The 144,179-nt window shown below is 35.7% G+C and overlaps 1 pseudogene; it reads left to right on the top strand.

Moving 5' to 3' along the window:
- The first annotated feature begins 25,648 nt into the window (after nucleotides 1-25,648).
- On the top strand, nucleotides 25,649-141,082 carry LOC109044957 (annotated as a pseudogene).
- Nucleotides 141,083-144,179: the final 3,097 nt, after the last annotated feature.

Genomic DNA, 144,179 nt, shown 5'->3' with positions numbered 1-144,179 from the left:
CAGCACATTTTATGGAGGACTGTTTCCTGATCCTGGGGGTGTAACCTAAAATGCCGGCTGTTCTGACTCACAGTCTGTAAGTACGTTTACGTATGTAAAGAATTTACCACTGATGATTCAAACGCAAGTTTTAAGCAGTGTAGAGTAGTGCTTGTTGTTTGTCTTTTCTCTGATCACAAATGCAGACATGGTTTTATGTTTATGCGGCGAGATGCAACGCAATGCGTAAAAAGACAGTATAAGTCATTATAATCCGTATTTATGTACCCACCATATGCAACAAATGGCTTGTTTGTAATGGGTTTTATTGTTTTTGTCTTGTCACGCTAGTGTTCTGACCGGGACACGCATCACAGTATGACAAGGGCTTAACATTTCTGTCACACACTTGAGGCATTCGGCCAATCACAACACATTGTTTGGTTGGTGGACAATTAGAGCACACCTCGTTTTTAAGATTGTTGTTTTTTGTAAAAAGATGTGTTTTTGAAAGATGGGGCATAGAGGAGAAACAATAATGTACAGTATGTGGAAAGTAATGTGTTTTTTTAACCTTAAACCGCATAAACATTTCATTACACCAAATACACAAAATAATGTTATTTTTAGCAACATCATATGACCCCTTTAAACAGAAGATGAGGGAGAGGTTTAAAGTAATAGTTAATGCAAAAATGAAAATTAGCTAAAAATGTAATCACCCTTAGGCCATCCAAGATGTAGATGAGTTTGTTTCTTCATCAGATTTGGAGAAATGTAGCATTACATCACTTGCTCACCAATGGATCCTCTGCAGTGAATGGGTGCCGTCAGAAAGAGAGTCCAAACAGCTGATAATTACATCACAATAATCAACAAGTAATCTACACAACTACTGTGAGCTGAAAATATGTGTGCTTGTAATAAATCCATCAAGATGTTTTTTAACTTTTTTTTTTAACATTGCTTCCAGCTAAAAAATGAGTCCTCTATCCATAATATTTCTTTCTCCAGTGTTAAAGTATACACAGATCAAGCACCGTTTACAAGCGAATACAGTCCAAAACAGTTCTAAACAAATATGTATGTGGATTTTGATATAAGAGGACAACAAAGGAAGGACCTTTTCACTGGAGGAAGCAACATTATTGATTATGGACTTATACTTTGGCCAGAAGCAATGGTTTGATTTTAAAAATGTCTTGATGGACGTTTTTGATTCAAACACACAGGTTTTTGCTTCACTAGATGTTAATTGATGGACTGGAGTCATGTGGATTACTTGTGGATTATTATGATGTTTACATCAGCTGTTTGGGCTCTCATTCTGACGGCACCCATTCACTACAGAGGATCCATTGATGAGCTAGTGATGTAATGCTAAATTTCTTCAAATTTGTTCCCATGAAGAAACAAACTCAGCTACATTCTGGAGGGTGAGTACATTTTCAGCAAATTTTCATTTTTGGCCGAACTATATTTCGGAAATTCTGAAAAAAAAGAAAGAAATTTCTGTCATTATTTATTCATGGTCATGATGTTTCAAAACTGTTTGCTGTTATTTTTGTACTGTGAAATTGTAAATTGTTATTCGGAATGACATAAGTGCGAGTAAATAATTACATTAGTTTTTTTAGACAAACTGTTGATTTAAGGCAGGAGGAAGCAAAGCATTTTATTTTACCTTTACTGGGAGGTTTCAGTAACGTCTTCTCAGTGTTTGGTGTCTATGACAGGTGATTCACTGGAAAGGAGGCCTGTCGGCGATCAGTTAGCTATCATGTGATCATCATTCGGGTGGCTTCTGAAAGCATGCTGGGTGAATGAGTGGCTTGTCAGTGAAGTTTAGTCATTTTAAATTATTTAGAAACGCAAAACAGTGTCCTAGTATGACATAGCATCAAAGTGTCTTTGATGAGGGGTTTAGCTTGACAGAACATTTTATGAATAAAAGACTGTCGGGCATTGACTGTAATAGGTTTTAGCGCAAGATATCAGAATTTTCATTGATTTCTTATTTGCCTGTGACAGTGGAAAAAGCAGGGTGTTATAAGGCAGGTGTGCTTTGCTGATATTATAGTCCACAGTAACGGCAATGGCCTTCTTACCCCTGATTGCTTTGCTGAAACATTATGATGCCAATCACTTTGATCCATTACCCTTCACCACACGCAAAAAGGTGAGTCTTTACCATTGAGTAAAGAAAGAAATGCTCTCATAGTTCAAACACAATTCATTAGAATTGCCAGCATTGAAAAATAATAAAAAAAACACAACAAAACGCTGAATTCCTGAACATTACATCCCATAGGAAAGAAAAATCGCAAATAAGATCTTTTTGACATCGCAGTTGTTATTCCCAATAGCAGTGAGATTATTTGGAGAGCAAATTGAGTCTCCTGCTTTTCAGATTGTATTTGTGAAACAATAACCCAGTCTCCTCAGTTTAAAAACAGATCTCAAAAAATATCTCAAATTGTCCTTTGTTATGCCAAGATAGCAATCAAAAGTCATGAGATCTCAATATGACCTCAAACATTTCCACATTTATTTTATAGCTTTTTATTCTTATTGTATATCACAGCTGTCCAATTATATTATATTGTATTTTCTTTTATTTTATTTCATTAAAGGGTTGTGGGGATGCTGGATCCTGTCCCATTGTATCAGGCTGTTGGGTGTTTTGTATTCTTACTGTGTGTGAGTAGTTGTCCAATAATTTTTTATTTTAATTTATTTTACTATCAGGGAGATAGAGAGAACTTTACTGAGCATGAGCAAGTGTCATCACTCTAGCTTATTTGTAATTGAAGAAATGTTTCTGCCCTCATCTGCCCTACTGATAATTTTACAGACATAACTCATGAGTATAAGCAAAATGTTTAAATTATGCAAATGCTTTAAATCCCAGTATAAAAATTGCTCTTTCTGTTCAGGGTCAACAAATGCTAATTAAATCACCACGTTGTCATTCTGACATCAGTAGTGTGTTTTTTGATAGCTAGACAGATCAGAGGAAATCCAGATCTACGAGATCGGGGGTTTGAGGGATAACACTGTGGATGTAAAACGCTTGCTGTCGGGTTGGTATTTAGGAACTTCATGTCTGCTGGGTAATTTTGACAGCAGGACTTTGGATCTTTCCGGAAATCCAGCAGCTTTGTACTTTGATATCAAATGTTACTGTGAAAGATGCATAGACCCTTGATAATAAAACCCTGCCCAGCCATCTGTGCTCTTCTTAAGAAACACAGGCTGAGAATTTGAAGAGTGTTGTTGGAATAATAGAACATTACAGACAGCACAATAATGATGCATTTAAGGGCTGATCAAACTTGCACCGCTCACTGTTACTCCAGCAGCAGGACGGGCTGCAGGTTTCAATCTGCTCTCAAGATGACAGAAGATTATTCAGTCCCTGTATTGTTTTAAATATGTAGCTAAACAGAGTGAATGCAGTCATGAGAGCTAAATGTAGTGTAGACCAGCTGGTTAATAGAAAACACACCCACTTCATGAATGAAATGTGAATGATCCATGTCTGCTAAAGAGTGCTTCACTGGCTTTGTTCGGAATGGAATACTAGAGAACTGCTTACAGCATACTTCACTCTATACACTGAATTTGAACTACTACTGACTATTCTTTCAAATAGTATGTGAATCATTTCATACTGCTTATGAATTTATACACAATGTTTCAGACAGTAGTTTCCTACATTGTTGTTAAATGTCCTCTCTACGATTCATGCATATCTGACAGAAACAGGATATTCAGCAAGAAAATATAGATTCTTTGCATATAATGTGTCATTTTCTTTTCTTTTTTTCTGTTCTTTTTTTTTTGTTTGCCAGTCTGAGCGAGTCATGATTTTTGGTTCATTTATTTGATTAGTGAATAAACCAGAAGTTATATATATATAGAGAGAGTGAACAGCATCTTCACTTATAATAGCTATAATTGCTTTTTGATTTATTGAGCACCTTCAGCCTTGAAAACTGAAATGTTGTCAATCTAAGGCAGCATTTATTCTGTCAACCACTTTGTATTTATTTATTTTTTCCCACAGATATCTGGCACATATTGGTTGATTTTGGCATTCAAGTAAGCATAAACACTTATCAAATCCAATTTTATCTTTGGCATTCAATTTGGATTACTTTCAAATGTGGCTCTAAATCTGATATGCATTTCATATCTGGTCATCTGATGTTCATTTAAACAGTCATCCGTCTGTCCTCTTAATTTGGGATTTCTGGCATCAAGTGATTAATATTAAATTTATTTATTTAGTTGAAATTTTCACACAGAAATTGCTAGTAATTTTACAAAGAAATAACAATTAACACATTGAATTATACCTAAAATTTTGAAGTACAAAAAATTAAAATATATTATTTCAATATACAATAACATATAAAAAAGAACTTTGTTTTTTATAACATTGAAAAATTACATATTTTGTTACATATTTTATCAGTTTGTGCATTCCCTAAATGCAGCCTAAATCATTTTAATCATTGTTTTTTATTTATTTATTGTTTTAGTGAATTATTTCTCTACTATCTCCACTACAGCGTGTCTGTTTCTCGATTGGTTTCTGTGGGTTGTAATGTGTTTCTTTCCATAATAATTCCATAATGAAACAGGCACCACAGTCGTTTCACACTGCAGCTGTCTCTCCTTTTCACAGATACACGTGCAAGGCGTTGAAAAGTGAAGGGAATAAATATAGAGGAAAGTTTGTGATATATAGACAGATTCCAGCATGTCTTAAGGGTCCTGATAGCAGCCGGGGAAAGTGGTGTCTGTTGCCATGACTGTTAATGAGGCTTAAAAAGGACTCTGAGCTTGAGACTGTGTGTATTATACTTTGATTAAAGGATAGAGATAGGGAAGGAAAAATGCATGTTGAGAGCAAATGATGAATCATTTCTCATAGAGAAGAAAGGCAGAGAGATATCCTCCATGTCTGAACTACCTGCTTCTGAGAGTGTGCTTTCACATATGCAAAAGCTGTTTGAGATGTGTGATTGTGTGTCTAGGTAGCTGTCTAGAGTTTATTCTTAAAATCTTCTATTTCATCTTGTATCTGCAACATGTGAAGACATGCATATTCATTTTGGAAGCAGCAAAGCACTGTTTAGCAGGATCATTGCAGAAGCAACAGTGCAAGTTGGGTTTTGGTGGTGAGTCTGTTTTTCTTGCTTGATCCCAAATATTCAGAAATGCACTAAGACCTATTTGACAACACAAACTTTTGCAATATAGGCTTTTGTAAACAAAATAAAATAATATGACCTACTCATCCATTCTTTTATGCTGGACTTGATATACGTTTCACTCTCAGTTGCAGGCAAACAAACATGTTTGATTCAGTAATTTTGACTGATATAAATCTCTTAGCTACATTTTGGGGTGTCTACAGTGTGTGTGTGTGTGTGTGTGTGTGTGTGTGTGTGTATATATATATATATATATATATATATATATATATATATAATCTAAAAAGTACATATGCATTTTTCTGTGTATCATATTTGCTACATCAGGCTTTTATGTATGATACAGTGAGAATATGAAGGTCATGCACAAGTAGGAGAAAAAGCAACTCAATTTTATCCAGCGGCCCAAACTGAGCAAAAATATGCAATTACATTTATTCATTTAGCAAACACTTTTATGCATATCAAAATATGCATATCAAATAGGTTTTATATGGTTAATTATGATTCAGTGTCAATGTAGTGTAAGTTAGACTTCATGAGCATGAGGTTACGTTAAATATTCTCTTATTTGAAAGTATTAACAGAAAATTCCAAATGCTTTCATTTTATCAGATCCCATAAACTTTGATTGAGATTGATTGTTTAGACTGCCTTGCAGCCAACCAGGATGCCCTTGCAACCACATACAGTACATAACCATACATCTTATGTTGATCCCATGTGAGGACCCTTGAGGATGCAGCTGTCACTGGCACTGGCACCACTTATTTTTTGTTCAGAAAATGCACTGACATATCTAGTTATTTTTGGTATTGCAATGAAAATCTAAAGTTTCATGGTCAGTACGAAATATTTACAAATATTTAAAATTCTCTCAGTTCACCCGTCATTGACAGAAAGTTAATTTTGGACCTTGCTTACGATCCTCAAACCTCCACATAAAAGCGAAGAACAGGAAAGACAGTATTAGCAAGTTCTTTAGCCCTTCTTGTTGTGTATTGTCACAGTTGTTGAGCACTCTGTGGAAATGTTAAAGTGGGAACTATAATTTTCACCCATCAGGCTCCAGAGACCTGCTTGTGTTCTTTTGGGAATAGAGAATCTGACAGTGGTGTCGACGTGGTCTGATGTTGTATTTAGATGACTGTGTTGATGCACATCACCATATGGTTTAAAGCCATTTCAGTGGCTTACATATACGGCTGCCGCAGGCACATCATAGAGATTGTGAATATGAAAACAGGTGACAGATCAAATGGAGACACTTGTTTTTTAAGTTTATCTCTACATCAACCTCTGCTTGTAGGCAGCAACCATTGAGACAGCCAGCCTCATGACGGGACACACACACACACACGCACAAATGAATGCTGTAATCCCATGTGTATATTTGTACAAAGTTAAGTAATATCTGTCCTTGCGCATCAAACCCTTACAAAGCAAAGTCGATTAAATCTGTATTTCTGAGAATGGCATTATAATGAGATTGTTGTCCAGTACTCAGACCCAGGGTCCAAATGGTCACAGCTAGATAGTTTTTATTAAAATGATATTTTATTTATTTTTCATATACATTTTTATGCAAAAACAAATGAAGGCAAAAAAGTTAAACTTTGCCTTAATCATTTATTTAAGCTGCTTTTGAGATGCCTTTATATCTATTTTATTGTTTTACCCTTGACTCAGACTTCAGTGTTAAAATATTACACTATTTTTGTTTATGACATTTCATTTACGAGCTTTTATTTATGACATTTTATCTCTTTTTTTATTTTTAAATTTATGATTTTTTTTCTTTAACTATGATTATGTAAACAATGGTAAAATAATCATAAACCATGTCAATATTTTATCTGTAAAAATGATTTTTCACAGGTTTTGATGGTCCCTCAATTCTGATATCATTTCCACTACAACCAATAATTTTGCTCCCATAATTTTTCTCTTAAAGTCTGTGTACTTTGAGACAACAGTCATTTGAAGAGCATGTTAAAATTAAGCAAAATGTTTTTTTTTTGTTTGTTTGTTTTTGTTTGTTTTTTCTTCTTAGAACTCATAAAATGCTAGTTATGAAACTAGCCTGTTCAAGACAGGAAAAAAAATAAAAATTAAAAATTAAATAAAATAAATAAAAAAAAACACTAAAATTAAATTAAAATGTATTAATTAATTAAAATGTATTAATAAATTAAAATTTAAATACAAATTTTATTTTTAGTTATTATTATTATTATTATTATTATTATTATTATTATTATAATTTGTATTTTTTTTTATATAAATCCACAGGTCCAAAACTGACCATAGTTCTTACTGTATTTTGTGCTTTTTATCTTTTCTACCTTTTTTGTTGCTATATAACTTTTGGATTAGCAGTTGTTTCACTCATCGTTACTGTGTCTGAAACTTTGTCCCAATATCCACATGCCAGCTTAACTGACAGACTTGTCTGATTTTGACTGAATCTGTAGCTGAAGTTTATTGTTTTAGAAATTTATTGACTTCTGCAGAAGAATGTGTGTGTGTGTTGCGCATCGAGCATCCACTGGTGTCAAGGATAAAGTCTTAGATGAAGTGTTTGACAAATATGCCTGATCTTGATACCTAGAAATCATTAGTATGGATGCAGCATTACACCAAATTTTTCTGTTGTTTTTAAACTGAGTATTTTATGTATTTTGTAATACTTCTGTTAGGTTGTCAAGTGCTACACAGTTAACAGTGATGTATCAGTGTTTTGGACTTTAAAATAAAACCATCTCTCTGTTTTTCTGCAGGTGGGTTGGCAGTAGGCAGTAACTGAAGATGAGGAGGCGCTGGTGGCGATCGGACAGTCTGAGGTTGGCGATTGGCTTGCTTGTTATCATCACCCAAATCTCTGCTCAAAACACAGAGGGTGAGACTCAAAGTTCTGTCCATCATTCATTCCCTGTCACTAACATGAGAGATTTTATTTACCAATTTTGCTAAATAAACCTTGCACCTTTTCTCTAGAACCATAACTTTCGATTTCATTACTCCTGGAGTTGGTGAAATGGGATGTTACAGCCAAGCTTTTATGCTCTGAGTGAAGTCAGAGAGATAATTGTATCTCTATCTCTGTGTGGCAGAGTCCCGCAAATCGGTCTCTGCGTCTTCTCTGCACACCTTCATTACCGAAGCAGCCAGATACAGCTCTCCAAACTGAGCATCTGATGATGTATGAATAGTACCGTCACATCAGCCAAAGACAAACTGACAACCGTAATAAAAATCTCAAAACGTTGCTGGAAATGCCGCAAGGCTGAGTGGAAGTAGAGGCAAATAAATTGTGGCTGTTTTCAGACTGCTCAGATTAGTGGTTGAGGATAAAAGATTGGTGGGTGTCTATAGTTGACATTTTCAGATATCCTTGTCTGTTCAAGCAGCGTTTATTGTTATGGATTTTTGTATGATTTGAAGAGCGCAGTGAGGATGTTATGTGCAGGACTGTGTGGTAAAAATGAGTATAATGTGTGGCGGTCGAAATTCTGCCATACTCTTTGTGCCACAGAATATCCATGATGCAATTTCTTAAAACAGTCTGAAAATCGCAGACGGGGTTTCCAGTGTAGACAGCTTCATAAATTATAATGGGAGCTGTTTAGATTTGGTGTGTTGTTTTGTGTGTCTGGTATAGACATAGTAGAACTGAATGTTGTTTGTGGTTGTCAAGCAATGTCGCCTCTTGTCTCATTAATATACAGGTGTGCAACTGTGCATAAATTGGCTATTTATTGACAAAAGAATATTTGTGATTTATCGTATTCAAAAATTCAAACTTGATCCAAAACCTGACAATCCTAGATGAACTTGAATGAAAAATCTAATTCAAGATGGCAAAATGGAACAAAAAGACATTCAATCTGTTGAAAAATCTAAAAACTGTTTTACTCTGTTCATGTTAGCTATGTATTTGTGTTTCTCAATGAAATAGTTCACCCAAAAATTGTACATTTGCTGAAAATTTACTCACCCTCAGCCCATCTAATATTTAGATGAGTTTGTTTCTTTGTTAGAACAGATTTGGAGAAATGTAGCATTATATCACTTGCTCACAAATGGATTCTCTGCAGTGAATGGGTGCCGTCAGAATGAGAGTCCAAACAGCTGATGAAATGATTGAAAAGAAATTGATTCCACCAAATCAGCTTATCTTTGTAAAATGGCACAACTTCTTAAATCATAGCTTCTTAATCAGTCAGTCAATCATCATATTATGATATTATGTTAAAGGGGCCATATGATGCGATATCAAGTTTTCTACTTGGCTGAATGTCACGTAAGCTCTTGGTGCATAAAGAAGATCTGTAAAGTTGCAAAGACTAAAATCTCAAATCCAAAGAGATATTCTTTATAAAATGTAAGAGTCAACCACGCCTACCTAAAATGGCTCGTTCTAACACGCCCCCACGTGTCTACATCACAATGTGTGAAGATTTTCATAATGCCACCCAAATTTTCACGCAAAGAAAGTAGGTGTTACTTTTATTCTAACTCTTGCTGCCAGCGCCATGTTGTGAAGACGCTGTGTTTCGTTGTGAAAGCGAAGCTACTTTTGTTTGGCCTTCCAAAAGAGGACACAACTAGAAATCAGTGGTTAAGTTGTATGTACAACACTGTTCCTGAACAGTTCAACCCAAATATTCAGATATATGCATTGCATTTTGCGGAGGACAAGGACTGTTTCCTGTGAGAGTAGACTACAATGCTGGTGTCTGTTTCTATAAAGTGGGGCAGTTCCAACTTTGCAAGAACAGTCTGGTGCTTCTGACTCACAGTCTGTAGTACATTTTTATATGTACAGGATTTGCCAATGATGATTCAAATGCGAGTTTTGAGCAGTGTAGAGTAACATTAGAGCTTGTTGTTTGTTGTTTCTATGATCACAAATGCAGACATGGTTTTATGTTTGCGTGGCGCGATACGCAGCGCAATGCGTTTAAAGACAGTATAAGTCATAATAATCAGTAATTATGTCCCCACTGGATGCAACAAATGGCTTTATTGGTTTTGTCTCCTCGAGCCGGGACACACGGCATGACAGTATGGTAAGGGGCGTAACATTTCAGTCACATGCTTGAAGCATTCGGTCAATCACAACCCACTGAAAAGCTGGCCAATCAGCGTACACCTTGCTTTTCATAACGATGAGCTTTGTAAAAATCAATGCGTTTCAGAAAAGTGGGGCATAGAGGAGAAACAATAATGTACAGTATGTGGAAAATAATGTTTTTTTTTTTTACCTTAAACCACATAAACACATTTCATTACACCAAATACACAAAATAATGTTCTTTTTTAGCACTGTCATATGACCCCTTTAATGAAACGCTATTTAATGATAGAACTATAGTAATTAGAACTACAACTTGGTAACCATTTATGAATGCATATTTGTTATTTTAACTGAACTTAGCCCTGGTGGTGATGCTTAAGATATTGTTGGTTATTCAAGGTATCTGTAAAAAGAAATAGATAATAGTAATAGATAATAGAAATTATTATTAAAAGATATTGCTACTACTAATTCTACTACTATTCTAGTAGTATTCTAACATATACAACTCACTAAGGATTGATGAGCTGCCGGGTTTAATGAATATTAATCACGTTGTCTGCGTTCGCACAGACTGATTTACTGAAATCAAAACATGGATGGTAATAGATGAGCGCCAACCAGTGAGATTGCCGTTTGCTCATTAGTTCCGCCCATCTTCTGCTTGTTCTTAAAAGCTGAATAATTCTAAATGAGATTTGTTATTTTGACAGGAAAATACAACAAAGAATATTGTTTATGTAGCGCGTCGATTCAGCGTGGAATGTAAGTCTCTCGCTCTCTCTCTTTGCATGTATGAGAAACACAGTGCCATCAGCAAAGCGAGTTGTGCGCCTTCACACTAGAGTGTACGGTGTCAAATACAAGTGCGCTGCATATCTATTGAGCTGAACTGCAAAAGTACAGATCGCTAGATGAAGAGCGAAACTCTGAAATGCTCAGTCAGAGTGTTCAGCGAGTGAAAATAATCTATGCTCTAATACACTGGTGAGTAAAATCTAATATTTTATTAGCCAATGGCTAATGATAGACATTATTTACTCTCCCAGAGTAAGAATTAGTCGCATGTGCAAGTGATTTACTCGTAATGTAGAGGGTTGCATTAGTATTTTTAACTTTTAATCACTGCTCCTGGCTAAAATATAAATCCTCTATTCATCATGTCGCTTTCTCTAGCGAAAAAGTTATCTCGTCTGAATCAGGAGAGAAATGTGCACAGATCAAGCACCATTTACAAGCAAAATCAGTTCTAAACAAATATGGACGTGGATTTTGATGTGAGAGGACAACAGGGAGGAAGCATTACTATGGATTAACGACTCATATTTTGACCTGAAGAGATGGTTTAAAGTTGGTCTCCTGAAGAGATAGTTTAAAGGTACAATAAGTGATTTCTGAGAAACACTGTTAAAAATTTAAGTCAATACCCAAACAAACGATTGCTTACTACACCTTTAATGATGGATTTGTTTCTTACAAACCCATAGCTTTTCAATTCATAGGACATTAATTGATGGACTGAAGTCTTGTTGATTACATTTGGATGGGTACATTTTCAGCGTTTGTTCTTTTTTTTGGGTGAGCTATTCCTTTAATACCCTTGCACGTGATATGTAAATGGATTTCACCACAAACGTCATGCACCATTTTCACCTCCTTCAAAAATGCTGGAGTTCCACGAAAGGGCAGTTTTCTGGGAAGTAACAATGTGGGACGTGTGCGCAAAAATTCCTGCCAATGGCTTTGATGCATCAAAGAAAGCAAAAAGGATCTGTCATCTTCTTCTTATTTTTTTTACAAGCTGTGCAACATACTAATGTTGGCAATTACATGTTGCAGACAAGATGAGCCTAACAAAGGTCAGATGACAGCAAACAAAGGATGTGGAAGCATTAAAAAGTAAAAACAAATAAGGTAAATATAGATGAATAAAAGGAAACCATGAGGCATTCAAGATTTCCTTATAAGTCTGACAGTTTTTAAACTTTTTTTCTTGCTGCTTTGTGCTCTAAAACATAGCATTAGTGTGGCAAAATTATGTTACAGCCACATTCACCTTCATTAATTCAATCATTTATTTAATTTTGACAGTTGTTTTTTGTTTGTAGTTTATAATGTACAGTAACTAGATAATTTTTCAAAAGGGAACTTTGATAGTTGAACTACTTGATATAATGAGTAGCTTTTATTTTTTCAAGCTACGGCTTCAAAGTAGAAACCTCTTAGAAGGTAGGTGACTTCATAGAGATTGATAGTGCACTAAAGATTAGAACGGATCCACTTTCTTTGGCTCCTGTCCATGTCAGCTGTCTTTCAGCTGTTGTGAGCCTATATTTCTTTCTTTCTTTCTGTTTGTTTGTACTTTGAACTTGTCTTAGAGTATGTATGTGACATTTAAAAGTAGATAGAGAAATCTGGATCTCCATCTCAAAAGACGAGCTGGATATCAACTCCACCTATTTCATCCTGTCACTGTAATTAAACTCCGCTGGATATCTGCTGCTAGGTGAGACATTAAAGTCAGCCTGCAGGTGCACATTGAGAGTAGAGTCAGTCTTCTCTGTCTAATTGAGAGGTAGGATGAAACGATTCTCAAGTCTCATGCCATCAGAATAAAACGGCGGGCTGTTATTTTAAAAAATACAGGCAATGTAATTACACGGAGCTGCTCCTGGAAAGGATCTATTCAATGCAGCGAGCTTCCCTCTGTATATGGCCTACTAACACTGTATCTACACCTGATGTGTAAGGTAGACAGTATTAAGTGTAACTACACTATAACTACTGTAACTACAACTTAAACTGTATTTAGTGTAACAGTATTTATTTGAGATAATATATACACACACACACACACACACACACACACACACACACACACACACACACACACACAGTATGTATGCATAATTTAATGCATCCAAGAGGACTATAAATAAAGTAAAAAAAAAAAAAAAAAACTTGCACCTTTAAAAAACAAACAAACAAAAAAAAAAAACAAGCATGATGGAGGCAGACAGAACGGTTTTGAAATTTTGAGTTTATTTGGCAGATTTTGCTATTCATTCAAGCTCAACAGAAAGAAATTCATGGTTTCTTAGTCTGTTTGATATCTTCAGTAGCTATAGCTTTCTAATGTTGTGTGCCACTACAAAACAATTGCCAATTGAATTCAGGCAAGTCAGTTCTTTGCTCTGCCAAATACCCTAAATTCTTTCTACAGTCCTCAAATACACATAATAACTCAACAGAAACATACAAGTCATACATATGTGTCATAGAAAAATGGGGGACAATCCTAATTATGGTGTGGTTGTGCTGTAAAATAAGCAGAGTAATGGTTTTCTCATGGTGTTGGAGGTGAAATTAGTTTGGTCACATTCAGTCGCTCACTAACAAAACCCTGCATGTCCTCTTATCACCACGGTGACCAGAGAGCGCTTTTCGAGGTCCAATCACCCATCATCTGTGCAGAGAGTGTATCAAATCAGTTTTTCTCTCCTTCTCTGTATCTTGTTGTGCCCATCTCCTCTTCTCTTTTATACTTGGTGTTATATTGGTGTGGTTTTATTATTATAGTCGCTCTTATCTGTTTATCACCTACGTCTCCACTTTTGTCATTCTGCTGTACCTGTCTGTCTTTGATGCTGTGTCTCAATGCACGCTGGGAGCTAGTGTGGCATCATGCTTTGTGATCTCTGGCTCTTTTCATTTTTACTTTGTCTGTTGATCTATTTATTTTTATTTCTCAGTAACATCCTCTCTCTCCCTTCAGAAATGTTGTCTGTGTTTGATTTTGTCTCCTAGCTGGAGAGTATGGTGTTATGGCAAAAAATCTTATTTCACGGTACAGTGTGAGTAATTTTATATCACAAATATGGCTATTTTTAGTGGAAATTCAACAAACCAGTTTTATTTTATGATATATGATATTTTATGAAGTATTATCATTAAGATATACTCTTTTAAGTATCATTAAGATACTCTTATAGTTTTAATATTTTATATACATCTTTATTTTTATATATATATATTTTTTTTAAACTTAAAATTTTAGTAATTTTCTTTTGCGTTTTTGTCATAATGTCTGTATGGCTCTTATTCATTTTTATTTCAGTTTTAGTGATTTTAGAACTTTAATATAAACTAGTTGAACTTATGACACCATGTCTAGCTAAATAATAGCTAAATTAATATACATTTAAGATTTTTAATTTTTTTAATTTTTAATTTTAGTTTAGTTTTAGCTTTAGTTAACAATAATAACCCTGTAACAAAGGTTAATATATTAAATAACCATAAAGTAATGCCTATTTTTGGATTTTCCTGTGAATTAAATAATTTGCTAATTAAAAAATACTTCAAAACCAACATCTGATTTTTTTTTTTTTTTCAGAATTGAAGGATGCAACAAAATATAATGTTATTCATAGCAAATAACATCAGTTGAATTGTATAGGGTTAGTTTGCCCAAAAATTAAAATTATGTCATAATTTACTTACCCTCAAGATCTTCCAGACCTGTAGGAGTTTCTATCTTATGTTGAGTGCAAAAGATTTTTTTTGAAAAATGTTTGTAACCAAAGAATTGACAGTAGCCACTGACTTCCACAATATGCAACAAAAATGCTATGAAAGTCAGTGGCTCCCAGCAACTGTTTGCTTACCAACATTCTTCAGAATATCGTCTTTTGTGTTCGGCAGAAGAAAAAAAATCATACAGGGTTGGAACATCTTGAGGGTGAGTTAAATTTTGTGAGGTGCTAACACTATTCAAGTTATAGTTATCTATTGACTCATTTGTTTTTACTTTTATTTCTCAGGGTCTAGAAAGATTTCCTTAAAGTCACTTAAAGGAATAGTTTTGGGAAGGAAGCATGACATTGCATGACATTTTTTTCCCTACGTTTTTGAGTAGCAATCTGTTAGATGTAAACTGATAATGGCAGGGATATCCTCTTGATCTGATTAAGGGAAGTGTTGACTGACTGTAGGAGAGTTTGCAGTCCTTGCACATCTTGGGTGATGTTTTGCTCAACTGGTGTTAGAGGAGCTGCAGGTTGTGTTGCCTTTTATGCCAATGGATGTTGTGAAAGCAAAAGCACTTGATAACTGTTTCAGTGAAATGTTTCCTGAGTCGGTGATAAAAGGCTTCAGCTATAAAGATTTCAGAGATGGGCTCTCAGCAAATTATGTAGAAAGGTGTATTAGAGGACACTGGGATTCCCTGGAAAAATGACCCAAGGGAAAGGAAGTTGGACACTTTCCATGGGATATACTGTATGTGTTGTAACTATTGTACTATGGGTGCTTTTGGCCATGTAAGAAAACAAACTTAAAATAAACTAAAGAGGAGTGATACAAATGGCTCTGTTATTTCACACTCCTCTCAGCCAATCAGATTTGAGGAAAAGAAAGCAACGTTATATGGTATTATAAAAAGTTTCCAAGAAAGTTTTAATCTGACAATGCAAGAAAAAGAGAAAAGGCAGAAATCGTGTCATTAAAATCAATAGCGGAGACATAAAACTGCTTTAGAAATGTCAATGTTTGCTACAGACAGGGACAAGCTTCTTTAGTTTCACTGTTATTTTGTTTGAGAGAAAAGTGCTCTGTTGCTCTTACTTGAACATATGTTTGTCTCGGTTTTCTATACATTTCTTCTGTAGCGCAGCCAAATTGGATATTTAGTGCACAAGAAAAAAAAAAGAAAAAAAAAAATACAGAGTGGAGAGGAAAGAGGCTTTTATGATTCAATAGGGCTCACTTTATCATTTGCTCTTTCTCTCTGTGCTGTCGTCTCCCTCTCTCCTACTCGATGGTTTGTCTTTGTGGATTGACATTTTAGAGCATATTCTCCAGTATGTGGTTGTCAGTCTGCTGTGTGTGTGTGTGTGTGTGTGTGTGTGTGTGTGTGTGTGTGTGTGTGTGTGTGTTTGTCTGCAGAATGTCCCCGAAGTGTCACAAATTTATAATGAGCATGAGGTCATCACTCGTCATGATGGCTCATCCTGAAATCTGATCTAGGTGTTGTTTGTTTATCAAGTCATTGTGTTGGAAACATGTTGATCCTTTTTCTGTGTGGTGTGCCTTTAACCTCACAATTACAAGCCATGTGAATTTGAATACATTTTTGCACGAAAGAGCTTCTTTATAAGTACTTTTAAAATAAAGGTAATGCCTCAATTTTCTTTGCTTTAGTTTGATTTGTTTTGCTTTGTTTTGTTTTGTTTTTTTGTTTATTGGAGCAAGGCTGAACAATTGGAGATGGCTGGTGTTTTAATACGGACTGAAAGTCCTTTTTAGTGATTACTATTAAAATAAATGTAATACCAGAAGGTAACACTTTTGTTTTGTTTTGTAACCGTGGCACGAGTTTGAAGTGAGGCTGTGCGGCTGAACAGTTGAAGAAGGAAGTTTCAAAATTTTATTTATAATTTATGTAGTTGAGTGTGGTGCTCCCAGTGGCAAGTTTCACCTGTACTCTATAAAACAAAAGAAGTATAAATACAATGAAAGGCATTTGAAATGCAAGGCTAGGCATCAGGCAATCAGTGGCAGCAAAAATAATTAATTTTTTTACTCTTTGTTTACATTTGTAATAAAATGATTAACCGTCTGTGATTTTGAAAGAGTCTAATCAAGACTTCACGTCGTCCTTATAAACTGTTTGTTCTCTGAGTTCAAAAGCACAGTTAATTAGTTAGTCTTTGTGAAAAGTGCAGACAGATACAGAAAATTCTGTTCCTCCTTCTGCAGTGGATGCTTATGTCTGTGTGTTGACGTTTGTGATTTTGATAGTTTAATGAACATTAGGTTGCTTCAGGACAGACATGCTTTGATTAGAGTGCTGGATTTTCTGCTCAAAGGATGCTCCCAGAAATATTCAAATCAGCCTTTGAATGAAACTTTTATTAGAGTTCACCTTTAAATAATTTCTGAGCCTCAATCAACCTTTAAATTCCACATGACTTTGACAGATTTTGTGACTTATTTTTTATTTAAGGTGAACTATTCCTTTAAAAGAGAAGTTCACCTAAAAATAAAAATTCTGTCATAATTTACTCCCCCTCGTGTTGTTCCAAACCTGTATGACTTACTTGCCTCTGTTGAACACAAAAGAAGATACTTTGAGGAATGTTTATATATAGGTATATTTATATATATATTTTTTCATACTGTTGAAGTCAGTGGATACTGTTTGTTTACCAACATATCTTCAAAATATCTTCCTTTGTGCTCAGCAGCTGAAAGAAATTCATACAGGTTTGGAACAACTTGAAGGTGAGTAAATGATGACAGAATTTTAAATTTTGGGTGAACTATCATTTTGGTGATTTGGTGGTGACATTTTATATTTTTGGTTTAGTATTAATTATACTGTGTAAGTTGTTTTATAGTATTCTAAGGCCAACTGCCATAAGTACAGTACTACCTTAATTCTCAGACATGCTTGTGGTCTTCTCCAAACATAAAGTGAACTCTTCATATTTTTTGTGAGCTTCTCTGATAGCACTATAGATGTTGCTCAGACTCTGCTCTGGGTTGGTCATGTCCAAAAGTCTCCTTCATCTAGCAGAAGAGCTGTTGGCTTAGTATTTAATCACCACATGAGAGCTCTAGATATTGACACAGAGCATCAGAAAGATGCCACAGATGACCGAACCAGATGGAGATGTTTTCTGAGACAACAGCGGAGGAGAAACTCAGCCACCAAACAACAACAACACGCTGACAGAAATCATAGCTTCTGGACAGTATAGGAATTTGTTTGATTGGCTGTGGACAAAATTACGTTCTATTTAAGTATCAACATAAATATATATAGGAGGTTAAGTATAATTTGGACATCTAGTTCTTGACATTTTTTGAGATTTACTCTATATATTTAACCTACAAAAATATAAAATGCTGATTAAAGAACCCTCTGAGTCTGTAGTTTAATGAATCTGATATTAACCCTCTGGAGTCGATTAACGCGTATACGCGTTTTGGGGTATTTTCTCCTGATTTCTCCGTGTGAACTGGAAGTTGCTGCCAACTTTATTTCAGTGTAGTGACGTATTTCCAGCTGAAATGGAAAAATTAACTGAAGGCATGGTTTTATTTTTGCGCTCCTCTTCTCTGTCTCTCACTCATAGCAACCTAATGGTTGGAGGGGCGTGTTTAAGGATATTCTGCCCAAGCGGTCTGTCACGAAATAGAACACAAGATCCAATTGCGAGTGAAAGTAGGATTTATTAGACAACTCCAACTAACAACAAGTAGAGGTGCAGGTAACCCAGCAGTGCAGAGTCTCAGCTCAGGCAGAGAATAAATTCAAGCAGTCCAACTCTCCAGGGAAACAGAGAACAGCAACCAGGCAGGAATCAAACTCGGGAACTAGAATTTCTGACAGAGAACCAGACAGGACATGAGCAACAACGATCTGACAACACTCAACAGAAACGCCAGCCAGATATAATCAGTGCAGACGGTGCATTTTAAGGCAGACCGCCACTGGACTAATAATCTTGATGACAGTAAACGGGCCAATGAATTTAGGAGCAAGTTTCTTACAAACGGTACAGAGAGGAGTGGCGTTACCCCTTGTGAGGCCGTGCGGACCTTCGATTCGATCTCCCATGTGACTACAGAAACAAAAATCTTCTGTGGCACAATGGGCTCGAGAGAAGACGGGCGCTCCGAATGGTCAAAAATATGGGATAACGGTTAAATGCAGAGCACAAATTCTGAGTATGGGTCACCATACTTGGCTGTATGTCACGTCACTTTCACTTTTTTAAGTATTACAGTTGTTTTAAAGCTAAAAGGTTAAACTATTCTATGTTTGACTCAAATTGAAAGAATAAAGAGTTTAATTTCTATTAAGGTTTAAAGGGATTTTTAAATGTAGCCTAATTAGCGATTTGAATAATTAAGTTACTTATTGAGTAACTAAGTTACTTTTCAGATATTGATGATGTAATTAGTAATAGTAATTAATTACTTTTTGAAAGTAACTTACCCAACACTGCTTATCATACACTATAAATATGACACAAAAACTCATGCAGGGGCATTTTTTGTATCATCAATTTTAAGGGCATATAATTGCATTTTATAGGCTACATCACATAGTGAGTTATCGCATCATGTTTGTCAACAGTCAACTGTATGAAATATAAAATGACGTAAAGGTCTGGGACGGGATGGGGCGGGGCAGTGCAGTGAGTTAACTGTGTTGATATTTTAATCTTATTTTTCCTAACTAATTAATTAAATTAACGCGCTAAAATGACAGCCATATTTTAATACAACTATAATATATTTCTAATTTCATTATAATACATTAGAATTTGAAATATATTTAAAATGAAAATAGTTTTCTATTTAATGTTCGTTTGCATTAGACACTAATCAGAGCTGTTAAAGCTGTGAAATCATGTGACTTAGTCCCTGTTGTTAAGTAGTAAGTCATGGGGACACAAATGACTCCATTCATAACACTGTCATGCCTTTTAATAGACTTTTCACTTTGCAGCGGATTGCCGTAAACGAGTTTGAATTATCTGACTGTGATCCAGAGCAGTGAGAGTGTGTTCTGATGTTTCTGGCTTCATGATTGATCATGATCTTTCTAGCTATGTTAACTCCAGACCTCAACCTATAGCTTTAGCTTTTAGCTTTTCAGGATTTGCTCTGGCCTCTCAGATAAGTGGATCAAGCCCTAAGCTGCTTTGCTGTGTGTGTGTGTGTGTGTGTGTGTGTGTGTGTGTGTGTGTGTGTGTGCGATGTACAAACTCAGCAGTTTGTCCAAATTCTGCAACCAGAATCATGAAATCGGTTAATAGAATGAAATGCGCACAAAGTGGGAATTGAATGCTGCAAGGTTGTCTTTGTGTGTACAGTATGTAGAGGTAAAGTGTTCTGTGAGTTTCATCGTCTAGGACAGGGGCCGGCAACCTTTTCGGCATGACGTGCCATTTTTAATTTTTCTGGTTGTTCCACACCCCCACCACCCCCCCTTTAATGCATTCTGTACGTACACATTTTTAAATGATAGGATAAAAAACAATATGCCTATTTGATTTCCATACAAATAGATTCTGAGGATTTTTTCATAAATTGATTTTTAAACTTTTCAAAAGTTTCTTGAATAACAGATATACACTGTGACCATTCTGAACGCCACTGTATGTGTGTGTGTGACAAGGCCAATGTGTTAAAACATTTGTTAGTTATTAGTTTTGATTTAGTTCTGTTTAATCAACGTTCTATATTAATGCACTGCTTTAATTGACACACACTTCTCGCACAGAGATCTGAGATCACCTTACATACACTACCAGTCAAAAGTTTTTGAACAGTAAGATTTTTAATGTTTTTAATTCTTTTCTGCTCACCAAGCCTGCATTTATTTGATCCAAAATACAGCAAAAACAGTAACATTTTGAAATATTTTTACTATATAAAATAACTGTTTTCTATTTGAAAATATTTTAAAATGGAATTTATTCCTGTGATTTCAAAGCTATATTTTTAGCATCATTACTCCAGTCAAAATACAGCAAAATCTAATATTCTGTTTTGCTGCTCAAAAATTATTTATTAATATGTTGAAAAACAGCCGAGCAAATTTTTTTTTTTTTTCAGGTTTCTTTGATGAATAGAGAGTCCAGAAAAAAGTATTTGTCTGAAATAGAAATCTTTTTGTAACATTCTAAATGACGTAATCCATCACTTTTGATCAATTTAAAGCATCCTTGCTAAATAAAATACATTTTAATTTCTATAATTTCTTTAAAAAAATAAATAAAAATAAATAAATAAATAAATAAATAAATAAAAGAAAGAAAGAAATCATGACACCAAGCTTTTGAATGTTATAGTTTTTTTTGTTCCAAAAGCTTTTTATTTCAGATAAATGCTGATCTTTCGATCTTTCTATTCATCAAAGAATCCTGTTTTAAATATTGATAATCAGCAAATTGCCATATTAGAATGATTTCTGAAGATCATGCGACACTGAAGACTGGAGTAATGTGATGCTGAAAATTCTGCTTGTTTTTTTGTTCACAGGAATAATTACATTTTTAAAATATATTTAAAATAGAAAGCAGTTATTTTAAATAGTAAAAAATTTCAGAATGTTACTGTTTTTGCTGTACTTTGGATCAAATAAATGCAGGCTTGGTGAGCAGAAGAGAATTCTTTAAAAATAATAAAATAAATAATAACATTAAAAGTCTTACTGTTCAAAAACTTTTAACTCGTAGTGTAGGCTGATTATTCTTATAGACTGAAACAAATGTGCTTTAGCCAGTATAAAGAGTAGTAAAAGCGCTCTGAGTTGCTGCAGGAAAAAAAAAAGAAGCAACAACAAAAGCATAGTTGCTGGAGACAGGCTTTTTATTGAAAATGCAAACTGTGCACTGTTGAGGGCGTAGAACCATAGCCTGTATAAAAACAGGAAGAACCAGCGATTTCTCCAGTAAAACAGCTGTAATCAAATCAGCTCCGCTCATGAACGCAATGAAGTCAAACGTCAAAATAAATCAATGTATGGGAAAAACACCTGTAATGTATTGAAATTCAGGACGTGTTTAAAAAATCATATCTCCGTTATTGGAAAAAAAATATATTGCGATACATATTGATATTGAATTATTGTAGATATTGAATATTATTATTAAATATTACACAGTAGGATTTATTTGGTTAAAAAGTTATGGTATAAACAACTGGGTGTTCATACAGATTTCCCAATTTGATTAAAATCTGATTAAATTCAATAAAATGAAAACAGTCACAGAGTTAAATATCCGTCGGATTTTAGGAATTAAGAATCAAAATTGGTTTCCAAATGCTGCTTGATTTCTTTTTTTTTCTTTTCTTTTTTTCATGGTCTTGGTAGCCATTAATTCATAAACCATGTTTCTTTTTATTGCGAGTGACCTTTATTTAATCTAATCTTGGTCATATTTACTTTTACCTTGCATAGTTTTGGTCATGGTCATACAACTAGTCCATGCAGCCGTCTGCCAAATTTGGTTAAGTTGCATTTTATTATTTGCATTTGACATTGTTTTTTTTTTTTATTGGTTTTGTTTTCCTGATCCTGTTAGGACAGACCCCTTTTTCTTTTGGTCATGACAGACACATTGAATCCCTCAGTCTAAGCTGTCATCATTGCTGTTTGTGTATGTAAAAGTAAGACCGATCAAGTCTTGCTCGTTTTTTTTTTTTGTGTTGTCTTCTCTCCTTTAATTAAAAGTCTCTCCTGGCTTTGGACATCACAAAAGTCATCTTTAATGAAACCTTTTCTTTGTCCTGAGACTCGAAAAGGGCAGGGCAGCAGAGAATATTCTTCTTTTAGAGGGTAACTAAAAGCATTGGGATGTAGAAAGCTACTAGAGTAAAAAGAGCTCACAGAAGATTAGCTGCTGTTTGATGCTGGGTGGAAATGTGTCTGTGCCCTAGTTGCTCTGTTGAGTTTGTGTCTATCAAAGGAGCCACAGAGCCTTTTTTCACCTCAGCAGATGGAGACACGTGTTCTAATTGCAGCAGAAGTGTGGCTAGATCTTTCAGAGTGAACTCTGTAAGGAAAGGGAGTGAATAGGTCCTGCATGCAGCATTGTATGCGATGAGGTCACATTAAAGTGATCTGATGTGATTTAGAGTTATTTAGAGTTATTTATTTAAAGTTAATTCTGTAACCCACAGACATTACAGTAAAAATAAAGGTTCTTGATTGGCATCTGGTTCTGTGACAAACCTTCACATCCATGCACACTTCCATTGCACAAAAGGTTCTTTATAGTATAAAAAGCTTTTTTTAGCGATTTTAAAATGTTCTTCGCACTAAGAAAAAATTGCTCTTTTTAAGAGCTGTTCATTAAAAGGTACTTCAAGGAACCAAAAATGGTTCTTCTATAGCATCACTGTGAAAACGCCCCTTTGGAAACTATTTTTAAGTTTACATGGCAACCTGATGACAATCTTTTTTTTTTTTTTTAGATTCCTATAAGGGTTTTATATTAACAAGGTTATATTTATTATTACATGTATTTTATGTGTTTAATTGTTATGTTTATGATTTTTTTGAATCGTTTAATGAACTAGATTAATTGTTTTTTTTTTTTTATGACCATTTTTTCTGTGACCTTTGGAATTGAACAGACCATTGTTTTCTGCTGTGCCTTTAAGACTTGTGTGTAAATTGCCTAGTTGCATGTGAAATGATTAACAGAGCTTACAGACTTTTCTCAGCTGTTCTGAGGTATTTATTTATTTATTGAAATACTTAGTTTTTTCCCTTTTAATGTTAATGTTCAAAAGAACAAGGGAAATTTGTCTATGCATGATTACTTAAATGTTGTGTGCACTGCTGTAACAAATCCTATAGCTCCATATGAATGTATATATTTGCATGTATTTATAGAAGCTATTTTACAAAGCAACTTACAGTGCATTCAAGGTATATATTTTGTCAGTATGTGTGTTTCCCCTGAGCAGGCAGTGCAGTGAAGCCTCGTGAACCATGTGGTTTACTGAAATAGACAAACATGGTACAGAATTTCACTGTCTGCCCAAATGGCTGTAATGGATTCTGCATCTGCAAACTTCTCTGCTTTTCCATTAATCTTTACAACATTTACCATTATTTGGGTAATAGGTAGGAAGCTTGTAACCTGTTAGGTTTTATCATGATAGATTACCATATGCAGTTTCATTCAGAACTCAAATATTTTTACTTGAAACCTTACTATAAGTTTAGGTCAGTGTATGGAATCGCTATTCTGAGTTGAAATCAAAGTCATTCTGACTGACTTTACAAAAATTGCTTTTGTATTGAATTGAAAGCCAGTGAATTGAATCGATTCGCTGTTGACTCAAATATTCACACCCCTAGTTGATCAGGATAAAAGCCTGAGGTGATCAATAATTAATGGGAAGAAAATCTTCTGCTTCTCACCTGCCAGCTGGTGCTAGTTTCGTAAGAAGAGTTAGGCAGCATACGGTAAAGGGGGAACCTTATCTGCTGTGTGTGTGTATATCCTCTGGCATCTCTTGCCCTCATGACTCAGTGTGTAAGGTGATTCTCTTCAGACACTTGCAGCTAATTGATGTGTGTGGTGACATCTCTGGTGTGTGTGTGCGTGTGTGTGAGTGAGGCTGCTGGTCATGGTCTGTCAGTGAAAAATGACTGCTACTGTACCAAGGTTGGTAACATTCAGAATTGCTCTCTTTCAGTTCCTGAGGATGCTGAACCGAAATGACAGGAAGAGGAATTTACTGAATTGCAATTCAAAGAAACTTAATGTAGTCACAGAGACCAGAGATTTTACTAGTTTAAATTTTTTTTTGACAAAGTTATTTATCCATATTTGCAAATATTTGAATATATATCAGCATTGTTTAATATATTTTTATTTAAATCATTTAATATTAATTAGATATATCATGCTAAAAAATGACACACATTCGAATATCGCCTTTCATGCAGTGTGTAGTATAGCTGTATTTGAATGTAAACAATCTGCAAAGTGTAAAGATGAAAGTGCTCGATAAATAAGTCTCCCAAAAGAAAGAATCGAGTCTGAACAGCCCTAAACGGGTCATCAGTCATTTAAATCACACTTCTGTTACGGCTACACATCACAAGTTAACACATTTGCATAATGCTCGTCTATGTTCTAAGTTGGCTGGTCGCGAACAGATTGACCCCGCCCTCAAACACTGTAGCTTGTTCATGTCAAGAAGATGCTGTGTCCTACACTAATAGATGTGTATATTTATTATCAAGGCGCTCAAAATTACGGAACTATGGCAATGGGTGTATCGTTTCCCACAAATGCGCTATACGTGGTGACCAATCACTACAGACTGAGCCATCTGACCAATCAGAGCAGGAGTAGGCTCACGGAAAGAAGGGGTTTAGAAAGACTGAATCTTAGACCGCTGCTTTGCACTAAATGTTTGCGATTTGTTGGAAAATGAAGGTGATAATAAATGCATATTTTGAGGGCGAGAAAACGAGTGGTTTTTTGACCTTGCAATGCATGTAAACCTCTTGTAGGCGACTTTCAAAACAATATTAGGAAACTTAGAAATGGCAATAATAGGGCACTTTAAAAATGTGGAAATGCATAATTTGATTTCATTTTAATTCTGCTTCCTTATTTCTGCATTGATGTTTGCTCAAATTCAAGTATTGGACTTGGAATTTGATAAAGGCATTCTCAGTTTAATTTCTGAATGGCGCACAGCCATGTACTGTTCCTCTCTCTGGCTGTCTTTTCTTCTCATATGTATCTTTCCTTCTTTCTCTTCTTTTCTCTTCTCACTGCTGCTGACACTAAACGTCCCTCAGACTGGCACTATGAGGGTCAGAATGCTTCGGTCCTCTACCACATCATGAGTTGCTTCTCACTTCTCTTTCTGTGACTCCACTTATTAACCCAGTACAAATCATTTAACACTCCTGTATTCATTAAGTAGATGTAATCTCCGTGAGTCAGATACTGTATGAGTGATGTGTGGTGATAAAGGTGGTGGCAGTAATTTGAGTATGACTGTATTTTCTCTCTTTATGTTTCTGACACAGTAGTGTAAGTTGTCACGGATGGGTCCACCTGCCACTATCGTCACCATTGATGAGAAAGTCTAAATGGTAAGTATCTTCTGGCCTCCTCTCCTCATGAAGAATCATGAAAGCATTCTGCTTCCTGTGAGCAGTCTAGTCTGCTATTGATCGAACTTTGGCAGGTGGCTTATTATAACTTCATATTTAATTTTCCATGCGTGTAATTCAGGGATTTCCCAGCTGGGGTTCACAAAGCTGGTTGGGGTTCATAGATACTGAGATAGAAAATGAGTCAAATGTCGAGATCAAAATAAATGAAAAATTGGGGGTACACTACGTTCCTAATTTTGGGGTTGGTAAGATTTTTTAAATGATTCTCTTTTTTTTTTGACAAAAGTCTCTTAATGCTCACATATGCCTGCATTTGTGTTTTACCAAAAGTAACAAGAAAACAGTAATATTGTAAATATAACAATTATGATCATTTTAAAACAAACTGTTTTCTATTTGAATATATTTTAAAATGTAGTTTAGTCCTTTGATGCAAGAGAATTTTCCGAAACATTAATCCATTCTTCAGGGTTAAAAACAAAACATCAGAAATCATTCTAACATGCTGATTTGCTACTTAAGAAACGATTTTCTTTCTTATTATCAGATTGCTCAGGTTGGAAAAAGTTGTGCTCTTTATATGTTTTCGTCGGAACCATGATACAATTTTCGATTTTTTATTTTTTTGTTTTTTTCCATTGGACAAACTTTAGGCGTAATGGGTCCTTTGCTATCATTCCAGATATAAATGATACCCAACAGCCTTCAAAATATAGAAGGAGAAATTGCTCTTACTTTTCTAATAGGGAATGTTTTTCATCAGAACTCATAAATCGGAAGAAACACAGAATGTCCTACACTACCAAACCCTGCACCACTAGTGAGCTTTTATCCGGAGCTTGTGACGTCATAATGTAGCAAGACAGGTAACATTATAAGTTCATTTCCACAATGTAAAAGAGCTTCCAAAAAGGAAAATGGGTAAACGCACATTACCATGAATTAGTTTGCAATTTAAATGTTGCAAAAGACTGTATTTTGTCAAGAAATACAAAACCTATTAAAATGACCTCAATAGGGAACAGATACATGGTGTTATTAAAACAGTCTACAGCAGGGCTATATGCGACTGCGCAGTTGATAAAAAGGTGGTAAATTGACCGAATGTGAGTAAAAGTGAATTTCCAGATGTTCATCAGTGTCAAACACCCTAACATCATGCGCGAAAAGCTCGATAGACAGTTACCTGTTGCTTTCTTGACTGAAAATGTGAGTGTGTGTGTTTGTGTGTGGGTGTGTGGAGCCACAGATGGTGTTTTTGTGTTGGAGGCACGCTGGGGCCGTTTATCACATACAGTATCTGCGTGCAGGCGATGCTACACCACGTTATGTGTTTCTAAAGGAGCCACTCGCCGCTGTAGTGCTCAACCGAGCGTTTGACAAACACTGTCTGTTTGTTGATGTGACAGGGTGTTGGCTGTTACTCCGTGCAAGTTACTGTCTGTTTTCCTCCTTTCATCCTGTTTTCTATTCATTTACCTTTTCTTTCTCCCCCTCCCTTAACCTCTGCCCATTCCGTGGGTCAAAGTGCTTGTTCAGCAGCCTCGGTGTGTTGACTCAGGAAAGTGCAATTGAGGCAGAGGGCCTGCTGGGAAATGTAGTTGCCGTAACATGGAGCAGTTAAATGATATTTTGTTCTGTCGTTTGTTGGTATTTAAATAATTAGTTCTGTATTAGTTTCGCGCTCTAGCAGACTGTGATGAAGCAAAACAGCCAAAGGGGCCCTCTGGGCACACTTACTAGGAGAAAACAGGAACAAGTGTATCTGTTGAGGCAGTGATACACAAAGTAAAAGAGACAGACCACATTTACCTGCATGTTATTCAGGTGATGGTAATTCTGTTTCAGTGAATATTTTATTGCAGGCCTCCTCCAGTTTGACTAAAAAAAGAGGTGTTGCATCAGCTCTGATGTCGTGGCAGTATTTCATTATGCACAAAATCAACATTGCCCTGCCAATGGTTTCACTGATTCCATTTTTTTTTTTTTAATGAATTAAAGGTTTGTAATTTTTTGTTATATTGTTTGTTTTATTTTAATTAATCCACACATTAATTTAGCATAAACGTTATGCTTATTATTGAATATCTTAATATTTAGCATTTAAAAAATATGTATATATTATATATATATATATATATATATATATATATATAATATATATATATATATATATGTTTATTAGTATACTTTTCACAGTATACACTATGTTCAAAAAGTTTGGAGGGTCAAGTAACATTTTTAAATGCAATAAACATTTATTTAGCAACGACACATTTAACTGATCAAACTTGACAGTAAGACTTTAGATTGTTACAAAATATATACATATTATATATATATATATATATTATATATATTTATATGATAAGATATATATATATATATATCTATAAATATATTTCCTATAACTGCTGTTCTCTTGAAAGTTAGATTCCTCAAAAAAAATCTGAAAAAAAAGGTAATCACAGATAAAAAATAATAAAAAAATAAAAATTGAAATAATAATAATAATAATAATAAGTATAAAAAAAAGCTGTTTTCAGAATAATAAGAAACTGTTCATGAGCACCAAAATTAACATACCGATCACAGGAACTAAAGTACATTTTTAGAAATATCTTAATAATAGATAAACTATTTTTTTTTTTGGTAATAATATGTCACACTATTACAAGGTTACTGTATTTTTTTTTAATCAATATAATTGCAGCCTTTGTGGAGGCAATAAATCTTTACCACCCTAAATTTTTGAGCAATACTGTTCATGTAAACCATAGTTGACGTGGACATTGTGCATTTTTATGATGGTCAGAAGCAACAGTGGTAGGCATTTTAACGATTGTAGGCCCCAGGTACCTCTAGAGTCAAAATTTTATAAAGCAGAGGTACATAAACAAGACAAACAAAGAGGCGATTGCATTTGATATTAACCATTTTTGTGTTGTGGTTGTGAGCGCATGAAGAGCCAAATAGATGTCTGTTTGGCAAAAAAAGACTGCCAGTTTTGTGATTCCTTGAAATATGTCTTAGAAGACAAAAACCATGGCCAAAACTGTGCCGTGTGTCGCTGAGCAATAATAGAATAGAAGAAAACACAAACTGCAGTTGTTTTGGTCCAGCTGGTCGCTTATTTTGGACAGGAACATGGAGATAACTAGGAAAGGACTGACTATATATGGGTGAGGGGGGCGAAATTGCTTCACTCTGTGGGATAGTAAAAGGAGGATAGAGTCCGTATATGAGATATTTACCCACTTGACATTTTGGATCAATTGTCAAATGCACTAACATCTCCAAAAAGTCTGCTTTCTTTTTGTATCTGAGAGAGAAATTAAAAAGAGTCCCTGTATAAGAGGACGATCATCTTCATTAACAGCATCCGTTTGTTTGGACTGATATCAGAGCACAATTTCTCGGTGGGAATACATTTGGCCTGAGATTCTGGGTGTACTTTGAGCCCAGCCATCATAGACGTTTTATTAATCTGGTCATCAAAAGTCGAACCTATTGTAAATATATGTCAAGGCATCTGAAAAGATTAAGAAGCCAATCTGAACCCAGGGCTTCCTTTCAGAGCTCTGTTGTGGCAAGAATTTCTGTTCCGGGATCAGCTCCTTGACAAATGTATCAGCATGTGTGTATTACTGGGCAATTTAAGTTTCAGATTCAGGGGTCTTGGACTGATAATCCGTGCAAAAGCACACACATAAGTGCCCTTCTGCCTGGGGAAAACACTTTGGGACACCATAAAGCCTACATGATAAACTACAGTAAGTTAAAAATGAAAATGACATTAGATAGTTTTCACAATTTAGATTAACAATTTTAAAAGGGAATTTTAAATTATTTTAATATTTGGTTGGAGTTACTTTTGTGATATCCTCCTTGGATGCTTTTTTCTTTGTTTCTTCTCTAGTTAAATGTTTTTTTTTCTATATTTTTCTTTTTCTATGTTTTTTCTTTTTTTCATATTTTCTTTTGCATATCTGTTTGAATTGATAGAGATATTTTTAGGTTGTCACATGTCATTGAATATCCCTTTCCATCCATATCTATTGCCTTTAAAACAACGGAAAAAAAGGCAGTTTCAGTTTGACTTTCATTCAAAAGGAAGTGACAATAATTTTGGAGGGAAATCCGCAGGCCAAAACAACTAGTGGGGTATTAGCACTGGATTGTGATAAAATGATCGAATGTTTTGTGGCTATTAGTAGGTTGTCCGAGTCTAAAATATTTTATTCTGTTTCCACAAACCCGCTCGAAATCCGTTGATTAATATCAAAAATAATAAAATGAGTGGAGTGTAATTAAAGGGCACCTGTTATGCCCCATTTTTACAAGATCTAATATTAATCTAATGGCTCGCCGGAATGGGCCTTGTGGAAGTTTCAGCTTCAAAATACCATTCCCCAGATAATTTCTTATAGCTTGTTAATAAAAAGGTCCCTTTTTGGGGTGGGTTCTAAAAAGGGCTGTTTAGGGGGTGTGGTCCTTACCATGCAAAGTAGCTGCAACTCCCCGCCGGGACATCATATTGAAGACATACCAAACCACTCATTTGCTGACCTGGTTTGGTTTTATGAAGATTAAAAAATTAAAAATAAAAATCCATAGTGGATTTTTATACAATTCCAAACACCTTTTGTCCAAACCACCTTGTAAAAGTGCAAAAATTTGATAATAGGTGCTCTTTGAAGAGCGAATTTTCAGGTTGTGTTTGATCTGTTTTCCCAGATCTCCTAAAGTAGTCCACGTTGCCTGTAATGTAGAGCTGGATACAGGAAGGGAAATATATATATATATATATATATATATATATATATCTAGATATATATATATATATATATATATATATATATATAATATAATATAATATTATACATATATAATATATATAATTATTATTTATTTTTATTATTATTCATTTTTTTTTTTTTTACTGGACTTGAAGGAAATGGGTGATGTTGAGCTTTTTGAGTTGTCAACAAGAACATTTTCTGTTAGATTTTTTAAGAGTGCTTTGATTTTATCAGTTCATGTTAGTTGGATGTCTCTAGGAACTTGTCTATGCTGTTAATTACCACCAGGAACCACTTTCTAATGTTGTATCCATACTTATATGTGCATATGTATATATGAGTAGTTGAATTATTTATTTTTAATATATTTAAATAAATAATCATAATAATTACATGCAATGTAAATTTGTATTTTAAATTTTAAACACTTTTTGGTTTCGTCCCATGAATGAGTGGTCCATAAATAGAAGCCTCTTTACCAGTGGTGGAGGTAACTAATTACAACTACTCACGTTACTGTAATTAAGTAGTTTTTTCGGGTACTTGCACTTTTTTGAGTATACTTTTAAAGATGTACAAACCCGATTCCAAAAAAGTTGGGACACTGTATAAATTGTGAATAAAACAGAATGCAATGATGTGGGAGTTTCATTTTTTTATGTATACAACATAGATGACATATCAGATGTTCAGACTGAGAAAATTTATCATTTTAAGGGAAAACTAAGCTGATTTTAAATTTCATGGCATCAACACATCACAAAAAAGTTGGGATAAGGCCATGTTTACCACTGTGTGACATCCCTCCTCTTCTTTTTATAACAGTCTGCAAACATCTGGGGACTGAGGAGACAAGTTGCTCAAGTTTAGGAATAGGAATGTTGTCCCATTCTTGTCTAATACAGGCTTCTAGTTGCTCAACTGTCTTAGGTCTTCTTTGTCACATCTTCCTCTTTATGATGGGTTTAAACTTTGTCAAAAAGTTTATCAACCATTCAGAATAGATCCATACCTGACCGATCGAAATCTTACTGAAATGTTATTGTCTGTAAGTGAACTGCACCAGAAAGTCTTTCATCAATCAACGATGGAACTTTAATTTCTTTACATTGTAAGTTTATGCTAGAAATGTTTTGGGACGGGATATTTGTATGATTTATACAGATAAATATCCTAGTCTGTCTAACGGCATCAATACAACAGATGACCCCAGACATTACATGTCAAAGGCATCTGATGTTCTATTTTATCTAAACAAACAGCATATATGGCTCTTTAAAAACACTGCCTATGAAATTCTTGTATTGTCATATTTAGAGTATCTCAACTGAATTGTGGGTCATTTGTTTTATAATTGTTATTACTGACTGTGTACTTGTCTGTCCATTTTGTAAATTCAGAATTTTCAGTTTTAAATCATGCTTTTTTTTGCTGTCAGGCTTTTGCACAACAATTTTACTCTCATTTTAAAGACCAAATACACAGAATGAGCAAAATGTTTAAGCTTGCTATTTTTGTAATAGTAATTGATCCATATTTAAACGTATGTACGTAAAAAGCCTACATTAAAATCTGTTCATCATACAGAGCGAAGGCGTCTTTTCAGAAGACTTGGATTAAACCACTTAAAGTTTGAAATAATGATTGCCTTGAAAAAAAATGGATGAAAAAAAAATTGAGATATTAAAAATATCTATATGGCCGTATACAGCTAGGTGGTACAGCGTTTGTCAATGTTATTAAAAATGAGTCGTTCAATCGGTCATGATATCAAAAAATGACCCTACTTACTTTTTTAGTGCACATTACGAGTCTTGTGTTGGTGAACACATTAAACCATGGAAGTCAATAAACCGAAAAAAAATAAAATAAAAATAAATAAATAAAAATTGGCTGACGTCGTAATCTTTAATCCAAATCACCTACAGCACCATAAAGCCCAAAAATATCTACAATTGGACAACTGTTCTGTTTATACCATTACTTTCAATGTGAAGAACCCAAAAAAAAAGAAGCACTGTTAAATATACACCAGAAAGGCCGAACCTTAAACATCTACGTGAACTCCACTAGGATGGATTTACTTTCAATATGTGGGGAGTGGGATTTAGGTTAGCAGGGTCAGTGTGTTTAAGCTTAGTATCTTAAAAACATGGGGGCACTCCATTTGATGAATATGTTTGTTCTGGAGCTCAGCATAAGCTCTGTCTATATATAGTGGTGAGCTGATACACTTAGTAAGTCTTGCTCATCTGCATTATCTGTTTGCATTGCATCAGCAGTGTTTTTGTAGTCCATATTTTCGTGTGTATGTCATCATCAATATTTATGAAAAGGCATGTGGACGAGAAAAGTTTAGACCTTTAAAATCTAACATAGTGCTGGAGAGTAAATGTTTTATGGTGCTTAAAGTGTGTGTGTTTATTTTGATTCATTTGAAATCCAGCATCAGTCTAGATCTATTTTTTGCTGTGGTGCTCCTTCAGGCTGTTGTTTTTATTATATATTAAGCCCACTATTCCTTTATACAGCTATAGTGTTTGATCCCTATCATGAACACTCACACCTAACTGCATGCATGAAGAGTCTGTGGCTAATTGCATTTTGTCGTAATTTTGGGCTGGACTGCAATGTCTGGTTGCACCCCTCCCCTAGCAACTAGCAGTTAATTTTAGCAATTTTGAAAACATCAGCCACCTTACCACATTTGAGCTGAAAATTTCACATGAGAGTTCCTTTCCTCACAGTGAAGGAATTTACCAGGCCCAGATGCTGGTTAAGTTCTATATCATTTTTGAAGGGAAATCTAATAGAGCTATATCTTAATGAAGAATCTGGACAGAAACGTTCATAACAATTTTTTTATTTCATCAGTTTCGAGTGTAGCTTCGAGTTTATAGAATAAATAAGTAAATATAAAAAAAATTGGGGCGAACTGTTTATTAATTTTTGCATTTTAGGACATAAAATGTGATGAGGCCATGTGTCAACCATGTATTTTACTCTTTGATACATTGCACAATATCTTTTTTTGCATGCTATTCTTTTTTTCAGTGGAATATGCTTATATTCCATTCCAAACACAGCCTGAATCTGTTTCTGGCTTTATGTCTGTCTCTCTCTCAGCACTGCTAATGGGAGTTGATGGTGAATATTCGTTCAGCTTCATTTCTGTAAACTGCAGACCTGCATAAGTATCCAAAAGCTGTTTCTGGTCATGGGGACGATGTGTGTGTCAGATGACTATTCACTGTTGTTCACTGCTTCCTACACACTCAATGGGGAGATATGTCATTAATTTCACTTGGCAAAATTTGTTTCTAGAATCAGTACCGGAAACTCTTAAAATTAATTATAAAGATAGTAATGTTTAATATGATTTTTGGTTGAAAGTTTTGAGGGGGTGTACTGAGCAGGTATTGTACTGTAAATGTACAGTGGATATCATGTTTTATTTAGGAATGTTACATTGGAGAATTAATTCAAAAGGGTTTAAAAAAGGCCATTCATTTGACTTGCTGTGACTTGATTTGAACACAAATTAGTTGAAAATTTTACATTTACATGCTTTTAGTGACTTACAGTACATTGCATTCAAGGTGATGCACATTTACAATTTTATCAGTTGTTGTTGTTGCCTGGAATTCAAACCCATGGCCTTCGGTGCTGCTAGTGCCATGCTGTACTGTTTGAGGGAAGCTAGCGAATTACTTTAACCATGATTGACTCTTATGGTCTGTTTTGTGTGCCATTTAGTTATTAATGCTAAAGTTCTCTCATTTACTTGATAAACATCCTGTGTATGTGTGCTTTTATAGTTGTCTTGTGCATTCGAGTTGGATTTTAAAGCTCAAAGTGAAGTTTTAAAGCACAATACTTTTGCCAGAACCTTTTTTAAAGAGACAGTCTGAACCTCTCCTGTTTCTGTAACTGTGTGTGTGTTTGTGTGTCTTCTGCGGCCCCTGGCAGGTCCTGGATGAAGGCCTGATTGATATCTCTCTGCTGGCAGGACAAAACATCTCTCTCCTCTTGCTCTGATGTTATTTCCGTTCCTCTTTATTCTCTAGAGTTTATTTCAGGAGTTCTGGACTCTAGAATCTCCTCTTTATGTTACAAAGGAAAACCAATCTCACTTTAAACAAATCACATCTAAATATATAAGCGACACTGTATTTACATCTATCTGTGCAGTTTTTATTTAGAAATTCCAATCTCACTTTATGCAGGTGTTATGAATAACTATTTGTTTGCTGTTGTTTTTAGTTAACACTAAATGTCCAATATAGAATGCAGTGCAGTACAGTTTTAACTAAAAACAGGCATTAGGTGTTAGTATAATGTAATATAAAATTAGAATATATACAGTTGGTGTGCAAAAAATATATCTTTTTTTTTTTTGCATGTTGTATACTTTATGAGAGAATCATCAAACAAATTTTAAATATTAGTCAATGATAACACAAGTAAACACAACATGCAGTTGTTAAATGAAGGTTTTTATTATTAAGGGAAACCAGTATCCAAAAACTAACATGGCCCCTGTGTGTAAGTGTTTGTCCCCCCTGTTAAAAACTGTGTGGTATCACACCTGAGTTTTTTTCCCCCAGGCCTAACCACGCCACTGATACCCCAAGCCTATTTCCATGGAGGCTTTTAATCAAGAAACATAAATAGGATCTGCCTGACAAAGTGAATTTATGATAATATCCTCTGTAATAGGTAGACACCATGAAATATCCAAAGAATTATCAGAAACAAATGCACATATGATAATTTAAGTCATTCTAATACTGGCTGATAAACAATTTAGTCATTGATATGTAATGCATTCCTCGTTGTTGAAGACAGCAGTTGTTTTTTCCAGGTGTCCTCCTCAGTGAGCAGTAGATATATCTTTACCTTCATTAAAGTGTCTCAGGTCTAACTGATTCGTCCTGTCCTCTCTAATCATCCTCGTATTAGACCTGCACAACCTCCCAAAATTAAAAGCGTCTCCCGAAAACAAATGAAAAAACAAGCTCCACTCACTCACACTGAGATAACTCCATCCATCTGCTGATTGAGTAGCTACTTATTGGGATTGTAAAAAATCTTTCATGTTTATGGCTGTGTTCCAGAATCTAGTGAGCCACCTATGTAGGCATGGTGGCTTCCTCAACACAAATGCTGTTGCTAAAGGTGGGCAGCATAATTATGATGACTTATAGAATACCCTAAGAAGGCAGCATTACATGTGTCCTTCATTGAGAAAGGCAATCCCATAAGAGATTAAAAAATAATAATAATAAATTAATATAATTAATTAAATATGCATTCTTTTTTTATCATATTGTCTGTGCTTTGTTTTTTAAACACTACTGGTCAAAAGTTTTTAATAATTACAATTTTTTAAAATTGTTTTTGAACAGTGTTGTTTGCTCACAAATACTGGGTTTATTTGATACAGTAAAAACAATAATATTGTGAAATATTACAATCTAATAAGTTTTCTTGTTGAATATGTTTTAAAATGTAATTTATTCCTGTGATTCAAAGCTGAATTTTCAGCATCATTACTCCAATGTTCAGTGTCACATGATCCTTCAGAAGTCTTTCTAATATGCTGATGCTCTAATAAGTTGCTCAGTTATTATTGATGCTAAATTATTAATAATAGTTCTAGTTATTATTAATGTTGGAAACAAATGGCCTGAGGGAGGTTCTCTAAAACATCCATCCCAAGATTCCCATCCGAGATGAATCCCACAGGGGCTAGATGGAGGTGGAGGCGGGATGCCTTGCCACAACTTCAGTTCAAACAGCCAACTCAGCCCAATCAACAGACTCAACTTAAGAAATTCAATAGGTTATGAAAACTCATGTCAATGGTAACTCAAAAAAAATTGAGTACTATGTAAAAATTGTTAATTTTTATGTTTAGTGTACTCACTTTGGGTTTAAAACAGTTTCAGGGATAACAGTGTATGTAGGCATTAGACAGCAAGGCAGCTCTCTAGGTTTTGGAGCAGAGCCATTGTTAACTTAATATTTCTAGGCAAACTACAATACATCGATCTGTCTGGGCTTCAGAAGGCATTGCGTTTCGCTGCTTTTGCTTGCACTTGTTGACCGTGGCTTTTCCTCACAGATGCTCAACTAAATCCATCACACCCAGTCTGTTCTGCTTTTGTGATTTTTGTCTTCACTGTGGATGGATGGTGTGATTCTGACATTTAGCTGATAATTGGAAGCAGGATGACTCTAACCAAATCATGATGTGAAAGCCACACGGAGGCTGGCACATGAGTCCACACAGCTGTTCACAACAGCTTGGCAGCGTTTTTACACTCATAAAAACAGCCATTAACATCTTATCCACAAATTGCTCTTTTTTGTGTGATTCCGAAGGTGAAATCTCATCATGTTGAGTTCAAGATGTTGATGGTTGCAGTTCTGAGGAGGAAACTCTTCCAGGAGCTTCAAGGCAAAGGTCTGTTCCTGGGGTCTAATTATTCATACACACACTGTGTTATGGTAATGACAGTAATCAGTCTCTCTTATTAATAGGTCAGTGTGACAGCGGGGGTCAGGGTTTCTAATGTCACATGACAGAGGATGCACAACAAAGCGCCAAGATTATTAAAGTTGTTCTTTTATGTGGGTGCTTTCCCTTTGACCACTTTTTTGTGGTTCATTTTTCTGCGGTTTATTAGTTTTATGTAATGTTGAATCTGTGGTACAGAACTTCAGTAATTATTTTGAACTTTCTCTAGCCTCCTGCACACAGGCGGTAAGGAACCATCACTCTTGAATGAGCCCCAGGTCCTCTAGGGGTCTGAGGGGAAGCCACCATACAACTCCCAAAAGAGCTTTACACTTCAAAATAAGATTACCCTCTCCTGATGTATTTTAACTCTGGGACTTTACAGAGGAAGTCACACATCATTGTGTGTGTAAGAGAGAGGAGGAGAAGCCTTAGAGCCCAAAGTCTGCAGCTGTGTAATGACTTGCAGAAGATCTCAGAGGTCTTATGGAAGGATGGAATTACAGGATACAGGTCAGACTGCCTACTGCACACTGTGTGTGAGCTTGGATAGAAAGGCCATCTGACCACTCGTCATGACACAAAGCAACAGTTTATTGCCCATAAGTTTGCTTTTTTTTGAGCTCGGGGAGACTTAATAAGGCTCTCTATTATGTTTGTATTAGAAGTAGCAATGTCTCAGATGTTATTTCTAAAATTCCTTATTCTAAGATTCCCTGACAAATTGATTTGTTCCTCTTTTGTAAGTCACTTTGGATAAAAACAAATTGGATAAAAAAAATCTGCTAAATAATAAATGTAAATGAGAAATGAAAATATATACCAATGTACTAAATGAGAGCTGTAAAATTGATGTGAATAGATTAGCACAGATAATTAGCTTTGTAAGAATGTTATGATAAATATTTAAGTTACATTGAGATGTCTGACTTTTCAATGCTGACTTTGGTATCTTATTTAATTTAATATTATAGATAGATAGATAGATAGATAGATAGATAGATAGATAGATAGATAGATAGATAGCTTAATTTTAGACCTCTTTTCTAGTTCAGTAGTCCTATTTTTTTTTTTTTTTTTTTTAATTGAAGTATTAAATGAAAATAGTAATATTCAATATATAGATATTGAGTTCTGGCCAGTTTGATCTGACAAACTTTGTGTCTTCTGTGATATTTTTTGTTGCAGCTTAACAGTGTAATCTTCTACTTAATTCTTTCTAACGTCTGGTTTTTATGTTTGTCAGAAAAAAAGAAAGTGATTTGGATTTCTAACGACAAGAGGGTGAATAAATGAGGACACATTTTGAGAATGAGGAACTGTGTGAAAGTCTCTATGAGGTCTCCCATTTAATCTCATTGCTGTCTTTTGATCTTCTTTTTCTTTTCTCCGAGGAGTCTTCCAGTGTCACTTGAACATAATCAAATTTTTGTGTTTTATGATGGAGAGGTATCTGATTGTTTGCAGTTGTCCTAAATAATTGAAAGCTAAAGCCAGTTTACACAACTCCGTGCTGTAATGATTTTGTGACAGTAGGACTCTTCTGAATGCGAACAATGATTTACATCAATAGGGTGTATCGTGATGTTCTAGGATTTTCACATCAAATTCGATTTCTCTCCCAATCGATTCTGCTGGATTTCATATCCTTTCTGCAGTTCACAAACACAGGCTTCAGGTCTCCTTTAATGGAGCTCAGCCTCATATGGCGTCTGAACATAATACTCACACACACACACACACACACACACACACACACACACACACACACACAACATGAGGAATGACAGCTCATTTCTGCGTTCAAATAAGCATCCACTTCCTTCAGTTTAAATTGGACCTGCTGGCTTTCCCTGTCAAACAACAACTGTGTCCCGTCACGCATTTTTCCGCTTTAAAACTGATTGGCACAAACTTCTTTGGCTGGCTGGTGGAAGGCACATCAAATGAGCTGGCAGAGAATAATCATTTCTGAAATAAGTGCGAGTGGTTCTTGCCCCTTCAAACCTTTTGCTGGGTTTGATTGGGTCTCAGTCACGTTTAAACCAGCCTAAGCTAGTTCTGAGTCTTAACAAGTAACAAGTGTTGGCCATTTAATCAAAATAAAACCAATATGGATAATGTGAATTATCAAATCGCAAAGGCTGTGATTTAATTAAATAAGAACATGTGTTATATGTTTTAGAATGAATTGCTGCATTGTGTTCTTTAAAATGCTAACAGCTTGTGGTTCAGTGTTAGAGTTGCTTGGTTTTTGAGGTAATGCTGCTCTACACAAACTCTTCTCTGTATTTGCTCTGAGTTTGGGTTGATTGTAACATGCATTTGTGAATGCAACATATGCCAACCTTCTTCCTATACTTGTAATGAGAAGTGGTTTTAAACCAATCTCTGAATATTGCTTGAGTCTCTCTCTCTCTTTCAATTTACTGTACAGTATACATATTTTTTTTTTTTTCACCTGTTCTATTATGCACCACCAAAAAATCTAAGTCCAGTCACTTATGTAATAGCACATCTCTCCTCAGCAGGCCACAGGATTTAAGGTATCATTCACTTCTGTAGCATAAATGGTTATGCGCTAAAGTTTGAATAATAGTAATTTTGCCTTAGTAAACACCACTAATGATGCCGTTCACCAGGTTGTTAAGGAATAGGTGTGGAAAATCTGCACATGTGCGACGGAGCACAAGCTCACACCTGGTTATGGGAGTGAAAAGGAGAAGCTTTCTGAGAAGCTGTGTTGGATTTGATGTGTGGTGTATGTGTGCGCGTATGCCATTCCCTCGAGTCTCCGTCGTGCCTGGCGTGAGATCCCTCTTAATAGCATTTGATTTTCTCCAGTGTGCAGACATAAATCAAAGGAGCCATTTTCCTCGCAATTTTCTTGATGTTTCATCTGTGTGTTTTTTTTCATGACAAATCCAACAGAATTAAAAATAATCCAACAGGAGCCAAATGTTACCGCCATTCTATATTCCTAACCACTTTAACAGCTGATATTAGCTGGTGTGGGATGGGTTTGCTGTGACAGCAGGCATGTTGTGACCACTCACTCGAGGTACTGAGATGCTGTTTACACAGAGGTTCTCGCATCTGCCCTCACTCGTGGCTGATGTGTTTTTGCTCAGCTCACATGCTAAGGGGTGGTTTCACTCGGGTCATGGATTTTCTTTCAGGTAATACTGGAGTCATACATCAGGGCCTCTGAGTCTGTCTATGTCTGACGGCGTCGGATGTCTGTTATGGCTGAGTTTCTCAGGGATCTGGGCTGTTGGCTAACTCACTTAAAGCTGAAGTGTATACTTTCTGCTCCACTAGCATCACCAAATGTAACTGCAACAAGAAAGATTGTTTCCCAAAGTGAAATTTCACTGGTGTTGGAATTGACTGCTAAAATGTTGTTATCGTGACTATTCAAGTACACTATTTTGCTTCTGATAATATCAATATATTATTAATATTATGGGCAGGTACAATTTGTTTCATGTAATTTGAAATATTAAATTTTAAGTTATTATAGGAATAGTTCACCCAAAAAATGAAAACTGGTTGGAAATTGCCTCGCCCTCAGGCCATCCAAGATGTGGATGTTTCTTACCTAATCAGAACAGATTTGGAGAGAAATTGGGTGCCGTCAGAATGACAGTCCAAACAGCTGATATGTGGATTACTTGCATATTATTGTGATGTTTTTATCAGCTGTTTGGACTCTCATTCTGACGGCACCCATTCACTGCAGAGGATCCATTGGTGAACAAGTGATGTAATGCTAATTTTCTCCAAATCTTTTGTGATGAAGAAACATCATTTAAAATATCTGTTTTAATGCTTTCATATTAGCAAATTGCAAGAGAATGAAGGATCATGAAATTAGTCTACTGTTATTCTCTTTAGGAAACTTAATGGCCAAAAAAGCACATTATATTTATAATGTTGCATAACTGTGTTAAGAATCGCATGTTTCTTGAATGTACTGTATCATTCAGCACTAATAGGATAAATTCTAGGGTTCTAGATATTCCCGGGAACCAATGTTCTGTATGTGTTTCATTGCCTTATTCAAGTGATTTAACATTTTTAGTTTTTCACTAACCACGATAACATTTTTTTTCTCAAAAAACACAATCATGTGTACATACATGCTGCTCACATATTATTATAGCCCAGTTTGTGCTGATTACAGTGAGATTAGACTTTAGCCATTTAGATATTTATAAGAAACTGAAAAAAAGCACAAATGTCAGGGCATGACAAAACTTCTCCAGGCCCCAAAAATACCCTTAGACTCCAGAGGGTTAATACACTTAAAAAACAAACAAACAAACAAATGCTTGCTCCAATTAGGGCAAAATCTATACATGCTGGCACTTTAAGTGGAAGTGGACAAGAACATCAAGAGTTTAATGGGATGTGAAAAGTGCTCCTTGTTGAATGCACACAGGAGCGTCGAGAAAAGAATCTGACCAGCTTTCTGAATTCTAGTTCTGGGTGAATTGTTTGTGCCACGGGCGATTCTTGGATCTCAGTCTTAAATGGACTCATCCCCCTATGTGAATGTGAGATTTTGGAGAGTCTTCTGTTCAGAATGAGAGGTCACAAGGTTAAATCTTGCTTGATGGAAAATTGTTTTAATAAACTGATATAACTGACATGACGATGGCAAAGTTTCATGTTTGATTCAGCATTTCATTTGCATTTTTTGCAGGATTTGTTTTACAGAAGAAGTCAGTTCATTATTTTTATGCTGTACAGGTTATGTGCTTGGAGAGACTAGTTCAACAGCTTTCAGGATTTCTTATTTCTTTCTTTTTGCAAGGTGCAGCTGCCAGCCTAAACATTTATAATGAATCATACTTGATTCCAGGCTTTATTTAATGGTGCTTTAGCCCTGTCTTTCCTATAAATTCCCTTAGAAATCTTAGATTAAGCTGGCTCTCAGGTGAATGTTTTCTACGATAATGGCTCTTAAATCTTATCCAGATTTATGGCTCTTATCCATTCCAGTGTAAAGTATATTTTAGGAATATACATTTTATTTAAAAACATGGTTGTTATTGTCCGGACCTTTGTCTGGGAGGGAAATGTAGAGCCTGGACCTCATGGAACGTTAATTGAATACCGCTGGATGGTGGTTCATGCTCTGTTAGGACTTATTATTTTGTGTTTTTCTGCAGGGATTCACAAAAGGATTTGAAACAATTTGTAACACAGTGAAGCATAAAATGAAGTGTAATTATCTTGGAGGAGAGGCGAGAACTCAGCCAACCATACATTAACACATGCTGAAATTATGACCTTCACATTCTTACATAATCAGCTTCTCATACACATATATTTATGAGCCAAGAGAGTAAGCTAATAAATCTGTACAGAATAAGGATTCACAACTATTATTTATTCATGGGGAATTCATCATTATTATTATGTATATTTATTACTTGAAATTTTATATTACATGAAGTGGTCAATCTCCTATCATGCACCTTGAAACATAAGCTTTTCTTGCCAATCTCTTTCTGTCAGGTACCGTTCTTGTGGAAAACATGCAGATCAATGGTCGCGCTCAGGATCCAGATAGAACCATCTCCTTGACGCTGCTGGACAACTATGATTACTGGGTTATCCTTGACCCTGCGCTGCAGAGACTGTATCTCAACAGCACTGGGACGGAGTGCTGGACCCGAGACGTGAGTAAACAAACACACACAATATGTCAAAATAACATATTGCTGCTGTTGTCCTTTGGCTAGCACAAATGGATATATATATTTATATGGCAGTCTGCCTGAAGCCCTCTCAAAGACAAACAAAAGCTCTACAATAAATTCTGTCCCGACTGGAGGCAAACCAACACGTGTCCACGGTAACCGAGATCATAGCAGCCACACAGAACTGCAACATTTTCCTAATCAGTATTTACTCTTTCCAGTAAAATATTTTAACATCCTTGATTCAAGATAAATAGACTTATGCGAAATTGCATGAGATATTAAAGGGAACACCGGATTCCCATTTTCCACAATTTGTTATGATTGTTTGGGGTCTTCGTGAAATGTCTGTAACATCCTTTTACCTTGTCAAAAACAGCTCTGTTCACAGCGACCCATTTCAGTTTTTGTTTTTTTTGATTGTATTTGTATATGCTGATGTTGTCTGTTTATTCTGTGGAAGAGGAAAGGCGATTTGCAAATAATCATAAAAAATATAAAGTGTTGTGATTATTTCTTCTTGATTGAGGAATGAATGAATGGTTTTTTTTTTTTTTTTAGCGAAATGTATGTAGTGGTTTTTTTATCCGATGTATACCCTTTAAAGTCACCATGAAATCAAAATGGACAGTTCTTAATGGAATATTGCAGTGTTTATTATAAATGATTTATCCGTGCACATCACTATTTTTTTTTTATTTCATGCGCCCTCATAATCTTTAATCAAAGAATGGCTTGCAACGACAAGTTTACCGCCGCTAAGAGAATATATCTTAAAAATAATTTTTTTGTGTGTTTGTTTGTTTTAGTATAAATAATTATAACAAAATTATAATGTGGTTTATGACTGAAAATTATTTGCCACTTGTGTAAAAATGTGTGCTTCTCAATTAAATGTATTGTATTTAACAGATATGAGGCATACTGTTGATTATAATTATTAATTAATCAGTCAGACAGTAATTATCCTTCTATTATTATTGTTGTTGTTTGTTATTATTAATTTTGTCATTGTTGGTATTGTTTTTACCAGAAAACAAGACCATATCATTTTATATAAAGTGTTTACAGGCATTTCAGATTCATATAATGTAAGTAAATAAGATTGTCTTTGACTTTATCTTTATTAAGATATATTTTTATATTTTATATTTACTGTGCTCTCAAAGTGCAATGTACTGTTGTACAGTACAAGAACAGCCAAGCCTTCCATCAAAAGGCAGGAGATTTTACTCCCACAGCCGCAATATGAGCATAGCGTTTTCTACAATTCCTTTTTTCACAAGTGCTTCATCTCCTCCCTCTTATACTGTCTGTCTGTACATTACACCAATCTTCTAAAAAGAGGCTTGCTAACCCCACACATGTGTCTGTGTGCTTGTCTGAGATGCATTGTGTTAGTGACAGGCCTTTTATGACACTATTGGATAGTGATTAGAGGCATATACCTCCTCCTCCTCCTGCCTCAGCTCTCTTTACCCGTCTTTGTGGGATTCACCACTTCACTCACAGCGCTACGTTTGTTTTATTCAGAGTACTTGCTGCCCACACAACTTATTTCTAAAAGAGTATGCAAAGTGACATAATATCCCTTTTTAATTGTTTTGCATTGTTACACAATTATTAATCTTGTGCATTTCCAGCATAACCAGCCTGATTGGCTGGATGTTAATACCACTTTACTACCTTCAATTGGTTAACTGGTAAGCTATAGCTGTTGTGTGAAAATATCGCAAATTGGGTATTATTACCATATAATTGATATATTACCTTGATGTTATGGTTTTCTTTATGGTCTATAAACCACTGTAATATTTCGTTCTCTTCTTCCAGCCAGCCCCTGTTCCTGCCAAAATATTCATCACCACCAGTCCGTGGTTCAGATTCCAGTGCACCAATGAGCTGGTCGAGGGAACAATTGCTTCTCGCATGAAGTACGTATAGTGGGTGGAGCGGACAGAAATGACAACACACCACTCGTTATCCAGCAACCTCGTTACTATGTAAATCAGTTAATGGAGGTGAGGCCCTGATCAACTTATGCACTGCCCACAGTCATTTTGCTATTCTCTTGTTTCTCTGTCTCTGTGTCAGTTCAAGTATTCATTTGAATGTGGCTAAATTGTTTCCCCTATATATCATATCTGACAAAATGTGCGTACACAACGAGATTCCTCATTCGATGGTGGGCAAGCATCCTATTCGTATCCAGACATGCTGCCACATCAGAAGACTGAAAGTACTTGACCCGTAATTTAGTACAACAAACACATCTGTGTGGAAAGTTTCAAAACATTTGTTGGGTCAGACCTGGATTTTTTTCCTAGTAGCTAGTATGGTAGTTTTATTTATCTGATTATATTAATACTATTAGTTTTTAAAAAAATACATGATTTTATTCATTGACAGCAGTGAATGCAGTTATTTATGTTTAATTATGTTTGAATGTTTCATATTAGTGAGTGATAGTTTTATCACAAAACAAATCACAAAAAACAAACTAACAAACAAAGCAAACTAACAAAAACTACCAATCACAAAGGTTTGGGGTCAGTAGTTTTTTTTTTTTTTTTTATAATTTAAAATAATAAAAATTAATACTTGTATTTAACAAGGACAAATTAAACTGATATAAAGTGACAGTAAAGACATTTATAACATTACCCCCCCGAGATTTATTTTTTCAAATACTATGCTGTTCTTGTTGTCTTACTTTCTATACTCAATCAAAGGAATCCTGGAAGTGTCCACAACTGTTTTAACAATTGATGAAAAAAAAAAAAAAAAGAATAATAAAACTAATAATACTAATCAATACATCTATACCTGTACCAACTTCAAATGTAAAATATTAAACATGAAATCACGAATATTAGTTTATACATTCTACATAGCGCACTGATATAAGCATATCAATGTAGCGAATCAAGGTCTGTGCTCATTGCTGTGGCAAACTACTGTAATTCATACTATTATTGAAAAAAAATGCATGAGCTTTTGAATGTTTTCCCAACACAACTTCCTTTTTTCAACAGAAATCCACATCAACACAGGGAATAAAACTGCACATCATGAATGAAAAGAGAGTAAGAGTGAAGTTGACTTGAACATATGAATTCATTACTAAAATAAGTCTCTGTTTGGCGTGCTCCAATCAGTTTATTCAGATCTAAAAACCCTCCATTTTTTTTGTCGTTGGCCCCCTCAAAATTATACTTAAAATTTATGCAGGCACACCCATCCTTGGACCCTTCTCTCCACAAGTTCAGATATGAGGACCATTTTTTTAAACGTAATTGCTTTTCATTTATTTGGAATATGTTTGAATATTTTCTGAGAGTGTGTACAGTGTTGGGTGTGTTTTAAAGCTGGCTTCTTTTATGCTTGATCAATTCGTCATCTCTCTCCTCTCCTTTAAAGTCAAAATATGCTGTTATCCTTTTCACCCTTTCTTCTGCCTTCCTCCTCATGTACATGCAAAAAAGAGAAAGTGAGGGAGAGAAATACAGTGAATTGATTAAGTCTAGGAGGGTGTGGGGCTGGAAGTGAAAAGTATCATGTGTTATTTGCAATTTGGGGGTGAATGCGATCATGGTGAGTTGCTTGTTTGATTTGGCCGTGGGCTTGGTTCACTGAGTTTTCCCCTTTCCCCTCCTGGGTGATTTGCAGTCCCAGAGGCAGACTGATACTGTATGTGTGGGAGAGAGAGGTTTCACGTGTGAAATTTTAGCCCTCGAGATACTGACATTCACCTCAGAATTCCAAGCCAGTTAGATACGTTAATTGTCATGTTGTTTTCCAAAATTATTTTGGCCTTATGCCCACCTGTGGGAAAGAGTCCCCCTGAAACTAGTGTCTTCAGCAGAGTTGGGTATAACGCGTATTGGTCACAGAAACGTGTTTACTGTAATCTATTTACTTTTTCCTGGTAATGCAATAAAGTATGATGCGTTACTTTTAAATTTATTTGTTATTTGATTACAGTTACCTTATTGTCAATAAAATGACGTTACTTACGTTATAAATGCTGTGTTAAAAAATCATGTTTTTTTCGGGTCAGTATGGCCCTTTAATAAAATCACCAACAATGTGAGCTAAAATGCAGAAGTAGGTCCTACACATTTAGATGCACAAAGTAAAGGTTCGTATGAATCACATTTCAAAATGTTGTCACTCAACATATTTTTAGTCTGGCATCTATAGTTTGGGAAAAGTTCAACAAGTGATTTGTGTCCCAGTTTGTTCACAGTAACAACTAATAAGTAAAAAATAAATGACTTATCAGAATGAGATCATCCGCTGCATGAAAGCCGTCGTCGGCATCACAGTTGCTTATTCCTTAAGAAGCGAGTCTTTCTTTCAAAAATGTAAAGTAGCCGAGATGAACTTGAATCTTTCTTTGTATATGGAGGTGATGTGGATATGTTTACATGTTCGCCCGTCTCAAGCCTGTTTTTCGCGTGGATGATGATCTTTATAAGCGCACGAGGTGTGCATGGTGTGATATAGGTGGATCCCTCAGACATGAAATACTGTACCAGTGTTCGCGTCGGTTTTTCATACAGGATTATTTTATCAGAGAATATTTGTTTTTCAAACACGACTTACCTTCATTTGAATAATAGACATTTCAAGCTTTTTCTTTAGATATAGTTCGACTGTATTTCTTATGTCATTTTCCTTCGTTTAAGTGACTGGTATCAGAAATATTCACAGAGACTAAGAATGCAGCGAAAGCGCACCGGGCCAATTTGTTTTCTTTATTTATTAAAAAAAAAAAAAAAAAAGTTGATATCGGGAGTGTAGGCTATAAAAAAATACTTTATGTATTTTTCTTCTGTCAATATTAAATTAACGAAAGAACTATGAGTTATCTTTGTTATTGCCATTTTTTTTAAATTTTGATAACTTGAAAAGTTAAGTAAACTTGAAAGTAACTTGAAAGTAATTTAATTAGTAATCTCTGATTACTTTTTAAATGCAGTAATCAGTAATGTAAAGAAATTACATTTTAAGGAAGTAATTATTAAGTTTGTAGTATATATTACTACTTTTAAAGTAACTTACCCAACACGTGGTCCTTCAGTGATTCCGTGACTTTAACATTGGCTCCGCAGTGTGTTTTTTGATGTTTCTCCAGCAGAGAGCAAATTGCAAGGTGGATTTTACAATTGTGGTCACAACAGAAGACTTTCAAATGGCTAGAGTATGGCTTTTTATAGAACAAACTAATTATGTTTAAATCTGTTTTAGTAATGAAATATCCTATCAGTTATTTTTCACTTATAATTTTGAAAGTCTGAAAATATACTTTAAATTGGCCTACATTAATTAAACTACATTAATTGGCTAAAATATAATATCCTACAATTGTGTAATTAATGAGACCTTCTATGAAAATAAGAACGGGAAATTCACTAATATAGCACAGTAGGTTTAATATATTATTAATCAACTTTGCTTCCAGAAACAATAGCAGATGGAAATGCCCACCCAGCAGCTGTGGAATGACCCTAACCTGTTTATTTTAATATCAGTCATGTGTATTTGTTGTGTGCAGGCATATTTGCAGGTTTTGCTCTCGACTCCTTCCATTTTGATTTTAAGTTTTTGTTGTCTTCTCTTTATTTTTATTTTTATTTTTTTCCTTGTCTTTTTCTTTGTATTTTCTTTCTTCCTCTTCTGTCCCTGTCTAGTATGTCTTTCCAGAAGGAACACACACACACACACACACACACACACACACACATACACATTATCTGGGTCAGACGGGTCACATCTGAGGCCTGTCAGAGTTGCTGTGTTGTTACACAAACGCATATAGCCAGTGTCTGGATGTTTGTTTGTCATGTGTTTTTTTAATGATATCACTCATCCAGCTCACATCCTGTCCATGTACCAAATGACCATCTTCACCCGGCTTCTCTTCGAAACAACGGAGCCACTCGGACATCGATGACGGACCCATGGACAGATCGACATATGCCATTCAGTACACAAACCCAAATGACCCGTACTAACCTCTTCATCCCGATCAAACAGACCCTTCTGCAGTCTACACTCAAGTTTTTCATTGTAATTAATGATTAATTTAAAGCAGTGACGTTATATGGGTGAACTTTCAAAACTGCAATGTTTTATTTAAAATTGCTCTGTTTCCTCTGTCTTCAGAATGTCCAAATCAGGACTGTGCGTGTTGCTGGGACCTCTGTCTGGTAAACATTTGTTTTTGGACAGAGAGGCTGAACTATGAGGAGAGGAAACTCGGCTATCTAATTATAGTCCCAGGTCCAATGTTAAGATATCCTTTCACTATCATAACTATGGTTGTTTCCGGTTACCTCTTTAATACATTTAAGAGGAGTGTTTCAGGGTACCCTTAACACTTAAGGCTATAGTGGCATGTTGTTGATTACTACAAATAACCTTGAAATTGTTGTTTGCATCATAATGCACTTTACAGTACACAAGAATTGTTGGATGTTGTTTGTTGGGCAAGGCCCAATGCTGAGGGTAAATGTTAAATCCCAAGGTTTTGAAAAATACAGCCACAAAGCTTAAACATTATAAGTATTGTTCATCATGAGAACTAGTGTGGAAAAAAAAATCACTTAACTAACCATGTAACCCAGTTAATGTTGTAGGTAAAAATGTGCTTAGTTATTTATTTGTTGTTTAGTGTTGTTTTTATTTATTTATTTATTTGCATTTTTTTGTGTTATTTATATTTGTTTAGCTATAAAGAAAAACTGTTTTTTTTTTTTTTTTTTTTTATTCCCATCTAGTTTTTTTAGCATAGTTGTCTTTTGTTTAGAGCAACTGGTGACGTTTAATTGCATTTTGTGAGTACCTTGACATTTTAAGAAAGTTTAGGTTTGTTTGTGATTTTTGCATTTGAGAGTATTTGAACTTGCATTGGAGTGTTTTTGAGTTCCGACAATTTTGTGAGTGTTTTCGAGTTTGAATTTGATAACCTCTGCGAGTTTTTACTCTTGAGGAGTTTGCTGAGGTCACGATGTTTGAGTTTGGAATTTAAGAGTTTTTTGAGTTTTGGATCGTTTGAAATTTCCACATCAGTTATTGAATTTTGTGCTTTGCGTGTTTACGTTTTGAGAGGCTTTAAGTTTGTTGAGTTTATAAGTTTTGAATTTGTTCTTTGGTGTAATGTGCAGTTAATTGGTCTTGAATAGTTGTGCAGTTCAAGTTTATGGGTTTGAATTTTTTATTTTAGAGTATAACATTTACGTTTTTGTGTTTGTGCGACATTTAAAATTTTGAATTTATGTTAAGACTTGCGAGTTGACATTTTAAACATTTTTTGAAATGTATGTTGTGTTGATTTTTGTTTGTGTGTTTGTCTTTGAGAGTTTACTGTATGAAGTTTAAAATTGTTTCCAAGTTTTTTTATTGTATGAGTTTATAAGTTTTGAGTTTTGATTTCACTAGCACAAGTTTACTTTTGGGAGTTTTCGTAGGTTGCATTTGTGGGTTATATTGTTTTGAATTGTGATATATGTGGGTTTTTTGGAATTTAAATTTGTACCTTGCAAGATTACGTTTTGCAAGTTTTTTGCATTTATGAGTGGCATTTGAGAATATTTGAGGCTTGCTTTTTGATGGTGTATTGATTTGTGCCTGAATACAAAGATCACCTACCACAGAAGTGACACCCCTAGAAACACTTGCTATAAAGTAAGCTTTCCTGTGTTACTAGCTACACAGCTTTTGATGTTTTTTAGTAGGTTGTTTTATAGACCTTAACTTGTTTATCAACCCACAGCATTGCCTTTATCTTTCAGACCCAAAACGGCCTAAAAACTTGGTCATACCACTCTTGTGGTAGTAATTAAAGGGTTCGCTGATCTGAATTCCCTGGAAGAGAGTGAGCCATGAGCTATGAGTCACTTTGGATCAAAGATGTCCTGCTACATGACACTGCTTTTACTCTGTAACTCCTTTAACTGTTGATAGATTACAAAAAAAATAACCTTGACCTTTTTGGTCAAACGGCTCTGGGCCTGTTAGGTTTGCCCATTTTTGCACAATGCACTTTTTAAAATTCCAAGCACCTTCCCTATAATCTTTTCACTGAATAACGGCAATCCTGTATTCACCTTTCCCAATGCAATCCCTCCACCCTCACATGGGAGCTTGCCATACCCACAACCTAGCTTCCAAACACCGTTCTAGAACAGCATCCCTGTAGAGGGTGTCCCTAGACCCCATAGGCCGTGAGGCAATGTCTAAAATTCATAGAGCCAAATGGGCTCAAATAAATGCTCCTACATCAAAGGCTGCAACAGGGCCCCCCCCCCCCCTTTTTCTCCTTGAAGAAATGTGGAATAATTTTTCCAGGATGTGGGAAAATTCGAGATGGATGGATGTTTGTTACTGTTTTTCTCTTTCTCTGATGAACTTTATTTAAGGAAAAATACAGTAACAGCAGTTGGGTGTTTGAAATCGGTTAAGTTTAATAATTAAAGTTTTGGAGAATTTACATGCCATTCACATTTTACTGATTCCTAGTACCTTGTTTTGTGTCTGGATTTAGTGCCATTAAATTTCATCTGTGTACACGCTGACTCTATATTTTAGCGATCAAGTCTTTATACAAAGATCTGATGTTTCCGCGTATGAATATGACACATCATGTATTTTGTGCATGTTTATTTAAGCGTTTTGTTTTTAAATGTATCAACTAAATAAAAAATAAAACAAAACCATACCTTTGCTTGTTAGGGACGAAGCGCAAAATGTAATAAATAATAATAAAAAACAGACTACACAAGACAAGTTGATTTATTTTTTAAAACATATTTTTAAAATATTTAAGGTCCTTGGATTCTCATGGCCCAACATGCCATGGCATGTTTTTTGTTTTTTTTTTTTTTTCTCAGGACCAGGGCTTCCGTATCCGGGAACTCGACGTACGGCACAACCACGACCTCTAACTCTGGACTGTTTCGGATGGAGATGAATCTGGGTCCGATGTTTCTCTCTCCCATGTGTTTGTCTAGGTCAACACACACACCAGGACTGTACACCCTATCACATCAACCGCCCCTGTCCCATTCCCTGGAGCTCACTGACACCGTAAGAACTTGCAGAGAAACTCTCAGATGTTCTTTAAATGCGGAATATTCACTTGAGTACATGGTCTTTTGCACACGCACTGGGAGTCTCCTGCTGGGGAAGAAAAAAAAACAAACCAGGAGGTCCACAACAGGGTACTTTTTTTTTGTTTTTTATTTTTCATCTACCAGTGTTTACGGAAGAACTTGACCAGGGTTTGAATCTTAACTAAGGTTGGATCTAGGCCCATATACATGATCATGGTTTCTAGCTCTGCTGTTCACAGTTTGGATATTTCGGAAACTAGAAACCATTCGTAACAAACCAGCTGCGCACCTTAACGTTTTACCTGATTTTCTGTAGTAAAGGAATGTTGTCCAGACGCCTGTTAATGTTTTCAACAGAACAGCGTCGACGCATGCGTCCCTACCTCACCATGATGTGGGATGCAGAGCAGGGCTTGCGCATAAGCTAGGTAATAAAGATCGAGCGGACCATGGGGATGTGCGTGAAACGACGGCCGCAAGCCCAACGAGACCACAGGGTGTGGGTGGTCCCTGACTGCCACCCACTCGTGCTGTGTGTTGATCACTTGGAATGAGCCTATCGGAACCCGGTGACCTAGCTATGCAGTGGATAGCCCCTGGATAGATTCACTCTCTTAGAAAAAGACAGGATGTTTGAGAACAGGATTATAGTGCCAGCAGAGAGTTGTGCCCTTGCAACATTTATATATAAAAAAAAAAAAAAAAACACTAGCACTGTATGTGTATTAATAATTCAGCCATACAGGCAAGCCTATGGACCACTCATTGATTTTTGCTATCGTTGCAAAGTTTGGGGTCAAGTAAGATTTTTAATGTTTTTTTTAAACTAGCGAGGTACAAATATGGGTAACCACAAAGTTTTTTTCATCTGATTTAAAAAAAACACAGCGTAAAAACAGATATATTCAACAAAGTAGTGTAAATTTTAAAAATGACTTTTTCTCTTCCGGATTTTTAAAAATAATATATTTTTAAGATGCTCGTATGTGATTGGTCGCAAAGCAAAAAGCGGAATTTTTCAGTTGTCACATGATCCTTCCAGAAAATCATTTCATACACATTGCTGAATTTGGGGTGCAACTCAGAACACCATTAAATATTTTTTGGTGCGCAAACTGTAGGCATTTCATTTTTGTACTTTTAAAAGGACAAGCATTTAATTAAAAAATATCCCACTTAACCAACGCTTTTTTGTTAGCAACTATTAGATGTTTTTTAACTGTCACTATTGATCAATTTAAATATAACCTTGTTTAGAAAAAATGCTTACCCTTAAAGGGGTCATATGGACGGTTGGCCCCCCCTAAAAAAAAAGACCATTATTGTGTTTGTAATTGGATGGTACATGAAATTTTGTTTATTTGGCAGTTTAAAAGGGTTTAAAAAAACACTATACTGGTACCCACTTACTACCTGATGCTCCTTTATTCTCCGGCTTTATGCCCCCAACCACCTTTCTTTCCTTTACACTTTCTGAAACGCGCGTCGATTTTTTACAAAGCATCATTGTTCCTGACAAAAGCGAGAGTAATGCTCTGATTGCCCAGCTATCCAGTTCATTGTGATTGGGCTGAATTACCTCAAAGCGGTGATGATGGACACCTCTAACTTTACACCTGCTTGTTACCAAAAATTGATCTAGTGATCTCCGTGTCCCTGGTGCTTATGAACAAATAAACCAAGAAAAACCTCCACCATTAACTCTGTCACACCACACCAAACGAAGTTTAACTCTAAAGAGCACCAAAAGGTAACCAAGTGCATTAGTATGTTTATCATGGGGCCACACATCAAAAATCCAAAAGCAAAGAACATAAACTTAGCCCCAGGCAATCGGGATCAGACTTCCTGTAATCAGTGCCAAACACAAGAAACCACGACAAGCAGGAACCCCGAACCAGGGTGACCATTCAACATCCAAAACACTAAACACGAACATCCGCTGGGACCAGAAAAAAGCAGGTTACATGCAACAAGTACTCCCGTACAAACAATTGCAGAAACAACCAGGGTATTTAAAGAACGTGCAAACAAGGTAATTGGGTGACAGCTGCAACACAATGAACAGTGATGCGACAGTATTTTAAGTTCTAGTGTGGGAAATGTAAGTTCCCCTGAAGGAGGTGACACCCAGGGTAAAAAGTGAGACCTTCTAGTGGCCACACCAGAGAGACACAGAACAGACCCCCGTGACAATTACAAACTAGGCCATGACTTGTTTTGCATCCATGGTGACATAATTACATGCCTCACATATAATGACTTAACTGTAGGTGAGGTGTATGCATTAGGGTGGTGTGCCAACGTCGACACCGCGATAATTAAAAAAACCAGAAAGCCCCAATTTGGGAATTGGCAGAAATTACAAAGCAACCGAAGTGGCTGACTCATACACTGGCCCACAACTCGCAGCTTTGAAATCATCGATTTGGAAATTCTTAATAAATAGAAATGGTCAGCGTACAGGCTGTGAGAGTCAGAGCAGCTGTGATTTGTAGTCGCTTTCTCTCCCAGGATCAAGTAAACAGTCCCCCCTCGTTAAAATGTGTTTGCAACACACACCAATATTTGCCGTTGAAACTGTTTTGTCTGGGCACAGTGTATTTTGTAAACACATGTAATTACTGATTTCCTAGGTGTGTCCTCCTTTTGGAAGAAATAAACAAAGTAGTGGTGTCGCTTTCATAACGAAACCACACAGCATCCTCCACAAAATGGTGGCGGCGCCAGCACCAATACTAACAGCGAAAAATCAAAGTTAAGCCTGTGTTTGTACTTTTCCACAGCCGTGAGTACGCTAGTGGTCCCCCGCTTATGAATAGGCATAACGTTAAAATTCGTCATCGGAGAGAGTGTGCATGGAGGTTCTGAGCAGATCGTGCTGCGTCCCAATTTTTGCTGACCCGTAGCCGTTCTTGTCAGGTAGGCTCCAAAAAAGCACCAATTGCACATGCACCGCTGTAGGTGTGAGCCATGTAGCCCTACTCGAACACCTTCACACATCACGTTGAATAAAACTCCCGCCATAAAGGACAGCGCAGATGCGGTGCAAATAATTCTCTGGGCAAATTTGTCTGCTATCCACCCCAATGTATCTCATTCCTGTTGCGGAGTGGACCCCATCAGGCGAACGTTCCTATTCGTATAGAATACCCATGGGTAGTTCCCCTGCCGTCCGTGTCCTGTCCGTGTACAACAGTCCAGATTTGCTCCATGCGGTAAGTATAACACAGGACCTTTTGCAACTTTTTAGAGATGTCTTTATCTATGTCATGAAACAAGCTTGTAACAACACTCCAAAGAGAAAAGTAAAAACTTGACATCATGTTCCATATGACCCTTTTAAAAATGCTTATTGGTATAAAACAAAAATTATACACTTGGTGAATAGTATAAAAAAATTTATAAGCATATATAAGCCATGTTTGACTGCCGCATTCAGTCATTTGAGAGTTTTTTAGAGACTCTAGTAATGTTTAAATGTAAATGTTTGTTATCTTTGTAATATTCATGTCTTGTTTGTGGACACTTGAAGGACATTTTGATGTCTTCCACTGATGTTGTATGAACCAGCCTCAAGGTGTAAAGCTCAGTAATTGTGTCCTTGTGTTGTTGGTGTTTTGTTGACCCTAACCCGGTTTAAATGGTGCAGTCCTTTTCATATTTCCCATCACAATCGTGTGCTCTACGACATGGTCAGCTTGGCAAAATATGGAGATCAGACCAGGAAGGGGCAGGACGGGTGGAGAAACGAGGGATTTAGATGAGAAAAAAAAGATTGCTGGCTGAGTCAAAATTAGCTGTGGCTCAGATGAAATGAGGATTCAGGGACAGGGAGTAAATAGAGACAAAACAGTGAGAATGAGGTCCCTCAATAACCCACAGGTTGCACCACCCATCAAGCCACAAGATGTGAAGCTTTGCTGAAGATTCAGACCCCAGGTGAGTTGTTGTGGTTTGGGAGGGCGACTTTCAGGCGATGGTCCTTATGAACAAAAAAACACATTGAGGAAACAAAAAGATGAGGAGTCCATGCAAATACAACACCCCCCCCCAGGCCATGGGCTGATCTTTGATCAGGGGGGACTGCCGTAATTTATGCTATAAAGGTTTTCCACTGAACACGCGACTTGCGACTCCACTATAACGGCTGCCAATTTCTGCACTGAATAAATGTGCTGCAGATTTGCTTCATTTCGGGCTGTTTCACTTTCTGTTTTTGCATTCTGCCTGCTGCAATTCATTTTCACAGAAACGAATCTCTTTTTTGCATTTCCTGTTGTTCTCTGATTATCTTGAAAATTATGTAAAGGATATAGTGTCTGTAAGGAAATCCATTTTACATTCATTCTGTTGATCTACAGTACTCTAACAGAACAGTGGCTGTGTTTGGAGTAGCACACTACTATTTCTGCAGTAGGCCTGTATAGTATGAATAATGCATATCCACATTTTCTGTGCAAACATAAAATACTATGAAAAAATATGAAAACAAAACTTTTATTATTATTATTATTTTTATTATTATTATTAGAATTGTATTTAATCCGTCTAAGTTAAACTGGATTTTAAGGATTTCAAATTATCATCAAGCTGCATTTATTTGATCAAAAAATAAAAACAAAAAAGTATTTTTATTAGTATTGTGTTATATTTGTAAAGTTTGAATTTATTTTTCTGTATTTTAATATATATTAAAATGTACTTTATTCCTGTGATGCAAAGCTGAATTTTCAACATCATTACTCCAGTCTTCAGTGTCACATGATCCTTCAGAAATCATTCTAATATGCTGATTGGCTGATTAAGAAACATTTCTTATTATTATCAATGTTGACAACAGTTGTGCTGCTTAATATTTATGTGGAAGCTGTGAGACCTTTTTTCAGGATTATTTGATGTTCTAAAGAACTGAACAGTATTTATATAAATAATAGAATGAAATAAATAAATAGAAATGTTAACTAATAATAATTTCTTAAGTTCTTAAAAATAAAAATAATAAAATTAATAATAATCTTACTGACCACAAACTTTAATTGTAGTGTATATTTATTAATTTTTTTGTTTTTTTTTTTTTTTTTTTTTTTTTTTTTTTGTATAAATAACTCATCTCATAACTAAACATGATAATGGGGTCATGCGACAGCAATGAAATAACTGTATTGTTCTGAGTGGGTGCATTATGAAACTATTTTAAAAGTGTTTATGCTACATATTGTCACAAAACTCATACCTTGCATGTTTAATTCAACTGTGGCGTTCATCTATCTTCTTATACAGTACAAACTTAAAGTTCACATGCTACACATGGTACTGCAGGAATTTCAAGAGTAATATTTTAATATAAGAAATGTAAACGCACACTGTATAAATGATAATGCGTTCTTTCTCAGATACTATTTTTAAAACCAATACTGGCCAGTAGTCAGTGTGTGCTTTGCAGTTTGCATTAAGCAGTTATGCTACAGTTCCATTCCCAACATAGATTCTCTCTCTCATTTCCTTTGGCAGGAATAGTATTTTAATTAATGAGGTCACATATTTCACAATTAGAGCTGGGATATGGTTTGAGAGTCTTTTCCTGTCTCTAGGCACAGATTAATCGGCCTAATGCCTGCTGCTGGGGGTGGGGGTAGAGTGGGGAGGATTATGGGTAGTTTTAAATGTCTCAGGTGGGCAAGAATTCTGATTTACTGTGCTTACATATTTAACTGTTGAGCTTCTTGTATTTACACTGTCCATTTTAATGAAGACCAACTCCCAAAGGAGAGTCTTCTTATTATCATATTTGTTAGAGGCCGTATTTGTCGGGTACAAAATGCACACTCATCTGTAGAGCACAGATTAATAAAATCAAGTGTCCCAAGAGCTTTGCTTTTAGCCCAGAGGAACATGTTGTTCCTCAGTGGATGCTGTTTCATAGCTTGAGACTTAATGGAGATCTCAAAATGTTTTATTTACATATCAGCTTTATCCAAACCAGCTGATAAAAACATCACAACAATCCCACAAGCAATCCACACGACTCCAGTGATGGCCTGAGGGAGAATACTTTTTCAGCAAATTTTCATTTTGGGTTAATTAGGGCCCGAAAGCACCGATGGTGCGAGGACCCTCTTGGAATTGCTCCGTTTATTATTATTTTTATTGTTTTTTAATATGAACTAAAATGAACTAATTTGACCTTTATTGTGAAGTGTTACAGAGATATAAAATGATAGCATAATTGAGAATTATTTTGGTCTTGAATTTGATGAGAAATGTTTGAGTCCGGACTTGGGTGAAACCCTTGATATAAAAAGATTACTGAAATTACACATTAAAATCATTTAGCCAACTTTGATCTCTTTTTTGCCCCCATAATCATTTATTCCTGTCCCTTTTTTTCAGAGTAAACTGAACCCTCTGAATGTGGGACTCCTCCCATTCGAGCCATCGACCAGGACAGAAACATCCAGCCTCCCTCAGACAGACCCGGAATCCTGTACTTCCTACTGGTTGGTAGGTATTTCAAGTACTGTACTGTTAACTAATGTTTCCATACATTTAAAAGAGAGACTCTTTATTATTTCTCATTATTTCTTTAATAAATGTGTTATTAGGTTTAAAAGGATGTGATGTTTTGTCTTTAAAACAGCAGACTGTATAAGTTCAGATAGGAAATTCCGTTTTATGTATTCTATAGCTTAGTATAAATAATGGCATGAATGAAGATGGCATGAATCCGTTTTGTGTCTCTCTCTGTACTGTACTTCAGGTCAACCTGCTACATACCCAGAATTCTTCTCACTCAACAGAAGCACGGCTGAGCTGCGGCTGCTAAAGCCTGTGGACAGAGAGCTGTATCAGCGCTTCAATCTTGTCATTAAGGTCATTATATCATCATCAGGTTGTCTTTTACGGAGCAGCTGTGAAGATAGGAGGGGTTCATCTAACGCCCTGCTCGCCACCTCCAGAGGCGTTTATATTTAAGCATCAATAAGAGTATCATCATTTTTACAGAATTGCTGGTTGAATGTTTTATGACCAGACAAACACCTGCCAGTATTAAACTGCAGTATATTTCTGGGAAATATTCTCTGTCATATTGTAGCAATAGTATCAGCAATTGAAACACACTGTCCTGTATGTAAACACGCTATCACTATGGTTCTGTTTAAAAACCTAGTGAGCTTCTATACATAGTATAATTATTAAAAAAAAAAAATTATTACCGCAAGGCAACAGTGCATATATACTTTTGTGAAAAATGTACGGTTTCCACAGTGCATTGTGATAAACTTACAAGAGAAAGGAAATTATTTGTGACAAACTTACAAAGTGCTCTATCATTACAGTTCATTCAGTACTGAAAAATATTAAAAAGTTATTTTTTTTTTTTTTTTGGTTAATTTTTTTTTGATGAATTGAGCAAGAATAATGTTTATGTATTTATAATGTTTCAAAAAGATTTATATTTTAGGCATTTATAATGCTGTTTTTTTTTTAAAAATGCTATATAATGGTTTTCACACAAAAACTATTAAGCAACAGCAATTCTTTTTCAGCATTTCAGAAAGATCATGGTGACACTCATGATGATCATGTGAAGAATCAGCCAGTTTTCCATCACTGTAATACATTACATTTGTAAAAAAAATTCAAATTTAGAAAACAGTGTTTTTTGTAATTGTATTTTTATAATACAGTAGTTCACAATTTTACTGTATTTTTTGATAAATAAATGCAGCACTGCTAAGCATGAGACTTCTTTTGGAAATCATATTTCCAAGCCCCAAAATTTGGAACAGTAGTGTAGTTCTGTCTAAATTAAAAAAAAATATACTTATTTACCCAGTTTTGTGCTATATATTTTTTATCATTTTTTCTTTTATCACAATCATTAGTTTAGCACTAAAAAAAAATCAATCAATCATTCCGGATCCCCATGAGCTTTGTGCAAAAAAAGCGCTATTTGTATACCTCACAGTTTCTGCCTATAAAGAAGCGTTCCAGTTTTACACAGTTAGGATGCTGCTTTCTTTAGTAGGGTGGTAGACAGCGAGGCAGCGGATTTGGTATATTAATTTACATTAAACAACCATGCTGTATCTTTTAATTGAACTGGAGCTGGAAGAGAGGAAAGCAGAGGGAGAAATTGAAAAAAAGGAAGCAGACGCAGCTGGTGTCGTGTTGAAATGTATTCTGCTCTGTCATAGATTTGCGGTAGCAGGGTTTAACCAGCAGGGGTAATTTAAATGTTTCCCCCTCTGGTGAAACGATGCATGATTTGTGTTGTGTGTTGCTGTTGAAATGGATTTCGTCGTTTTCATAATAAGAAAAAGAACGATATGCTATTCTCAGGTTCGCTTCGAGGCTTGCTGAAATTCGCACAACCAAAAGCATAACAACAAAAAACATTGCTGCTGTCAACAAATTGACAGAAGTCTGTATGTGTGCATTTCAAATGTGTGTGAAGTGGGCTATTTGAGTTACTGAGCTGCAGTCTTTCATGGATTCATTAATGAAATCAGTGATAGACAGGGCCATCATAACTGAAAATGAAAATGGATTCAAGGAGATGCTATCCAATCTTCTTCCATAGTACAAAAGACCAATTTTGAGCCATTTTAGGTCCATGAAATTTTGGATAGTATTTTACACTTCTGCTGGAGCTTGACTGAAAATGACTGACAAATGAATTAAAATCCTTTGATAACAATGGAGAAGAGAAAAAAAAACATTTTTATGAATTAATAAAAAAAAACCTTTTTACATTCATTAATAAAAGTTTCTTACACTAAATCCTAGCACACTGAAAAATGGATTTATAGAATATAGAAAAAAGAAGTGTAGTATATGTTAATTATATCTATTATATATATATATATATATATATATCATATCATATATATATATATATATATATATGTATATATATGATAATCATTCCCATTACGCTACTATACTTTTCATCATTGTAGTGTATGTGCGCAAACCAGCAGATTTTTTTTTGTTCAAATTGAAATTGTCCTAGGCACTGTACCTTCAATTATTGCCACAGTTAAGTTTATTGTAGAGAAAATTTGAGAGTTTATATTGTTTAGTTTGGGAAAGGAAGAACAACTAACGAGCAGGGATGGAGAAACTGTCACCCTCTTCATGCATACAGCTATACTGCAGATTGAAATTCGGATGAGAACAATCAGGGCGCCATATTTCTCAGCGGCCTAAGATACCAGGGCTTCCATCGGAGTCTGCTCGGTTGCAACACAAGAATCTCAGGGAGAGCAACTCCCGGCCCCACTGGGCATAATCGCACGGATAATGAACATAGAGCCGAGGTGAGATGTTTCTCATGAACAGTGGGCCTGGACTATTTAGCATAATGTTGCTTCACAGTCTTGTCGTTGGAAATGGCAAAGATTACAAAAATCACAGATGGGTTTCAGTCTCTTCGCATATCAATTTATCTTTGTAGGCTGCCCTCAACTGGTGCAGGGCCACAGCCAGTAAGGTACCTGAGTGATGTGATGATGTGTGCCCTTTTCTTTTCTTTTCTTTTGCTTTTCTTTTCTTTTCCATTTTTTCTTTCTTTGGCTTTTCTTATTATAGTATTATGATAGTATATTATATTCATAATATAATGGTTGACAAATGCAGTTTTCTTTCCTTGATGCTGTGTTTCGCTATTAATACAGGACGTTGGGAGCATGATCATACTGAATAGATTGTCTCTGTGTATCCAATAGGCTTTAATTTGTCACAGCTGTAAGTTCATATGTTTGTTACAGCTTATATTTTGCTCCGTTGAAATAGGTGGTAATTGAGGAGACCAGATCCGCTTCTAGAATAGTATTTGACTGCCACAAAACAATTGCAATAGCAAAAATAAGTTAAGCATTATGTCCTTTTTTTGACATATGAGTTAAAAGTATATTTATAGATTTCCTTAAAAAGAGTTATTGTAAAATGTATATACAAATGTTACCCAGTGTGTATGCGCTGGGTTATACATAGTGGTAAATAAATGGAGAGAGGGAGAAATCACATTATTTTTATTATCTGATAGGAAGCTTGAGAATCAGGAAAAATCATAGCTACTTTGCAAAAATTATTTGTATGAATAAAGAAAGATACCAGATTTAGCATAAGGTGGGGGTGATTATTTAGAAATGTATTTTATAGTCAAAATAAATAAATAAATTAGAATGTATATGAATATTTTTTTTTTATTTTATATACATATAGCAATATTTTATAATAACAAATCTCTTTCTGTCTATAACTGAAAATTAAAACAGTAGATGAGTATAAATTCCATTAGAAACACTACGAGTGCACGTTGTATTGGCTAGTACAAACAGGCTTGTACGGTATTTTGTATGATCATTTTTAAAGTCGCATGGCGCATTTCTGTTCGGAGTATTAAAATATGCCTGTACTTCATTTTCCTTCTGCTAGATTTATACATAAAGATTTTCCAACAAGGCAGGTAAAACTGTTGGTAATTTGCTGGGGAGGGAGCTTGGCATGCTGCAGACTAACATGGGGTGGTCGAGTGACATCTCTGGAGTGTGTACTGCAACCTGAGGATTGCGTGACCGGCATGGACCGGTTTGGTATAATGTGGATTGGTGATGTTCATTGCGCTCTAGAATGAGTAGTGATAGTAATTCTGGCAGTTTGAGACGTTCTCATCATTGTTTGTTTTGTGAATGAAGACAAAAGATCCTAATGTCTGGAAGATGCACTCTTGAATGACTATCACCCTCGCATCTTCTCGCGTCAGGCATCTACTGGCTTATCACACGTACCTACTCTTCTGAAACCAGTTGACCGAGAGATACAACTACTAGCACCTTAACGTAGCGCTGGCTATCAATCACAACCTACTGTACACATACTTTAGCCTGTTATGAAACGCTCCTGTGTGGAGGCCGTGTCCTCGTATGAGCGCCTTGACACCACTAAAATATTGCATTTTCATCTATCTCCTAAAATCACAAGAACAAGCATTTGTTTATTTTGTATATATAAGAAAATTAAAGGCCTTTTTAGGAGCTCAATTAAATTATTTTGCATTGTTAACGTTATTTTCATGCCATTATTTAAGGACTTTTTATGTATTGAAATATCCTATATTATTATAATTGGTAGTGATTCTCGTTCTGTAGTTTTTCCAATGTCATTTGTAATGATATATTAGAGTGATAAAAGGTTAGTAATAATATTAAAGTAATAAAAAAAAGAAAAAAAAAAGAAAAAAAAAAAACCTAATTGAAATATATTTAGGCTATGTTTAATTATATAATAAATGAAAACTGTGATTTTAAAGTATAGACATGTTTTTAAATTAGGGATCTGCTGTATTGACGGCGGTTTAACGGTGCCAGTGATCCTCAAAATCTGGCTCTCGGAGATGGGTCCACTTTCCTGGCGAGTTTAGCTCTAACTGCCTTAATAAAAAACACACGGAGTTTGGGCTAATGCAATGTATTCAGATCATTAGTAAATCACAGGTAGAGTTGTTTTGATAACATGTTTAAATAAACACTGATTAACCTGATCTGATTGGCCATTGAGTTTGTGAATAGCAACAGATATGTATGTGGATATGGCTTACAGTGGATCTAACTACTCGGACGAGAAACTTGTTGGTTTTCCGAGCCCGCGTCAAAATGTTAATTTTTTAAAATAACAAGCTAGCCTAGCAGTTTTGCACTGAGGTAGGCCTGCTATTTATATTGCTAATAGAGTCTTCAAAGGGCGCCTAGGAGGACTTCTATTGTGAGTTTTCGTTTTTGTCATGCTAATTTGTTAATTAATTGAAAAATATTGTAGTAGTATGGCTGCCATTCATTTTTATTCTTTTTATGTATATTTATTTTATTATGTTGTTTCTTTTTCTCGAGGTGCATGATAATTCGACGATCTGTTAATTCAGGGTTCTGTTGGTGGCGGCTGTGGTTCTGTAATCCAAGTAGGCTGGTTTGCAGACTGTTAAAATAAACCCATGTAAAAATACACTATTTTGGTATGGACTATTTGTAATTGGGTTCATAGACACTCAGTTATATTGTGGCTAATGTTTTTTGTTACGTGTCCTGTGTCGTTTTTTTATTTGGTATTAGTTTATTATGCTTTTTTTTCTTGCTCTAATTTTTTTTTCCAGTCTATTATTTATTTAATACTAATTTAATGTCTATATCGTTATCAGTTACTTGGTTAATGTTGCAGATAATGAGCTGTTGTCGGTCGGTGAAATGAACAAAAATGAGCAGATCCATAGTTTGAAAATGCATTTTTAATATAGGCATAAGGATAAAAAAAATATGTATTCTAATAGAGAGAGAGAAGGACAGTTAGAGAGATTTTAAGTTGATATATCAGGCAAAGAAGTTTATTACTTTACCCTGATTTTCAGACTATTATATGTCTAACAAAATACAGTTCAGGGCGTGCTCTGTAATAATTCATTGCACATGATTATAAGCGTGTATACCTATGATAAACAACATAGATTTTTGAAAATTGGGAAATTTTATTAATTTAAAGAAATACTACTTATGTTAGTGAATTTTATTTACCGGAAAATTCAGCTTGATACAACTATTTAAATTAAGAGCAATATGTCTTAACTATATAGTGATATTTGTACTGGCAGAGGAGGCACACCTGTGATCTTTATGCCTACAAGTTCCTGTTCAGCTCATGTCTCTTCTCTCATTGAAAAATGAAAGACTTATGGTCAGCTTTAGTTCAGTCTCTTGCAGTGCTTCTGTCCTCTTTAGAGCTTAATTATCTGCTCTTCTAAACAGCCTGGTTCGAGGTAAGGCGATCTGTCCTAGCATCTTTTTTGGGACATCCTTCTGCGCATGAGGCCAAAACAACCCCCACCATCCCCCCACCCGTCTCTAGCTTTATTAACAACAAGGCAATGTTCTTACTCTTAAGATTAATATTTCTGTATTGAACAGCAAGTCTCATGCATGACAACTATTTGCTCTGAAGTAGACAAAAGCAAAAGCGATCGAAACAATGCGTTGTGTTCAGTATGTGATAGTGTCTCTTCAGGGACTCTGTCCATTGATTGGTTCTATTGATCTGAGATTTGGGCTCAAGTGTCTCTGATCTTTCAGTTCCAGAATCCCTCATCTCCAAGGAGAAGTATTAAAAAGACAGCTGGATCACAGAAGGAACATTTGAGTTGCAGTGTTTGATCATTGTTTAATATGAGATGGTGTAGGTGTTCATCTTTGACCGGTTCAGTTGGGGGTGTCCCCGTTTGGGGATGATGTGCATCAGGGCACACGAATGAACCCAGAAGTAGGCCCGAGATGAAGTCCTTCTGTATTAATAAGTTAATTATGTTTAATTAAGGAATTTATGTCAGCCCTCAGTAATGGAGTTATGAGTGATGAGAATAATGACATATATGGTTTATCTTTGATCATGGCCAAGGACTATGCACGCTTTTTCTCCTTCAACCACTGTTTGCAGCCCGTTTTGCATGTGTGTTCTTGGATCATTGTCACGGTTGGGAAGGTAAAACTTCTTCCCATTGACAACTTTCTGGCAGAGGGGGCAGCAGATTTTTCCTCAAGAATTTGATGGGATTTTTGCCCCTTGACCATTTTCCTTCTATCCTGACAAAGTGTCCCAGTCCCTGCTGCAGAGAAAACACCCCCATAACGATGATATATCACCACGCTCCATGGCTTTAGGCTGGGAATGGTGCTATTTGGATAGTGAGCTGAATTGGATTTCGGCCCCAGAACAGATCGTTTGGTGTTGAGGCCAAATAATTAAATTCAAGTCTCATCTGCCGATTAGAATCTATCAAGTTGCATTTGGCAAAACTCGCGTTGTGACTGCATGGTTCAAAGCAACACAATGTGATTATTTTAAAGGGGGGGTGAAACTTTTATATACCCGTCAGATATACACATAGGATTAAAAGTGGATCGTTATGAAAAATATGATGATTTAAAATGCATTTACAAGGACAGGAAAAAAAAAAACACTTCTGGGCTGCCAGTAACAACAAAGTTTAAGAAGCAGAAAAAAACCATCGGATAAATTAAGGCAAGCGCGAATGAACTGAATTGATTTAGTAATTTAGTTCAAAAGGAGGGAAAGAGGATAGAAATTTTAAAATGCATTAAGTTTTCTAAAAGCTTTTGTGTGTGTGTGTGTGTAAATGCAATTAGTTTGTTTTTAATAAATGTCATGTTGACCTTAATTTGGATTAAGGAGAATGCGAGGAATGGCTTTATAGCATTTACATATGTCACATTATGACATAGACCACTGGCTTTGGCGGCACTCATAGTTTAAAATTTTTGGAATGGCCCAATCAACTCGTACTCGCGACTGGACAGCCGCCCCTGGGCTCACGGTGAGATGTGGTGCTAATTAATAGTTCTGATAATAAGTGTTAATCGCATTTGAACGGTCCCTAACAATAGTCTTGGCTTTACTTATCAGCACACGAAAAAAGTAGGACTCCCAATGCCAATTTAATATAGTTATTTCTTTATAAAGAAGCAAACAGGCTGAAACAAAATCAGGAAAGGAAATGCATGGGCTAGTGATTTATATAGACCTGAAGAGAGACACAAACACAATCCACAACTCGCACTGTTCCCTGGGCAGTGTGTTTTTAATGGGGCTAAGTTTCATCGTCCTATTGTGAAAAAACGCGGTCCATCTATCACCTGCACTGGCTCAGATTGTACAACAAACGCTGTATGACTTTATTCATGTGCAATGCGTAAAAAAGTTGAGTATGATTGCGGCATGATGTCAGAGAAGAACGGCATTTTTCATTCGCCAAAGCAACCTTTCAGTTAAGCAGTTCTTAAAAGAAACCATTTTTTCCTTAGATTGGAAGACATTTTATGATCAGCACAGATCGAAACCTTTTTGCTCTTTGTAAAGGAACGTTTTGTAGTGCAATGAAAAACACTGTATGGATGTTAAATAGTCCTGCAGCGGAATAGGAGCAAAATGAAAGAAGCGTGTGGAATGCAAAAAGAGATGTTTAGCTCAAAGTTTGAGCTGACTGCAACGTCTTCATAAACGTATAGAGAATGGTGACCGACGTTTTCCATAAATCTGGCCAAAAAGTAAAGTAAAGGTTGACACAAAATGTGAGTTTGGTTCTATAGACTATTACGCTTTTAAAAAGTCTATTTTTTGGAGTGAGGATGAAAGCTGTTAATGCAGTGTGGCTTTGGCACCCCCCTCCCTCCCTTGGGCTTGTGAGGGGCACGGGTACCATCACAGAGCGATCATTCCGCGCAACTGGCTCGGACTGTCGTCTCAGGTTTCGCTTGGCAAATCACGTTGATCCCTCTAGACAGGCCAACAGGTTTGAATTCGCCATCTAGGGCGATTTCTGTTGACTCTGACCGCCCTAACTGACAATTCACCTTTTCCCCTTTCCCTCATCCTCAGGGGGGAATGTATCCTCCCTATTTCATTGCAGCAAACAACGGCTGAAAAGAAAAATCGAAACTTAAAATAATCTTTTTAATTTGCTAGCATTAAACAATGGGACAACTGCTGCTTAAGTCTCCTGCTTATGTCAGTAATCTCACGAGGTTATCTTCTGGCTGGAGTTTACCATTTTTATACTTTCATTGGCCTATATGCAAAATCCATTTAGGCTCAGTCACAGTCAGAGGGGAAAAAGATGCTCTTTAAATTACGATTAAACCGGGCTGAAATTTTCTGGGTGAACCACTGAGGATGTTTGTCACGCTCTGATTTTTGTGGTGGAAGTTCTTGTAAGAAACCAATGCGAAGTTTTTAAATGTCACTGAGAGATCCGGTCGGAACACTGTATGTGTTCGATGCTTTCTTGGAGCGTTACACTATACTACTGTCTCTTCAATTTCCTCTCTTTTTTATTTGCTAATCACGCTACTCATCGGCCGTTTTGATTGTGTGTTGCGTGAATACTAGTTGCAATTCTGAGACTAATACTACATTCTGAGGCTGATACTGCATACATCACTTTGCAATGGCGATCTGGAACAGATGGACGCAGCTGAAGGAGCTTATTAGTGAAAGGCCGACTTACCGGGGTTATTATACGAAGCTATACACTTTAAATCAATATAATATAGAGATGCACCCGATTTCTCAGCCAAAACCGATAGCCAGTTATTCAGAATCTGAATCAGAAGTGTGGCTTTCCTAAGGGGGGGGGGATCTCTCCCAACAAATGCTGTAAACTATACAGGAGAAGCTCTTGCTCACTTTTTTTTTGGGTAGACAATTAGATGTTAAAATGAACAACTAACACTAGCTAGATTCATGCATTATTTTCAGACTAAAATAATATAGGCAACTCAATCAATGTTTCTGGCCTCATAAGGTAGGTTTTCATCATAAACTTGTCTTCAGTACTTTGTCAATACTTTTATTTTTCAAAACTTCATTTACTTGAATCCTACTACTGGTCTAATCGCGCAAACCAAGGAAAACAAGGTCCTGCCATATCTGTTTTGGGTGCCTGTGCCTGAAAAATGCATTACGTGACGTATATAATAAGCAACCAAGGCCTCTGAAAGATTCTCAAAGGAGATCAGTAGTGGCCAAACCCTCCTTTAAGGTCAAACGCCAGTGAGTGTCTAAATAACAGCAGTCAATCGAGTGTGCAAATCAACCTTGCTTCGGGCTAATAGCAAGAACCTATCCATCCATGGATAGCAGAACAAACCACCGTATGGATCTCGGGCTGGCCTGGTAGCTTGTTCTGCGCAGCGTAATGTTAGTTATGTATGACCAAGCTCTCGCTCGTCCTGCTCAAGCTGAGTAAAACCAAATGGGCTTTGATACACAGTACTTGCCACTATTCTCTGGGGGAAAAGGTTTCAGGGTAATAAACAACTGAGGAACAACGGAGTAAGGCCTACGGATGGGGCTGCTAGTTTCGGCAGGCTTTGAGTGCCTTGTGCAAAGAAGCGAGTAGGGAGTCTTTGGACAAGATGTCTGCTGTGGGCAGGTCCTTTAACCGCCCCCAACAGAATAAACAACTTCGCTAAGCTGTTCTATAATACTGAGAATGTTCTTTATATCAAGTGCCTCACTATGCTGTGGCTATAAGTCAGATAAAGGATCAAATCAAATCAGTAGGGTCTGTTTCTAAAGCATGTCCTGGCTAGAAGAAAAAAACTAAAAAAAAATCTGGGTCAGACCAGTAAAATTAGGCAAAAGATATATAAGAATAAAGCATGAGTAAGTGTTAACTAGCTATATATATATATATCTCTATAATATCTATATAGTATATATATATCTATATATATAGTATACAAATTTTGTTTTATATTTTTGAAGGCCATAAAACTGCCATATCTGGTAAATTAAAGTAATGAAAATTGAGTTGGTTCCTTATTGCTTAAATTAAACCAAGACACGAAAAACAAAAAAAAAAAAAAAAACAAGACCATATACCGTCTGTGCGCAAAAGTTGTGAGAATTTACATAATAATATATTGGAAACTTGGAAAAGTTGCTAGCTCTAGTTGAGGGTGTTTTATGAGATCAATTGGGAATAGAATCAGTAATGTTATGAAGAGTGATAAGATTAATTGCTATAGTCGGCTCTCTTTGCCATGAAATTAAGCTTAATCCCAAAAAAAAAACCTTTCCATCTGCCATGGTTTTTTTTTTTCATTTTTTTTTTTTTTGGGGGGGGGTTTTGTTTTTTTTTTGCTTGCTGTCTTAAATGACCTGCTGATATCATTTCAGTAATCATCTTGTTAACTCAGGTGAGTAATGTTGAAGAAGCACAAGGCTGGAGATCATTCTGTCACGGCGTGATTGGCGTTCGAATGGAAGACTATGACATTGTTTAAAAGAGAGGGTGATGCTTGAAAATCATTGTTCATTCCAGTTGTGAACCGATGCATGGTGATCCTGCAAAGAAAACAACGTGCAGGCCATCATTCGTTGCATAGAAATGGCTTCACAGGGCAGGATATTGTGGCTAATAGATTGCAACCTAAATCAATCACAATTTTATCGGTTCATCACGACCATTCAAGGAAGAGGGGGTCAAAATTCCTTTGTAAAGAAGGGGCGTCAGGGTGCGTCAAGACAGTTCCAGCAAGCGCACACAAGGATCGTCTTCCTAGAGTAGGGAATTCAGCTGCGGTCGGGAGTGGAGTGCCACCAGGGCCCACCAGTGCCGAGCTTTGCTCAGGATGGCAGCCGACGGTAGTAGAGCGCATCTGCATTGCAACAGTGAGTAGCCAAGACTTTTGGAAGAGTGGCCCTGGTGTCCAAGAAGGGGCAGCAAAGAGAAGGCCACTCTCACAAAAACAACAAAACATCAGGGACAGATTGAATATTATTTCCTCTGCAGACAGTATCGTGAATGGGACTGCTGATGACTGGGGCAACAACGTCCATATTTCTGCCGAGGAAGCCCCCCTTTTCTATTTTATTTTTTTTTGTTTTTTTTTTTTAATTTTTCTTTTTTTTTTTCTTTTTTGGTGTTTGGTTTTCCTTTGTTTTGGGGCATCTGGGATAAATGCTTGTCCCGGAGATAGAAAAAGGTGAGCGCTACCATCAGTGCCTGTGTCATGCCAACAGGTAAAGCAAATATGGCCCTGACAACCATTTCATAGGTGTTGGGGTGCTATCTCATCCATCAGGCAGGACGGGGCTCAATCACAATTCTAGCCCAAAAAACACAGCAAGACCAACCCCATAAATGACCCATGCGTCACCAAAACACCCTCCAACATGCAACGTCTCTTCCAACAACCCCACAAACACAGTTTTGGTGTAGAACAATGCATTTTCCAGCACGGATGGAGCACCGTGCATAAGGCAAAAAGTGATAACTAAGTGGCTCAGAGGACCAGAATGTTAGAATATTTTGGGTCCATGGCCTGGAAAACTCCCCAGATCTTAATCCCATTGAGAGCTTGTGGTCAAATCCTCAAGAGGCAGGTGGACAAACAAAAACCCACTACTTCTGACAAAACTCCAAGAAGTTTATTGATGAGAAGAATGGGTTGATCAGTCAGTTCATGGATATTGGGCCCAGCGAAGTTGATTGAAGAGAGCAATGCCCATTCGAATTGGCAGAGGTCCGTGAAAAACGAAGGGCCAACACTGCAACTAACTGACTGCTTTGCATAATAGTCATGTAAATTGTCGCTTACAAGCCTTTGAAAACGTATGACGTGCTTGTGTAATTTATAGTTTCAGTACATCACAGAAACAACTGAAATAACAAAGATCTAAAAGGCAGTTCAGGCAGCCACACTTTTTGAAAACTCAATATTTATGTAATTCTCGAATCACTTTTGGCCACAAACTGTAAGGCATGAAGAAATCAATCATGAATTAATATAATGTGTAATTTTATAATTTAGAAGTAATGTCAATTCTAGAAGTGTATGAACTAAGTAATATAGTAAATAAATTACTTTATTTATTTATATTTTACATATAATGTGTTGTGTGTGTGTGTAGTTATATATACTATATATATATATATATATCTTATTATATGTACAAATTATGTACAAAAAAAAAAACTATTAATTTTATGTGTTGCCGGTGTATTTTCCTCTCTCTACTTATGAATACAGCTATATATATATATAGGTATTTAATTGAAGCCAAGTAGTGAACTGACATGGTTCAGAAAAGAGCCAAAATGAGCTGTGTTGTATATGGCTGTTGAAATCATTGTTGTTTTTTTTTTTTTTTCCAAATTGGTGGCATTTGATGGCGTTCAACAGAGCATATGCCCGGACGGTGTGACATTCTGGTCATCGATGCGAATGGCAACACGCCCACAGTTTTCTAGTCAGGTGTCATACAGTGTGGAAGATCTTCAATAATATGCTGGCTGGCGATAGACCCTCCTGCAGAGTGAGGACACAGCAAGACAGCTCAAGAAACCGTCACTTTGTTTATGAGAAGCCAGAGTAGGAGAGCATTTATTCGTAATGAGTGTTTTTGTTGACGGAAGCTAAATGGGATTGGAGTGTACTAAATGAAACTCGGCACTATTTTAGGTATTCATAATAAGCTTACGATTGTGATAAAATATCTGAGATCTGGATTTTTTTTTTTTTTTTTTTTCTTGAAGAGTATAAGTGAAAAATGCTATTGAAAAATGAATCGAACCCAGTCCTATTAGCTACAAGGAACACAAACGTATGGCAGGCAAATGTATAGCAACTTTTTAATGAGGATACGCAAGATCATATTGTAACCGGCAGCTAGATGAACTGCCGTGAGTGCATGACGCGACGCTGAGTTTACATCTTTAAACAGTACTTAATGAAACCCGCCATTTCAAAATGCCTAAATATTCATTTTACTCAAGCTTCCCCGGGTTGCTTGCGACTACTTTTTGTATTCATAGTTTGTTTTAACGTTTACAGTTGGATTTGGTTCCAGTGTTGATGTGTAACTGCTATTATCTACAAAGTTTCTACTCTTCTTTACTGACGTGGTTTAGAGGTAGAGGTTCACAATCTTTTCATATAATGAAAGTCACTTCACCACAAACATCTTTTCAAAAGCCGTAGCATGGGAAAACAATTGCAGATGGCGATTTCATGCAGTTTGGTTGCATTTAAGTCTTTGAATGGCTTTGTGTGTGGGCGTGGTGTGTGTGTGGTGTGGATGTGTGTGGGTGTGTGTTTGAAATTGTTCATGAAATTTTTTCATTTCTGCTCTCCATCAATATGTTTTTAGTTTTCAAACATTTTTTTGTTTTATTATTTTTATTGAGGTTGATTGCACTCTACTGTTTTTTTTTTTGTTTTTCTTTTTTTTGCTTTACAGTGGTGAGGGAACTCTTGAAATTGAATAATTATTTTAAAAACCCCTCACGTTATTTATTATTTATTTTTTATTATGTATTTTTTTCTTTTTGTTGGTAGTATTTTATAATCTTATGTCCTGTTTTGTTTTTTGATTTTTTTCTCCTGTGTATAGTCTCTGTGTTTTTTTTTTTTTTTTTCTTAACTGCTTGTTTTTTTTTAATTATTTTAGAAGATTTTTTTTTTTTTTTTTTTTTTTTTTTTAAAGAGTAAAGCTTCAGATAATTAAATTGCTTTAAATTATGCAGTTTCAAAGTAGCTTTCCCAAAACACTGATTTGTGCAGATGACCTGTCCATTCTGTTGCTCTCGTTTCTGTCGTCTTCTCTTTTGCCGCCGTTTGGTAGGTAGTGACACAAATACATCTGAGTCATCATCAGTGCGCTTTGAAAATTCACGTCAGCAACGTTTTTAGTTCGATCTGTGAACACAATGCAGATTAAATCAGGCGATATTTAGGGTGTTTATTCGGTCAGTAAAGTGTTGTTGACACTTCTGTAAAATACTCAACACTCTAGTTTGTAATATAGACGCAGTCATTGAAAGTCACTCTCAGAAAGAACAATGTGGACCAACTGTTTCAATCTGCATTGTGGACAGTGGCTTGGTGTAGGACATGGATGGGCTGACAAAAAAGTAGGGCAAATGATTATAAAATGTGCAACATAATGTGTGCTTTCATTTCCCTCAGTCTATGTGCATGACTTCACGGATTCTCTCTCTCAGTAACGATTCTCTCAGCTTTATTTTGGCACTCTGCTCATGTTCTGCTCCGCCTGTGTTTGTCTCATTCCGTCACGGCTGGGTCACGATTCAAAGGAAAATCGGTCACATAAAGGCCTGTAGTTTCTCTTGAAATAACAAGCTGCCCGGATCCTCCTGAAATGAGGTCACAGTTCACAGCTAGGTCACACCCGGGCCACTTGGATGTGTTTTATAAGCCTATGCTTGCTGCCTTGATGGTGTGTTTGTGGTGTGTGTGTGTGTGTGTGTGTAGGTACGGCGTGTGATATTTTTCAATTTTTCATACCTCAGCACTCCAAGGCACGGTGGTATACAGATCAGTGCTTCTGGAGCTAGTTTTCCCATCAATAAGATAGGCCGTGGATGGAGGTGAGCGTTCATGCGGTATTAGAAGCGACTTTGAATTAATTACTCTCAGGGTGAAAAAAAAAAATATTTTATTGCCCCGGTGCTTTTTAAGACGATAACATTCAGGGTTAAGAGTTTTACATCTAAAATGAGTCTTTGAACCTAATCAAAAGTCTTTATTTTTGATCGGTACCTGTGTGTTGAGAATTTATCCTGAATAATCATATTTATGCTGCTGTTTTTAAACCTCATTAACTACTGAGAGTCTAATCTGCATTTTAATAAGGATGGAAGCATGGATTTTCTGTTATGGTTGATTTAAAGTAATGAGTGTTGAGTTTAAAGAAAGAAAAAGTTCAGCAAGTAGAACTAAGACCTCATCTGTAAATATGTTGAGAAAATGGCATTTAAATATAATATTTTTAAAAATTACTGGGCTAGGAGCATGGTACTGTGGTACCACCTTGGTTTTTAAACCATGCATTATAGAAGTACCATGGTATTTAATAAAGTATACTACCAGTTAAACATTTAGATATGTTTCAATCATCTGTAAAAATGAAATACAATTGTGTTTAGAAAGATAACATGCCTGAAAAAACAAAAACAAAACACAATAAATAAATAAAGGGGCATGATATTTTCAGTCCTGGGAGAAGTCATTGTGTTATTAAGAAAAATGCACAAAATTACCAATGGAAAATTATATGTCAATATATTTAAATATTTCTATATTTAATTTTAGTTATACAATTTATGTTTAATATATAATTATTTCATTGTATGTTTCCTTTTATAAGTTGTTATAATTTGCACAGCTAGATAAAACAAAAACTGTCAAAATCGCTCATTTCAGGCTAGCAAAGCAACAAATTATGGATAACTGATATTTTTAATATATTTAAATGATATATGTAATATGTATTTAATATGAAATATTTCATATAATATAAGGATATATTTGTTTTAGTCCAGTTGTTTGTAGTTTTTGTGTTCTAGTTAAATTTTTTATTGTTGTTCTAAACAATTTTCATTGATTTGAAAAGTGCTATCTGTGTGTGCGTTCTCTTTAAAATCAGTTAACACAAAATCATGAGTACATTACCATAGCACTTTTTTTGGAAGAGTAATATCAAAGCTGTTTGTAACACACGAGATAATGAAGAATGTGGCTTAAAAGTAATAATTTCTCTGTTTCTTCTGTCAGCTGACGGGCCTCAGGACGCTTGACGCTGGTTTAAACGGCCTCATCACATACGCCATCCTGGCGTGGAGATCAGGGTGATTTCATCATCAACAACCGCACAGGGACGAATCACGTTAGCACCAGGGGTCACGCTGAGCGTCGGCCGATCCTATGCACTGACCGTCAGAGCGTCAGACAACGCCCCCGACCCCGAGAGGAGGTCAGATGTGACTGCATTACATCAGTTACATCTCTCAATTTTGTCAGCTTGTGTCTTTGGTCTTTTATTTTCTTTGTTTACTCTGCATATAGGAGCTCCATAAACTACGGTCTATATAGAGGGTCTGCCACCCAACAATCAGAGTCCACCACGATTCCCCCTACAGACCTACAACCTGGGAGATCAGCGAGGCCATGAGGATAGGAGCGCACCATACTGCTAAAATCTGCAGGTACACACACAGAGATTTTACTTGGAATGAAATATTAGCCTACTGTTTTCCTGCACACTGCACAGGTTAAACACTACAAAAACTACCTACTATCTAAACTATAGATATATACACGATATATTTATATATATGTATATATAATCTTATATATTATATAATATATATATAGCTGTATATGTATATGTATCTTGATATATCGATATATCCAATGTACATGTTATTAATACACACCACATATTATAATACTCTCATATCCTAACATATAGATTATTACCGAACGATATATATCTATGATATAGATACACACCAACATACATACATATAAATATTATAGTATATATATATATCATATAATATTTATATATATTTTAATATATAGTGTGTGTTGTAATATAGTATCTATATAATAGATATATTTATTATTATCCATATTATTATGTGTTAATGTATGGTGTCTCGCTAATTATATAATTGATATCGCGCAAAAATATGATATATGTTTTATATATGAAGAATTAGACTCTTCACATTACATGTGTTGTTACAAGGTAGGATGTTGATTTTTAATCTATTTAGTTTTTTGGGGTTGGGTGTTTTTTTCGTTTCTCTGGTTTCTTCTTTAATCAGTATTATTGGTTATCACGATTTGAGTTGACTTTTCATGTTGTGTGTCACTATAAAAATGATTTGCAGAATTCTTATTCCGATTAATCAAAATGACTGAAAACGTCTTGAAAATTCCATGGGTCCATAGGGTATGGTGGAAGCCTGGTCTCAAGCCTTTACAGTCCGATCAAATTATGAGCCAAAAAAAGATGTTGGCAGATACACTGGAAATAGAAGGTCAAGCTGATGCATTGCATTGTGGGAATGCAGTATCCCACGCAGTACTGGCCTCAGTTGTATACAAGAGCAACATTTTGATAAATGTAGTAGGGTCATCTGGGTATTCTGTGGCATGCAGGAAATTAGCATGACCTTACTGAATGCACAGTAAAGAATACTGCTGAAGTAGTATGTTGTAAGCCATATCGCAACATGATACTCAATGAGAAATTATATGTATGTTACATAAAATTTGTTTTTACACTCTACAGCGCATGTACATTTACTTCGGTGTTTGCACAGACAATACTGACAGATTTAAAGCATTTAACGGTTAGACTTGGATGTATGACGGCCACCTAAAAATGGGAAGATGAAACAGTGCTAAACTACAACAGCGAAAAACTGTGTGTGGCAAATGGTACAGTCAGAAGGCTTTTCAATCGACAATGTCACACATTCAGATTTACCATGGATTTACTGTGGTAACACTAACTGCACCATGGTAATTGTGAAATAAATGTGGGATATTCATATTGAATTGTGTTATATCATTAATGTAACCATGTATTAAATGTATTAAAGGAGTAATGTTTTTTTTTTTTTTTTATTTTTTTTTTATATAAGTGTGGCATTTGTGTATTTTATACTAAATGTATTTAGAACTATACTAGTTTTCATACAAATACTTAGAAACCATATACTACATTTTTACCATGGTTATTGAGGGGTACTACAGTATATTTTTTGGTTTACTGTGCTTATCATGATCCCAAATGTATGCGACTATGGATGAACAAAATTGATATATTAATCTGCGGGCCACTGAAACTGTGCTGAGGATAGCATCATCAAAGTCAGGAACACAAACCTGTTTCATGATTTTGAAACCAATATCACTTAATTATAATTTTGTAATTAAAATAGTATATGGATTTTAGTTACAACGCAGGCGCACAGACAGATTGGGGGTTGAGCTGTCCAAAACTTAGAAACAGCATAATCAATAACAGCAGATATCCTGAAAAATCTAGCAAAGGTGTAGGGTTATAAATTTATATGTGTTGTAAAATGTCACTGATTCTACATTTGTTCATCATGCCCTTTAATCAGATTTGGCTTTTTCATTTAAGTGCATTGTTATCCTGCAATTGATTTCATGATACATTGATTTTATGTTTCAACAGCCAGTACTTGTCTGTACTACTTGTGTAAATTAAGTGTGAATTGGTGTATTTTCACAGGCTACAGACCGTGAGCTGGATCCGATCACTTATCAGATAGCAAGCGGTGACCCGCAGCAGGTCTTCAACCTTTCAACGAACGTAAGTTTTCATTAATAAATAAAATAAATCAATTAAGAATGTACAGATCCTATAAAACTACAGTTCCCCTAAAAGTGTACCATACCGACGCTACTTGTTTTGCATTCAGAATATTCTGACCAGTACAACACAGCAACACTGACTCATCCAATTGCTTTAGTTTAGGGACGGGAATATCTAGTACATACTGTATATAACATATTGTCTATACAGAACATACATTTGCGTCTCTCTGCATGAGGAATGGAGGCATGACGATGAGACAAAAGCACAAACAAGCTTACTGAGTATACGTTTCTGTGGGTGGGAGAGATTGTGTGAGAAATTGAAAGGCTTTATTTTATTGTAACATCATATAGTTGGTTTATTTAATGACACTTAAGGCTGTTGTTAATAGTTACAATAGAGAATCCAGAGAGCAGAAGAGCAGTGCTAGTGCTTTATACATCTCATGCCTCATTTTCTTGTTTAACTTTATATCTTCTTTTGTTTTCTGTCTTTTCTTTTTTTTTTTCCATCTCACCTCACCTCACCTAGTCTGTTCTAAGTTTTGTCTCTTCTCCTCATCTTGCTTTGCTGTGCCTCGCCTTGTCTAATATCATCGGTTCTGTTCTTATCTCGTTTTATAATGTCTCTTCTTATCCATTATCTTCTCATCATGTCACCTTGATTCGTCTCTTTATGCTTCACTGTGTCTTTATCACTTCTTCTCTTCTCTTCTCTTCTCTTCTCTTCTCTTCTCTTCTCTTCTCTTCTCTTCTCTTCTCTTCTCTTCTCTTCTCTTCTCTTCGTCTTCTCTTCTCTTCTCTTCTCTTCTCTTATCTTCTCTTCTCTTGCTCATCTCCAACTCTTCTCTTCTCGTCTCGTTTTATAATGTCTCTCTTATCCTTATCACTCACTCATGTCACCTTGATTCGTCTCTTTATCTCCTCTCTAACTGTATCTACTCCCTCTCCTCGTCTCTCCTCTCTCCTCTCCTCTCCTCTCCTCCTCCTCTCCTCTCCTCTCCTCTCCTCTCCTCTCCTCTATTCTCCTCTCCTCCTCCTCCTCCTCTCCTCTCCTCTGAAATAAAATCCTCCCTCCCTCTCCTCTCCTCTGTGAAGTCAGTAAAAGAGACAGATGATTCATATCATCAGTAATATCATTGGTAGAAAAATGTCAGTGAAGAGGTCTTTTGAGGTGACTGCTGAAATAAAATCCTCCTTCATTGATTTATCTTACAAAGGATTTTTTTCTGTTGAAGAAACAGCAAAGACAGCTGAAGAGTCATTAAAAAGGGATGTTAAAATTTAAAGACTTTGCCTTGAATGCTGTGTGGTTGGCAGAAGGTTTGTGAGGCCAAAAAAAAAAAAAAAAAAAGAATCCGAGTCACTGAAAGTGTTTTATATGGCTGTTTCACAGGCTTCAGAGGACACGTTCAATATCGCGTTTGTAGGGGTCATCTGAAGAGGAATATAATTCTACACACACACACACACACACACACACACACACACAGACTCACACACAAACATGTGCACGCAGCACAGCAGCCTGCTTCTTATGCTGTATGTGACTGCAATGTTAACAGGATCTTGTCTGCCCACCCCCCCACACATGTGTGAGCTTCATTGTAGGATGAGCATGGTGAGATTTGCAGAAATCCTATTGGTCTGCAAATGATAATGGTGTCCCTGTGGCCGGCAGAGTTCAGCACAGACGATCACAGATACTGGTTGCTGATTTGCACCTGTAGCTACCAATGTTTATTTACCATCTGCATTGTTTTAGTACCTGATTCACCAATGGAATTATGCAAAGTCTGGTCACGACACAAACACACCCAAAACTTTAACCCTGAATACAATTTCCAAGGCACAATTTCTGATCCTGCAGGTCGTTTCTGAGTATGTGACTTACCTCATCATTATGAAATTAATCATAGCATTAAACAGATGGTTCTTCCAAAACTGAAAAATTCTGTCATCATTCACTCACCCCCCTAATGTTATGTTATAAACCTGTATGGGTTTTAAGAGTTTGTTCAGGCTGATTTTTTTTTTCTATGCAATGAAAGTGGAAGAGCCTGTCAAAATAAAAAAAGAAAATGTCAAAAATCATTTTAGAATTGTCCGTATAAAAATATCCTGTATTATTCATAACTCTGAATATCTGCAATAGCCTTTGTATATGGAACAGATATTGTGCACCTGAAAATTGTGCCCTCAAATCTCAATTTGTATTATTTGAAAATTAGCATATTCAAATTTGGTGCATTACGATTTGGTCATGAGCCCCCCAATGACTTTTTGACATCTCTCATGTGACTCATCTTGGAGCACCATATTAATATATACATAGTATATGTTTCAACATTCATATACATTTTATGGAAAAAGATCCATATAAAATCTCCCCATGTGTTTGAAGAAAAGAATCATAGAGGTTGGAAACGACAAAGAGCAGTGAATGACAGAATTTGGGTAAAGTTTGGATTAAAATGCTCATTTTTAATTTAGTTGACGAGATTCATCACTGTCCTCAATATAAAAAATAGACATTTATAAAGTCATAATGAAAGAAAAAAAAACAATACTATAGTATTAGGTACAATGATGGTATTTGCTTATATTGATCAAGGCAGTAGTTGGTTTCTGAGGACATGCAGCTGAAAAATTAATTTCATTTTTTTTTTTTTTTTTTTTTGTCTCTCTACGTCCCTTCCCAGTTTGCCTCTGTGTACTTTTTTTAAATCGCAGAAAATAAAGCAAAACCAAAAAAAAAAAAACAACAACAAAAAAAATAAATCAGATAAGCAATTAAATAGAAAATTTAATGAACATGTTTTGTGACTGTTCAGTATAGGTCTTCTGCTGCTGGCCAAACCTCTGGACAGAGAGAGACCATCGACCAGTATCGTCTCATCGTCACGGCAATCCGACGGCCACCCCAGGGGGGGTGAGACTGCACCCATCCCACAATATCAGCACTGACTGATTCAAACATCTGATCTCTTTACATCCTCTTGTCATATCTTTCATATAATAGTTTTTATGCCACATATTCATGTTGCATTAAACACATACAGTATCTACACAAAAGCAACCACAAACAAAGCTGGAAAACTCTGTATTTTTATATAATTTGGTATTCATGAGTTTATTACTTTTGCATCGTCATTACTGTCAAAAACTCCTCAGGGATGTTCTGTAATGAGACTCGATGCACATTCTGTTTAAACACATTCACCTTTTTTAAAAGAACATTTACTTGTATTATCAGCTTAGCTTCTCTAATGATAGATCTCCAGCAAACAGAAATGCTGGAGTGCTAAATGACTGCATGAAGCTCATTTATCAAACACAGGCTGATATCTGTAGAGCTGATGAGAAGGGAGTTTTCAAGAAAGATAGGCATGTAAAAAGCATTTTGAGACAAAAGGACATGCCTTAATCTTTCCCTGTGCCACATGACTTGGCAAAATGACTTTCATCTGGTCGCAAACAAATCCATTTAAATCATTTCCATTCCAAATCATGGTCATGGAAAGTGCAAAGCAGTTAATTAATCAATGTAATTTACTAGACCTTCACCTCTTTAAAACATGATAATGATATCTAATGAAATAATTCAGTGCAGCTCACGTTTTTGAGATCAAACAGGCTTCAGTAGAGTTCAGCACATTTGTTTTGTACTTGTCTTTTCAGTCAGTGTTTCAAGTGTGTGTGTATTTGATGGTGGTTGGTGACCTCCTGACTAATATTTAAAGAAAAAGAAAAACATAATTTTGTAGTGCCCCGGTTCCTGAACATATTTTTGCCAAACAACAACTCCATCTATGATATATATAAATACTTTTTTTGAAGATTTTTTTTTTTCCCTTCCTTGTTTTTTTTTTCCTCCTTTTTTTTTTTTTTTTTTTTGGTGAATTAATTTTTTCCATGCACATCCCACTGTGATCTAAACTCTACATGCTGATCTTGACTGATCTGTTGAATTTATATTCATCACTGTGTGTGCTATTTAAACTTTTAAGCCCCAGGAACTCAATTGCTTATGATTTAATTACATCTCTGTAAATGTTTTTTCTGGAATAGAGTCAGAAACTAAATGGTGACACTGTTTTTTATTTATTTATTTATTTTTTCTGGAGAAGTAATTTTCAATATTTAAAAAAGGCAGGATGAATGTCAGGGGTGCATGCTGTGAAAGGTTCAGGGTTTGACAGCAAGTGCACACTGAACATCAAAGTTCAGATCTGTTAGAACTGTGCTTTTTGTAGGTTTATAGGCACAAACAAACTAACAATTCCTCCCTAAATTTTCTTCAAAGACCTTCATCCTTCGTAATTACAGATTTATAAGATAGCGAAATCATATATAAGTATAATAATAGCCAATCTTATATATTTAATTCATTCTGATATTGAATTAATTTGCTATATTTGTAGATTTCCACGGCCACTGTCAGCATTGTCATCACGGATGTTAATGACAACGACCCCACCTTTCGACCTCACTCTACCCAGAAATCTGACCGTGAGGGAGGAAGAGGCCAATGTGTTCGTGGGTCAAGTCAGGGTAAGTTCCATAACAAATTAAATAAAGTATCTGTTAGGTGTGGTGAGATTTTTAGCTTCTGAGGGTCCCCCCTTAGGTTTACACCTGCCGCCCCTTTAACTGTCATTCCGCACAGATCTTCCCTTTCTATTGTTCCCTAATTAAGTCATGGTAAATTAGAGTCATTAGTCACCTTACAGTCAGTCCCTGATGACTGCTTCTGTTCCACCCTGCCAAGCGGTTAGATTTTTAATTATCGTGTTTGATTAATCATGCTTTGGTTGTTAAGAAAGATAATCAATGAAAGGATGCGTTAAGCTTTCATTCACAATGCCGTGTTGTCATTATGCGGCTCTTTACCACTCATTTGTTGTTCTGTGATGTCTTGATCACTGAGTTTGGTGCCAATGTGATGACAGGAGTGAGGTGACCCAACGATGCCTTCGTGCTTGAATAAAGTTGTGATTGAAATCATTCAGTGCGTGTTGACCTCATATGACACCAGATTGTTTTCATGAACTACTATATATAAAAAAAAAAAAAAAAAAAAAAAAAAAATATATATATAGATATATATATATATATATATATATATATATCTATATATATATATATATATCCCTATATATATATTATATATATTATTCCCATCATCTTTCTCTCTTCCATCATCTTTTTTTATTTCTCATCCTCTCATGTTCTGTGTAGTCTGTCATGTTCACAACAAGCAGGGCTCACCAAACTTTGAGGCCTCGCTTTCAAATTCACACACAGATCCCTGTGGAGATCAAAACCACCTGGATTCTTATTGTGCTGTGACAACAAACAAGCATACACATACAAACACATTACTTTACACATCAACAAATGCAAATCAGTGTGTGTTTCTGCTCTAGAGACACTTACAGCCATGTTGTTTGCCACAGGCTAGCATGTCCAAAAGCCTTAAGATACTGTTCACACTGAGAGCTTTCAAAGAAGGCTCTTCAATAAAACAATTACCTTTGAAGACAAGTACACTCTGGGGACAATTTTCTTTTGCCAACAAACCAATGGTTTTGTTATAAATACAGACAACACACACACACACACACACACACACACACACACACACACACATATATATATATATATATCGATATATATATATATATATATATATATATATATATATATGAGAGAGAGAGAGACTTTTAGATTAATACAAAAATAAATACAATAAATAAATGCTGTAAAATTAAATGCATTTTTAAATAAATGTTGTTCTTTGAAATTTCTATTCATCAAATAATCCTGGAAAACAATCTGTCACGTTTTTTAACAAAAATATTAAACAGCAAAATCATCACCATGAAGTTAAGTTGCAACTGAATTATTCTCACTGGATCAGCTTCTCTGTAGTATGTAATGTTGTATAATGAAGGAATGAACAAAGTCAGTACATTTTTGTTTTAACAAAATGAATGCTTTTATTTTATTTAATTGCATTGAACTGATCAGAATTTACAGTACAGTGACATTTATAATGTTACAAATGATTTATTTAAAATATTTAAAATCACATGGAAAACAGATATTTTAAATTGTAATATTTTCCACCATATTAGTTTTATTAGGTGTATTTTTGTTCAGATAAATGCTTGCCTTGCTGACATAAGACACTTACTTACTGAACGTGTGACCCTGGACCACAAAACCAGTCATAAGGGTCAATTTCTCAAAATTTATACAACTATTTGAATATCTGGAATCTGAGGGTGCAAAAAAAAATAAAAAAAAATAAATTCAAAATAATGAGAAAATCAAGTAGTTTTTAGCAATGCATATTATTAACCAAAAATTAGGATTTGATATATTTACGTTAGTAAGTTTACAAAATATCTTCATGAACATGATCTTTACTTAATATCCTAATGATTTTTGGCATAAAAGAAAAATCGATAATTTTGACCAATACAATGTTTATTTGGGTATTGCTAAAAATGTACCCCAGCAAATTATGACTGGTTTTTGTGGTCCAGGGTCACACACACACACACACACACACACATGTTTGTTTTTGTGAAAAGTGGGGACATCCCATAGGCGTAATGGTTTTTATACTGTACGAACTGTATATTCTATCGCCCTACACTAACCCTACCCCTTACAGGAAACTTTGTGCATTTTTACTTTCTCAAAAAAAACACAATTCTGTATGGTTTATATGCGTTTTGAAAAAATGGGGTCATGGGTTATGTCCTCATAAGTCACCCTCTCCTTGTAATGCCTGTGTCATACCCATGTCATTATACAAAGTTGTGTCCTGATATGTTACAAAAAAAACAAACACACACACACCACACACACACACATATATATATATATATATATATATATATATATATATATATATATATATATTCCACCTAATATTTTAGCATTTTGCATCTTTTATGAGCTTTAGTGTGTATGTAGTAACTGACTGTAAACGGTCTAAATGTACTTTTAAAAATGATCTAGTGAAGGCAAAAAGATGAATAATTAAAAAAAAAAAAAATGGTGAAATGTTTTCTGATACTGAATAGCAGTCAACAGTGACGTTAGAAAACAGGTTTTTAGTTACTTATTGTGTAGTGTTGTTTGTTTATTTATCACTCTGTTTACATATTCATTCCATTAGTTAATTATTGAGATGAGCAGATGGCATGTAAGTGTGCTGTCAGGGCGTTTGATCAGTGCTGCTGGTGAGAGGGCCATGGGCAGCACTTTCATTCCTCAGCACTCGGATGTGGCTGTAATTTCTCAAGGCTCAGACATGCTCTTTTCATTTCACTTATTTCCATTCGCCTGCATTTGGATTTTGGCCCTTCATCCCCCTCATCTTCCTGTCCCTCCTCTCATCTCTCCCCCTCTCTTCTCCTGGAGTCTGTGTCGTTCATGTCGCTAACCCGGCATGCTTGTCTAATAACCCCCCAGTTATTCTTCCCATCTGCATCTGTAATTACTACAGGAAGGAATTATATAAGGCACCTCTGAAGCCATTACAGCCGAGCGCTGCTCCCATGCGCACATACAAATGAGCCTCTGTAACCACACAGGAATTAAGATTAATTCAGCAAGTCTTTATTTCTTTGCCTTAAAGGACTGCCAGTAATTATTTAAATGTTCTTTATTTATTGATCTATTGTAAAGACTGTGCTTATATATATATATTAAAGAGTGTGTAAAATAAACATTACTTATACTTTAGATGTCAGCTTGATTCTGTAATCCTGTTACAGTATTTTTCACACATAAAGAAATGTTTAAAAAGTAAACTGTAACCAACAGGGCACTCAGTAATCTGGGAAGTTTGTGTGCATTGGGAGTCATATTTTTTCAAATAAAGCCAAGGTAACACTCATTTGACGTACAGCACACAGTGAAAATGACATGAATATGACAGTGGGCAACTGAATAAAGCGCAGCATAGTTTGTCGATTGCATGTCTCCAGTGAAGCTGCACTCTCCTCCTGTCTGCATTCAATTCGCACAAACTGTCTGTCACGCAGAGTAAACACAATCATGCACGAATGCGCACTTTACAAGACCTCACAGCTGCATTCGACTAAGTAAGTGGAATTAAATGTTTATTGGACATTCAAAGATTTGTTTAAATTATATAAATGCATATTTGCTGAATGCTGATGGTAAACAAGAAAGTATAATAATGTTTGCCTTTCTTTTACTAATAATATAAATGCAATCATTACAATACTTTTCTGTATACCTTTTAGTTCCATTGTTTAACAGTTATATCTGATTATTAGACAGACAGAACTTTTAAACATCGACTGTAAGCAGTGAAGAGGGAGAATGTGAGCACTGCGTGCTCAGGTGCTGCCATTCTCAGTGACGTCAAAATAAAAGTACCGCCTCAAACACATCGGCCAAACAGAAAAACTTTTAAGCCAATGTCGATATTTGAAAAATGCCAAATATCAGCACATATATCAGCCATCCATCAATCACAATATATAGTTGTCAAAATTGAAGATAAAAATTATATATGTCTAAAAATTATAACTTGATGGCTGCAAATCAAAACATTAGATGAAAAAATAAATAAATAAATAAATTAAACAAAATTTGAACATACTATACAGTGGGGAAGGTATTTATTTGATCCCCTGCTGGTTTTGTAAGTTTGCCCACTTACAAAAAATGAAGGGTCTGCCATTTTTATGGTAGGTTTATTTTAACATATAGACACAGAATACCAACCAAAAAATACAGAAAAAAAAAAAAAAAAAACGCCATTATATAAAGGTATAAAATTGATTTGCATTTTAGTGAGTGAAATATGTATTTGATCCCCAAGCAAACATGACTTAGTACTTGGTGCAGAAACCCTTGTTGGCAAGCACAGACGGTAAGACATTTTTTATAGTTGGTCGCCAGGTTTTCACACATCTCAGGAGGAATTTTTGGTCCCTGGTCCCTTGACAGATTCTCTTTAAATCCTTAAGGTATCTTGGCTGTTGTTGGCAACTCAAAGTTTCAGCTCCCTCCACAGATTTTCTGTAGGATTGAGGTCGGGAGACTGGCTAGGCCACTCCATGACCTTGATGTGCTTCTTCTTGAGGCACTTCTTTATTGCCTTGGCAGTATGTTTCGGGTCATTGTCATGCTGGAAGACCCATCCATGACACATCTTCAGTGTTTTGGCTGAGGGAAGGAGGTTCTCGTCCAAGATTTTACAATACATGGCCCTGTCCATTTGCCCCTCAATGTGGTGAAGTTGTCCTGTACCCCTAGCAGAAAAACAGCGCGAAAGCATAATGTTTACACCTCCGTGCTTGACTGTAGGGATGGTGTTCTTGGGGTCATTGTCAGCATTTCTCTCCCTCCAAACACGGCGAGTTGAGTTAATGCACAGTTATACATAACGGTCCTGTTCATGTGCCTTCTTGAGCAGGGGGACCTTGCAGGTGCTGCTGGATTTCAGTCCATTGTGGTGTAGTGTGTTACCAACGGTTTGCTTGGTGACTGTGGTCCCAACTGCATTAAGATCATCAACAAGCTCCTCCCGTGTAGTTCGGGGTTGATCCCTCATCTTTCTCATGATCATCCTTACCCCATGAGGACTAATCTGTGTTCCACATTGGCACATAACCAATCTGTGGGAGCCAGAATTCTTGCTGGTTGGTAGGGGATCAAATACTTATTTCACTCACTGAAATGCAAATCAATCTGTAACCTTTATATAATGTGTTTTTTATGAATTCTTTTGGTCTGTATTCTGTCTCTATCCATTAAAATAAACCTACCATAAAAATTACAGACCCTTCATTTCTTTGTAAATGGGCAAACTTACAAAATCAACAGGGGATCAAATAAATATTTTTCCTCAAAAACATCATGGTCATGACTGCATGTCTCTTGTTTTCAGGCCACCGATCCTGATGGCGGGCTCAACGGTCAGGTCCAATACCGTTTGCTCTCCTTTGTGTCTCTGTTCACCATAAACGCCACGGGAAGCATCTTCACTGCGGTTCCGTTGGACCGAGAGACACGGAGCCGGTACGATCTGATCGTGGAGGCGTCAGATGGAGCAGTGGACCCCCGCAGGACCACCATTACACTGCTGGTGGAGGTGACAGACATCAATGACAACAGCCCTGTGTTTTCCCAGCCCATCTACACCGTCAACGTCCCAGAAAACACCCCGGCTGGAACCGTCATCCTGAGACTAAGTGTAAGTGCTTGACTCATCCTTAGCTCAGTGTTCTTGTTGTGTAGTTTTCTTATATCTGAATACTTCATGATTTGACATTGCTGAGTGCCATAAGCTGTTGAGAAAGTTCAAGGTGAACTGTGAAATTTCTGCCTCCGTTTAACCTGGGCATCTAACCTGGATTTTAGAGAAGCAGATTGTCTGTGGGTGGGTGTGTGTGTTTCTTCATGTGTCTGTCTATCTGTGTTGTGTCTGCTGGCCTGACAGTAACTGACTGATTTTGTGTGTTTAGTTTCTCCTGAGAGTTGGGGGGAAACCTCTCTGCATTCCCCTGTTTATTCCTGACGGGCTGCATATTTAACTAGATAAATACTGACAAACTTGACAGACCCAGTGTGAAAAGCAGGAGATGCTGTCTTGTGGTAAATGTGCCTCTAAACTATCACACTCTTGGGAGTTTTAGCAAAACATCAACGTAACAACACAATCACCAATGAATTTTATATAAACTAGAGACAAATATGAGCAAAAAGTCTGAGTCGGGTAGGATAAACTTTTATTTTAAGTTTAATTTGATGTTCAGTCTTTATTTGATGGTTTGTTTAAACATGAATGTAATTTCTTTTATTTAGTCTGACTCATGTCATTCCAAATCTGTGTGACATTCTTCTGGTAAATATCAATGAGGTCCAGTGTTGCTTGGATTTCAGTATATTGTCATGGTTAGAGTTTATACTTTTGTTTGTTGTCTGAAAAGGTCAAACGGTTAATAGTAAATAAATCTCTGGTTTCTAAAATTAATTAGCAGAATACAAATTAAGCAAATATTTGAGGAACTCAAATATGTGTGTTGCATCAAAAAAAAAAATAAAAAAAAATAAAAAAAAATAAACAGGTGACTTTGGAAAGCTTGGATTAATTAAGATCTTTTTTGCTCACCAGGGCTGCATTTAAAAAAAAAAAAATACAGGGGAAAAATAATATTTGTAAATATTATTACAATTTTAAATAACTGGTTTCTATTTTATATATTTTAAATGTAATTTATTTGTGTGATTAAAAAAGCTGAATTTTCAGCGTCATTACTCCAGTCTTCAGTGTCACATGAGCCTTCAAAAATCATTCTAATATGCCGATTTGATGCTTTTATAATTATCAGTGTTGATAACAGTTTTTGCTGCTAATTTGTTGTGGAAAACATGATACACTGGCATTCAAAAGTATGGGTTAAGTAAAATTTAAATAAATAAATAAAAGTGACAAAGACTTTATAAAGTTATAAAATATTTCAAATAAATGAAGTTATTTTAATTTTTTTCCCATCTCAAAATACGAAAATAAATCAATACATACTGTACATGCATACATATATACTGGTTTCCACAATAATTATTAAGCGGTTTTCAAAATTGATAATAATATTAATAACTTAGTACCAACATTAAGCACCAAATCAAGCATATCAGCTTTACATGTTTATGTATATATTGAACACATATTGTTTTAAACCCATATGTGTGTAGATGTGGCCAGATGCCACATGTGTAATCTGGCCTAAAACAATATGTGTTCAGATACACAACACTATCAGCAGGCACAATTGAAAAAAAAACCAAATTCCCCTTTTGGATTCAGATTGAAGGAAAAATAAGGTTGAGTATGTGTGTGTGGTTGGTGGATGAGGGGCAAATGAGTGACACTGTTTGAAGACAGTGATCTTGCTGCTTTATTTTTATCTCAGTGTGTCTGACACCTTCAGGTCCCTGCAGCACAGGCTGGTGTCAGAGCGCCGTGGGGTCCTGGTGACAGGATCTGGTCCGGGGCCGATCAGCTAATCAGATTCCCTGTGCTGCTTCTCTCTAGGGGTCCTGAGCTTTATTTATATACTTCTAAAACCTTTGAGATCAGTGTGGAATTTAATTCCTTGTGCCTCCTACATCAAAGAAAGACACCTGAAAGGTTCCCACACCCACAGAGACACAGAGCTGCTCAGAGCGCCTCTCCTCTGCTGTGCTGTCTGTTAGCTTTCACTCCTAATCAGCTTCAGATACACACGCATGTGGAACACAACTATGAATCTATGTGTGCTTAACATATGCAGTGGCCTCAAAATATATCTGGACGAAAATGTATAAATGCCATTGCATTATAATATAAAACAAAATATCAAAACAAGTTGCGTTTATTTTTAAGAAGCATAGCTCAAGCACACGTTTCAAGTAAAACATTTCACACAATGATGTTGAAAAGTCCAAATGTATTTGGAAAAATACTAAGTAAAAGTTAATTCTGAGAAAATGTCCACTATAGTGTGGACTTGATATCTTGTCATCTAATACAGTGGCATTCATACATTTGTTTGCTGCTCTCTTGCTATGATATTTATGGTTTGTTGAGTTGATTTAATACTCATCAAACTGTGAAATCAAACAAAATGCAATGTGATCAATGAAATCAAAATTGGCCCGTTCTTAATTCATGTTCTTGGTCTAATTGTGCACAATTCATCAGTGCATATTATTGCAAAAGTAATCTATAGTAATATATTATTATTATTATTATTATTATTATTATTTTATTCATTTTTTTATTGGCAAAAATAGAAAAATAGATGATTAAGAGTTTGTTTTATGAGGTTGATTTTGTTGCAGCTAACTTGTAAAACCAACTAGCCAGCAGAAGAACAAACTAGTGAACGTGTATTTTTTGTTTTTAGTTTATAGATTTGAGGGTTAATGGTCATTGTTATGGATTAAAAATACTAGTAGTAGTAGTGGTATTGGGATATTTATGTTTTTGTGATTTTTAAGATCTTAAAAATGAAGCTTACAAAAGAAAAGTTAATTAGGAACCAGCACTTAAAATAATATTGATATATCTTTGATATTTCTTGAGTTACAGTGAGTTACATTGAGTTACAATGGATAAACATTGAAAAAAGAATATTTATGACACGCAGACAGGTCTGTTCTATGCTATTGTATTGATAGAAGGAAAAAAACATATGTGTCTAGTTTCAACATAATTTGTTCTTCAGATATTACTCTTAAAAAAAATAAAAAAATAAAATAAAATATGACATGTGTGTATAAAAAGTATCAGCTGAATGCAAAGTGACCCACATTTGGTTTTTGACCACTGAAAATGTGTACAATTTAACAATTTACTCCAGGAGCCATATTGAGATTTCAGTGTCGCTGGAATGGGACCAGATAGACCCTTAAAAATGAAGATACCAAAAGATCCCAAAATCTATCTTGGCATTAAGATATCTATAATATTTCTTGAGTTGCAGGTCTGCAAACTTGGGAGAAAAACTTTTGAAAAGTGCCTTTTCCCATTTTTGAATGGTCACCATTAGCATACAATGCAACAAAGATTGCTAAAGTCAACATATTTTACTGAAATATTTCCCAATCTCTGTAAAAATTAACTCTTTCCCCACCAGCATTTTTGAAAAAAGTTTCCAGCCACTGCCACTGCCAGATTATTTTACTAAAATTTCATGGCCTACTGTATAAATATTTTTTTATTATGTAATAAAACGAAATAGATATGAGAGTCTATTTTTTTGAAGAAAAAAAATATTCTTTTTTTTTATATTTTAGAGTTTTCTTTTTTTATCAACACTTGAATATAGGTAGGTTTCATAAAAATGTATAATTTTGAGCAAAAAGGTGAGAAAATAAAATTTTTATCAAAAACTACATCTGGATAATATTCAGTATGATTATGATAAATGACGAGAAAACTTGTCAATGGTGGGGAAAGAATTCAATAATGATGCTGCCATTCTTCTGAAGTCATTTTTACTTCATTTTTACCCCACTGTAATTTGAGCCTGAGTCTCAGGGGAAACTGTCATTTTGACCACCCTCTAAAAAATAAAGGATTACTTTGTAAACATCCGTCCATTACATTTCATATTTTGGCTTTCATTGCTATACATGTTGATCTTTCTTCAGAAAAAATAAAAATAAAAAAAATAAAAAATTTGAGCCAGGGTTGAGTTGACATGGAATGACCCAAGTGAAATGACTTGTAAACCCCTCTTACTACTTCAGCCCTTCTCCTCCAACCACCTGCTTCAATTCCAGTAGGTCGAAACTGAATCATTCTCACAAAATCAACTCTGAATCTACTCCTCTGTAATGTTGCATTATTGTTGGAATTTAAGCATACAAAATTACTAAATATGTATGCACATCCAAAACCTACAGCTATAATTTATTATTTATTTATTTATCTATTATTATATATATATTTTTTTTCATCTAGTCTTGCCAATGAAACATCAAAAAATCTAATTTCATTTGATAATGACTTAATTGTATTACCTGCCTCAACTGTGGTATGGAATAGCAACATTTCACAATCCAGACAATTCCCAAGTCCCACCCTACTTTTTTAAAGTTCAGTATTCATTTTCACTCAAAAATAAATCTTGTTACAGAAGTAAAAATTGAATAGTATTTCATGTCCATGAGGCCACTGTTTTGGTCCAATCAATTGCAATGGATAAAATCAATGGTTTTACTGTCCCTTTAAGGAACTTTTTAGGCAGCTTTATTCCTGCAGTACCTGGCAAAGTGTGGGATCATTAATTCTCTTTTTATAACCTTTATTCTCTCTGTTCTATTTCCTCTGTGTATCTCAGGCGGTGGATGCCGATCTCATCTCTAACGTGACCTACAGAATAAAAACAGAAGCTGCTCGGCAGCTCTTCGCCGTGAACCGTCTGACCGGCGCCGTATCAGTCCTGCAGGCGCTAGACTTTGAGGACTTGGCAACAGGCAACAGCACCTACACATTTGAAGTGGAGGCATTAGATCACGGAGGAGTCCTCCCTCCTGGCACGGCCACAGTCATCGTCAGAATCACGGTAAGGCCACTAAGAGCACATGAAGCCCTCATCAGCTTCATCATCAGAATCTCAGTTTTATCACACCAGTCTCAGTAGTAATACGAGAAACTCTCTTCCTGAAAGTTCACCAGGTTCCAGTCGGAAATGGTTTGAACTTGGGGGAAGGAAGCAAATTTTCATCAGGTCTAGTGCCAGTGATTGGATTAGATATTTCAAAGCTTGTCCATAGTGTCTACGTGCTAACCCTTCTCACAGAAGCCCTGCTGACTCTGTTCCAGTAATGCCTACAAAAGATTTGATCTCTGAATTCAATTAGTCTTGAAAGAGAGTCCTCTCTGTGAGCGTTGTTTACTGGATCCTTGCCTAAGTTAGCCTGCTTTCCTGTTGTGATATTTCTGGTTGACGGTGACAGGAGTGACAGACAAAGCTAGGTTCTGATGCTAGCCTGGCACAGCTATTCCAGGCCTGAATGACTCATTAGCTTTGTGACTGCAATTATGTGAGGATTTTAATGCGAGCGCTCTCCATCGCCTCCGAAGATTAGCCAGGGGATCAGAACAGAAGGATTAGCCTCCTCCAGTTTAGAGCAGCTGGAGTGAGTGTGTATGATGAAAAATGAACTTGTACTTCATGTAAAAAGTTACATTTTTAATTATGTAAATCTGATAGAAATGTTGTGGGTTTCAGTGAGGGTGTATGCATTAACATTAGTGAACGCAATAGTTAACACAAACTAAAAATGAACACACTCTGAGAAAAAAAAAAGAACAAAAGCTGTCACTGGGGCGGTACCCTTTTAAAAGGTACATCTTTGTACCTTATTTACCCATAAAGGGTGTGTATTATAGAATCTTAAAGCTACATACTAGTAGCACCTAAAATGTGCGTGTTAGTTCCTTTCGAAAGGGTACTGCCCCAGTGACAGCTTTTTTTTTTTTTTTTTTTTGTAAATGTACAGAATGTAATAAAAAATTTGGAAGTAAACACATTAAGTTAACATTGTGAGCAGACAATATGCAATGTTATATTTATAATTAAACCAGTCCTATTAAAAAATAAATATACTAAGATGTATTTGAAATAAATTTATTTCATGCTATGTATATTACAAATGTATTAACATATTTATGTACTTAATAAAAATACCCTGCAGTTAATAAACTGATATACTTAAACTGTTAAATTGTAACAACTAATTTTGTACTTAATGCATTTAAATTGTGCGGAAGTAGTGCTGAAGTTCAGCTAAAGAAATACTGGAGTATATTTGATTGTGCTAAAGGGGAACTACTGCAAGTATACTTTATGTACACTTTAAATATCTTGTATTTTAAGACTGATATTATTCAAAAATCAAACAATCCTCATCAATAGTGACATTAAAACATTATTGTAGGCTTAATGTTTTGGCCAGAGAGTGCAACTGACCCAAATGAGATTATTTCACACAAGTCCTATGAGCGGCCACCAATGGCTCATTAAATCAGTTTTGCTTCCTTTGATCACTCCAGTCTGTACTTGCCGAACTGTGGAAAGTCCAGAGCAAATACATGCAAATGAGCGTTGACCCACCTCACCGCAGGGTCACTTGCATTTATCAGAATAATCTGTTGTTCTCAAGTTTAAGTTCAAAAGATTTGAAAAACTTTGAAAATTTAATCAAGCTGAAAACATGTTAGCAACATGCTAGTCACTTATTAGTAATGTTAGTAACATGCTTGAAACTTGTTAGCGACATGCCAATGACTTGCTAATCATGCTAATGTAATGCTAGTGACTTGCTAGTCATGCTAACAACATGATAGCCACTTGTTAATCACTGGCAACATGCTAGTAACTTGCGAATCATGGTAATGGCATGCTAATCATTTGTTAATCATGCTAGCAACATGCTAGGTACATGCTAGTCACTCGCTAGTCATGCTAGCAACATGCTAGTCACTTGCTAACAACATGCTAGTCACGTTCTAATAATGCTAGCAACATGCTAGCTACTTGCTTATCATGCTAGCGACATGCTAGAAACGTGCTAATGACATGTTAGAAACATGCTAGAAACATGCTAACGACATGCTAGAAAACTTGCTAATCATGCTAGTCACTTGCTAATCATGCTAACAACATGCTAGTTACTTGCTAATAATGCCAGCAAAATGCTAGCGACATGCTAATCATGCTGGAAACACGCTATTGACATGCTAGTAACTTGTTAATCATGTTAGCGACATACTACTCATTAATAATCATGCTAGCAACAATGCTAGTTTACAGTTTCTTATCTATTTATCTATATATCTGTCTATTTATATTTATATTTTTATTTATCTATTTTTCTGACAAGATTGTATTGCCTTCAAAACTTTATAACTACTTCAAATTAGTTAATACTAAACACTCAAACTTTAAGCCTTTAAAATTACTTCAAACTTTCTGGCTAAGCTTTTTCAAGCCGACTTAAAGTTTGCCTACAAACTTTACTATCTAGTTTTAGTTGTTATTTCTTTCCAGTTATTCATTTTAGTGCTTTCTATTTGTTTAGTATTTTTTGTTCGCTTATTTGTTTTTCTTTTTTAATTTTCGTTTAGTTTTTTTTTTATCTAATATTTATATTTTATTTCTTTTAAGTTTTATTTCAATTTTAAATGTTTTATTTTTTATTTTTTTGCATTATTTATTTATTTTTTTGGCTGTTCAAGTCTCAGCATTTAAATAATCAATAACAAGATATAAAAATTCTGTTAGATTAAAATAAATGCTGCTTATAAGAAATGTAAGTTGTTGGGTTACTCGAGAACACAACCTTTTACATGTTTACAAGGTTTAAATTCTGATTCGCTGATCAGCATGGCATCTCGTGGCTTATTTCAGTTTTATTTTCTTTTATTAGACAGTTTTGGTGATCAAATAATAAGGATTTTTTTTTATTTAAATTATTTTTTTTTTTGCCTAATAATTCATGGAAGTGATTGACAGCGTGTGGCACAGACTTTAGGTTTATTTTTTTTTTTTTTTTTTTATTTTATTTTTTTTTTTAAAAATTTTTTTCTCTTATCAAAGTGTGTTTATAGACCACAGTGACTTATTTATTATGAGATGAAATTAAACCCCCAGAGATTTTTATGATCTTTAAAGCAAATGTTTTGTCGTGATGTGAAAAACAAAGCAGTGTATTGTGGTTGTACTGCTGCTTTCTTCAGATGTGCCTTGAATCTTGAGTTTCTTTGCGTGTGATCACTTTGCGCAGTGATCTTTACTTTCAACTTAGCAAAGTTTGCACCCTGTTAGTTTTGCTGCAGTGGAGATGGTGTAAGAAATTGTAATGATGCTTGAGCTGAGGTAAAGGCAATATTATTAATGTCAGGGTAGAGTCATCGTAGCTGGGCTTATGGGAGATTTTGAAGGTCTTGCAGGGAAAGATGCTTTTCTCCTGACTATCAGGCAAAGTGTGGCTTTGTGTGTGAGCATATCCATCTGTTGTCAAGACCCCTAAGAACACTTGACCTCTCTGAATAGTTGCAGGGTTGTTTTGATCTTGTGTGTGTCTGTAGCCTTCATCCCTTCGAATCAGGGAAGAGCAGATCGCTGCATATAGATCCATATCTCCTCTGCTGTAGTTTCAGCCACTTGAGCTAATGCTGAAGTGAAATGTTTTGTTGCATTTTTTTTACTCTTGTATGTGTGTGTATATATATATATATATATATATAGTATATATATATATATCTATATATATATATATATACATATATATATACATACACACACACATATATAATTATATAATATATATATATATATATATATATAGATATATATATATATATATACTGAACAAAATTGTAAATGCAACACTTTTGTTTTTGCCCCCATTTTTCATGAGCTGAACTCAAAGATCTAAGACTTTTTCTATGTACACAAAAGGCCTATTTCTCTCAAATATTGTTCATAAATATGTCTAAATTTGTGTTAGTGAGCACTTCTCCTTTGCCAAGATAATCCATCCACCTCACAGCTGAGGCATATCAAGATGCTGATTAGACAGCATGATTATTGCACAGGTGTGCCTTAGGCTGGCCACAATAAAAGGCTACTCTAAAATGTGCAGTTTTACTGTATTGGGCAGTCCGAGGGGTCCGAAACACAGTCAGTATCTGGCTTGACCCACCATTTGCCTCACGCAGTGCAACACATCTCCTTTGCATAGAGTTGATCAGGTTCTTGATTGTGGCCTGTGGAATGTTGGTCCACTCCTCTTCAATGGCTGTGCGAAGTTGCTGGATATTGGCAGGAACTTGAACATGCTGCCGTATACACCGATCCAGAGCACCCCGAACATGCCCAATGGGTGACATGTCTAAGGCACACCTGTGCAATAATCATGCTGTCTAATCAGCATCTTGATATGCCACACCTGTGAGGTGGATGGATTATCTAGACAAAGGAGAAGTGGTAAGTGATAAATATTTAGAAGGTTTTGTGAGATTTGTTTGAGATATTTGGTAGTTTTAGGCCTTTTGTGTACATAGAAAAAGTCTTAGATCTTTGAGTTCAGCTCATGAAAAATGTTTGATCACCACATTTGAGTGATCATTGCAAAAAATGTGTTTATGTATATACTGTATTCTGTATACAGTACAGTAATATATATATATATATGTGCTCCTGTAGCTCAAGTGGTAGAGCATTGCGTTACGAAGCGCAAGGTTGGGGGTTCGATTCCCAGGGAGCAAATGATAGGTAAAAATTGATAGCCTGAATGCACTGTAAGTCGCTTTGGATAAAAGCGTCTGCTAAATGCATTAATTTAATTTAATTTTATATATATATATGAATTTATGTCATTTTAAACATACTTGTGTTGAAATTACTATTTGTTTGTGTAAAACAGGGGTAGGCAACGTCGGTGCTGGAGTGCCGATGTCCTGCAGAGTTTAGCTCTAACCCTAATCAAACACACACCTGAACAAGCTAATTAAGGTCTTCAATGTTCAATGTCTCAGGATTACCAAAGGTTTTTTTCAGGGTTGGAGCTAAATTTTGCAGGACATCGGCATTCCAGGACCGACGTTGCCTCCCCCTGGTGTAAAAAATTTAAATGATATATGGACATACTATAAGTACATTAACACCGCTTTTGCAGCCTATTTCACATTATGTGCAGGGTGCAGTGACGTGGTGTTTAATATTATAAAGTTATATTTTGATTTCATATTGACTTTAAAAACACCTTGAAAGAATATGTAAAGTGCTCTTTGATAGTGGTAGTGGATAGCAGTGAAAGACAGCAACGTCCATAAGCTGATTAATACTCTATTTAGCATTATGTAACTCCTCACTAAAGGGGCGACAACAGATGGAACAGAATCACTTTGCCAGCGGGCCCTACTAACCTCAGTCCTGTTTTAATGAGTGTTATTAATACACACATTTCATCTATGTTTCTGTCTCTGCGTTCTTTTCAGGATATGAATGATTTCTCCCCGGTCTTCAGGCAGGCACTTTATAAAGGGCTGGTGGCTCCGAATGCAGAGAAGGGGACAGTCATCACAACTGTGCTTGCAGAAGATCAAGACCCCCCAGTAAGAACACACAACCCAGATGTAATACACTTCTGTGTTCTCTGACTCATTCTCAAATGATAGTTTGTACTCCATGTTTATATGATAATAATAATAAAATAATAAAAGCACAGGGTTATAGTGAGGATTTGTTATGGTAAGGTATTAAGAATTTTTATGGATTAATTAGAGTAAGATATTTGAAATATGTCTTAAATGTGGGGCCAGTACTGCATGTTCAAGGTCAAGTCACTGCTGTACAGCTTTGAGATGAACAACTGAATGCAATATTGTTTGGGGTCAGTAGGAATTTTTAAAAATAGTTATATTTTTAAATTGATCAAAAGCGACAGTAAAGACATTTATAACGTTATAAAAGATTTTCAAGATTTAAAAATAAAAAAATGCTGTTCTTTTGAACTTTCTATTCATCAAATAATCTTATTAAGCAAAACAATACTGATAATAATAACAAATGTTTCTTGATCATCAAATCTACATATTAGAATGATTTCTGAAGGATCATGTGATATTGAAGACTGGAGTAAGGATGCTGAAAATTCAGCTTTGAATCACAGGAATAAACATTATAAAATATAATAAATATAAAATATATTCAAGTAAATTGTATATATTGTAATTATATTGAACAATATTACTGTTTTTCTGTATGTTTTGTCAAATAAATGCAGCTTTTGGTGAGCATAAGATGCTTCTTTCAAAAACATTTGAAAAAACTAAATTAAAAAAATGAATAAAATATATTTTAAAATATATTAGAAAACACAGAAAACGGTTATTTTAAATTGTAATAATATTTCACAATATTACAGTTTTTACTCTATTTTTTGACCAAAAAAATGCAGCCTTGGTGGTCATAGCTGACTTATTTAAAAACCATACTGACCCCAAACATGTATACAGCATATACAATAATGAATGTTAAAAAAGGAAAATATGTATAAATAATTATTATTTATAATAAATTTAATATTTTTATGATAAATTCTAAAAGTTTAAATTTGATTATAAATTAGTTTTATTTATATTAATTATAAATTATTATTTTCTTAAATACTAAAGAATAAACAAAAAATTAAAGTACATTTATTTAAAATAAAAAGTGCCTATGTATGTTATAAATGTGTTACATTTATATTTTATTGTAATGTAAAATCAAATTCCTTTACATCGAAATGCTTTTTCAATGTATTCCAATGTAAGCACTAGCAAATCATGGCCCTGGCCAGGATAGGTGTTACGTATGACTAAAAGTTTGGCAGGGTTAGCTTAAGGTTAGCTAGAGTTAAGACTAGTTAGTAGTAGTACATTCATTCATTTGAATGCATGATTTCATCCCTTGTCTGTTTTGAATTTCTTCATCTGAAGTTTGTATATATAGTAGTGTATATTATGAGAGTTTAGTCTCCCGCGAGTGTTCCTGTTTACATGTCACTCCATTAACATGTTAGTCTGCTGTTGTGGATAATCGGTTTGTTCTGCGCTGTCACTCTCTCTCTGCATCTTTATTTGATTGATCTGACAGAGCCGTTTTACGTTTACCATCTGGAGACTGGCATCTCTCTCTCTCTCTCTCTCACTCTCTCTCTCTCTCTCTCTCTCTCTCTCTCTCTCTCTCTCTCTCTCTCTCTCTCTCTCTCTCTCTCTCTCTCTCTCTCTCTCTCTCTCTCTCTCTCTATCACTCGCTCAATAGATGACGCTGAAATGAAATTACACGCAACGACACAGAAATTTTGACACCCTGGTGAATCTGGAAATAATTTTTCTGCTTTCATCAGAGAGTGGAAATTTTTATTGGGATTTAGAATGCAGTCCAGCACGCTTCTGCAACTTTTACAGCTGGAGGGAAACACAAGGCCATTACAGTATAGCAAAGGCACACATCTCTTATTACCTTATAAATTACATAAACAAGGTTATTCGCTGCCTGAGGTTTGGTTTATCCAGAGTGGCAGCGCATGCCAGGGGCTGGATATGCGCTGAATGCCTGTAAATGTTTATCATCCACAGACTGTAAAACAGAAAGATGTTTTGTGGGTTTCTAGGTCTCTATATTCAGTGTGGATGTGTTGTTAACATACTTTATTGGTTGTCAGTAACTCTGGACCACAGTCACAAAAGTTTCAAAGACGCCTGAATGTAGTTAGTGTTTAAAAGTAGTTTTAAAGTGTGTTAATTTGTATTTTACAACTGCCAAACTTCACAAACAGCTTTACAGCCGCAGTTTTTTTTTTCTGCCATAGTCAATTTCGTTCCCGTCACTTTCCTCTAAGGGAAACAAAGCTTGCAGCAGGGTCTGTTATACACAGGTAAAGCGTTTGTTGGTGTTCTTTTAATGTTTCACTGTGTGGTCGCTACAGTTTTCACAGATTTATGAGCTTTAGGTGCTGCTGGTAATGGTACATTCAAAGGAACAGCAGGGGTGCTGGAACCACTTTTTAGCCCACATCTCATTTAGTTGAACACAGAGTGATTTTAAAATATGTGCCATAATTATATCCCACACCCGGAGCAGTGGGCAGCCATTTTTGCTACAGCACCCATTGTTGAGGTTTCGATGCCTTGCTCAAGAGTCTCACCTCGTGGTATTGAGGGTGGAAGAGAGCGCTGTACATTCACTCCCCCCACCTGCAGTCCCTGCCGGTACCCAGACTCTAACCAGCGACCTCTGGGCTTCTCTACAAGTGTTACAGTCACCAGTTCTGTCAGCTAATCTGAACTTCATTTCCCATCATCCCTCCCTCTGGTCTGTGTACCTGTGACAGAAGACTAGACCACAACAGACAACAGCATGATGAGCTCCATTGTTGATCCAACCACGCAAATACTCTCCATAACCCAAGATGGCTGTCCGATCGAGTTTTATGTTGATGAGTTCCTCTCGCCTGCCCTCCAGGTACCTTGGAAAGATGGTACATTAAAGTCAGTGTTCTAGAGTGGTCTGGATGATCCACTCTTCCTCCAAGCACCAGCAGCGACAAACCCCGGTACCCTGGCACAATATATCGATCATGTGCTATTGCTGGATGGTTCATTCTTCACAGTGGGCGAGGATGATGTTGATTATGATTATGATGATGGTGCCGGTGTAACTCAGTTGCTGATGCCCCAACCCCCTCCAGTTCTCCTACCGTCAGTTTCCTGAGCCTCCTACACCCCCGCTGGTCCTGTCCAGCCCTCCTTCGTCTCCTTCGTCTCCTACAGAGCGCCCTTCAGGAGTCATAGTTTTCCCCAATAATTTTTTTGCGGGGGGCATATACCCGTGGCTTAGCCGCTCCTGAATCCCCTGATCCACCATGGCCTCCTGAGTCCCCTGATCTGCCAGGGTGCCCGACCCCACTCCCCGGTGGAACTGTTGCAGCGCAGGACGTGCCTTCCGGGAGGGGGAAGTACTGTCATGGTCACCAGTTCTGTCAGCTAGTCTGAACTTCATTTCCCATCATCCCTCCTGCTGCTCACCTGCTCATTGTCACCAGTCATCTAATCGTGATCACCAGCTATCTCGGATTTCACCTGCACTGGTTAAAATGACTCCCCACACACACACAGTTTGTCAGTCTCGTCTATGACCTTCCAGATATTTCCAAAAGTCTACCTTCCAAAAGTCTACTTACCTGTTATTTGTTTGCACCCCGAAGTCTCCTATCTCTGATCTCCAGCGTCCAGTTCCTTATCCCCAGTCATCAGCTCTGTGTCTCCATCTCCAAGTGTCATGTGCCCTTCCTACAAGAAAGGAAATATTTGGATAATTGACCACGGAAAAATTCACTGAAAATCTTAATCTCAAATCTTTCACATTACTATCAGTTCAGACACACAAGAACCAACAACAGATGTCATCACTGACATCAAACCTGATGTATCTAAATAAATGTAGATACAAATGAGATTTGAGACGGAGGGCAAGATTTTCAGTGAATAACAATAAGTGTTTCTTAGATGACAGGACGAGTCCTGACAGCAGGTAAGAGAGGACACTGAGGGGTGTTTGAGGTGACTCTGAATCCCTCCGTATGAACAGGACTTTGTGTGCTTATATCACCGTAGGGCACAGGAGTGTGTCTGAGAAAGCTGTGTGCTGCTGGGAGTCTCTGACACACAGCTTAACCTGAAGGACTCTTACTAGACAGGGACACAACACTGCCTGACTCTGAAAGTTTTGAGTTGAAGTTTTATTTTATTCTTTTTTTTTATTTCAAGAACACTGACAAGGGTCAAGACAGTCTATGTGTCATACTGAGAGTTACATCCAAAAATATTTATTGATTTTTTTAAATATTTGATTCCAGTCAATGAGAACTAATGTTTTCAAGCCTCAAAATAAACACAAAAGCAAAGAATGGAAAAGAATGCAGATATCTTATACATTTGTATATAATGTTATTTATATGTATGTTATGTTATTTATATAAAAAAAAGTATTGTAAAGAAATACTAATTAAAATTGTTTTGTTTAGTTTACATTTTTCAGTAATGTTCAGTTTTATTTTTATATCTGTTAACAAGAAGGTTTAATAACACTGTTTCAGGAATTGTTTGCAAACGTGGATGCTGTGTTTTAAGAGACTGTCAAACATTCCATCCAGTTTTTTCAAGAACTGTAAAGTATGCTTTACATTTCAAGCTTGAATTTAAGATAACTTAGAATAGAATAGAAATAGAAATAGAAACATTTATTTCATGTTTGCCTCTGCTAGCTCTGGCTCATCTGATCCTCTGACTTGACCAAGATCCTTATTGTTCAGCCCAAAGCATGCTCATATTTTATTCTAGCAAGGTTACATGTCTGCAGATCGCAGCCAAGGTTTGTGAAAAATTATAAGAGGATGGCCTCATTATTATGAGTGGCTTGTATTTGTGAATTTCTTGAGGCTGTTTTGTGCATGTGTGTGTGTTTGTGCGTTTTTGTTTGATGTCTGGGAAGATAGTTTTTTTGATGACCCTGGAAGCCCCACTGAAATCCAGATTCATCATTCCGGTTGTGTTGTGAATCACCATTGAGACGTGGAGCAGCTCAATCTCTGTCTCTCTCAGGCAGGACTGGAATTAAAGTCAGATAAAATCCACTTCTCGGAAGCAGTCTTGAAAGGAAAAGTGTGCTGCAGAACAAGGACAGGAAGTGACCGTTCTCATTAGGGTGCCGCTCAAACACAGATGATTACAGTACGAGCAGCACTGCTTTTCCAGCCCACGCCAGCAAATGAGATAATAACACTGTATTTATATGCACGGCTGCAAAGGTCACTGGGTAATGAAAGCTCCTCCTTTGCCTTTATGCTGGTTGAACCTCATGTCCTGAGTACTGACTTCCTTTTATTTGAAAAGATTTAAAGCGATGAGTAATGGACTTCCATCCTTGAAGTGACACTACAGAGCAGAACAACCAGCAGCCATTAATCATAATGCCAGAGCATGAATACAATCACCAGACAGAAACTTAATGTGTCCTGCTAATGTGACTGACCCACATTTGAGTGTTGACTTTGACACCAGTTGAAAATGACTCATGAATGTCAGACATTAAACAGTTAACTGATTTTATCCCATATTAACATGAGCGAGGCCTGTCTAATTTGATGGCTTAACCCAGAGGGAATGCTTCCTTTTTTATTTTTAAGGATAACTTCTATTTAGGGCTAAGTTTATATATTTAAACTTATATTGAATAATTAAGATTGTTTGAATGTATTTATAAAGTCATGCTCAAGGCTACACTTTAAAATTTAAGTTTTCACTTTAAGTTTTCTATTTTAATACACTTTGAAATGTTTTAATACATTTGTCTTTTTTTTTTTTTTTTTAAATCTTGCACCAAATTTTGAAAGATGCATCACAAAAGTATTAAGCAGCAGTTTTCATAATTGATAATAATAAGAAATGTTTCAAATCAGCATATTGGAATTTAAAATTTACTGTAAATATGTTACTGTAAATGTTACTGTATATTGTAATAATATTTCACAATCTTACTGTGTATTGTATTTTTTAATGTGGCTGAAAGGGTTGTGATGGCCTTTAGCTGTGATAGTTTTCATAATACAGCATACCTTAATAGTGCATTTAATGATTATTTGCATCATAATACTGTATCAGGACTACTCTGTTCATAACAAGAGATAATATTATGACTATTAGGATAAAGTCAGGTTATCTGTGCTTCAAATGCTTGTTAAAATTGAGATTTCTTTGCAGTGTGGTATTTTAAAGACTAAGAATCAGATAATGCCACTATGTGAGCGTTTAACTTCTCTAGTACATTCATTCTAGCAGAACTTGCCTGCATTTGTTGTTCTTATGTGGCATCATGACTGGATTGTACAGATGAGAACCAGGACAGCAGCTAGTTATACAGTAATGTCAGGTCATTGGAATTAACTTTACTTTCCCTAAACGTAATGGTGTGATCGTCTTAACAGAGATTATCGTGGTCGAGTGAGGTAAATCTGTCTGTTTTATTTTACCTGTTCATGTCGTCTGCCGTCAAACAGACTACAGTGCTGTTTATTTTCATGGCCTGCCACAGAAGCTGATAAATTATGCATTTCTTCTTTAAATAATGCTTTGAAAACATGGGGTAGGGGTGAAAGAAATAAGACAAATAATAAGCCATAGAAAAATTTTGACATGAGCTAGAAACTAATTTCTTGGCTGTCAGAGATAAGTAAATGTGATGTTGTTTCTGTCTCTTTCTACTGCAGTATAAATGACTTTGTATGTTTACCACAGCACAAAGCATCAAACATTTATGACGCAGCCAGACAGAAGAGCTGTAAAATATCAGTAGAATGAGCTGCAGCAGACTGAGTCCTCTAGCTCTACAAAACTAACACGATGCCCGAGAGACCTTTGAGGAAGTTCAAACCCACTATTTAAAGAAGAGTCAATCCTTTAAAGGAATAGTTCACTCAAAAATAAAACTTCTGTCATCATCGATTCAACCTTATGCCTTCTAAGCCTGTATGATTCACATAAATGGAGATGTTTTGCAGAATGTCCAAGCTGTTCTATTCCATACAACAAGGCTGCATTTGTTTAATATTGTGAAATATTATTACGATTTGAAATAACTGTTTTCTGTTTTAACGTGTTTTAAAATTTCATTTATTACTGTGATGCAAAGCTGAATCTTCAGCAGCCTTTACTTTAGTCTTTAGTGTCACATGATCCTTCAGAAATCATTCTCATATGCTGATTTGCTGCTCAACAAAACATTTCTTACAGTATATCAATGTTCAAAACAGTTGTGCTACTTAATATTTTTGTTACCCTTTTTTTTTCTTTGAGGTTTGTTTGATGAATAGGTTTTAATGTCACTTTTGATTAATTTAATGTGTCCTTGCTTAATAAAAAATATTAAATTCTTCCAAAAAAGAAATATTTTGAATGGTAGTGTACATTTCAGTGCCATTTGATGTCATTAATGTAAAACTTGAAGTAATGTGTAATTATCAATGAATAATGACTAATTTCAGTGTCTTCTTCAACAATATATTGAAATACTTATATACTTTATAAAGGCGAATAAGGGCTTTTATTTGCCTTTTTGGAGCTTGAGAGAAAGAATATATAATGAAACCTCTATTGAAGCAATGATAACAATAGAAGTCTGTAATTATTTAATAATGTGATGCATAGAATTAAATATAATAATACACTTGCCTTGGTCATTGATGTGCTCTATTGATGTGTTGATACTAAACGTGTCCCTCCCTCAGGGTATGCCTGCCAGTAAAGTGCGCTACAGAGTGGATCAGGATCTGTCTCTGTACAGTGGAAGTATCTTTGATGTGGAGACGGACACAGGACGAGTTATCACCAAAGTCAACCTGAATGAGCAGCCCAATGCCATCTTCAGGGTGAGTCTGAGCCGACAGGCCGTCCTTCCGCTGTTAAACACTTCAGTTGTGTGAAGTTGAGTGGTGGTACTAATATGCACACAACTTGAGTTGGAATCCAGGACAGTGTGATTAAAATTAAAGAGTTTATAAAGAACAGGATTGAGAACGAAATGGCTTGGATACATCTGATTTTTGGACATACTAATTTGGCTAACAAGTCAAACCTAGACTTTTATGGCAACACATCAAGGTTTATTTCATAATGCTAATGAATTAGATATCAAGAACTAAAAATGACCGCTAGCCTGTTTACTTTTACATATACTAATATATTTTTAACATTTTAACATTTTACTATTGTTCATTGTTAATTCATTTTCATTCATAATACATTAACTAATGTTAATTTATACATTCAAGTATAAATTAACATTAATCAATCTATTATGAACAAACATGAATTAACAATGAACAAAAGCATATTCTTAAGCTTACATTAACCTAAATTAATGAAGGTAGTGAAAGTATTGTTCATTTGTAGTTTACAAAAAAAACACTTTTTGTGAAGTGTGCTGTATTCATGTTGATATTAAATCCAGCATCAAGCAAAAGTTAAGTCAGGTTAAGAGTTCTCCTTCTGTTTTTAAAGGCCAATTCACACTGCACCGACAGATGCAGACAAATGGCAAAAGACAGGCTCATTGGGTTTTGTCGGATCATTGTGTTGTCCCTGTCGGCATCTGTTGCTGTTGGTCTGCACTTGTTTTCACCGATTAAACATGTTGAATTGGTGTTTGTCAGGTCTTGGAATGTCTGAGAAGTGACGTACTGTAATGTGTTTTGTCTGTGTCTGTCGGTGCAGTGTGAATTGGCCTTAAGATGATCAGAAATAAAAATGGTTCGTCAGATGGCCACCAATAAAATACCAGTATGTAACTTATGTAATGTGCCCAATTACGCACATGCATGCCATGTAGGCAACAGCTGTAGGTTTTTTTTTTTTTTTTTTTTTTTTTTGGTGACGTGACATACAGTGACCCATACTCAGAATTCGTGCTCTGCAATTAACCCATCCAAAGTGCACACACACAGCAGTGAACACACACACACCGTGAACACACACCCAGAGCAATGGGCAGCCATTTATGCTGCGGCACCCGGTGAGCAGTTGCCTTGCCCCGCTCAAGGGCACCTCAGTCATGGTATTGCAAGCCCGAGACTCGAACCCACAACCTTAGGGTTAGGAGTCAAACTCTCTAACCAACAGGCCACGACTTCCCCACAAACCATTTAGTCAAGTAAAGTCAAGTCAAGTCTGCTTTATTGTCAATTCTTCCACATGTACAGTACAGTACATACATACAGATAATCGAAATTGCGTTACTCTCAGACCCCCGGTGCATACAGATAACACTAACATTAGAGCCTAAAAATCTAGATCAAATATAAAATATAAGATAAAACTATACAATAAGGGAATGTAAAAAAGACATAATAGAAAAAATAAAAATAAAAATAAGGTTAAATAAAAGCAGCGCAAGGCACATGGCAGATAGAGTGCAAATCAGTGAACAAACAGTGCAGATAAAAAGATTTTTAGTGCATAAAAAAAGCTTATTCAGTCTGATTAAAGTGACAAAGGGCTCAAGAGCAGTTATTTTATTTAAACTGACTGATGAGGTGGTAGAATGATGTCAGTTCCATGGTGAGTTCCATTTCCATCCAGTTCCATTTATGTCACCTTTATGTCATACTATTCTATTAATAAGTCAAAGAAGTATACTGTTGTTAAGCAAGCCACCATTGTGCTACTACTTGATAGAAAAGCACAAAACAAACTTTAAAATATTTATTCATAGCAGTCAAAGTAAAACTAAAACTATCAGCACACATGATAGTCATTAACTAAGTGTATATCTGTCATGACATCTCTTTGAGAGTTTAGCATGGTAACATACATGGCAGTATTAATGTGTGATTATATTTATTATAGCTATGGTTATATCAGATTGAGTTAGGACCTATCAGTCTGTGCTATCTAGAGTTTCATGACGGAATTTGTGTTTCTACAGCATACTCACAATGAACCTGTGTACACTTCAGTTGCTTTCTCCTCTACTATGACCTGAATCGATATATAAATCAATTAGCCTAACATTAAGTGAGCTCAAATCAATTTACCTTTTAGCAAATGTTGATGTAGATGTTTTCTGTGATAGAATGACTTTGTTTGGGAATGAGGGCTGACACAACATTTAATCAATAACATGTACTTCTCAGGATGCATTTTTAAGATTTAGAAAAAGATAAATGCAGCATGCATACTTTATATATACTTTGTGCCACTATTAAGTACCTGATCAAAAATTAGACATGTCTGTCTGTCTGTAAAATAATAGATTTGACAGCAAAGTTTTTGTAATGTTTTCATGTTCATATTTACAATAAAAAACTGGTTCAATGATAAATAATGATGTCTGACATTGTGAAAAAGAGAAATCCTTAAAGCAGTCCTATTATGCTCTTTTACAAAGTCTTGATTTTGTTTTGGGGTTGTACTAGAACATGCTCTCATGCTCTCACGCATTATTTTTCACATAATTTACATTATTACAATACCTTTGTTCCCAGTCTGGCACAAACGGCTCGATTAGTTTCGGCTTTGATGAAGGCCCGCCTTCCGAAAAACAAAATGTGTTTTGATACGTTAGCTGTCCCAGTGCGTTGTGATTGGCGAACAGCTTAGATGGTGTTTCAGTGCTGCCACACCCCTTGCCAAAGCAGCAAGTTCTGTCTGTTCCGGTATAGTTAAGGATGGCGTCAATATTGGCATATCAATTTGAGCCAGATTCAGACATTATAACATGAATTGCAGTTAAACTGTTATACAGTCTAATTTATTTATACAATAGTCCAGTGTTTCCTACAGACTTGCACTCTATTTATATGCAAATTCAAATCCAAATGTTGGAGTGGTAGAGATCAAGGTTTCCCCGGTAACGGCTGTACACAAAGCAATGCTCCGTTCACAAACGCTGCTTTATCAGACATTACATGCAAGATGAAATGAAAAAGACATCCAATTTTCTGAAGACAGTCGGTTTCCTTCAGAAATACAGTGATATAAAAACACCCGCACTCAATGTATGGGAAACACTGTAGTCTCATAATTGAAGTGTAAATTTCAGATTAGGCCTACATCATTGTCCAATATTGTACTGTCAGCAATTTATTATAAAAACATTTTCATAATTGTAACATACATATTTACATACATAATTATTCAGGTGCATGTGTAATAACTTGGAGTGGACTTTGAGATCTGTAAAATACACACTACACACTGACTAAAATTCAAAAAGTAAAAAAGCATAATAGGACTCCTTTAAATAAAATCGAGTTGAAGACTTGCACCAATTAATTTTGTATTCATGTTGGTTTCAAACATTTCTTTTTAAATGAATGTAGCTTTTTTGAGAATTGAAATGGATTAAATGTACTTTAGAAATGTCCAGTGGTTTGACCATCAAGCGAAAAAAAAAATGACATATTTTCCTTTTACCTTGGATACAAATGTGTGTCCAACTTTTTCAAACAAGTTTTCAAATAAACATGTTTTTAAAATGCTATGGCATTTTAAATGAGTATCAGCAAGTTTTCTTGCATTTTCATGATGATTTTCAGTTTATTATATTTTAATACAAAGCTCCACTACATCTTTTATTAAATATAAAAATATTAGGCATTGAAATTTTAATTCAGACACAAGTCGCTGTCTGTATGAACTGCATTTTAATGTATTTTTCATGACCTCTTCTCGTAGCTGGTGGTCATCGCCTATGATGAAGGAGAGCCGGTGAAAATGAACAGAACTACAGTGGAAATCACTGTGCTTCAGCCCTCCAGGATTCCCATCTTCACAGAGGAAGAGTACAGGTGGGTCCTGCTGTCTATAGAGGCAGAGAGAACAGACATTTACTTATTTATGACATGTTCTCTTTGAGCTCTGTGAGTCAGAATTAGTTTAGCACATATTCCCCGCAGGCTGATTCAGAATCTCTGCATGAGTAATGAGTGTTATCTGTTAATATGTGACTAGCAGCACTGAGAGGTTGACTTGAGCTGCTCTACCACAGTCAAACGCTGTTGTTTCCAAAACTGCTGATCTACTGGGATTTTCATGCACAACCATCTCTAGAGTTTACAGAGAATGGTCCGAAAAAGAGAAAATATCCAGTGAGCGGCAGTCATGTGTGCAGTCATTTGTACACAGTCTGTCTGACTGTGGATTTGTGGAGTCCAAACTCTTTAGAGATGGCTTTGTGTGGTTTTGTGGAGTGATGAGTATTTGGAGATCTTTTTCTGAGGTCCTCAGAGATTTCCTTGGTTTTTGCCATGATATACTTCCACAAACCTAATTAAACTTTGATAGATCCCTGTTCTTTAAATAAAACAGGGCAGGCAATGACACCTTGTAGTCATTCCATTGATTGAAAACACCTCTGAACAGACTAATTTCTCCTTCAAATTAACAGCTAATCCTAAAGATTCACATACTTTTGCCACTCACAGATATGTGATATTGGATCATTTTCTTGAATAAATAAATGACAAAGAAAATATTTTTGTCCATTTGTTTGATTGGGTTCTCTTTGTCTAGTTTCAGGACATGTGCAAAAAATCTGAATTTTTTTTTTTTTTTTAATTATTATTATTTTAAATGAGGCATTCAATGACTGACTAATAACCTTTTCTTTGCCATTAAAGAGAAATTACTGAACCTAAACATAAATGCTCATTTAAGAAGCATGAAAATCTCAGAAAAGTCTCAGACAGACTCAGAGGTTTTTGCATCTGAATATGTATATGTGTATGTATATGTGTGCTTGTGTGTGTGTGTGTGTGTGTGTGTGTGTGTGTGTGTGTGTGTGTGTGTGTGTGTGTGTATACCCAGGTACCCAGATGTTGACAGGTATGAGAATGAGAAAAGATGAGAAAGATGCGTATGAGAAAGATGCGTTTCATACAAGATCTGGCAACTGGACAACCTTGGAATTTGTTGTCATGATTATTCATAATGAGGTTATTTAGCTGTATTTTAGGGTATTTTACAGCAAACAGGTGTGTGTCATTTTCAAGATGGTGTAAAACATCCAATGTCTTCAGAAAGTATTTAGACCCCTAAAAATGGGCCTTTTATATGCATTGAGACTTTTCATCCAGTACTTTGTAGCAGTATTTTGGCAGCGATTGCAGTATTGAGTTTTCTGTTTCTTCCAGCAGACAGTCTGCAGGGATTCGAGCTGTTTCTCTGTCTGATTAAATGTGGACTGTCTGTCATTATTGATGGTGTCTAGCTTAAAGCCATAGCAGGTCCATTCAAGTACAGTCAGGAATCTTTCCTGAAGCACTGCAGTGGCTGTTTGCACCTGTACATCACTGATTCTTCAACATGGTTTGCGGGGCTTCTTGAAGGGAGTAGTGGCATTGACAATAATGGAGGTCGCTGTGCTTCTGGAGGTCATTTTCTTTCAGCCCCAGAATGATTGTCTTATTAGTCATATTTAAAACTTATGTGAATACATAAGTAGGTTTTGTACATTACCATTTAAAAGTCTGAGATCATATTGCGCAACTGTTTCAACATTGATAATAATGAGAAATTACCAAATCAGCATATTAGAACGATTAGAACTGAAGGATCATGTGACACTGAAGACTGGAGTAATGATGCTGAAAATTCAGCTTGGGGTCACATTACATTTAAATATTTAAATATTACACTTTCAAAGGGCAAAGTGTAATAATATTTCACCATTTTACTGTTTTTGCTGTATTTATATTCAAATAAAAGTTTGAGCATAAGAAATTTATTTTTCGAAAACATTTAAAAAATCTTACTGACCCCAAATTGGTCAATAATGCTACATACCTTTTTATTTGATTTTAATTTCTTGGTATTATTTTGTGCTGTACTAGATAACATACTAAGAAAGGTTATATTAATCTTAAAATTCCCTTATGAAAGAGACATACTGAGTTCATTTCCATGTTCATAAACTCTACAGAAATTCTTCAGCTCCATGTCTTCCTTGAAGACCTGTCATTCACTGTGAGCTGTGGGATTTCTATCAGTGTGTCTATTGAAGCACGTCCAATCAAGAGAATATGTAGTAAAGGTCTGGCGCTGATCAGATGTAGCAGCAAGCAACTGAACTCAATTTGTGTCATAGTCAGGTGTCCTCAAACTTCATTTGAAGAGCTTGTAATTGAGAGTTTGATCTATTATTTCAAAAGTGTATTTAAATCAACCGAGTTATCATCAGTTTCTAAGATAAAAGACTAACTCTTTGAGTAGTGAATTGAGTAGTTTAGCTTGTTATCTTACAGTAGGTGATGTGTTCCTGGATTATAGTATGTCACTGCTTACAGGTAAGCAAACTTCACTTCTGTGTTGTGTTATGTTTGTTTCTGAGAACATGATCTCTCTGAAGCATTGCCTAAATTTCCAAGTCCTACTGATGTATCTCACAGCAGCAGTTTCCATAGCGATTATGGATAAAAAGTCAGTCTATTTTAGGCTTGAGCGATTGGCCATTCATCGGTAAGATTGATATATCACAGCTGGCCTGAAATGAGCTAAACTCCTGTGCTCGATTGGACCAGTGTGCTAGTCTCATTAGCAAAGCTGAATATACAGCCAAATGACTTTTAACTGTTCATTTGTCTGTGTAAATTAATTATAAATGAACTAACAACATGTGTATGAATTTATTGCAGCATTTGATGTTTAAAATAAGCATATTTTAGCTGAACAAGTGAACAGCATGGTGCACGTGCAACAGATCAACAAAGAAATAAATACTTCAAAAGTGATATTCTTTAAAAAAAAAAAATGTTTTCAAAGTTCTTTTTGAAGAGTTCTTTTCTGATAAAGTATCTCAGTTTTCATAAAAAAATATTAAGCTGCACACCTGTTTTCAACATTGAAAATAATAAAATGTCACTTGAGCACCAAATCAGTATATTAGAATGATTTCTGAAGGATCGTGTGACACTGAAGACTGAAAATTCAGATTAGCCATCACAGGAATATAAAAAATTAAAAATGACATTTTAAATATTATATAAAAACAGAAAAAAGGTAATTTTCATAGTAATACTAATTCACAATATTACTGTTTTTACTGTATTTTTGTTTAAATAATTGCAGCCTGAGTGGGCATACGATAATTAATACGAAAAATTGCATTAAAAAAAAAACTGAAAAATAAAGAACAAATAATTATAATGTTACCCATGGTTTTCTGCACCATTATTTAATTTGTATTCATTTTTGTGTAGCAAAAATAATAATAATTTAGTTTTAAATTGCCTTTTTTGCTACTGTACTTTTTAAACTTGAACTCTCTAGATTAACTAATAACTTCCTCATTAGTTCATGGTAATTTGGCAAACCAAGTTTCTAGACACAAATGTGATTAGGTGGTTGTGATTTAATAACAAGCAATTTTTATAACTTAATAACTGGTCTTTTTGGATTTTAAAAGCTTTACATATTTTTGGAAATGAAACATTTCTTGTTTTCTACTTAATGGTATTTTCTATTTTTCTAGTGTTCTCGAGGTTTTGTAAGAAATGTGATGTTGAGAAGATAATAAAGTTGTATTCTGTCTCTTTCCAGCGGTGGGATTTGAGTTTTTCAGCCCATTCAACTGTAATGTTATGCAGTCTGTCCATTCGGAGAGGCCTTGGTGTGTAAAGCAGTGGGTCAGAGAGAACAGTTCACAGGAAGATCTCATGGCGTGAGTTATAGAGAGCATGCAGCATTTCTTTGTAGACCTCATTAGGCTGTGGACTGTGGCTGGAACACTCTAGAGATCTGATTAAAGCACACCAGATCAAAATGGGTTAAATGAAGACCTGTGAATCTATCATACATTAAAGGTGCTATGTGTAAGATTATGACTCTTCTAAAGCATGAAAATAATATGTTTGCAGATATTTAAGAAACATGCTAAGTTAACATACTTGTTTATCTGAAAAACAATGCTACTGTCAGTTATTCTCCTTTGCAAATGTCAGTGTTTGTTTTGGTTTGTGAAACCCGCCCACTGCCAGTTTACCCAATTGTATTTCGGCACCCTGGTTGACAGTTGGCGGAAAACACAGCGTATTACATTTCATTCATCATCAAATGCGCTCGTTCCTGTTTGTGTCATCAATCTGGCAACCTACGTGCACTTCAAGTCTGAGGAGGAGGTGCCGGGTGAAAAAACCCTCTCCAATATTTTGAATTTGGACTGCAATACCTAATTCAACCACTCGGTGCCAATCCTGCAAACAGCACCTTTAAGTATTTTAAACAATGAAAGAAAAGTATTTTCTTTTGGATGCCAGTAGCTCTATCATGTATTGTTTGTCAAATTGAGTCTTTTGACTGTGTGATGTTTATAACTGTAAAACGATTTGATCATTACTGTGGAAATATCCACACTAAATTTTTCATCGAGGTTGGCTCAGATCTGTCAGGAATATGGTTTGCAACACAAGGTGTCTTGCAGTATGAATATTTAGACATGTAAACCTCTACATTTATGAAAGATTTATGTCCTTCTTTATATAAGATCTCTGAGGACAAGTTCATACATTCTCAAGGTATTGCTTACCAACAAGTGATATGCACATACAAGTGCACACTGCAGGGATGTTGTCTTCTGTTGTCACGTCTTGTAATCATCATTGTGTGCTTTGCCCAGGGCCTCTGTCGCATTGACACCTCTACACTTTCAAACACAATAGATGAGTCTCGCAAAACCTGTCAAGAACATGTCTGGGTCATATTTCACCCCAAAACAAATGGTTTTGCATAAAGAAAAACATTTTTTTGTACTGTGACATTTTCTTGACATTTACAGTAAATGCATCCTTCCAACTTCTCATATTCTCAAATCAATTGTGAAGAATTTCTACTTCATGGTTGTAAATGTTGTGATGCTTTTAATATATGCTGATTTTTATTTTTATTTATTTTTTTATTTTTTATTTTTTTTACTTTTATACATAATAAATACTATTTTACATTCAAGAGAAAGTAATGAGTGTCATTGAGGATAATGAGAACCACAAAAAAACTGTAAACTTGACATCATCATGATGTCAATCTCAAAATGCAACAAACAAAAAGGGTTTCTTTATGCAAAATACATTGTGCATATTATTCTTATTTGCTTACGATTTGGGGGTGAAATGTGACCTGGACATGTTTTTGTGAGATTCACCAAACTGAATTATTCATGCTTGAGTTTGTGTATTTGCATGTCTGTGGGTGTGGGAGAGGAAGGGAACGAGAACAAAAAATATTTAAACACTTTACCCAGCCAAAAGCAACAAAGACAAAGAAAGAAAGAAACGTCTGTGTATGATTCTTATTTTCTCTTTTACTCTGTTTATTGCTACAGACCAAATTATCTTTTGCTCAAATTAATATAATGTACATTTTTCTAAAGACCAATTTAACTTTTGCTCAGATGTAGTTAATGTAAAAAAAAAAAAAAAAAAAAAATGTATATGCATGTTTGTTCACAATCCCAATACCAATCATTTGGTATTTTATTTTATGTTTTATTTTTTATTAAGTTGTTTTATGGCTCAATTTTATAGACACTTCCTTCTATTTTCAGTTGATAGCAGATAGCATCATGGGATATTATAAAGTGTATTAGTTTTACCTCATTTCTTCTCTGACCTATAAAGTTAAGTAAGAAGCATTACAGCTTATCCCTATTTCAATATGTTTGCATGGTTTGATGGCCAGTTGTATAGACATATTTTCATTTGATATCACCTGGTTTAGTGTTTCTGAATGTCCATTATGAGCCGCTTGGAGATTAGAACTGTTATACCTTTTATTATGTGCGCAGCTCTCTGGAATACTTGATGGTGATTAGACAACCTCCCTATTCTGCTCCGCTCTGCGTCGGGGTCTGATCTCTCCGTCGGGTTTATTTTACAGTAATGACCAGCTGATTGTACGTTATCCCTTACATAATTAACACAGTTCGAGAGATGAACTGCTTATGATACCAGACATAAAACAGCACTGGATGTCTAAAGTCTAAATTAGCATTCCTTAGGGTGGACGAGAGTACATTCTACACTTGTTTTAATCTGGTCATTAAAACGCTGATATGTTGTGTAAGCATTTTCTGAAAAAATGAGTTTGTGGAGAGGTTTCTAACAGTTCACAGAGGACACTTTTAGAGAGATCCTAGCAGACCTTGAGTTTGAATTGCCAAAAACTCTAATAAATGGACTTTCAGTGTCAAATTGAAGAATGTAGAAATTACTGAAGCTGGAGATCTTTATCTGTAAGTGTGTCATTGATTACTGATGCACAGTTAATGTTGCTTTAATTCACTGTTAATGAGCTCTGATGAACTGTTCACACACACATTGATTTTATCACTAGAGGTTGAAAAGTGGTTGTATTGTGGGTGTTTCTACTGGTGGTTGCCTTAGTGTTATTGTTGGCATAATCTGATCTCATTTGTGTTGTGATCCAATCTAAAGCAATGAGTAGTTGTGCATTCTATTAATAACACATTGCTTTTGATTTGATCACAACCCAGAATGGTTTGTTTTGCCAGTAGCAATAACATGCGGTTCTAATTTGACACAGAATCTATTATAAGAATCTATATTCACTTGGAATGCGACAGTTCCATCACTGTTTTCTATGCATCATTTTTTTCATGTCAATTCATGTGGTGTCATTGCTCATTTGCATAAAATTAAACTTATCAATTGTGGTGGAAAACTGTCTAACAGCTAAAACACAGCACGATGTATGTATATATATATACTATATATATATATATATATATATATAAATTATTTTTCTTTTTTCAGTTCTGACTCACTTCCACTGTTAACATTCAAGTTATCATGCATTAACATAACATGTAACTCTACAAACATATGCACTAGAGCTAAATGGACTGTGTGATTACATGGCTGTGCAAATGCAGTGAGTGTATGACAATGAGAAGATTACAGATGTGCTGATGAAGATAGTCATGAGTTATTGTGTGGGAGTGTGCAGCAACTCATTTCCATTAAAAAGATGCTCCATTTTTTTGTGTTCCCTCACTCCTGCACTGAGCTTCTGGCTATTTCTGTCCTCTGTGATTCCCATGGTAACCAGAGTGAAGCTGAGCATCGCTGAGATTTCAGCGTGACCTCAGCTCCTCACTGTCAATGTAGCAGTTGACTGCGGCAGTGCCCTATTGTCTCAGAGACAGAGCAAAGCACTTCACCCCATTTATGGCGCAGAGAAACCCAGGCAGTCAGTAGCTCTTTGTCGAGATCTCACGATGATGGCTGTATTTTGACTGTTGGACAATAGAGACAATAGTGTCATGCCCACCCACTTCTGATGGCTGGCGTGTGGTCTTCTCCTGTTCGAGAGAAAGCACAGAGGCTTTCACAACATCTGTAAAAGGAGTACAAGAACTGTGACAGTTAATTCAGATAGACTATCTGTTTTTGTCAGTAATTAAATATCTTTTAACAAATTAAACATTAATGTGCATCAATTTGACAGATTTATGTCCAGCCTTTGACTTTAACAACAAAAGATATAGAAAGTGTTTTTCATCCCCTTTAAAAGTTGATTTTAAAGTGTAGTTTTTTTTTCTAGCCAAACTAGTTTTTAGCATTTTAGTATTTGCATTAAGCATTTGTTTTCATAAGAATAGACCTCTGACCCTTCAGTTGAGAATTGCTAGGCTCAGAGGTCAGCTCATGTTGTAGACAATAGCTTTAAAAATCGATTTTTCTTTAGACCGTGATTTATGTGTGCTGCTTTTGAATACATTAATTAAACTCTTAAAGCAAAGTCCTTCTGTTCTTTCTGCACTTTCTGTAGGTCTTTTGTGGAGGTGGAGGGCCAGTTGAACTTCTCTTATGTTTATACAGTATTCAACAGGAAACTGATATTTATGTCACAGTATCTCCACTGCACTCGGCTGTGTGTTGTTTAATGCCGAATGAAGTTGTCATTTTTTCTGGTTTATTTCTGCAGGTTTAGTCCTGTAAGTGAGAACGCTCCTGTCAGGACGCCTGTGGGAATGATTCTGGCCGCAGCCGTCAACACCACTGTCTTTTACTCCATAGTGAGTGGAAGTGAAGGAGGTGAGTTTTTACTCTGGAGGGAATTCACTAAATCAACTGGAACCAACCAGCGCATTGTTTTCCTGGTTGAGTTGTACTGCAGATGATTTGTGAATAAGGTGCAACTGTGGATTTCTAGTGAACCATCATTGGTGTTGAAGGCGTTGTGAACTGTTCACTGATCAGTTTGTGTTTGCAGGTGAGTTCACAGTCAATAACCGCACTGGGATCATCTACACAAATAAACTTCTGGACTACGAGAGTGTGACCAGTTATGTGCTGCGCGTGCAGGCTGATTCCCTCGCTGTCATCCTCGCCAACCTACGTGTTCCATCCAAGAGTAAGAACAACACCGAAGCACACTTCATCTTTTCCAAGGATTTTATCAGGGAATCTTACAGTTTAAGATTGAAATAAATAACAGATAAAAAACACATTCCACTGATCTATATACAGATCTATATATGACCACATATTTTCAAATGAAATTCTGAATTAAGATATATTTTGGTGAACTTCATAAAACCTGTCTTTAGCACGTGCAATATATATATATATATATATATATATATATATATATATATATATATATATATATATATATATATATATATATATATATATATATATAGTGTTTAATGTATTTACTGTTTTTTTGTTTGTTTGTTTGTTTTTTTAGATTTTTATAACAATTAAGCACATTTCCCCCCATATGCATGTTACTATAATGCATAAAAAACCCAAAAACATTCCAATTACTGTAATGAGTTAAAACATTATAAATTATGAAAATTATTCACCACATTTAATATATGCTCTATTAATAAAAATCATTGCATTGCAGTCTAAATTTCTAAATATTCTGTATCACAGTGATGGTAATGATTTAAGTAATGAGAATATGATTATTAAAAAAAAAAGTAATTAATTATTTTGGAAAAGTGAGTTCAGTTGGCATGATAATAGGCTTCATAAATATATATATACATAAAATATGCATAAGAAATGGTAATTTGGCCAAATCTGTTTTTATTGTTGTAACTGGTTAATGTTTTATTATTATTCATTTATTTTATTTATTACTTTTGCCACCATTTTATTAAACCACCAAAAAAATAAGTTTTTCTAAAATGATAACAACAGCAATATGATAAACCACACCCTTTAATTATGGAAATGTCAGTGTAGATCGCCACCTCTCTGGTGCTTTAATGTTTGCTGAATCTCAGTTATAGCAGGAGTTATTTGAGATGTCATAAGTGTAGAGCTCATGCAGTTTATTGAGGTTGAAAGATAGACAGGATAGGTAGAGCAGAGCAGAGCACATCTCCCTCTTCCTGTGAGAGGTTTGATCTTCCTCCAGAAGTCTGTGTACTTCATTAAAACTGCATAGATGTGTGCTGAAGGATGAGAGCAGAATACAGCTCAGATCACTTTAAGATGGACACAGAAATACACACATGATGAATTACAAAGCAATGTTAATGAATTGCATTGATTTTAGATGAGTGGCTTTTTGTGCATAGGATCATAAAATCAACATTGGCTCTATGTGCTTGTTTTACACACATTTGTGGTCTTACATGGAACGATTTGTCAGTGCATGCTCAAAAGAATGTTCCATCAAAATCTAATAACTTGCTCCACGTCTAAAACAACTTTTTATTATTGACAATGTTGACTTTTAATTTCAACCCTGATTTTATTGTGCTTTCAGATGTCTATAAAAGTGTAATATTCTTAGTCCTGTTTAAAGGGGTAATTCCCTGCTGCATGCTAAGATGGGGTTTTAATAAAAGTTAGCTGTCAATGCGATTTTTTTTTTTTTTTAATTTTATCTGTGCTACATGACTAGACAAAATAGAGAGAAAGAGACATGCAGGTAATATGGGAAAATAATGCACATTTTTCATAGAAAGTTGTTCAAATACAAAGTTGGTTGGAAATTTGCAGACTTAACACATTTAGTGATTGTCCATTCTGCAGATTTCCACCCAAAACTGGCATAGAAAATGTGGGAAATGTTTTCTGGTACTGCAAATGTAAAAGTGTAATGTCCATTGGGATATGTTGTGTCATTAAAGAGGCCTCCTAAAAATGTGGGTGTTTCAGGAGATTTATAGGAGTCTTCCACAACCAATTGCAAACTCACAGTCAGGCCAATTTTTCAAGATTCAATCAAATCCCAATGGATGAAAAAAGTCCCGTTCTACATTTTTTGTTGCTGTTCAATGTGATTCTCATTGAATATTCACTTAGAAATAAGCCACATTACCAGAATAAAATGGGTTGCAAACTCCATTTCATGTTAAATTTAAAGTTCATTGAGCACTTCACAAGCCTTTGATAGGAAAACTGTACAAATCACAAACATTGGAGAGCGAGAGAGTATATGTGTGTGCATTTGTCCTGCCATGTGTCTTGCTTTAACTTTGATGTACATTTTGTTGTGCATAACAGGATTGGCACATCTTCTCTCTCTCTCTCGCTTCCCCACCTGTTTTTCTTTTCTTCGTTTCTTTCTTTCCTCTCTTATTGAGCTATGATATACAGCTCTTCATCTGCGCTTTCCCCTGTGTGTGCTTAGATCTACACCAGATGACTTTATATATTGTGTGCAGCAAAAGACAAATGTTTTCTGACAGAGCATATTTCTCATGTCTACCACAGCGTGGAGAGGGTTGCAGCAGCTGTGTGTGTTTACATTAACACAGGATTTTTTATTCTAACTGTGACGAATAGGGCTTATATTTCCATAAACTAAGGTCTGTTTCTTCTGTGTGTGTTTAAATATAAACAGCGAACACGGCGAAGGTGTTTATTGATGTGCAGGATGAGAATGATCATCCTCCAGTCTTCACAAGGTCTCTTTACATCGGAGGAGTAACTGAAGACACCAAGACCTTCACCACAGTACTGAAAGTTGTGGTGAGTATGTTATGTGTTATTTATTCCTAGGCAGCAGTGTAGGAACAATCTGGAATGTCATGAGGGCACATTATAAACCTTAGGCTGATAGAACGCTCACTCAGTAGTCCTAACTGATTTGTTGAAGGCAGACAAGTGAGCACTTGCCACTGACAAAAGAAATATATATATATATATATATACTATATATATATATATATATATATATATATATATATATATAATATTGTTATTATTATCTTTTTATCTTTTTTGTTATGCTAATGTCAGCCATTCTGCAGAGCACAAAAAGAGAAATTCTGAAGACTGTTCACATGTTTTGCAATGGCAGTTCTTAGGGACCAAAAAAGGTTAAAAACACCATAAAGTAGTTCATATATGCTATATTCCAGGTTCTTTAAAGATTTTTATTCACTCGTAATCACTGAAATGTAATATGAAATTGTATTCAGCCTCCATAATGTCCAGGTTTGACACCACAATGCACTCCTTTTTTTTCACACACCAGTTCAGATATGCAGGATGGAGGCATCAAGGGAAATCTGATTTATGGATGAAAAATTATAGAAAATTAATTTGAAATTCATTGAAATGTTTTTAAAATAAATTTATGCTTACCAAGTCTGCATTTATTTGATTAAAAATAAAGTAAATACAGTAACAATATTGTAAAATATTATAACAATTTAATGATATTAATTTTGTTTTTTGTTTGTGTTAATATATTTTAAAATGTAGTTTAGCAAAGCTGAATTTTTAGCTTATTTAATCCAGTCTTCAGTCTCACATTATCCTGCTGAGTTGTGCTGCTGAATACTTTTGTGAAAACTGTGATACTTTTTTCAGGATTCTTAGATGAATAGGAAGTACAAAAGAACAGCATTTATTTGAATTTAATTATTTTTTAAGTCCTTTATAACTAAAATATTTTTTACAAGAAAATTAATCAATAAATAAATCCTCCTGATTCCAAAGTTTAAATCTATATATTTTCCAAATTAGTTTTATCTTCCCTATAAATTTGACATTGCATTAACTGCAGAATCATAATATAAAAAATGCCTTGTTGTGTTTTCACATTTAGAGTGGTAGTGTTGTTAAGCACAATACTAGCAGAATACGTTGGAGCAATGGTGATTCATTTGTGGGGTTTGAAATGTTCTGCAGGTGTTGGTGCGTGCAGTACATTATATTTCATTTTTACAGCGAAGAACTTGCTGTTCTCATCTTGACACACCTGTCAACACAAGAATATAATCTCTCTCTCGCTGTTCAAATCTGCTCGCTTCCCCCCACATCTTAGTAACTGTACTTAGACAGCTTCTCTCTCCATTCTGACAATGTGGAAGACAAGTGACGGACACCTGTAAAATACCCAACGGCATCTGTGTGTAAGGCTACCACAAGGTGACCGTTATCTCATAAACTGAGACATTTAACATCTATAAAAAGCATTAAGGCATACAATCTGATGATATATGGGGATTATTACATTTCTAGGTCATTGCTGATGTGGAGGCTGCAGAGATTTCTTCCAGCAAGGCTTTTGAAGGGATAGTTTTGACAAAATGTTATTTTTTTTATTTAAGCCTTTAATATATTCTAGTTCCTTGTTCTTTTATATTACTATTAGTGCTGTTTATTTAATGCATTAGTTTGGTGGGATTGATTATGGAAAAATAATGTGTTAAAGTTATTAATGCATTTATTGCACCTACTACAGCCCTGAGCTTTATGTTTATTGACATATATTGATTTTATGCCAGTAGTTCAAAAGACAAGAAGTTATAATGTTGCAAACAAAGCCACAGCAAGCAAGCAAGTCACTTTCTTCGTTCTTGAATGAATCAGCTGTTTGAACAAATCAGTTAAATGAATGACTGAATGACTCACTCATTAAGACAGTAACTTGCAGCCGGTTGAAGTTTCAAAATATAACATATCATGTCATAATTTCATGTTTTTTAATATCAGAATATCAGAATATTTCTTTGTAAAGCTACATTTTGTAATGTCTGTTCAATGCTTTTCTCATCTAACACAATAATGACTTTAGGGGATAATTTTTTTAGCCAAAATTAATGTGTAATTCAATTGCAATTAATTTGACATCATGTAATTAGTTAGATTAAAAATTGTAATTGACAGACTTAATAACCAGATAATGGGAGTTTCTCAAAATCATATTAGTTTTCATGGACGTTTCTGCATGTAACTTCATGTGTATCAGGCTACAGATGTCGACACGGGAAACTACAGTAAGATGGCCTACAGACTGATCATCCCTCCCACGCCTGAGGGGCAGGACAGTTTCGTCATTGAGCCCTACACTGGCGTCATCAAGAGCGCCATCATGTTCCGAAACATGCGCCGGTCCTACTTCAAGTTTCAGGTCATCGCCACAGACAACTACGGACAGGGATTGAGCAGCAGGGCTGATGTGGTGGTGAGTGCACGTGACCTTTGACCTGTATGTTTGTTCATGCACCTCATGCAAAATGATGATTTGAACACAACAGAAAGTTACCACTCAAAACATGTCACTTTGGGAAATTACATTTTCTCTCATCCCTCTGGTTATGCAAAATGAATGTTTGGGGTTCAAGTCAAATCACTGACTGAATAATTAAAAAAAAAAAGTCTAAATTGCATAACAACACTCAGCACTGTTATTAAGGGAAAATATCTCTCCAGAGTGTCAATTTGGTTTGGTAAATACATTATGTTTGAAAAATGCAGTAAAAACTGTAATATTATGAAATAATATTATGAAATTTTAAATAATTTAAAATAACTGTTTTCTATTTCAGTATATTTAAAAATGTAATTTATTTTTGTGTTGGAAAAACTGAACTTTCAGCATCATTACTCTAGTCTAAATTAGAAATAATATGCTGATTTTGTGCTCAAGAAAAAAATTCTTATTATCATAGATAAAAACAGTTGTGCTGCTTAATATTTTTTTTTTGTAAACAAGGATACTTTTTTTCAGTATTTTTTGATTGAAAGAAAGACAAAAAGTTAAAAAGAGCAGGATTTATTTGAAATAGAAATTTTACCTTCTGTGTGGGTTGTAGGTGTCCGTTGTCAATGCCTTGGACATGCAGGTTGTGGTTTCTAATGTGCCGCCCACTGTGGTGGAGGAGAACAAAGAGCAGCTGATTAGGTGAGAATTCCTCCCTCGGTGTGTTTCTCTGCACTGCTGCTTTCCTTGAGTGGCATTTAAGTGTTTCCTGCACTGTCAGCAGCCTTTGTTTTCCCACTTGCTTTGATTTAAAAGGCCATCTCAATTGTTAAAACGCAGAATTGAGCTCAAATGGCAAACTCCAATAAGCAAAATAAAACCACTTCACTCAGTAGTTTGCAGAATAATCATAATAACAGACCAAATGATTGCTTTTTAATACTAGTCAGGTGTACATATTGCAAACTGAAGACAGTTAAATGTAATTTATTCAGTATCTGTTCTGCATGCTTTATGCATGAGTTATAGAAAGAATCTCACAGTTATATTTCAAAATCATCCTATCACCCGAATACAAAAAGTCACAGTATTTGAATATTTTAGCATTTATTAATTATTGTAATAACTGTTATACGACAGGACCATTCTCATGTTCATTAATGTAAAATAATCAGTGAAATTGACAACTTAAATATGCACAGAATGTCTTTTTTCTTTTCATTTTGGGATGTTTTGTGAGATTCACCCTTCAGGTTTAGCAAAAATAGATCATTTTCAGTGTTTGGTAGAAGTATTAGAAATTAAGTAAGTGGAATTTGCATTTGAATGTTTTAGGTATATAAAGTAATTTTATTTGCCATGCTTTTGTTTTTGTTTTGTCAGTATTTTGGAGCGCTATGTGCAAGATCAGATCCCTGGTGCTAAAGTGATAGTGGAATCGATCGGTCCCCGGCGACACGGAGAAGGTTATGAACTTGAGGACTACTCCAAATCAGACCTCCAGGTGTATGCCATCGACCCTCTCACCAACAGAGCCATCTCCAGACAAGAGCTCTTCAAGTAAGCCAAACACACAGCCGCTCCAGACACCTTTAACAAAGTTTGTTGCCAACATTTGGAAAAAGTCAGAACCTCTGTCCTCTGTGTTGGATGGTGCTGACATGACACGGTGAGTGTCTGTGAGATTTGGAGATCCTCTTACCCCCTCATCTCACCATCACTGCTTGTTCTTGCTCTTCTTTGCAAAACAACATATTTTCAAAATCATCTAAACAGCTAATCGACTGGTCAGTTTAAATCACTTGTAATTTGGCTATTTTACCTAATTTGACCCATTTTCTGTGAGGCGATTTCAGAAGGCCTAATCTTGTTTTGTAATTTTTTTTTTTTTTTTTTTTTTTTTAAATTTGTTCTGCACAGAGCCTAACATACACCACCACTGCTGAAAATATTAAATATAATAGTAAGACTGATTATCCACTACCGTTTAAAAGTTTGGGGTCAGTACGATTTTTAATGTTTGAAAAAAGTCCCTTATGCTCACCAAGGCTGCATTAATTGAACAAAAATACAGTAAAAACAGCAACATTGTGAAATTTTATTACAGTTTAAAATAACTTTTTTTCTATTTTAATATATATTAAAATGAAATTTATTTCTGTGATGGCAAAGCATTACTCCATTCTTTGTGTCACACAATGCTTAAGAAATTATTGTAATATGCTGATTTGGTGCTCAAGAAACATTATCATTGTTGAAAACAGTTGTTTATTTTTTCATTTTTTTCAGGATTCTTTGATGAATAGAAAGTTCAAAAGAACAGCATTTATTTAAAATAGATTTTTTTTTTGTCACATAACATTATGACATTGTCTTTGTCATTTTCAGTCAATTTAATGTATCCTTGCTTAATAAAAATATTAATTTCAATAAAAAAAACATTAAAAAAAAACATCAGACATTTTACGGACCCCAAACTTTTAAATGGTTGAGTGAATTTATGAAAATGTAACAATTTTTTTAAATATATATATATATATATTTTTTAATTATATAAGTATATTAGAGAGAAAAAAAAAAATAAAACTATTTGTCTTTGGTGATATTGTTATGGTTTTAGTATTAGTGGTAGTGGAAAAAAATATAAAAGGGGGGATGTGCTGTCTTTGTGACCAGCTGTTCTACAGGAAGCACCTGTCCTCCTCAGTCAAGAGGAGAAAAGCCCCCTGAAGTCCAGACACACAGCAATATGCTTATTTAAACTCTGCTGTGCCCCGTGACTCAGCAGGGAGACGCGTCTGTCACTGGGATCTAACACAAGTCATCAGGATTCTGTTCAAATATGTGTTTTCTGAGTCAATACACACGTCATTCATATTCACAAGCACAGGAGATTACAGACCACCTGCCTTATTCTGCCTTTCTAGACACACTTCTTACTCTTATACATGTGTTATTTTGTTCACTGTTAGATGTGTTCTGCTCGTGTTTGTATCACTACCAAAGCAGAGCAGCTGCCCGGATGAAAGTTTTATGCCTTAGAGGTTACTGGTAACATTTCTTCAGAGAAATAAAGACATAAATGAAACAGTCGTTGACATACTGCACAGTGAGAGATAATTAGAAGGAATTTGATGATAAATGTTTGAGCTCATATTAAAATGCTTATGAACCCGCCGAGAGCAACCTTACCTCAGCCAGTTCTTCTGGAATTTTCCACTGGCTCTGATGTCTCTGCTGTATATCGGTTAAACATTATAAAACAAAATAATTTGTTTTGGGTAAATCTAACGGTCAATCTTTGGTTTCATTAATCTATTATTTGTTCCAGAAGAAATAGTTTTGGCTGAGGTTAAAGTCTCATTACTTTATACTTTTACGTTTATAACTTTAATGCTGTATATCAGAGCTCTGCCTTTGTACTTTTGACTGAATTGCCCAGCAATAGGCAATTCAGTCAAAAATTAAATAGTATTATTCAATAAATAATATTTTATATAAATAATAGTAGACCAATGTGAATATCCACCCACATAACCCTGTTTTAAATTATTATAATACACTGTAAAAAAATATTACAGTAATTTACAGGATTAAAGGGTATTAATTTACAATAAATTACTGTAGTCAAAAATTTGCTTTGAAATCAATGCATGCTGGGTCATTTTCTTACAAATGACTGTGAATGAACAGCAGAATGATGCTAAACCACAGTAATTTACTGCTCTTGTTTTACTGTAAATTCACATTATAAAGTTCTCTTTAACTGTGCCACTGTGAGAAATTTTGTTGTTTACTACTGTAATTGTTTTGAAGCCATAATGGTGATTGGTGATCCCATTTGTTTAGGATCTCTGAGTATATTCATATTCAAATTTCTGATCTGGTCTTGTCAGAAGTGTATCAAATAAAAACATTTGTCAAAATGATGACAAGCTAGAATATTAAATAAGCGAATTGCCTGACTTTAAGTCAAACTATTCTTAAAATGAAGATTTTATTTTAGCATTACTTAAGCATGAAGATTAATCAATAATCTGCTTAATGCTGTTCTTCAGACTGTGTTTGTTTGTTTGTTTGTGTGTATGTACAGTATCTTCCTCAGACTGCTGAGTTTTTCCACTCTTCTCATTTCATATGTTCTGCTGGAGACAGGGTTGTTTTTTCATGTCTCTGGTCATAAAACTCAAAATCTGCTTCTCAGAGCTTTACAGTCTGATGTCCACTTCAGCATTCACAAAAGTTCCCCTAACGAAACTAGTTTCTTTTTCCAGAATCCATCTGGTCACTCTCAGTGGTGTTTTGTATGGATGAATCCAGTCATCCTGCTGGTTAGAAGCCTATTGACTCTGAAATACGATAAAAACAGGCAGCCATTGTTGAGGCCATTCACACTGCGTGTCTGTAACAGTGTGAGTTAACCCATGCTGTTTCTCCTCCTCCACAACAGGGACATGATTCAAGGAGATGAAGGACTTGTGGGTAAAATCAGAGGTTAAAGGGTTAGTTCACCCAAATATTAAAATTATGTCATTAATGACTCACCCTCATGTCGTTCCAAACCCGTAAGACCTCCGTTCATCTTCAGAACACAGTATAAGATATTTTAGATTTAGTCCGAGAGCTTTCTGTCCCTCCATTGAGAATGTATGCACGGTATACTGTCCACGTCCAGAAAGGTAATAAAAACATCTTCAAAGTAGTCCATGTGACATCAGAGGGTCCGTTAGAATTTTTTGAAGCATCGAAAATACATTTTGGTCCAAGAATATCAAAAACTACTACTTTATTCAGCCATTGACTTCTCTCCCGGGTCTGTTATGAGCGCGTTCACCTCACATCCGGGTTCGCGAACGAATCACTCGATGTAACCGGATCTTCTTGAAACCAGTTCACCAAATCGAACTGAATCGTTTGAAACGGTTCGCGTCAACAATAAGCATTAATCCACAAATGACTTAAGCTGTTAACTTTTTTAACATGGCTGACACTCCCTCTGAGTTCAAATAAACCAATATCCCGGAGTAATTCATTTACTCAAACAGTACACTGACTGAACCGAGCCAGATAACGAACGAAACATTGACTCGTTCTCGAGTCAAGAACCGTTTCTGTCGGACGCGTCCGATTCGAGAACCGATGAGCTGATGATACTGCGCATGCGTGAACCAGACTGACACACAGCGCGTCTGAACTGAACTGGTTCTTTTGGTGATTGATTCTGAACCGATTCTGTGCTAATGTTATGAGCGCGGGTAAACCAAAGGCTTCAATCAAGGGCAATCATCGCCAATGAAGTCATTACGTCGAGCGCAAAAGAACTGGTGAACCGTTTTCGGCAACCGGTTTATTGAATCAAACTGTCCGAAAGAACCGGTTCGCGGAGAAGAAGAGAACTTCCCATCACTACCGGTGATCCGAAAACCGATGCAACCGGTTCTTGACTCGAGAACGAGTCAATGTTTCGTTCGTTATCTGGCTCGGTTCAGTCAGTGTACTGTTTGAGTAAATGAATTACTCCGGGATATTGTTTTTTTTTAACTCAGAGGGAGTGTCAGCCATGTTAAAAAAGTTAACAGCTTAAGTCATTGGTGGATTAATGCTTATTGTTGTTTCAAACGATTCAGTTCGATTTGGTGAACTGGTTCAAGAAGATCCGGTTACATCGAGTGATTCGTTCGCGAACCGGATGTGAGGTGAACGCGCTCATAACAGACCCGGGAGAGAAGTCAATGCTGAATAAAGTCGTAGTTTTTGATATTTTTGGAGCAAAATGTATTTTCGATGCTTCAAAAAATTCTAACGGACCCTCTGATGTCACATGGACTACTTTGAAGATGTATTTATTACCCTTTTGGACGTGGACAGTATACCGTACATACATTCTCAATGGAGGGACTGAAAGCTCTCGGACTAAATCTAAAATATCTTAAACTGTGTTCCGAAGATGAACGGAGGTCTCACGGGTTTGGAACGACATGAGGGTGAGTCATTAATGACATAATTTTAATATTTGGGTGAACTAACCCTTTAACCCTGGATCTAATGATCTGAAAAGATGTTCCATCGTCTTTGATTTAGAAAAGAAACAAAATATTGGCAGTTTGTTCATCACTCCTTTCTGGTTCCCGTGCGATTCAGTCCAGCTAGGGTTTGATCCATTCCTTTTCCATTTAGTGAAACTGCAGATACTTTACTGACATTGTATTTTCTTCTTATTATTATTTTTTTTATAGTGTGAGTCTAGTAATCAGCTTGATTTTTTATTTAGTTGTAGATAATAAAAAAAAAAAAACTTGTTGAATTATGGCTGCCTGACTGAAAAATAAAAATTGTAAACATTTATTCACCTACTTTATTTCTTCTACAAAACACAGAAGGTGAAAAATGGTCCAACTATGGAGTCCAAAACAACACTATAGGGACAAAAAGCGATGAGTCATTTTTCAGTCTCTTCTTTTGTGTTCCACAGAGTCATACATGTTTAACAACTGGATTGATCTGATGGAATGTGGAGAATAAAAATACAGGAGTAAATGGGGTGTACATTCACAATAGCAATGGAGTTACTCGGTTCACCTTGAAAATCAAAACTATTCATCCTCATTTCTTTAAAGCTGAAAGGAAACTCTTGAGATGCTGTGAAGCACATATACTGGTCTTTTTGACCACGTAGGTCAAATACACGCAGTCTTTCATCAGTCTTTAAACTTGGTTAATCGATTGTGTTTGAACAGTCCTGTTTATAGGTGCTTCTGTTGAGTTGTTCTGCTGCTGCAGGACTAATTGGTCTGCTGTGGATTCTTATGAAGTGCTTAACATGCCGGTCTATTTAAACATTATTGATCAACAAAGTGTCAACAAAGCCAAGTCTGAGGAGAAAAGTACTCTTGCTCTGCTTTGGAGTGGCACTGGTAATCAACTCTATATCAAGATGTTAAATAATAATACTTGATATTAACACAGTCTAGCCATTTACACATGGAGGGGAGATTGAGGATTTCCATATCATGTTGCCTAGTAACTCATATGGTGAACTGGAACAGGCTAAATACAGCTGAATAGATGCTGCCCTCATTAGCAAGATTCTTGGCTTTGCTTCTCTGCCGAAGATGCTTTAGATTGACACTGAATGTTATCAACATCTAACTGTCAATCATCTCAAGGCTGTAATAGCTGCTAAAGTATAAAGTGAGCAGAAATGTACAGTCTTGTGATTATGATGTGTTTACTGTAAGGAACCTTACCATGTAAGGAACCGACTGTAAGGAAAAATTATTGAAATTATTTTCTGATATGTCTGCTAAATGTGTGTTTGACAGGTTTCTGGATGGCAAGATTCTGGACATCAATAAAGAGTTCCAGCCATACCTGGGCGAGGGCGGGCGGATTCTGGAGATCCGTTCTCCTGACATCGTGGCGAGTGTGAAGAAGGCTGCGCAGGCGGTGGGCTACACAGAGGGGGCACTGCTGGCACTGGCCATCATCATCATTCTGTGCTGCATCCCAGCTATTCTCATAGTCATGGTGACATACAAACAGTGAGTCGAATTTTCTTACAGTTGTGATAGACACTGGTTTTTGAATTATCTAATGTCAGTCCCCAATGATAATCAGCCTCATAAGTTGCATATTTCAGCTTTCAGCTCAATTAAATAGGGTTCCAGGGGTCCTTAAAAGTCTTCATAAAAATTTAGTTGTATCAGATTTAAGGCCATAAAAAGTCTTAAATGGTAATTATGCCTTAATTATGACTTCAAGAGGTCTTAAATATGGGAATGGAAAGACAAGAATTGCAGTATGGCTTAATGTGACGATTAAACTTCAAAAGACTGATTTCATTAAATAAACATGAGCGCTGCATGATTCAAAAGTCATGTGCTGCTCTGCTTTGTGCACTGCTGTTACTAGGGAAAACGCTATATTTCTGCCGTACCAAAAGCGCCACCTGCTGGCAGAAAAAGAATGTGCTTTTTCAGTAAGCCCTTCTGCTGTTTTTGTTCTGACCTCTACTAAAATCAACCCATGTTTTTACGCTGCACAGGGCTTGAAGTGGAAAAAAAAGAAGTGACAGTACATTATTATTCAGAATAACTAAACCACTGACCAGCGCATAATCTAAAACACCTTAAGCCGGCATTCATTATACAGCACTCATGCTTTTAAGCCCAATACACGCTGAACAGATTAAACTGTCATCTAGATACGAGTCAGTATTCTCTCTGCCATCTCTGATGAAATCATCCGTGTTTTCTCTGCATTAGCGCTGTTTCGAACTTATTACTTATTACTAATGCATTTCACACACGAAAAAATGCCAGTGTGCTAAAGACTAAAATATTGAAGTGCCGGTACTGCGTACCGGTGCGTACCGGCCCACTTCAAGCACTGACGCTGCACACACACAGAGTTGTAAACGTTAATTGGTGGATCAATAAGAAGATAATGCATTATAAAAGTATAAACAATTACAGTAAAACATAGTTATATGTTATTTAATATAATATAATAATTGATTGATAAGATTTTTTTTAATTTAATATAATAATTGATACTCTTGACTACTTTTGAATCGATTTTCTTAAAAAATGGTTTAAAGGCTGAAGTGTGAATTTTATCATTTTATGAAACTTTTTGTTTTTGTGAAAACCTGTATCTGAACTGTAAATCATGCTTTTTACAGTCATTTTACCGTTTTAAATGCTACCATAGACATGTGGTATTAATTTAAAAGTCTTAATCTGAGTTTATAAATCCTGCAGATATCCTGAATAGTAATAATAAATAATTTATTTCTAGATTTATTTTATTTTTTCAAGGTGTAAAAAAGCACACAAAAATGTAGCCATTTTTTTTTTCTGTATTTTTCTTAATTTTCCCTTAAGTTTCTTCGTGACTATGGTAAATGGGATTTGCTGTTACATCCCCAGTATGTAACTGTACATCTTTTATATTCATAAATGAGAAAAATGTCACATAAAAAACGGCGAATAGTTTTCGTTATTTTACATCTCGTTTCAACAGCTGCCTTTCTAATGCTGCGTTCACATTATAGTGACTTTGTTGCTGCATGTCTCCAGGGGCTGGCGATGAGTTTGCTAGTGGGTGTTCTCACTATTGGTTGCCTTGACAGCGAATCAGGTTTCGTGCCACTAAATACAAACATTTTGGAGGCAAAAGACTAAATATAATATAAATATGAATGCAATCCATACATACAAACAAAAATGAACGAGAAACAGAGCCTACTTTTTTTCCGTTGCATATGTTTATCTACGGCTGAGAGGAGAATGATCACATGAGCTCTGCCATCTTCTTTCCTATTAGCTGTCGCTCCCAAAAGTCTCTCATCATTTGCATAAAGTTGAAGGATTCTGAATTTTGTTCGCGTCGCTTGACACGCCCCATCCGTTACCAACGGCTGCTGTCGCACTTGTCGCCGGAAATCGCCAGCTCTCCATTGAAATGAATGGGATTGTGTTGCTTTGTCGCTTGTAGTGTGAACGGGGCTTAAGTGTGTATAAGACTTTTTGGCCAGCAAACGTGAATTTTGTTAACAGTTAAAAGATAACTATGATTACGAGACTAGTAGACATTTAGCTAGAAGTTAAAATGTATATATATATAAATTTAACAAATAAATACAAGTATTTATATGTTCTCAGAGCTACTATTGTACATACATGAAGACACTTTACTCTGCAGTTGTACGTCTTATCTGTAACCTCTACGGTTTCTGAGAGTGTTTAAGGACAGGCTGAAAAAACATGCACAGTAGGTGAGGGAGATGAGTACTGGATGCCAGGTATTAAAATGGCTTTTTTTTCAGTAATTAGCCATGCTAACAGGCTAATCTCCCAGCCAGCTCTGTGTGAAAGCAGATTAATTATAAGCATTTGTGACATATCCCAGGCATTCGATCCATCCGTCACATCTCATGAAAGCCCAGCATATGGGCCTGCTCTCCACACACAGCAGCTCTCTTGAGACGTGAGTGTGGTCCTGACCTTATGCACACACCAATGAGTTCGTCATCAGCTATTGTGTAAACACATAACAGATGGGTAATCATAGACTGAACACAAACAGCTAAACACACACACCTACAGTATGTGTGTGAAGCTTGCTCTCGCACACACACACATTCATATGCATGACTGCATTTAGATGTTTTCACACATATTAAAGAGTTTTGTAATTTTGCGATTGGACTCTCGTATTATAGGTGAAGTGACATTTTTATGTAATTTCATTTGGTTGTTTACAAAGATGCATAACAGGAGACACAAGTGCTAGCTTATATATCACAACATAAGATCTCACACTGTCTTTTGAGTAATTGCATTCTGGTTAAATAAATAATATTGAGAGGATCACGTCTTTGATAGCCTCAAGGAAGCCTAGGGTCAGGACGAGAGAGTGTGTGGATGAAATGCAAAGAGGAGAAGGAGAATGGAGAGCTGGAGAGGACAGAGAGACAGAGAGGGGTTACTGCTGAGAGCTGTATTGTTTTCTCAGCTGAGGAGATGTGGGATAAACCGGGGTTATCCTGTGCTCTTATCACATTTTACAGTATGAATTATGCGCACACATCTGCAGCAGTAGCTGCAAACAAAATGGGCTGCATGGTTCAACACTGCTAGCATTTTCTGGCCTGTGAAATTAGAATTTGATCTGCCAGTCGATTAAAAATATGAATTAAGATCATGATCTATTACAAAATGTGCTGATTAACCAAGTTAAAGGCAGGGTAGGTCATTTGGTTCAGAAACATTTTTTGTTATGCTGGTTGAAAGTCTTTTCACATCCTGATAGCAATCACAAAGTTAAATGGTCTAAATGTATTTATATGTATTTATATTGTCTGTGGAAGGCGTAGGACCATAAAATGTTTGTCCAATCATATGCTTCTGCCCGAGGACTATGTTAGGCTGTCCTACTCGTCAACGTATATATTTGCATACCTAGGCACACCCTGTTCACACAGACATGATACATCATCAGCGCATTCCATTATGCTAATGCAGACCGATTGAGAATGGAAATTATTATTGTAATATTATGTGCTTTGTACTGTAATATTTTCTCACCGGTGAATGAGACAAGAGGTGGTTGTTAGCGTGTGTTGTTGTTGTGGTTGTTGTTTTTTTTTGGGGGAGGTGTATTTTGGGAGTGTTTTTTAGGGAGGGTGGGATCTTATGCTTTTAAAAGCTAGCTTGCCATTGCTAGCCTCTCCAAAATCACCTACCCTACCTTTAATGACAATTAACCACAATCGCAAATGGCAATTCATCTACTTACAATAGTGATATTTTTTGAGAAAATCTGTGGTTAGAAAATGCCTTAGTAAGGAATTTACATAGAGGTAAAGGGATATAATTAATAAATGTAACATTAACATTTTTTGATAATTATTTTTTATTTGAAATTATGTATTTTATATGAACAATTTTCTTATAGTTTCATATTCAGTATATTATATTATCCATAATTTTTTATTATTAGCCAATATATTATACTATCCATTTTCTAAACCACTTGTCCTCTTTTGTCTGTGGGTAAATGTTATATATAGTAAAATAACATTTTAAATTGACAGTCTTTCTTTTAAAAATCATTTATTGTGTTTTTGTTTCATTATTCCTGTGCCTAATTATATAACAACTCTCTTTTCCTCTTCCTCTTTCTCTGCTCTTCCTGTCGCTGCATGTGGACCCTGCGCTCAGATTCAAAGAGTAAGTTCAAATTCTTTTTTGATGAATTATTTGTCAAAGACTGTGTGCCCTCGTACCCTCCTTATTCAGTTCAGTCCTTTAAAACAGGAACATATGATTAGAATGCATGAATTGAGATGAGAAGCAAAGGACATACTCATTCCAGCCCTCTCTGATTCCAGCACAGTAGTGATGCCTTTGAAAATGAACAGAAATTACTGGTTTCATGACCTCATAGAGTACAAAGTGAGCCGAGTTGAGCTCCCTCCTAATAAAACACCTCATCTCAGTGTGAAAGGTGCTGAATAACCCATGATATTTTGCATTGCATGAATAAAAAGTGCTGGAACAGATCAAATGAGAGTTGCTGGAGCTCCAGACCTCATATCCTCCAATAATAGAGCTGAAATGAGCCTTTTAAAAAGAAGGAAACTCAGTCTATGGGATGCTTTACAGGAGACAGGCCGAGTGTGCCAAAACTGCCCGTATCCAGATGGCTCTTCCTGCCGGCAAATCAACAGGAGGTGGCGCTCCGACCAATCACTACGAGGAGCTGGGAGACGGCGGCATGTAAGTTACCTGTCCTAAATAATACCTTCAACCTTCAGCAGAGACAGCAGAGAGATAATTAACAAGATTTGTGTGTGTATCTGCAGGAAAATCAAGAATAGATCACCCACAAATTAAAATTCTGCCATAAATTTATCTCAGAAATTTCAGTCGTCATTCAAAACCTGTGTGACCTTCTTTCTTGGACCACCACAAAAATATTATAGACCAAAACAAGGACCAAAACAGCACCATAAAAGCAGTCCATAGTACGTTGTAAAATATATATATATATTTTTAAGTTGTAAATAAAACAAAGATTTTAAGATTATTAAGTATTAAGTATTAAGTATTTTTATAAGAAATTTGTATTTCAGTCTACTTTTTTTCAAAATTCATTTATACCATTTCTGTAAAATTTATAACAAAACTGCTGCAAAGTGTATGATTTTTGCCACTCACTATCATTCGTATGGACAAAAGCAACATAAACATTCCGCTAAATATCTTATGTCATGACTCATGGAGGAGAAAGAAAGTCTTTCATTTTTGGAATGTCATGTGAGTATAAATAATAGAATGACAGAATATTAATTTTTAGGTGAACTACATCTTTAATGCCCTAACCTGGATATTCATTTGAAAAAAGGAAAAGTTTTTCCGTATAAAGTCTTGCCATTCTCTTAAGTGAGAAACTGTTCCTTTTTGACATCCCAAAGGTAATTGTTTCTGTGGTAAATTAGCTGTGTTTTTGGCTTACTAAGTCCATCCACAGAGATGTGCTCACTGGACATGTGGGTTTGGTGCAGCAGGAGTCCATTGCCAAGCTAAAGGCTGTTGTAAGTGGAATGAAATGTTAATAGATTAAAAGATTATAGCCACAGCACAGCATCTGTGTCCCTCAGGTAAATCCTTTTAAAGTGCTTTTGATGTAATGCCATCAAAACAAATGCAGCTGCTAACACAAAAAGACAGTGGAAAAGACGTGTCTTTTTATTGAATCCATTAGAATAGAGGCTGAGATTGATGGGCCGTGAACAGTAGTTTAATACCATCAGCAGAAACGAACATCAGGATTTGTTTGCTCGTGTGTTTGGGCAAACATTGTGTTCTTTTATTGGATATTAATAATAACAGTAGTCTGTCAGCAACCTTAAAAAATAGTGTTTAAGGAGTCTCTCAGTGACCCTCAGATTGATTGATTGATTTATCGTTCATTTGTTTTTAACATTTAATTAACAGAAATTTCACCCCAAAAATAAAAGTAATAAATTATATATAAAAAAAAAAAAAAAAAAAAAAAAAAATATAGATATAAAAAAAAAAAAAAAAAATATATCTATATATATTATTATTACATATATATATTCTATTTTTTTTTACAAACAAAAGTTTTTATTTATTATTATTATTATTACCAGTTATTTTAGTACAAGTTAAATTAAATTAAAATGAGAAATGTTCACAACTAGCTGAAATAATTTCACATTTTTAATATATATATTTGTTTAGTTATTTCAAGAAATGGTAATACGGAATTGTAGTGCAAATAACACTTAATGACCCTAACATTTATTTTCTTCATTTTTCAGTTGATTTTGGGGTGAAATATGACCCGAAATTCATGCAGTTTTTGGTTTTTGTTTGTTGCATGTATCACAATGCACTTTCTTTTCAACGTGGTGTGTAATGAATGATTGAACAGATGAGTGGTTACTTTTCCTCTCTATTTACCTTTTACATGTGTCTCTCAGGCCCCTTTACATCTGATATTAATATGCATTTCATATTCAGAGAGTATCTGGATATTATTTAGCTGGACTGCATTTATTCCTTCCACTCCAGTGCTTTTCCATTGCGATTTGAATAGAGATCTGATCGCTCTCATCCACAGAAACCGCCATTATAAATTACTTGCTTAGTTGTACTTTATGTGATTAAAAAGATGGTTTTGTGTGCATTTACATCTGGCTTTTATTGTGGTCAAAGGTTTCTGTTTTTGACTCTGTCACTGAAAATGCATGTTAATGCCAAATGTGAACAGGGCCTGTCTGTGTTAAATTGTCATCATGTCCATCTATCTGCATGTATTTTCCTCTCATGTTTCATTCATCTTCTCTGCATTTTCCAGGCTTGGACTACAGTGAGTAACATAAAATATGCTGCATTTCCCTGCAGTGCTCTTTCTTACACGCTTCTATCAATGTATTTTAAAATCCTTCTTGGCTTACATTTGTGGTTTGTAGTTTCTAGTCCCTGTGTAACTGCTCTGCTGGTTTTCTTTACCATTTACTCTATTTTTATGCCATGTTTTCTGTCGAATTGCATATTTTAAAGGAACATTTTTGATACTATTTACTTAAAAAATGCACATAAAATTCACAGATACATGTGTGTACTGTAGCTCTGTAGCGGATTCAACTTTAGTAGTTTTTTCCACTATATAGAAGCCCTCACCTCCCGGCTTTAGTTCCTCGCAGTTCTCTCCTCAAAGCAAACAAACACGCTTCTCACATCCTTCACTTTGAGACTCGCCGTTGTCAGAGATCATCTTGATTGATGTTTGAACAAAGATTAACTGAACAGATAGGGATTTCAGACTGATTTTTGAGTGCTAGTGTATGATCTTTGTGCTTCACAGCAGAAAATACACAATTTTGATGCCTGCTTGCATTCATTGTATTATTGCTGCATTCATGCACAGTTGAATGTAGGGTATTCCTACTTAATATTTCACACTGTCACATTATTGAAGGCTCAGATATCAGTACAGTATATAAAGTAACATGGAAGTGCTAGCCTTTGCTTTGCGGGTAGGCTACAGTGGGGCTATAGGCACATCTTAAGGAAATTTGTATACTGTAAGTGCAGAAAAAAATTATTTTTAATTGAACATTGATAGAGCAGCACATTTTGTGGAAAAGGCATCATAAACGTATTTTGTTTTTTTAAAAATCATATAAATGTATGAGTGTTGGTGAGGCTTTTTTAGTATTTGTTCAACACAATTACTTCAGCAATGTTTTTAACCACATTAACATTATTTTGATTTAATGGCCCTTTCATTCAATACATGCAGTGTTTTGTTAAAGGTTTGATTTTAACAAATAAATTGAAAAATAAATGTTTAAACACAGAATCAGAGCAGCGTCATGCAGTGCTTTGAACAGGATCCCACACTAATATGATGTACATTTTAGTATTAATTACACTTTTAAAAATGGTTTAATTTTAAATAAGGTGATTATCTCTTAGATAGACACTCAATGAAAAAAAATATAATTACCATTTGAATCTACCCATGTCAATGTCAACTAAATGAAGTACCAGAATTACCATATTAAAAAATTTCCCTGTTAGTTATTAAACGCAGAGTGGTTTTAGGAAGAAAATGTGTCTTGACCCTGGCGCAATGGACCCTATGATATCACATTAAAAACAGCTTATTACTTGTGTTTTAAAACATCCTTTTTTCTGAATAGTTTCGTCAATATTGGCTTCAAGCGAATGTTTATGAGTAAAACTGTGTAATTAATGTTTACACACCAAAGTAGTCGTAAGACTATTTTAAGACTATTTGTCACAGAGTCCTGAATGCGGTTAGCGTCGTTAAAGCTAAATCTTAAATTGTGAGCAAATTGTTGGTCGAGCTCTTTCAAAGTCCATTCAAAGTGAAGGATTTTTTTTGTTAGTGGGTCGTTAGTGCTCTGTTCCTCCCATGGCTGTTTTCTCGGTCCCTCAATTTCGTTCTGTCTCTTTCCACAATGCTTCCGTCCTTCCTCGTCTTTCCTTTCATTTCTTTCGTGGCTGCAGAAGGCGCCGACGTCTGTAATCTAGGAGGCAGATAGACAGAGTCTCATATAGAGCCTCCGCAATCTCTCGTGCTATTGACGCTCACCAAACTATTTGTGCGTAACTGGAAGTTGCTTGACAAGTTGCCCAAGTCAGAAAGCAACATCACCTTTTCATCTCGGAATGACCGGCCGCTTACACACACAAAATCCAATTTACCAGGATGGAGCCGTCCAGTATTCCGGAGACCCAACTATGAGGCGCAAAGGGTCGGTGAGTTTCTAGACTGTGACATCCCATCTCCGACGAGCCCCATCAGCCAGATGACTTCTTGGTCATTGCCGTCCCGTATTTGAGGACGAGGGCTTTACGATGCTCTGCGCCGGCAGGCACTCTGGGACCCTGCTGAATGGGAGGAGCAAGAGCTGAAGGTGGGGCTTAAGGACAGCAGGGAAAAGCTTGATGCTGAAGTAGATCAAAGTGGTCGAAGTACAGAAACAAAGCTGTCAGTCCGAGAACAAGCCAGACAGTTTGAGCAGCAAGCTTTAGCCGAACGGATGCCCAGACAGAGCCGGGACTCTTACGCATCTCTGTGTATCCGGACGACCCACTGCTAAGCGCCTTCATGTTCTCATCCATATCCAATTTTCTGCGTTGGCAAGGACATCCCGCCCTGCATTATCATCACCCGGGGGTGACGGCCAGACTCCAATCCCCCACCCATGGCTCAGCGGCCAACTCCACCCTCTCCCTGAGGAGGTTCAGCTCCAGTATATCCAATTACGTGAACGTGTGACTCCTTGTGAGATCACAGTGGAATTCGAATCGGACTCTCCGTAAAAGTCCCCCCACCAAACTCATCATCCTCCCATCCATCGCTCTTTTCTTTCTCCTCCACCTCTACAACAGGACTTCCCCCAAACCCCAACCCCAACTCCTGTTCAGTCTCCTGAACCCCCCATTCAGTCTCCAACTCCTACACCTAAGCTAAGAGGGATCCTCAAGAGCACACCCAGATCTGCTGACAGCCTTGATGTGAAAGATGACAGCCGTTGCAAAGGAGGAAGTAAAGACATCCATGACTTTTCGTCCTAAAAGAGCCTAGGGTCCTAAAACCAGCGAACAGACGCAGTACGGCAGACAAGCGTCAGTAATCAGACCTCTTCTGCTCACAGACCCTCTAAACCAACCAACTCAGTGGGAATGAGAGATTCCTCCCACCACCCCAGCCCTTAATTTCTGAATACAAACTCTGGAACTCTTTATACTGTCCTTTTGTTTTTTTTTTTTTTTTGCTCATACCTCCGCTGTTTCATTATTTTACTTTTTCTCCCATCTATTATTTCGATGGGCACTTTACTTTGAGAGCGAAACCGCACTTTTATTTACATTTTCAAAGAAGGTCAAACGCGTAGTGTTTAATGTGGCTGGCTCAATGTGACCTGGAGGGTGTTTGCTGGCTGTATTTTATGTTATAAGTGAGTTTGCGTCATTAAACCTCAAGTACCTCACAGGGGAATTTGCCAGACTGCAGTGAATTTGCAGTAATGTTAATATCAACGAGAGGAACGTTGTGTGTTCATGTAACTAACTCTAAAAACAGTAGTTCTTCTTTATTATTTTCAGTTTGGTGATGTAAACTGGTCTGCTAATTTCAAATTGCGAGATTGCAATTTTTTTTTTCGTCTTTTTTTTTTTTTTTTTTTTTTTTTATTTTTTTTGTTATGAAATGATAAGATATATAGTTTAACACTGCTGTTCAAAAGTTTGTGGTCAGTAAGGTTTTTAAGATAAATGTATGTTTTTTTTATTCAGAAAGTTGTTGTAAAGACTAAAACTAAAGTTACACTCATGTGGTACAAAAAACATTTCTATTTCAAATAACTGTGCTATTCCTTTTTGAACTATATATATATATATATATAATATACAGTTCTGTATTAATATATATTAAAATAGAAACCGATGCTTTAAAATTGTAATAATATTCATAAGATTACTGTTTTTACTAGATTTTCTGTTCAAAGAAATGCAGCCTTGTTGTAAAATAAGAAGCATCTTACTGACCTACAACTTTTGAACAGTATGTATATTTTTCTACTTATAATTTATATTGTCGATTTATTATTTAACATTTATATAAGTTTTTTTTTGCACAATATGTATAGGCATGCTTGAAATTTAGATGTAATTTTAGCACTGTCAGATTTAATATTTTTTTAAGAAAAACATTGAAGTATGTTGAATAATGGGGTTTTTACCAGTGGAATATGTGAGAGGTAAAATAAAAAATACTTTTTTATTAGATAAATCAAAAACAATATTTGAACTGACCGTCACTGTTTTATGAATATTTAGTGTTTTAACTGGTGACACACCTCTCCTACGTAGCAGACGGATTTGGTGTGAAGAGCTGTTGTCATGGTCATACGTGACCTGTGGGGACAGAGATTATCATCAAGTTTGATGAGGATGGGCCTTATAAAGATCATATTTTGTTTAATCAATTTGAATATCATCACAGAAAAAAAAAAAGGATGAAATTGAATTCAGATTATCCAGTAGCTTGCACAGCCTAAGTAATGTCAATGGAAAGGCAAGGTCATTTCAGACAGAAGCAAGATCAGGGGGATAGTTTACTGCATTTTAGATTACCCATTAACGGTTCGGGAAAATACATTTTTACGTTTTTTATAATAATCTGAGCACTGGTGAAATCATTCCAACGAATAAGGAACCATGCATTGAAGGTTAAAAACAGTGTCATTCTTTATATATCTTTCTCATTTATTCCACTGTATCCTTTTTCTATCTTCGGTCTCTTCCCTGTTCTTTCAGGACTCACTACTAGCCTTTTTAAAAGCTGTCTAGAGTGTGCCAGACCTCTGAAGCTCTCCTTGTCTTGGTTAGGTCCTGCAGATGTTTTTTGCCCTTTCAGGAAAAACTCAAGCAGACAAGAATCACATAGAGAGTTAAAAACAATACAGCTAATCGTTTATGTGGCCCATGGCAGGGGGACGTCTTCTGTGCCGTTCCCCCCTGAATTCACCCCATCAGGCGCGCAGTCAATGTCTCTCCATTCAGACAAACCACTCCTACAATATCTCAGCAGGGGTGTGCAGATGGCATCTCCCTCATCCATATCGAAAAATCTGTTTGAAATCTGCCATCATCCCGATAAGCAAAGGCACACTGATTTGCTAATGGATCTCATCTTCAGTTCTGAAGTGTTAGTGCACTTTTCAAAACACACACAAACACGGCACAAATAAATCATGAATTAAAAGATTAACATAGAAATGAACATGAAATTACAGTTATTTATGGAAGACCACGTTTTTCTGCCATCAATAAAACAATATATTGCAAAGGTAATTTGCAACTTTTTATCTCCTCACAGTTTCTCCACTTTGTTGCTTGCAATTCTGAGAAAAAAGACAGAATTAATTTGTGAGATATAAACATAAATATACAGACAGACTTGCTTGTCTTGTGAAGCCCCGGACCTGTGTCTTGAATTAATGGTCTCGGAAGACAGGAGGCAGACAGATGCATATTTACAAAAATTTAAATGTGCTGTGATCTGTGGAAACGCAGATCACAAAAAAAAAAAAAAAAAAAAATTATGAAGTATTAAATTAACTATTGATTTGCTATTAAAATGTCAAAAAACAAACACACACACACACAAAAAAACCATAGTAAGATCCGTTTTAAAAGATAAAGTGCTAGTAGATGAAGTCTTTTCCGTTTCTATAGGAGCAGGAGGGATAATTTGTTATTGTGTTGTGGTGAAGCAGGTAATACCTGAAAGACAGAATTGTGTTATGTGCCCTCCTGTCCTTCGTGACATTGTTCATTTCCCAAGGTAGTCTCACATAATAGTCACCACGAGACACCAAGTCCATCTTTTGCATCATAAAACTGAGAACCAGTCTTTATGTTTCCGAAGGACACCATAAAGAGAGTCGTCACTTGGTCCTCCTCACACACACACACCACAACACATATCCCACATCACTCATCTGGCCATTCTCATTCATTATGTGTGAGAGAGATGTGTTTATTGTGTGTTTGACAGGGGTATTTCATAACATTTAATTATGTGAAACAACATATACACTCCTCTCTATGCCGATTCTGTGCCTCTCTTATTTATGGGGGTGGAATTCATTGAAACATGTTAAGAACA

The sequence above is a fragment of the Cyprinus carpio genome, chromosome A13, assembly GCF_018340385.1.
Source record: "Cyprinus carpio isolate SPL01 chromosome A13, ASM1834038v1, whole genome shotgun sequence".
Lineage (NCBI taxonomy): Eukaryota > Metazoa > Chordata > Actinopteri > Cypriniformes > Cyprinidae > Cyprinus > Cyprinus carpio.
Note: the sequence above shows the minus strand (reverse complement) of the source record. Positions and strands in the feature narration are given on the sequence as shown.